This window comes from Ranitomeya imitator, chromosome 1 (assembly GCF_032444005.1).
Source record: "Ranitomeya imitator isolate aRanImi1 chromosome 1, aRanImi1.pri, whole genome shotgun sequence".
Lineage (NCBI taxonomy): Eukaryota > Metazoa > Chordata > Amphibia > Anura > Dendrobatidae > Ranitomeya > Ranitomeya imitator.
Genome location: NC_091282.1, coordinates 666,498,092 through 666,642,270, shown reverse-complemented (window position 1 = coordinate 666,642,270; position 144,179 = coordinate 666,498,092). Strand labels below are relative to the sequence as shown.

The window sequence follows — 144,179 nt, the reverse complement described above, 5'->3', positions numbered from 1 at the left end:
TTTAAAAACTTGGTCACACAGGATTAATAGCGGCGGTAACGAAGTGAGTTACCCGCGGCATAACGCGGTCCGTTACCGCTGGCATTAACCCTGTGTCAGCGGTGTCTGCGGGGAGTATGGAGTGGGCGCCGGGCACTGACTGCAGGGGAGTAGTGAGGGACTAATCGGACTGTGGCTGTCGCTGATTGGTCGCAGCAGCCATGACAGGCAGCTGGTGAGACCAATCAGCGGCTTGGATTCCTTGACAGACAGAGGCCGCGACCAATGAATATCCGTGAGAGACAGAAGGACAGACAGACAGAAAGACGGAAGTGACCCTTAGACAATTATATAGTAGATAATGCACAGCCCATACTCATCCATGTAATATAATGCACAGCCCATAGTATAATGCACAGATCATATTCATCTATGTAGTATAATGCACAGCCCATTGTCACCCATATTACATAATGCACACCACATAGTATATAGCACAGACACGTAGTATATTGCCCAGCCACATAATATATTGCACAGCCATGTAGTATATTGCACAGCCACGTAATATATTGCCCCAGCCACGTAGTATATAGCACAGCCACATAATATATTGCACAGACACGTAGTATATAGCACAGACACGTAGTATATTGCCCAGCCACATAATATATTGCACAGCCACGTAGTATATTGCCCAGCCACGTAATATATTGCCCAGCCACATAATATATAGCACAGCCACGTAGTATATAGCACAGGCAGCCCACATACGTAGTATATAACACAGGCAGCCACGTTGCATATAACACAGCCACGTAGTATATAACACAGGCAGCCCACGTAGTATATAACACAGGCAGCCCACGTAGTATATAACACAGGCAACCCACGTAGTATATAACACAGGCAGCCCACATAGTATATAACACAGGCAGCCCAGGCACGTACGTAGTATATAACACAGGCAACCCAGGCACGTACGTAGTAAATAGCACAGGCAGCCCACGTAGTATATAACACAGGCAGCCCACGTAGTATATAACACAGGCCGCCCAGCTCACCACGCAATTGCCGTCGCCCCTGACCGTTGTGGACACAGGATCTGCGCACATGCACTGACGAATGCTGCTCGTCTTCTGCTGCTCGCTGCACTGGAACTGGACGGTGGACCCAGGTCCCGGACCGTGTTGCGACGCGATCTGTGTGTCAGCGCTGCTCTTCTTAGGATTGACAAGCTCCTCACTCTCACCCGGAAGTGATGACCACCAGCCCGGAAGTGACTCTTCTATCCCCATGGACGGTGATTGGTGAGTATTCCTGCTGCAGTGAGTCCCTGTCAGTGAGTACCGCTTCCTGCTGCCAGTGCCGGGAATCATATATCCGCTCCAGCTCCGCCTCCGAGTCCTGGCTGGAGTCACACACAGCACACTAGCACAAGGAGGGAGGGTCGGACTCGGGAATGATGTAGTCCAGCTTCGGGGGCCCCCCAGGAGCGCATGATGCGCTGCGCATCAGTGTCGGCAATGTCGGCATAATAAGTGTCTTACCGTTATGGGCCCCCCAGTCTCACCAGGGCCCGGGCACTTGCCCGGGTGCGCCCGATGCTGACACCGGCCCTGGCTCTGGCCATGGAGCCGTAGTCTCCTGCATCATTTTGGTCAATTGTCCCTTCAGTGTGCCATTCAGCCTCTCAACTTTCCCACTGGATTGTGGATGGTACGGAGTATGGAGGGCTACAGTGGATCCAAGCATTGTCAGAACCTCCTGATACACATGAGAAGAAAAGGCCAGGCCTTGGTCACTTTCAACAACTTCTGGGACACCATATCTGCATATAACTTCCATCACCAGTTTCTTTGCTGTGGTTTTTGCAGTCATGTTGGTAACGGGGATTGCTTCCGGCCAACTGGAGAACATGTCGACAACCACCAGACAATATTCATACCTTCCAAACTTAGGCTACGTGATGTGGTCCACCTGGAGCCTTTGGAAAGGATAGTTGGGCTTAGCAAGGTGCTTCGGGGTACACGTTGAAGTTGACCGGGATTGCAGGTCTGACAGATGTTACATGCACGGTTGAGTGCTGTCAGGACTGTAGAAATACCTGGAGCCTGGTAGAATTTTTGTACCAGGGCTAGGGCCTGTTTTTTTCCTCAATGTGTGGGCCCATGTGCCCACGTGGCAATAGAAAGGTGCATCCGCTTAGGGAGACACACAAGTTGGTCCTTTTTCCAGAGACCATTGTCCATACGTGCTCCATCAGCCTTCCACTGCTTCACTTCTTCCTTTGGGGACATTCTCTGCATCGTCATTAAGCGGTCTCGCGGGGTCCAGCAGAAAACCTCAGTCTGGTGCAGATCATCAGGTTCCTGTAGAGTCAGTGTTTCTTGTAACTGTTTACGCTGAACGGGTAGGAGAGCAGCGGCTTTTGCTTGCATATCCGGAAAGGCGTTACCAACAGTCTGTGGACTGTTCCTAGGACCGTGTGCATTGACCTTGATAATCGCTACCTGGGTAGGTAATTTGATTGAGTCCATGAGGGTTTTAACAGCTTCAGCATTCTTCACTGGAGTCCCGGCGGTAGTAATAAACCCTCGATTGGCCCATACAGCTCCAAAATTCATTAGCAATACCAAGTGCATACTGTGAAAGTAGCGGGGTTGATTGCAGTACAGCGATGCAACTTGACGTAGTCAGGCAAAAGGAGTGAACACTGCAGCCATAAATGTCATTGTTCAGTCAAATGTCTTGGCTGTTGGAGTGTCAGTATTGCCGCAATATCATGCGGGGCAAAAATATGCGTCTCATGTCCAAGAATTATGTCAGAAGTCTTGTCAAGCAATGAGTGAGTGGCGTGAACTGCCCTCATGCAACTTGGTGATGCTCGGTCCACGGGGACGAGGCGGGACGAATAATAGCCCACTGGCCGTTGTCTATTGCCATGTGATTGTGTAAGTACCCCTGCTGCATGTCCTTCATTCTCGGACACATACAAATGGAACGGTCGAGTATAGTCCGGGATGCCCAAGGCAGGGGCGGAAGCAATAAGCCGCTTTAATTCAGAGAAGGCACGATAAAGGCTTTCCATACAAACCGGTGATCTTTCCTTATAGTTCATTATACCGTCTTTCAGGGCATTGTAGAGAGGTTGCATTATGCGGGATGCGTCCGGTATCCACTGACGACAATAAGTACATAGTCCAAGAAAACGCTGGAGTTCAGTCTCATCTTTCGGAAAAGGAAGGGAGCTGACGGCTATTTTTCTTTCTTTTGTGAGGTGTCTGACACCCTGATGGAGACAGTGACCCAAAAATATCACTTGACCAAGGCAGAACTGAAGTTTCAAGGTCGAAACTGGACAGTTCAGATCTGCCAGATACTTGAGGAGGCTAACAGTGACAGCAATGGCTTCCTGCTCTGTTCGTGCACACAACAAAAGATCATCCACATACTGAAGCAGCGTGACATGGGGGTGATCTAACTGCCAGGGTAAAAGACACTCGCCCATATTTTTGGCAAACTGATTGGGACTGTTTTGGGCCCCTTGTGGCATAACTATCCACATCAATTGTCGTCCCTGATAAGTGAATGCAAACAGAAACTGGAGTCTGCTGCTGCGCAGGCCACTGATAAGGAACCAGCTGTGTGCTTGTAGCTGTGGTGGGGGCTAGAGTTGGAGCAGGAATCCCTGCGGCTACTGGTTTAACCTTTGATTTCCCTGCTGATGCAGAGCGGGCTTAATTCTTCTGAAAACTTTTTACTATTTTCAATGCATCATCCGGAGTGGACGTCTCGATATCAGTTCTGACTGACATTATTGCCTCTTTCAATTCAGATTTGAGGCCGGACATTAAAGCTGCCACAAAAAGTGTGAATGGGCGTTATTATACAGTGAGAATCCCAAATCTTTCACCCCTTCCCGACCTGTGACACAGCGTATGCGTCATGAAAGTCAATGCCAATCCGACCTGTGATGCATATTCTGTGTCACAAAATGATCATGTCCCTGCAGGTTGGGTGAAAGGGTTAACTGTAATTTCACCCGACCTACAGGGACAGGGGGGTGGTACTTCAGCCCAGGGTGGGTGGCTTCTCCCCCCGTGGCTACGATCGCCCTGATTGGCTGTTGAAAGTGAAACAGCCAATTAGAGCAATTTGTAACATTTCACCTATGAATAGTGGTGAAATATTACAATCCAGCTATGGCCGATGCTGCAATATCATCGGCCATGGCTGAAAACCCTGATCTGCCCCGCCACCGCCACCGATCTCCTCCCCAGTCCTCCGTCCTGTCCTGTAATGTGCTCCCTCCCCTCTGTCCTCCTGTCCGCTCCCCCCGTCCTCCTGTCCGCTCCCCCCGTGCTCTGATCCCATTCCCTCATACTAACCAAGCTCCGGTGTCCCTCCCGGTGTCCATCCATCTTCTCCATGGGCACCACCATCTTCCAAAATGGCGGGCGCATGCGCAGTGCGCCCGCCGAATCTGCTGGCTGGCAGATTCATTCAGGTACATTTTGATCACTGTGATAAAACCTATCACATCAAAATAAAAAAAATAGTAAATGGACCCCCCCCCTTTATTACCCCCATAGGTAGGGACAATAATAAAATAAAGAAAATATATTTACTTTTATTTTTCCACTAGGGTTAGAACTAGGGTTAGGGTGAGAATTAGGGTTAGAACTAGGGTTAGGGTTAGAATAAGGCTATGTGCACACGGTGCGGATTTGGCTGCGAATCCGCAGTGGATTGGCCGTTGCGGATTTGTAGCAGTTGTCCATCAGGTTTACAATACCATGTTAACCTATGGAAAACCAAATCCGCTGTGCCCATGGTGAGGAAAATACCGCGCGGAAACGCTGCGTTGTATTTTCCGCAGCATGTCAATTCTTTGTGCAGATTCTGCAGCGTTTTACACCTGTTCCTCAATAGGAATCCGCAGGTGAAATCCGCACAAAAAAACACTGGAAATCCGCTATACATCCAGAGGTAAAATGCAGTGCCTTTAACCTGTGGATTTTTCAAAAATGGTGCGGAAAAATCTGACACGAATCCGCAATGTGGGCACATAGCCTTAGGGTTGGAATTAGGGTTAAGATTTGGTTTGTGGTTAGGGTATTGGTTAGGGTTGGGATTAGGGTTAGGGGTGTGTTGGAGTTAGGCTTGTGATTAGGGTGTTAGGTGTTGAGTTCCCGCCTATGCACAGGGGGAATCTCAAACCATCTCTGCTGCGGTCTCCCATTCTTCTCCAGCTGCAGTGGAGTCTGCTCAGCAGAGATGTCGGTCCCAGCGTCTTGCTCAGTCTCACTCTGTGCATAGGGTTACTGCTGCTTTTCCTGCTTCTGCCATTGAAGCCAGTACTGGGCAGCGGTGAGCAGATTCTTTTGGGACTAAGTCCTGCTTTTCCCCTTCTGAGCATGCCCAGGGCAAGATCTCCCTTTGGAGATCGAGGGTCACATGCTCAGATACTGAAGCAGATCCCATTGGTCCTCCAGGAAGGTCCTGAAGGTGCTCAACTTCTGTGGCAGCCTCCCATTGGTCCTTCTGGGAAGGTCATGTACATGCTGCAGCTATATAAGGTTCGCATGACCGCACGGCCATGCGCTAGTATACAGTTGTAATCGTATATATGTGTTGATGAGTACAAGTCGTTCCTTAACCCCTTCATGACCCAGCCTATTTTGACCTTAATGACCTGGCCGTTTTTTGCAATTCTGACCAGTGTCCCTTTATGAGGTAATAACTCAGGAACGCTTCAACGGGTCCTAGCGGTTCTGAGACTGTTTTTTCGTGACATATTGGGCTTCATGTTAGTGGTAAATTTAGGTCAATAAATTCTGCGTTTATTTGTGATAAAAACGGAAATTTGGCGAAAATTTAGAAAATTTAGCAATTTTCACATTTTGAATTTTTATTCTGTTAAACCAGAGAGATATGTGACACAAAATAGTTAATAAATAACATTTCCCACATGTATACTTTACATCAGCACAATTTTGGAAACAAAATTTTTTTTTGCTAGGAAGTTATAAGGGTTAAAATTTGACCAGCGATTTCTCATTTTTACAACGAAATTTACAAAACCATTTTTTTTAGGGACCACCTCACATTTGAAGTCAGTTTGAGGGGTCTATATGGCTGAAAATACCCAAAAGTGACACCATTATAAAAAATGCACCCCTCAAGGTGCTCAAAACCACATTCAAGAAGTTTATTAACCCTTCAGGTGCTTCACAGCAGCAGAAGCAACATGGAAGGAAAAAATGAACATTTAACTTTTTAGTCACAAAAATGATATTTTAGCAACAATTTTTTTATTTTCCCAATGGTAAAAGGAGAAACTGAACCACGAAAGTTGTTGTCCAATTTGTCCTGAATACGCTGATACCTCATATGTGGGGGTAAACCACTGTTTGGGCGCACGGCAGGGCTTGGAAGGGAAGGAGCGCCATTTGACTTTTTGAATGAAAAATTGGCTCCACTCTTTAGCGGACACCATGTCACGTTTGGAGAGCCCCCGTGTGCCTAAAAATTGGAGCTCCCCCACAAGTGACCCCATTTTGGAAACTAGACGCCCCAAGGAACTTATCTAGATGCATAGCGAGCACTTTGAACCCCCAGGTGCTTCACAAATTGATCCGTAAAAATGAAAAAGTACTTTTTTTTCACAAAAAAATTATTTTAGCCTCAATTTTTTCATTTTCACATGGGCAACAGGATAAAATGGATCCTGAAATTTGTTGGGCAATTTCTCCTGAGTACACCGATACCTCACATGTGGGGGTAAACCACTGTTTGGGCACATGGTAAGGCTCGGAAGGGAAGGAGCGCCATTTGACTTTTTGAATGAAAAATTATCTCCATCGTTAGTGGACACCATGTCGCGTTTGGAGAGCCCCTGTGTGCCTAAACATTGGAGCTCCCCCACAAGTGACCCCATTTTGGAAACTAGACCCCCAAAGGAACTTATCTAGATGCCTAGTGAGCACTTTAAACCCTCAGGTGCTTCACAAATTGTTCTGTAAAAATGAAAAAGTACTTTTTTTTCACAAAAAATTTCTTTTTGCCTCAATTTTTTGTATAAATCATTTTATTGGTCACAGCAATAAAGATTAAGGATAAACAGTACAAACTGGTAAATCTGTGCAATGGTATGCATTAATTACAGGTCGAACAAGAGGAGCATTGTTACATCAATTAAATCTTATAATTTAACTGTCTGGTTAATAAAGCTATTGGCAGTCCCGAGAATATGAGATAATAACAATATAAAACATCCGAGATAGTTGGTAACCATTGATATGTTCTTTTGTATTCATTTAAAATACTATATATATAATCAAACTGGATATACATAGAAGAGAAAGTCAGAAGGGGGAAAGAAAGAAGGACAGGAAGAAGAAGAGAGGGATGGAAGAGGGTGGGGGGAATTCAGGGAAGGAGTGTGGCTGCCTCCGTACCCCAGCGGACAGAACGCATGCCAAGAAACGGCCCGGAAGTAGACGAAAACAGGCTATACAATGTGTCAGGTTCTGGAAACCCAGAGGTCTAGTTCAGGAGTTTCCCTGAAAGCGATCCAGGGGGCCCATACATTGTAGGTTTTTTCTGCGTTACCTGGTGATTGGTTTATCAACTGCTCCATTCTATAGATGTTATTAAGTTCTGCCACAAATTCTGTACGGGAAGGAAATTTTTCTTGTTTCCAAAACCGAGGAATTAGATTTCTGACTGCAGTAAGAAAGTGTCTGAGGATACCCTTCTTGAACCTAGATATTGACAAGTCGCATAGAGACAACAATGCTATACTTGGTGAAGGTTGGATCTGTATGATAGACAGCTTATTATGAAGTTCAAAGACAGCCAACCACAAATCCTTTATGGGGGGGCAGTCCCACCAGATATGCATGTAAGAGCCTATCTCTTTTAGACATCTCCAGCAGGTGTCAGTGGTCGTGGGGAATACCGCATGCACCATGGCGGGGCATCTATACCATTTTGCTAGAATTTTATAGCTCCTCTCCTGTGATACCGCGCATAATGACGATCTTGACGAGAAGAGAAGAATTTTTCCCCTGTCTTCAGATGACAAGGGCCTTCCCAGATCGCCCTCCCATTTCGAGAAAAACAATGGCCAACCCTGCAGTGGAGCCCTCCCCTCTTGGAAGATTTTATATAGCAGTGAGACAGTATGATCCGGGGGATTTGCTGATATACAAAGCATCTCAAAGGAAGTTAGCGGCCTGCTGATATTGGTTTGTTTAGAGATTGAGTGGAAATAACTTTTTAGTTGTTCATAGAAGAACCAATCAACAGAGTGTGATTCCTCCTCTGGGAATAATTCCCTAAGGGACTTCATACCAGTTTCTTTTAAGTAGTCGTGAATGATGGGTTTGGAATCTTTTCTCTTATGTAGAAATATCTCTCTATTCAGCCCCGCCGGAAAAGCAGAATTGTCATAAATTGGAATTAAGGGGCCCGGGAGAGTTGTAATCTGAAGGTCTTTGTTTCGGTTTTTAATAAGTAGCAGTATGTTTCGTGTGAGGAAGGGTATGTAGGAGCCTGGTCCCAGCCCCCTGCCCCCTGTCCAAAGAACAACTTGGGAGTCGCATCCATTAAGATCGTTTTCTAGGTTTACCCATTTTTTGTTGTTTTTACTGTGATAAAGGTCTAGGATACAAGTTCCCATTGATGCGTAGCTATAAATTGCGAGATCCGGGAGACCCAATCCACCCGTCAGTTTAGATCTACTTAATGCTGTGTATGAGATACGGGCCCGGTTATGAGACCAAATAAAACGAGTAATCATTTGTTTGAGGCGGGAAAAGAAAGAAACTGGTAGGTATAAGGGGATTGTTTGAAAAAAATATAAGAGGCGAGGCAGGAGGTCCATCTTAACTGCATTGATCCTACCCAGCCAGGGCAATTGGAGCTTGTGCCATTTCTCTAAATCTGAGTTTGTTTTCTGTAGGGTTGGTGCTAGGTTGGTTTCGAACAGCTTAGATGTTTTGCTTGTAATTTTAATACCTAAATAAGTAAGGGAATCAAAGCACCATTTAAATGGGAAGGTCTTCCTAAGATGATCTACCAAAGGGAGTTGGAGTGAAATGTTTAGTATTTCGGATTTATGAGAATTTATTTTAAAGTTGCTTAGATATCCGAATTTATGTAGCTCCGAGATGATGTTTGGTAGACTAGTAGAGGGGGCCGTAATATATAACAGGATGTCATCTGCAAAAAGTGCTAGTTTATGTTCTTCGGAACGAAGTTTTATACCAGTAATTGATGGGTTGTTTCTCAAGGCCACAGCTAAATGCTCCATTGTTAGGATATATAGGAGGGGAGAGAGTGGGCACCCCTGCCTTGTACCATTTCTGATCGGAAACATATCCGATAGTGTGCCGTTTACCTTGACCTGAGCACTAGGGGAAGAATACAGGGCGGAGATCCTACGCAGCATGTTTTCTTTTAGGCCAATTTCCTCTAGGGTCTGAGAAATAAATTCCCAATGGACCCGGTCAAAGGCCTTTTCAGCATCAATTGACATGATACACAGCCCGCTCTGTCAATTAGAGAGATGGTTCGGATTGTATTATCCCTCGCCTCTCGCCCTGGAACGAAGCCCACCTGATCCTGGTTTATTAATTTCGGTAAAAGGGGACATAGTCTATTGGCTAACATTTTTGCATATATTTTAATATCTAGGTTTATTAAGGAGATCGGACGGTAATTATCGCACGTAGAAGGATCCTTGCCCGGCTTAGGGAGAACTGTTATGTGAGCAATGAGTGCCTGTGTAGGGAACGAGCCCCCAAGAGAAACGAAATTACAAGCCTTCATGAATATTGGACTAAGCAGTGTGTTGAATGACTTGTAAAAGCCTGCTGAGTATCCATCAGGGCCCGGGCTCTTGCCCTGTTTCAGGGCGCCGATGGTTTCAGACACCTCCTCCACTGAGAATTCCTTTTCAAGATCAAGTAGATCACCTTCAGGCAGAGTGGGTAGTTTATGTTCCTGTAAATATGATTTGATTTTATTACGGAGAAAATGTAGTGGAGCCTCTTTATAGTGTCCCGCTATGTTATATAGAGATTTGTAGTATTCGCTAAAGTTGGAAAGAATATCTCTGGTATTAAAAACTTTCTTCCCCTCTTTGTTTTTAATAAAAGGGATGTAGGTATTGGGATTACGTTGATTGAGAGCTCTGGCCAAGAGTTTACCACTTTTATTACCGAGCTGGTAGAAGCGGCTCTTAAGTCTTTCTCTGAGGCATTTGGATTTTTGGTCTATTATAGATAGCAGTTTTTGTCTAGCCGAGGAGAGCCTAGCAAATGTACTGGCCTCAAGGTCTCGTTTGTGTTTGTTTTCTAGTTGATGGATTTGTTCTGTTAAGCTAAGTATTTCCGCCGCTCTTTTTTTAGCCTAGCGCCATGAGAAATGAGGACGCCTCTTATTACACTTTTCAACGCCTCCCATTTTACAGTGGGGGACGTGGTGTCTTCCTCGTGGTCAGACAGGAAATCTGTGATTGTTTGATCAATCTTGGATTTACATATGGGATCCTGTAACAAGTTTTCATTCAAGCGCCAAGAGAAACCTGGTCTTGAGGCAGAATGAAGTGAGATTGTTAAGTAAATAGGAGCGTGATCCGACCACAATATCGACCCCACGTCCGCCTTTACCTGCATGTCAAGCAACTTATGGGAAACGAAAAAGTAATCTATTCTACTGTAGGTGTTATGTATTTTTGAGAAGAAGCTATAGTCCTTAGTTGTTGGATTAAGAACCCTCCAGACATCTACCAGTCTCATGCTGCGCAGCTGGGATCTTATTTTTTTAATAGAGGATGCAGGATATGAGGACTTACCCGAAGAGACATCCACCGCAGGGTTCATTGGAATATTAAAGTCGCCCCCTAGTATCACAGGAGAGGAACCAGCAAACTCCTCGAGGCGTCTTTTGCATTCGGCTCCAAACTTCTGTTGCCCTTGGTTTGGAAAATAAACGTTAGCAATTACAAGTTTATGTGCTGCCCATGTGATAAGTAGGAAGATATATCTGCCGTTTTTGTCAATTTGTGAGTCTAGGATCTCAGGCACAAAGGATTTGTGGAAGGCTATTGAGACACCTTTTGACTTTGAAAATGGGTTTGGGCAGTGATACCATTTAGGGTAATTTTTCGTGATACAGTGTGGCACCACACCAGATTTGAAATGTGTCTCTTGGAGCAGTAACACAGATACCCCCTGTTTGTGACTATCAAATAGGACCCGCCGTCTTTTTTCCGGTATGTTTAGCCCCTTAACGTTGAAGGAGCAAAATTTAATTTCATCCATTATCAAATACCTTTACGCCATTCCGCAATACCATGCGCCCCATCCGCCAGAACACGCGACAGCCAGGGGTAGTAGGGAAGAAACAATAGGAAGGAAGGGAAAAAGGCAGGGTAGAGAAGAAATAATAGAACATGGAAAGCATAAAAGAAGGTGCGTTGGGATTGACGCACCGGGTCAGGCTATACATCTGTGTAGTTAGGGCAAAAGAATGGAGGAAAAGTCTCCTCCACTCCCTTCACCCGTGCACCTTAGGTGAGTAAGGGAAGCCAAGGGAAACACCGACCCCCCCAGCCCCCCTGAACCTGGTAGGTCCCATGAACGAGAACTTGTGAACACGAAATGTTTGGTTAAACATAGTAATAGTCCTTGCACCGGCGAGATGTCCCGCATGCCATCAGCGAATAAAAAAAAAAAAAAAAAAGGGGGGGGGGAGGGAAAAAAGGGGGGTGAAGGGAGGGAAAGGGTGGGAATTTAGGGGGGAGGGAAGAAGGACAAATTCACCGATGACAAGCAGGACACCACGCGCCCAGGTGCTTAAAGAATAGAATCAAACCTCTATGGCGAGCCCATGGTAAGACAGGCTGCCCCACCAGGAGACTCATTCGTTTAACAGTAAGTGTTCATGAGACTACTCAACTGCAGAAGAGTATCTGAATGCATTGCAGCAATGAATAAAAACTATTTGGAACTAAGAAGAAAATGAAACAAGAGAAGAGAGAAAAACTTCATGGAGGATCTGAGGAGCCTTCGGTAGTATGACGATTCTTGGAACAGGGAACCTTGAGCCACTTTGGAGGAGCATCTGGGAGTGTTGGAGCCAGAGGCCAATCCGGAAGATTTATTAGTGGAAGTTCAAACGTGCCTAGAAAGTTAGCCAGGTCCCCAATCCGGCGGAAATATGCGCTTTTGCCACCTTTGGATGCTGATAGTTGGAATGGGAACCCCCACCTGTAGGGAATATCTCTTTCCTTGAGAACCTCCAGCAAGGGCTTCAGAGCTTTGCGCAAGAATAGAGTGCGCCTGGATAAATCTGATAGGAGTAGGATTGATTGACCTTCAAACTGGAGGGATCCCCTTTTCCTAGAGGCCATCATGATGGCCTCCTTAATTCTGAAGTAATGTACCCTGCAGATGACGTCTCTAGGGCGTGACTCAGACGTGGGTTTAGGACCAAGGGATCTATGAATCCTGTCGAACTCGATGGTGTTGTCCTCTTGGTCGCCGAGAATGTCCAAAAATATTTTCTGAACTGTACGATATAGGTCCTGAGGACTGACAGATTCTGGTAGGCCACGTATACGAATATTGTTACGCCTATTGCGATTTTCCAGGTCCTCAAGACCAGATGACATCTCCTCCAGTTTCATGGTGTGATCCATTAAGATTTCTCTGTGTGCCTGAAGTTCCTGTGAGATATTCTCCTGAGTCTTTTCCACATCTTCTATACGCGCCGTGAATTCTGTCTGCAAATTATGTATCTCTTTTTTGTACGAGTTCTCAAGCCTGCACGCGAAACTTTCCAGGTCCGTTTTGGTTGGAAGAGCTTTAATGTATTTACTCAATTCAGCTATATTCATGTCCTCAGGCACGTCTCCATCTCCGCCACTGTTGTCTGTTGATTTTTTAGGGGAGATATGTGAGGTCTGTGGCTCTTTTGAGGAGGAACCATTTTTATGCGGGGTTTGCGACATTGTTGATCTGGTATTCCTTGTTTGGGGTGGCTGGTTTAAGAACCGTTCCATTTCCTCTATATGAGGCTCCTTGTGTAAGCTTATGGGTTGCCCAGAAGTCTTCTTAGTTTTACCCATATATGTCTGCTGCTATTAATTGCCGGTGGTAGAGTTCAGGGGAACATGGGAGTGCAGCGATCACCGCATCAGGCGGAGCCCCCCATTAGCAAGCCCCCTCCGAGGTGCATTTAATTATAATCTTTAAGTTAGTGGGGCATATACAATGTCCTGGTCCAGAAAAAGGAACCTCTAGATGTGATAAACAGTTCCAGCACTAGGTGTCGCCAGAGGTCTGTGTATGTAAATTGTAAGTTTGTTAAGTAGAGTGCTGAGGTTCTGTTTTCTGATGTGATGTAGCCAAGGCACACTGACAGCCCAGTAAGGGGCTATGGTAGAGTGACTGCTCCGCTTCTGCAGCAAGGATGGTATGCAGAGTGAAATGCGGCAGTGCCGAGTATCTTAGATGTGCCTGCCCTGATATGGTGCTTCTCTATGAGGTGCTCCGTCCCCAAGATGGCGTCTACCCTCCCAGTGGCGGGAAAACAGTCGGCACTGATGGAGCAATGGCGCACTCGCGGCGATCTCTCTGATGGTGCTTCGGGAGATCAAAGGATGGGGCTGCCTCTCCCTCAACACCTCCGTGACTCGGCGGGGGGTCCGCAGGCTTTTTGCTGCCGCCGCTCTCCTCACCACGCGCCGCCTGCCTGCAGGGGATCCTGGTGTGCGCGCTCGCGGTGCTCTCTCTGCGGGTGCCGCGGGGAGTACAAGGGCGGGAGGGTCTCCCCTTCACTACTCCCTTAGCTCTGCGGGGGTCCGCAAACTTCCTGCTACCGCCGCTCACCTCTCCACACGTCGCTCGTCGGGTCTCTCTGTCGCCTCAATTTTTTAATTTTCACATGGGCAATAGGATAAAATGGATCCTAAAATTTGTTGGGCAATTTCTCCCGAGTACGCCGATACCTCATATGTGGGGGTGAACCACTGTTTGGGCACACGGCAGGGCTCGGAAGGGAAGGCGCGCCATTTGACTTTTTGAATGGAAAATTATCTCCAATCATTAGCGGACACCATGTCGCGTTTGGAGAGCCCCTGTGTGCCTAAACATTGGAGCTCCCCCACAAGTGACCCCATTTTGGAAACTAGACCCCCCAAGAATCTTATCTAGATGCATATTGAGCACTTTAAACCCCCAGGTGCTTCACAGAAGTTTATAACGCAGAGCCATGAAAATAAAAAATAATTTTTCTTTCCTCAAAAATGATTTTTTTAGCCTGGAATTTCCGATTTTGCCAAGGGTAATAGGAGAAATTGGACCCCAAATTTTGTTGTCCAGTTTGTCCTGAGTAGGCTGATACCCCATATGTGGGGGTAAACCACTGTTTGGGCGCACAGCAGGGCTCGGAAGGAAAGGCACACCATTTGGCTTTTTAAATGGAAAATTAGCTCCAATCATTAGCGGACACCATGTCACGTTTGGAGAGCCCCTGTGTGCCTAAACGTTGGAGATCCCCCACAAATGACCCCATTTTGGAAACTAGACCCCCAAAGGAACTAATCTAGATGTGTGGTGAGGACTTTGAACCCCCAAGTGCTTCACAGAAGTTTATAACGCAGAGCCATGAAAATTTAAAAAAAAATTATTTTCTCAAAAATGATCTTTTAGCCTGCAATTTTTTATTTTCCCAAAGGTAACAGGAGAAATTTGACCCCAAAAGTTGTTGTCCAGTTTCTCCTGAGTACGCTGATACCCCATATGTGGGGGTAAACTACTGTTTGGGCACATGCCGGGGCTCGGAAGTGAAGTAGTGACGTTTTGAAATGCAGACTTTGATGGAATGCTCTGCGGGCGTCACGTTGCGTTTGCAGAGCCCCTGATGTGCCTAAACAGTAGAAACCCCCCACAAGTGACCCCGTTTTGGAAACTAGACCCCGAAAGGAACTTATCTAGATGTGTAGTGAGCACTTTGAACCCCCAAGTGCTTCACAGAAGTTTATAACGCAGAGCCGTGAAAATAATCAATACGTTTTCTTTCCTCAAAAATAATTATTTAGCCCAGAATTTTTTATTTTCCCAAGAGTTACAGGAGAAATTGGACCACAAAAGTTGTTGTCCAGTTTCTCCTGAGTACGCTGATACCCCATGTGTGGGGGCAAACCACTGTTTGGGCACACGTCGGGGCTCAGAAGGGAAGTAGTGACTTTTGAAATGCAGACTTTGATGGAATGGTCTGCGGGCGTCACGTTGCATTTGCAGAGCCCCTGGTGTGCCTAAACAGTAGAAACCTCCACAAGTAACCCCATTTTAGAAACTAGACCCCCCAAGGAACTTATCTAGATATGTGGTGAGCACTTTGAACCCCCAAGTGCTTCACAGACATTTACAACGCAGAGCCGTGAAAATAAAAAATCATTTTTCTTTCCTCAAAAATGATGTTTTAGCAAGCAATTTTTTATTTTCTCAAGGGTAACAGGAGAAATTGGACCCCAATAATTGTTGCGCAGTTCGTCCTGAGTATGCTGGTACCCCATATGTGGGGGTAAACCACTGTTTGGGCGCACGTCGGGGCTCGGAAGTGAGGGAGCACCATTTGACTTTTTGAATACAAGATTGGCTGGAGTCAATGGTGGCGCCATGTTGCGTTTGGAGACCCCTGATGTGCCTAAACAGTGGAAACCCCTCAATTCTATCTCCAACACTAACCCCCCCACACCACTAACCCTAATCCCAACTGTAGCCATAACCCTAGTCACAACCCTAACCACAACCCTAACCCTAAGGCTATGTGCCCACGTTGCGGATTCGTGTGAGATTTTTCAGCATCATTTTTGAAAAATCCGCGGGTAAAAGGCACTGCGTTTTACCTGCGGATTTACCGCGGATTTCCAGTGTTTTTTGTGCGGATTTCACCTGCAGATTCCTATTGAGGAACAGGTGTAAAACGCTGCGGAATCTGCACAAAGAATTGGCATGCTGCGGAAAATACAACGCAGCGTTTCCGTGCTGTATTTTCCGCACCATGGGAACAGCTGATTTGGTTTTCCATAGATTTACTTAAACCTGATGGAACACTGCTGCGAATCCTCAGCGGCCAATCCGCTGCGGATCCGCAGCCAAATCCGCACCGTGTGCACATAGCTTAATTCTAAAGGTATGTGCACACGCGGCGGAAAATGTTGCGGATCCGCAGCAGTTTCCCATGAGTTTACAGTTCAATGTAAACCTATGGGAAACAAAAATCGCTGTACACATGCTGCAGAAAAACTGCACGGAAACGCAGCAGTTTACATTCCGCAGCATGTCACTTCTTTCTGCGGATTCCGCAGCGGTTTTACAACTGCTCCAATAGAAAATCGCAGTTGTAAAACTGCAGTGAAATGTGCAGAAAAACCGCGGTAAATCCGCCATAAATCCGCAGCAGTTTAGCACTGCGGATTTATGAAATCCGCAGCGGAAAAATCCGCAGAGGACCAGAATACGTGTGCACATATCGAAACCCTAACCCTAACCCTATTCTAACCTTAGTGGGAAAAAAAATAAAAATTCTTTATTTTTTTATTGTCCCTACCTATGGGGGTGACAAAGGGGGGGGGGGTCATTTACTATTTTTTTTATTTTGATCACTGCGATAGATTATATCTCAGTGATCAAAATGCACTTTGGAACGAATCGGCCGGCAGATTCGGCGGGCGCACTGCGCATGCGCCCGCCATTTTGGAAGATGGCGGCGCCCAGGGAAGAGACGGACGGACCCCGGGAGGATCGGTAAGTATGATGGGGGGGGGGGATCGGAGCACAGGGGGGGTGGATCGGAGCGCGGGGGGTGGATCGGAGCACGGGGGGTGGATCGGAGCACGGGGGGGTGGATCGGAGCACGGGGGGGTGGATCGGAGCACGGGGGGTGGATCGGAGCGCGGGGGGTTGGATCAGAGCACCGGGGGGGGTGATTGGAGCACGGGGGGAGCGGACAAGACCACGGGGGGAGCGGAGCACAGGACGGAGGGGAGCCGGAGCAGTGTACCGGACAGATCGGTGGCTTGGGGGGGCGATTGGTGGGGTGGGGGCACATTAGTGTTTCCAGCCATGGCCGATGATATTGCAGCATCGGCCATAGCTGGATTGTAATATTTCACCAGTTTTAATAGGTGAAATATTACAAATAGCTCTGATTGGCAGTTTCACTTTCAACAGCCAATCAGAGCGATCGTAGCCACGGGGGGGTGAAGCCACCCCCCCCCCCCCCTCCCCCCGGGCTAAACTACCACTCCCCCTGTCCCTGCAGATTGGGTGAAATGGGAGTTAACCCTTTCACTGGATCTGCAGGGACGCGATCTTTCCATGACGCCACATAGGCGTCATGGGTCGGATTGGCACAGACTTTCATGACGCCTACGTGGCGTCAAACGTCGGGAAGGGGTTAAAAAACCCATCCCTTGTGTATGACTGTTCGCGTAAGGTGTATGGCTGCAATCTAGCGCCCGGCTGAACTCACAGCGTTAACACACGAAACAGCGCCTACTGCTGTGACCGCCAGTATGGCGCCACGCGCCATTAGAGCGCTTCTTTAACCCAAGTCTGGGTGGCTAGTGGCGTCCGCCAGTACGGCACAGTTCGCACTCTCATGCTATTTAATTATTAGTTTTGTTACGTGCGGTACTACGGCCCTGTGACGCAACAGGGTTCGCTTCCTTCACACAGGGTGAAGCTAACCCGTGTGTGTATTCACATTGTACCGCCATATAGTCCGTCATTACTTGGCAGCAGGTTCCATCTCTGCACGGTGGACCCCGGGCTGCGAACGCAACTTATTCTATCTTATTGTTTGTTGTGTTCTGCTAGCCCTAACATTATACTAGTGCCAGGGTCTGGCTAGTAATGACGGACAAACAGCAATCCTTGCGGTACATCCAGCAGCTGGAGGGTAGGTTGGCGGCTCTCGAGCGCACAACCTCAGCTGTGGATGTAACCGCAGTTGCTGTTCAGGCTGCTAGCATGGCTGCAGCCACCTTGTCCACTGCCACCCCTGTACCGACTCTATCTCGCCTCCCGCTGCCAGAAAAATTTTCTGGTGATAGTAAGTCCTGTAGGGGTTTTGTGAGTCAGTGCTCTATACATCTCGAGCTTCTGGCCTCTTGTTTCCCTACAGAGCGGGCCAAGGTGGGATTTATTGTGTCTCTCCTGTCAGACAGGGCGTTAGAGTGGGTTACGCCGCTGTGGGAGCGTGGCGATCATGTGGTGCAGAGTGCTTCGTTGTTCCTGAGCACTCTGAAACAGGTCTTTTTAGGACCTCGTGTCACCCATGATACGGCGCTCCAACTGTTGGTTTGTGCTTTTCACTTGGCTCGTCCTGATCGGCCTGGGGGCTCTGGTGAGGGTTCGGTGACCCCTCCTCAAGGGGGGTGGAGGGGTACTGTTGTGAATTCCGCTCTTGGGCTCCCTCCGGTGGTTGTAAGTGGTACTTTTGTGAGTTCTGCTCTTGGGCTCCCTCTTGTGGTTTCTAGTGGTATGGCTGCTCCTTGGACTTAGCTGTCTTCAGCTGCCTCCACTTATCGTCTCTTCTGCTCGGCTATTTAAGTCTGGCTCTATTTTCAGCCAGTGCCACTTGTAAATGGTTCCTGGTTGGATTCACATCTCTTTGGAGTTCCCTGTTATCCTGACCAGTTCAGTTAAGCTAAGTTTTTGCTTGCCCTTTTCTGTCCATAGTTTGTGGACTTATCCATTCTGTGCTTTCTATGTTTGTCCAGCTTATCAGTGTGAATTAATTATGTCTTGCTGGAAGCTCTGGGAGGCAGATTTGCCCTCCACACCTTTAGTCAGGTGTGGAGATTTTTTGTAAACTCTACGTGGATTTTTGTAGTGTTTTATACTGACCGCACAGTATTCCATCCTGTCCTATCTATTTAGTTAGACTGGCCTCCTGTGCTCATCCTGGTTTCATTCTGTGTATGTCTTTTCCCTCTCCACTCACAGTCATTATTTGTGGGGGGCTAATCTATCCTTTGGGGATTTTCTCTGAGGCAAGATAGCTTTCCTGCTTCTATCTTTAGGGGTAGTTAGCTCTTAGGCTGTGACGAGATGCCTAGGGAGAGTTAGGAGCATTCCACGGCTACTTCTAGTGTTGTGTTTAGCTTAGGGACTGCGATCAGTACAGTTACCACTTCCTTCAGAGCTCGTTCCATGTTGCTCCTAGACCACCGTATCATAACAGTACAAGTGGCCAAAAATGAATTAAATGCATCTCAAAAGAAGGAAAAGAAAGTTCTGAACCATTTTTTTTTCTGTGCTCTAGTTTGTCTTTTTTTTTTTCTTTTCCTCTTGATATCTGGGTGGTTCAGGATATATGCTTTGGCATGGATGTTCAGGGTTTGTTTTCTCGTGTGGATCAACTTGCTGCAAGAGTACAGAGTATCCAGGACTATGTTGTCCAGACTCCGGCTTTAGAGCCCAGAATTCCTACTCCTGATTTGTTTTTTGGGGACAGATCCAAGTTTTTAAACTTTAAAAATAACTGCAAATTGTTTTTTGCTTTGAAACCCTGTTCTTCTGGTGATGCCATTCAGCAAGTAAAAATCATCATATCCTTGCTGCGTGGTGACCCTCAAGACTGGGTTTTTTCTCTTGAAACAGGGGATCCGGCATTATTGAATGTAGATGCATTTTTTCAAGCACTCGGATTATTGTATGACGAACCTAATTCTGTGGATCATGCGGAAAAAACCCTGTTGGCTTTGTGTCAAGGTCAGGAAGCGGCAGAGTTATACTGCCAGAAATTTAGAAAATGGTCGGTGCTCACTAAATGGAATGAAGAGGCTCTGGCTGCTATTTTCAGAAAAGGTCTTTCTGAAACCCTTAAAGATGTTATGGTGGGCTTTCCTACGCCTGCCGGTTTGAGCGAATCTATGTCTCTAGCCATTCAGATTGATCGGCGTCTGCGCGAGCGCAAAGCTGTGCACCATATGGCAGTATCCTCTGAGCAAAGTCCTGAACCTATGCAATGTGATAGGATTTTGACTAGAATAGAATGGCAGGAATTCAGACGTCAGAATAGGCTGTGTTTTTACTGTGGTGATTCGGCTCATGTTATATCTGATTGCCCTAAGCGTACTAAGAGAGTCGCTAGGTCTGTTACCATTAGTACTATACAGCCTAAATTTCTCTTATCTGTGACCCTGATTTGCTCATTGTCGTCCTTTTCTGTCATGGCATTTGTGGATTCAGGCGCTGCCCTGAACTTAATGGACTTAGAATTCGCCAGGCGCTGTGGTTTTTCCTTGCAGCCTTTGCAGAGCCCTATTCCTTTGAGGGGCATTGATGCTACACCCTTGGCCAAGGATAAACCTCAGTACTGGACACAGATGACTATGTACATGGCTCCTGCACATCAGGAAGATTGCCGTTTTCTGGTTTTGCATAACCTGCATGTTGTTGTACTGGGATTTCCATGGTTACAGGAACATAATCCGGTGCTGGATTGGAAAACTATGTCGGTGACTAGTTGGGGTTGTCGAGGAGTACATAGTGACGTTCCTTTGATGTCAATTTCCTCTTCCCCGTCTTCTGAGGTCCCTGAGTTTTTGTCGGATTTCCAGGATGTATTTGATGAGCCCAAGTCCAGTTCCCTTCCTCCACACAGGGACTGTGATTGTGCTATTAACTTGATTCCTGGTTGTAAGTTCCCTAAGGGCCGACTTTTCAATCTGTCTGTGCCAGAGCATGCCGCCATGCGGAGCTATGTTAAGGAATCTTTGGAGAAAGGGCATATTCGGCCCTCTTCGTCACCATTGGGAGCGGGTTTCTTTTTTGTTGCTAAGAAGGATGGCTCCTTGAGACCCTGTATTGATTATCGTCTTCTTAATAAAATCACGGTCAAATTCCAATACCCCTTGCCTTTGCTTACTGATTTGTTTGCTCAGATTAAGGGGGCTAGTTGGTTTACTAAGATTGACCTCCGAGGGGCATATAATCTTGTTCGTATTAAACAGGGTGACGAATGGAAAACTGCATTTAATACGCCCGAAGGCCATTTTGAATACCTTGTGATGCCATTTGACGCTCTCTAATGCTCCATCTGTGTTCCAGTCTTTCATGCATGATATTTTCCGCAATTATCTTGATAAATTCATGGTCGTATATTTGGATGATATTTTGATTTTTTCCGATGATTGGGAGTCTCATGTGAAGCAGGTTAGGATGGTGTTCCAGATCCTTCGTGATAATGCTTTATTTGTGAAGGGGTCTAAGTGCCTATTCGGAGTTCAGAAGGTCTCTTTTTTGGGTTTTATTTTTTCTCCCTCGTCTATAGAAATGGATCCTGTTAAGGTCCAAGCTATTCATGACTGGATCCAACCCACATCTGTGAAGGGTCTTCAAAAATTTTTGGGTTTTGCTAATTTCTATCGCTGTTTAATTGCCAACTTTTCCAGTGTGGTTAAGCCCCTTACTGATTTGACGAAGAAAGGCGCTGATGTGACGAATTGGTCCTCAGAGGCTGTTGAGGCCATTCAGGAGCTTAAACGCCGATTTTCTTCTGCCCCTGTGTTGCGTCAACCGGATGTTTCTCTTCCTTTTCAGGTTGAGGTCGACGCTTCTGAGATTGGGGCAGGGGCCGTTTTGTCTCAGAGGGAGTCTGATGGTTCTTTGATGAAACCGTGTGCTTTTTTTTCCAGAAAGTTTTCGCCTGCGGAACGCAATTATGATGTTGGCAATCGGGAGTTGTTGGCTATGAAGTGGGCGTTTGAGGAGTGGCGACATTGGCTTGAGGGAGCTAAACACCGTGTTGTGGTCCTGACCGATCATAAGAATCTGATTTACCTCGAGTCGGCCAAGCGGCTGAATCCTAGACAGGCTCGATGGTCCCTGTTTTTCTCCCGTTTTGATTTTGTGGTCTCGTATCTTCCGGGATCTAAGAATGTTAAGGCTGATGCCCTCTCTAGGAGTTTTTCGCCTGATTCTCCTGGAGTCCTTGAGCCGGTTGGCATTCTTAAGGAGGGGGTGATTCTTTCTGCTATCTCCCCTGATTTGCGGTGGGTGCTTCAGGAATTTCAGGCTGATAGGCCTGACCGCTGTCCAGTGGGGAAGCTGTTTGTTCCTGATAGATGGACAAGTAAGGTAATTTCTGAAGTTCATTGTTCAGTGTTGGCTGGGCATCCTGGGATTTTTGGTACCAGAGATTTGGTTGCTAGGTCCTTTTGGTGGCCTTCCTTGTCGCGCGATGTGCGTGCTTTTGTGCAGTCCTGTGGGACTTGCGCCCGGGCCAAGCCTTGCTGTTCCCGCGCTAGTGGGTTGCTTTTGCCTTTGCCGGTCCCTGAGAGGCCCTGGACGCATATTTCCATGGATTTTATTTCGGAGCTTCCTGTTTCCCAGAAGATGTCTGTTATATGGGTTGTTTGTGACCGGTTCTCTAAAATGGTCCATCTGGTGCCTTTGCCTAAGTTGCCTTCCTCCTCAGATCTGGTTTCATTATTTTTTCAGCATGTGGTTCGTTTGCATGGCATTCCGGAGAATATTGTGTCTGACAGAGGTTCTCAGTTTGTCTCTAGATTTTGGCGGGCCTTTTGTGCTAGGATGGGCATTGATTTGTCTTTTTCTTCGGCGTTTCATCCTCAGACTAATGGCCAAACTGAGCGAACTAATCAGACCTTGGAGACCTATTTGAGATGCTTTGTGTCTGCTGATCAGGATGATTGGGTGTCTTTCTTGCCGTTGGCCGAGTTTGCCCTTAATAATCGGGCTAGTTCGGCTACTTTGGTTTCACCTTTCTTTTGTAATTTTGGTTTTCATCCTCGTTTTTCTTCTGGGCAGGTTGAGCCTTCTGATTGTCCTGGTGTTGATTCTGTGGTGGACAGGCTGCAGCAGATTTGGACTCATGTGGTGGACAATTTGACGTTGTCTCAGGAAAGGGCTCAACGTTTTGCCAACCGCCGTCGGTGTGTTGGTCCCCGGCTTCGTGTGGGGGATTTGGTTTGGTTTTCTTCTCGTCATGTTCCTATGAAGGTTTCTTCTCCTAAGTTTAAGCCTCGGTTTATTGGTCCTTATAAAATTTCTGAAATTATTAATCCGGTGTCTTTTCGTTTGGCTCTTCCTGCCTCTTTTGCCATTCATAATGTTTTCCATAGATCTTTGTTGCGGAGATATGTGGTGCCCGTTGTTCCCTCGGTTGACCCTCCTGCCCCGGTGTTGGTTGAGGGAGAGTTGGAATATGAGGTTGAGAAGATTTTGGATTCTCGTTTTTCGAGGCGGAGGCTTCAGTATCTTGTCAAGTGGAAGGGTTATGGCCAGGAGGATAATTATTGGGTTGTTGCCTCCGATGTCCATGCCACCGATTTGGTTTGTGCTTTTCACTTGGCTCGTCCTGATCGGCCTGGGGGCTCTGGTGAGGGTTCGGTGACCCCTCCTCAAGGGGGGGGGGGTACTGTTGTGAATTCCGCTCTTGGGCTCCCTCCGGTGGTTGTAAGTGGCACTTTTGTGAGTTCTGCTCTTGGGCTCCCTCTTGTGGTTTCTAGTGGTATGGCTGCTCCTTGGACTTAGCTGTCTTCAGCTGCCTCCACTTATCGTCTCTTCTGCTCAGCTATTTAAGTCTGGCTCTATCTTCAGCCAGTGCCACTTGTAAATGGTTCCTGGTTGGATTCACATCTCTTTGGAGTTCCCTGTTATCCTGACCAGTTCAGCTAAGCTAAGTTTTTGCTTGCCCTTTTCTGTCCATAGTTTGTGGACTTATCCATTCTGTGCTTTCTATGTTTGTCCAGCTTATCAGTGTGAATTAATTCTGTCTTGCTGGAAGCTCTGGGAGGCAGATTTGCCCTCCACACCTTTAGTCAGGTGTGGAGATTTTTTGTAAACTCTACGTGGATTTTTGTAGTGTTTTATACTGACCGCACAGTATTCCATCCTGTCCTATCTATTTAGTTAGACTGGCCTCCTGTGCTCATCCTGGTTTCATTCTGTGTATGTCTTTTCCCTCTCCACTCACAGTCATTATTTGTGGGGGGCTAATCTATCCTTTGGGGAGTTTCTCTGAGGCATGATAGCTTTCCTGCTTCTATCTTTAGGGGTAGTTAGCTCTTAGGCTGTGACGAGATGCCTAGGGAGAGTTAGGAGCATTCCACGGCTACTTCTGGTGTTGTGTTTAGCTTAGGGACTGCGGTCAGTACAGTTACCACTTCCTTCAGAGCTCGTTCCATGTTGCTCCTAGACCACCGTATCATAACACTGGAGTGGTCGGATAAAGCCCTAATTCCGATATTTTGGAGGGGGCTGGCTGACCACGTGAAGGACGACCTGGCCACTAGGGAGATTCCCGCCACACTGGAGGAGTTAATAGCAGTGTCTACTCGTATTGACCTCCGTTTTCACGAGCGGAGGTAAGAGCGAGCCCAGTGTAGGCAGAGATTTCAGCTGGCTCCCACCTTCGCCAAACCTTTGGAATCTCCAGTCCAGGCCCCTGAGTCACATGAGGCCATGGAAGTGTCACGTGTGGGATCTAAGTCCCGGACCGCTCGTGCACTCCAGGTTTGTCATGTTTGCCAGCAGTCAGGACATCTTGCCACCAGATGTCCCCAGCGGTCGAGGAAACGTCAGCGTCTAGTGGTAGTAGGTGGAGGTACACTAGACACAGCGACGTTTGCCTCCAAATTGTCCTTTAAGGGGACAATAACAATAGGCTCATTCACTCACTCGGTAGAGCTCTGCGTGGATTCTGGGGCGGAGGGCAATTTTTTGTCTTCTGCCTTCGCCCAATGTCACGCAATACCCCTGGTTATGTTAGCTCAACCAGTAACGGTACGAGTGGTGAATGGGTCGACACTGCCCTCACAGATAACACACCAGACCATCCCTTTTACTCTGTCCATGTCGCCGTCTCATCAGGAGATTATATCGCTGCTCGTCATTCCTGAGGGAATTGATGAGGTCCTGTTGGGGATACCTTGGCTACGGTACCACTCTCCTCATATCGAGTGGTCCTCAGGCAGAATTTTGGGATGGGGTGAATCTTGTGGGGTAGGTGTCAGAAGGAGTGCGTTCAGGTTGCTACTACAGAGGTACCCGCAGATCTATCCTCTCTCCCCAAGCAATATTGGTCCTATGCGGACGTGTTCTCCAAAAAGGCAGCAGAGACCCTTCCGCCCCATCGCCCCTATGACTGTCCTATTGATCTTTTGCCTGGTGCTGAGCCTCCCCGGGGTCGAGTCTATGCGTTATCTCTCCCGGAGACATAGGCAATGTCTCAGTACATTCAAGAGAATCTGGCAAGAGGGTTCATCAGAAAGTCAGTGTCACCTGCTGGGGCAGGGTTCTTTCTCGTGCAGAAGAAGAATGGGGAACTACGTCCATGCATAGATTATAGGGGTCTTAACGCCATCACCGTTAAGAATAAGTATCCTTTGCCCCTGATATCTGAGCTTTTTGATAGGCTACGGGGAGCAAGGGTATTTACTAAATTAGATCTGTGGGGTGCTTACAACCTGATTCGCATCCGTGAGGGGGACGAATGGAAGACGGCTTTTAACACCAGGGATGGGCACTATGAATATCTGGTGATGCCCTTTGGGCTCTGTAATGCCCCAGCCGTTTTCCAAGACTTTGTAAATGACATCTTCCGGGATTTGCTTTCCACCTCGGTCGTAGTTTATCTTGATGATATTCTCATCTACTCTCCAGATATAGACTCCCACCGGAGAGATGTTTGCAAGGTCTTCGACCTCCTACAGGCTAACTCCCTCTATGCCAAGTTGGAGAAGTGTGTGTTTGAGCAGGAGTCCTTACCTTTCCTTGGCTATATCATCTCAGCCCAGGGATTGGCTATGGATCCTGCCAAGCTACAGGCTGTGATGGACTGGCAGGAACCCCATTCACTCAAAGCGGTGCAGTGCTTTATGGGGTTCATTAATTACTGTTACTTGGCAGCAGGTTCCATCTCTGCACGGTGAACCCCGGGCTGCGAACGCACCTTATTCTATCTTACTGTTTGGTGCGTTCCGCTAGCCCTAACATAGGGTTATGGCTAGAGTTGGGATTAGGGTTACGGGTGTGTTGGGGTTAGTGTTGGAGTTAGAATTGAGGGATTTCCACTGTTTAGACACATCAGGGGTCTCCAAACGCAACATGGCGCCACCATTGATTCCAGCCAATCTTGCGTTCAAAAAGTCAAATGGGCTCCCTCACTTCCAAGCCCTGACATGTGCCCAAACAGTGGTTTACCCAAAAATATGGGGTACCAGCACACTCAGGACAAACTGGGCAGCAACTATTGGGGTCCAATTTCTCCTGTTACCCTTGAGAAAATAAAAAATTGCTTGCTAAAACAATTTTTGAGGAAAGAAAAATTATTTTTTTATTTTCATGGCTCTGCGTTATAAACTTCTGTGAAGCACTTGGGGGTTTAAAGTGGTCACCACACATCTAGATTAGTTCCTTGGGAAGTCTAGTTTCCAAAATGGGGCCACTTGTGGGGGAGCTCCAATGTTTAGGCACACAGGGGCTCTCCAAACGTGACATGGTGTCCACTAATGATTGCAGCTAATTTTTCATTCAAAAAGTCAAATGGCGCTCCTTCCCTTCCGAGCCCTGCAGTGTGCCCAAACAGTGGTTTACCCCCACATGTCAGGTATTGGTGTACTCAGGAGAAATTGCCCAACACATTTTTGGATCCATTTTATTCTGTTGCCAATGTAAAAATGAAAAAATTGAATTGAGGCTAAAAGAAATTTTTTGTGAAAAAAAGTACTTTTTCATTTTTACGGATCAATTTGTGAAGTACCTGGGGGTTAAAAGTGCTCACTATGCATCTAGATAAGCTCCTTGGGGATTCTAGTTTCCAAAATGGGGTCACTTGTGGGGGAGCTACAATGTTTAGCCACACAGGGGCTCTCCAAACGCAACATGGTGTCCGCTAAAGATTAGAGCAAATTTTTCATTGAAAAAGTCAAATGGCGCTCCTTCCCTTCCGAGCCCTATCGTGCGCCCAAACAGTAGTTCCCCCCCACATATGGGGTATCGACATACTCAGGACAAATTGTACAATAACTTTTGGGGTCCAGTTTCTCCTTTTACCCTTGGGAAAATAAAAAAAATGTTACTGAAAGATCATTTTTGTGACTAAAACGTTAAATGTTCATTTTTCCTTCCATGTTGCTTCTGCTGCTGTGAAGCACCTGAAGGGTTAATAAACTTCTTGAATGTTGTTTTGAGCAGCTTGAGGGGTGCAGTTTTTAGAATGGTGTCACTTGTGGGTATTTTCAGCCATATAGACCCCTCAAACTGACTTTAAATGTGAGGTGGTTCCTAAAAAAAATGGTTTTGTAAATTTCGTTGTGAAAATGAGAAATGGCTGGTCAAATTTTAACCCTTATAACTTCCTAGCAAAAAAAATTTTGTTTACAAAATTGTGCTGATGTAAAGTAGACATGTGGATAATGTTATTTATTAACTTTTTTAGTGTCACATAACTCTCTCGTTTAACAGAATAATAATTCAAAATGTGAAAATTGCAAAATTTTCAAAATTTTAGCTAAATTTCAAATTTTTTTCACAAATTAACGCAAAAATTATTGACCTTAATTTACCAAAAACATGAAGCCCGATATGAGACAAAAAAATAATCTCAGAACCGCTAGGATCTGTTGAAGCGTTCCTGAGTTATTACCTCATAAAGGGACACTGGTCAGAATTGAAAAAAACGGCCAGGTCATTAAGGTCAAAATAGGCTGGGTCATGAAGGGGTTAATGTTGGCCTAATGCATATTGATCTGTATGTATTGCAACAACTATTGTTTGTTTAATATGATGTGATTTATATATCTGCATGCATATTGTTCACATGTCAACAAAGTTAAAAAAAAAGGAGTCCTCATTTACAGACAGGATGTTCCTCCTCCCCTTCCCTGTGAGCACATTTCTTGTGTGGAGCTGAAGCAGAAGGAAGCACAGCATATCTCTCTCTCTCAGAAACCAGATTGATCCTGTTCTCATGTTTTAAGCTGGATATTCTTAATTCTTAATAAATGAACATTCTCTGTTGCTCGTTGTGGACATCACGCTGATTAACCCGCTGCTAACAGGTTATGGGCCCAGGAGTCAAAGCAATCCCAAACCTCCAGAGCACAGAGATAGAAAGACAACAGCAAACTGAGAAGAAGTAAAATGGCCGCCAGCAGCAACTCCACAAAGTTTACAGTGCCAAGCCTGAATAACCAGAACTACCAATCCTGGAAATTCAAGTTGAAGATGCTGCTGATAAGAGAAGGTACGTGGAAATACACTCAGGACCCTAAGCCTGACCCAGTACCACAGGAATGGCTAGAAATGGATCAGAAAGCACAGAGCACCATATCACTCAGTATAGAGGATGATCAGATTGTGCATGTGTGTAAGTGTTAATCTGCAAAGGAAATGTGGGAGCAGTTGCAGAAAGTACATGAGAGAATAAATTTAAGTAATAAACTCTATCTAATGAGAAAGCTGTATCAGTCTAAGCTACACAATGACCAGGACATGCAGGACTACATTAGAAATACTCTGGAGACCGTAGAGCGCCTGCGGGGCATTGGGGAAGATATGAAGGACTTCCATGTAGCAGCACTATTACTTAGTGGTCTCCCAGAAAGCTATGACACTCTGGTAACTGCACTAGATGCACGCCCAGATGATGAGCTGACATTGGAATATGTCAGAGGAAAGCTTGTAGATGAATATAAGAGACAGAAAATGTGAGCAGAAAGATATGTAACAAGGAAACTGCTTTACAAACACATGATGTACCCACCAGCAGAAACCACCCTAAAGAGACACGTGAATGTTTTGTATGCAAGAAGCCAGGTCATTTAAAAGCTGAATGCAGAGTCAAAATCAAAGCATGCGTGGTGTATAGATTCTGGTGCAACCAGTCACATGACCAATGACAGAGACTTCTTTACCAAGCTTAACCAAAATAAGTCAGAGAAAGTGATAATGGCAAACGGTCAGTGCATGAACTCAGAAGGCATAGGAGACGGTTATATTGATTGTAACATCTCTGCAACACAAAGTAGAAGGATCCATGTAAAGGATGTACTATATGTGCCTAGTCTTGAAAGTAATCTATTATCAGTGAAAAAGCTCACAAAACAAGGTAATGAAGTTACATTTAACCCGTTAGCGACCGCCGATACGCCTTTTAACGGCGGCCGCTAAGGGTACTTAAACCACAGTGCCGTTAATTAACGGCGCTGTGGAAAAAGTAAATAGCGCCCCCCAGAGTCGGATTTTCTCCGGGGTCTCGGCTGCCAGGGGTAGCCGAGACCCCAGAGAACATGATTCGGGGGGTTTTTAACCCACCCCGCATTTGCGATCGCCGGTAATTAACGGTTTACCGGCGACCGTAAAAAAAAAAAAAAACGCGATCTCTTTTTAATTTCTCTGTCCTCCGATGTGATCGCACATCGGAGGACAGAGAAAAGGGGTCCCAGGTAGCCCCCCAATACTTACCTGTCTCCCCCGGTGCTCCTCGTGGCTCCCGGTGGGTGCCGCCATCTTCAAAATGGCGGGCTCATGCGCAGTGCGCCCGCCGGCCGGCCCCACGAGAATCTTTGGGGTCTCGGCTGCCGGGGGTAGCCGAGACCCCAAAGAGCATGATCGGGGTCGGTTTTACCGACCCCTGTTTTGCGATCGCCGGTAATTAACTGTTTACAAAGTCAAAGTGTAATTCTCTGTCCTCTGATGTGATCGCACATCAGAGGACAGAGAAATAGGGGGATTCGGGGACCCTGCCATACTCACCTGTGTCCCTGGGTCCTCCTGCTGCTCCTCCTGGCCGCCGGCAAAAGAAAATGGCGGGCGCATGCGCAGTGCGCCCGCCATCTGTCTCCATCTGCCGGCCGGCAGGAGAAGAGCAGTTGGGGCTAAAATTAGGGCTAGGGTTAGGGGTAGGGGTAGGGTTAGGGCTTGGGGTAGGGCTAGGGTTAGGGCTAGGGCTAGGGTTAGGGTTAGGGCTAAATTTAGGGTTAGGGTTGGGGCTAAATTTAGGGTTAGGGTTGGGGCTAAATTTAGAGTTAGGGTTGGCACTAAATTTAGGGTTAGGCTTCTTTCGCACTTACGTCGGTACGGGGCCGTCGCAATGCATCGGCCCGACATACCGACGCACGTTGTGAAAATTGTGCACAACATGGGCAGCGGATGAAGTTTTTCAACGCATCCGCTGCCCAATCTATGTCCTGGGGAGGAGGGGGCGGAGTTACGGCCACGCATGCGCTGTCAGAAATGGCGGCTGCGACGTACAAAAAAACGTTACATTGAACGTTTTTTTGTGCTGACGGACCGCCAAAACACTGATCCAGTGCACGACGGACGCGACGTGTGGCCATCCGTCACGATCCGTCGGCAATACAAGTCTATGGGCAAAAAAGGCATCCTGCGGGCACATTTGCAGGATCCGTTTCTTGTCCAAAACGACGGATTGCGACGTATGCCAAACAACGCAAGTGTGAAAGTAGCCTTAGGGTTAGGGTTGGGGCTAAAGTTAGGGCTAGGGTTGGGGCTAAAGTTAGGGTTAGAGTTGGGATTAGGGTTAGGGTTTGGATTAGGGTTGGTATTAGGGTTAGGGTTGGCATTAGGGTTACGCTTGGGATTAGGGTTAGGTTTGGGATTAGGGTTAAGGTTAGGGTTGTGATTAGGGGTGTATTGGGATTAGGGTTAGGTTTGAGGTTAGGGTTGAGATTAGGATTAGGGGTGTGTTGGATTTAGGGTTTTGATTAGGGTTATGGTTAGGGTTGACATTAGGGTTGTTTTGGGGTAAGGGTTGTGATTATGGTTAGGGTTAGTGATTAGGATTATGGATCAGGTTGGGATTAGGGTTAGGGGTGTGTTGGGGTTAGGGTTGGAGCTAGAATTGGGGGGTTTCCACTGTTTAGGTACATCAGGGGGTCTCCAAACACGATAGCCAATTTTGCGTTCAAAAAGTCAAGTGGTGCTCCCTCCCTTCTGAGCTCTGCCGTGCGCCCAAACAGTGGGTTACCCCCACATATGGGGCATCAGCATACTCGGGATAAATTGGACAACAACTTCTGGGGTCCAATTTCTCTTGTTACCCTTGTGAAAATAAAAACTTGGGGGCTACAAAATCCTTTTTGTGGAAAAATATATATATATTTTTTTATGACTCTGCATTATAAACTTCTGTGAAGCACTTGGGCATTCAAAGTTCTCACCACACATCTATATAAGTTCCTTGGGGGGTCTAGTTTCCAAAACGGGGTCACTTGTGGGGGGTTACTACTGTTTAAGTACATCAGGGGCTCTGCAAACGCAACATAACGCCCACAGACCATTCTATCTAAGTCTGCATTCCAAAACGGCGCTCCTTCCTTTCCGAGCTCTGCCGTGCACCCAAACAGTGGTTTACCCCCACATATGGGGCATCAGCATACTCAGGATAAATTGGACAACAACTTTAGTGGTCCAATTTCTCCTGTTACCCTTGTGAAAATAAAAACTTGGGGGCTACAATATCTTTTTTGTGAAAAAAAAAATATTTTTTATTTTCACGACTCTGCATTCTAAACTTCTGTGAAGCACTTGGGCATTCAAAGTTCTCACCACACATCTAGATAAGTTCCTTGGGGGTCTAGTTTCCAAAATGGGGTCACTTGTGGGGGGTTACTACAGTTTAGGTACATCAGGGGCTCTGCAATCGCAACATAATGCCCACAGACCATTCTATCAAAGTCTGCATTCCAAAAAGGCGCTCCTTCCCTTCCGAGCTCTGCCGTGCGCCCAAACAGTGGTTTACCCCCACATATGGCGCATCAGCGTACTCGGGATAAATTGGACAACAACTATTGCAGTCCAATTTCTCCTGTTACCCTTGTGAAAATAAAAACTTGGGGGCTACAATATCTTTTTTGTGGAAAAAAAAATATTTTTTATTTTCACGACTCTGCATTCTAAACTTCTGTGAAGCACTTGGGCATTCAAAGTTCTCACCACACATCTAGATAAGTTCCATGGGGGGTCTAGTTTCCAAAATGGGGTCACTTGTGGGGGATTTCTACTGTTTAGGCACATCAGGGGCTCTCCAAACGCGACATGGCGTCCGATCTCAATTCCAGCCAATTCTACTTTGAAAAAGTATATTGGCACTCTTTCTCTTCCAAGCTCTGCGGTGCGCCCAAACAGTGGTTTACCCCCACATATTGGGTATCGACGTACTCAGGAGAAATTGCACAACAACTTTAGTGGTCTAATTTCTCCTGTTACCCTTGTGAAAATAAAAATTTGTGGGCAAAAAGATCATTTTTGTAGAAAAAATGCGATTTTTTTTTTTTTTCACGGCTCAACGTTATAAACTTCTGTGAAGCACATGGGGGTTCAAAGTGCTCACCACACATCTAGATAAGTTCCTTAAGGGGTCTAGTTTCCAAAATGGTGTCACTTGTGGGGGGTTTCCACTGTTAAGGCACATCAGGGGCTCTCCAAACGCGACATGGCGTCCAATCTCAATTCCAGCCAATTCTACATTGAAAAAGTAAAACGGCACTCCTCTTCCAAGCTCTGCGGTGCGCCCTAACAGTGGTTTACCCCCACATATTGGGTATCAGCGTACTCAGGAGAAATTGCACACTAACTTTTGTGGTCTAATTTCTACTGTTACCCTTGTGAAAATAAAAATTTGTGGGCAAAAAGATCATTTTTGTAGAAAAAATGTGATTTTTTTTTTCACGGCTCTACATTATAAACTTCTGTGAAGCACATGGGGGTTCAAAGTGCTCACCACACATCTAGATAAGTTCCTTAAGGGGTCTAGATTCCAAAATGGTGTCACTTGTGGGGAGTTTCCACTGTTTAGGCACATCAGGGGCTCTCTAAACGTGACATGGCGTCCGATCTCAATTCCAGCCAATTCTGCATTGAAAAAGTCAAACGGCGCTCCTTCACTTCTAAGTTCTGCGGTGCGCCCAAAAAGTGGTTTACCCCCACATATGGGGTATTGGCGTATTCAGGAGAAATTGCATAACAAAATTTATGGTTACATTTCTGTTTTTACACTTGTGAAAATAAAAAAAATGGTTCTGAATTAAGATGTTTGCAAAAAAAAGTTAAATGTTCATTTTTTCCTTCCACATTGTTTCAGTTCCTGTGAAGCACGTAAAGGGTTAATAAACTTCTTGAATGTGGTTTTGAGAACCTTGAGGGGTGTAGTTTTTAGAATGGTGTCACACTTCATTATTTTCTATCATATAGACCCCTCAAAATGACTTCAAATGTGATGTGGTCCCTAAAGAAAATGGTGTTGTAAAAATGAGAAATTGCTGGTCAACTTTTAACCCTTATAACTCCCTAGCAAAAAAAATTTTGTTTCCAAAATTGTGCTGATGTAAAGTAGACATGTGGGAAATGTTATTTATTAACTATTTTTCATGACATATCTCTCTGATTTAAGGGCATAAAAATACAAAGTTTGAAAATTGCAAAATTTTAAAAATTTTCGCCATATTTCCGTTTTTTTCATAAATAATCGCAAGTAATATCGAAGAAATGTTACCACTAACATGAAGTACAATATGTCTCGAAAAAACAATCTCAGAATTAGCGGGATCCGTTGAAGCGTTCCAGAGTTATAACCTCATAAAGTGACAGTGGTCAGAATTGCAAAAATTGGCTCGGTCATTAAGTACCAAATTGGCTCTGTCACTAAGGGGTTAAGGAAGATAGCTGCATCATCTCAAAGGAGGGTCACACATTAGCAAAAGGAAAAATCAGAGATGAACTGTATCAGTTGAAATGTAAAGAGTGTGTATGCACAGCTAAGCAAGAACTGCACAAGAACTGTATTCATGTATGGCACAGGCGGCTTGCGCATAGAGACCCAGAAGCAATAAGAAAGTTATTTCAAGAACAATTAGCTGATAATATTACAATTGATTCATGTAATCAGACAATGAGGTGTTCCAGCTGTATCAAAGGGAAATTGTCCAGAAAGGCCTTTCCTAAGAAAAGTACTACAAGAACAGAACAACCACTAGATTTAGTACACACGGATATCTGTGGTCCAATGCATACTCAGACCCCTGGAAAGAAGAGATATTTTCTTACATTTATTGATGACAATTCAAGATATACAGTTGTCTATTTACTTCACAGCAAAAATGAAGTTCCAGAGAAACTTGGAATATATCTAGCTGAAGTACACAACAAATTTGGAAGAATGCCAAAAACTTTACGTGCAGATAATGGAACTGAGTATACAAGTAATGAAACACAGAGCATTTTAAAGAAAAATGGAATCATATTTCAAACTACTGTACCATACAACCCTGAGCAAAATGGTGTAGCAGAAAGAAGAAACCGGACACTCCGTGAAAGCGCAAGGAGTATGTTATTTGATGCTAATTTGCCTACAGTATATTGGGGCGAAGCTATTATGACGGCTTGTTATCTTCAGAACAGACTACCAAGTAAAGCGACAGAGAAAACTTCATTTGAGCAATGGAATGGTACAAAACCAAAACTACAACACATAAGGATTTTCGGAAGTAAAGCATTTGCTGGGAGATCGTTGGTCGCTGAACAAAGTCCAGAACTTTATTTCGTCGCTGGATCTCCCGTGGACATCGCTGGATCGGCGTGTGTGACACCGATCCAGCGATGTCTTCACTGGTAACCAGGGTAAACATCGGGTAACTAAGCGCAGGGCCGCGCTTAGTAACCCGATGTTTACCCTGGTTACCAGCGTAAAAGTAAAAAAAACAAACACTACATACTTACCTAACGCTGTCTGTCCCCGGCGCTGTGCTTCTCTGCACTCCTCCTGTACTGGCTGTGAGCGTCGGTCAGCCGGAAAGCAGAGCGGTGACGTCACCGCTCTGCTTTCCGGCCGCTGTGCTCACAGTCAGTACAGGAGGAGTGCAGAGAAGCACAGCGCCGGGGACAGACAGCGTTAGGTAAGTATGTAGTGTTTGTTTTTTTTTACTTTTACGCTGGTAACCAGGGTAAACATCGGGTTACTAAGCGCGGCCCTGCGCTTAGTAACCCGATGTTTACCCTGGTTACCCGGGGACTTCGGGATCGTTGGTCGCTGGAGAGCTGTCTGTGTGACAGCTCTCCAGCGACCAAACAGCGACGCTGCAGCGATCCGGATCGTTGTCGGTATCGCTGCAGTGTCGCTTAATGTGAAGGGGCCTTAAGTGAACCTGAAATTAGACGGTCGTCAAGATCAAACAAAGGAATACCAGCTAAACGTTTATCCTACATTGTGAAGACACTGCCTGAGTCAGAACCACAGTCATGGGATGAAATGCAGAAACTACCCGCCCATGAAAGAACAAAGGGGATCAATGCCGCGAATGAAGAAATGAACTCGCTTCATCAACTTCAAACTTGGAAACTCACTGAGTTACCACAGGATAAAAAGGCAATTAAGTGTAAATGGGTATTTAAAACCAAATATGATTCTGAAGGTAAAGTCCACAGATTTAAAGCGAGGTTGGTCGCAAAACGATATTCTCAAAAATATGGCGAAGACTATGATGCTACTTTTTCCCCGGTCGCTAAGCAGACAACATTTAGAGCATTGTTGGTGGTAGCTGCAGTACAAAGGATGTTTGTCAGATATTTGGATATCAAAACTGCATTTTTAAATGGTGACATTGAGGAGGACTTATACATGACTCAACCTGAAGGTTATGTAAAGGAAGGTGAACAGAATCTTGTTTGCAAACTACAAAAATCTCTTTATGGTCTTAAGCAATCGGCGAGAGCATGGAACTCTAAAATGAACAAAGTCTTGTTAGAAGAAGGATTTAAAAGTGGTCAAGCGGATCCATGCCTGTACACGAGATATACAGATGGAAAATGGATGTATATTCTCTTATATGTGGACGATGTAATTGTAGTTCATCAAGAAGAAGCTGAAATTAGGAAAATTACTAACATTTTGAACAAGCATTTTGAAATGAAAGACCTAGGAAATGTGACATATTATCTAGGAATCCACATCCAGAGAGAGGAAGATGGAAGTTTTCTTATAAATCAAAGTGCAAAGATTAATTCAATTTTGGATCAGTTCGGAATGACGGAAGCCAAAGGTGTATCAACGCCAATGGAATCATCCTACCTGAAACTGGAAGAAGATGACCTGTTGCCTAACAACGAGAAATATCAACAGGCAGTGGGGGCACTTCTATATATATCAACTACGACTCGACCGGATATTACAACAGCAGTTGGAATATTGTGCAGATATGTGGAGAAACCGCGCCAAAAGGACTGGAATGCCGTTAAAAGAGTTCTCCAATATTTAAAAGGGACAGAAGGTGTAAATTTAAAAATATCTGCAGCAGGAAATCTAAAACTCACCGGCTATGTTGACTCAGATTGGGCTGGTGATTCGCAAGATCGTAAATCCACAAGCGGATATGTATTTAAACTTGGAGAAAGTTCAATCTCCTGGTCTAGTAGAAAACAAGTGTCTGTTGCTTTGTCATCTACAGAAGCTGAGTATGTATCCGCAGCCTATGCAAGTCAGGAGATCATTTGGCTAAGACAACTGATGGACGATCTTGGTAAACCGTTAACTCAGCCAACGGTGATATATGAGGACAACCAAGGATGCATTAAACTTGCATGCAGTGAAAAGATCAGTGCTAGAACTAAGCACATCGACGTCAGATGTCATCATCTACGTGATTTAATAGATCGTGGCGTAATTCAATTTGTTTATTGTGAAACTGATAAAATGTTAGCTGACATTTTGACCAAGCCATTGCCACGACCTAGGTTCCAAGAATTGAGAACCACTATGGGACTGACAGAATAAGTAGTTGTTGAGTGGGGGTGTTGGCCTAATGCATATTGATCTGTATGTATTGCAACAACTATTGTTTGTTTAATATGATGTGATTTATATATCTGCATGCATATTGTTCACATGTCAACAAAGTTAAAAAAAAAAAAAAAGGAGTACTCATTTACAGACAGGATGTTCCTCCTCCCCTTCCCTGTGAGCACATTTCTTGTGTGGAGCTGAAGCAGAAGGAAGCACAGCATATCTCTCTCTCTCAGAAACCAGATTGATCCTGTTCTCATGTTTTAAGCTGGATATTCTTAATTCTTAATAAATGAACATTCTCTGTTGCTCGTTGTGGACATCACGCTGATTAACCCGCTGCTAACAGGTTATGGGCCCAGGAGTCAAAGCAATCCCAAACCTCCAGAGCACAGAGATAGAAAGACAACAGCAAACTGAGAAGAAGTAAAATGGCCGCCAGCAGCAACTCCACAAAGTTTACAGTGCCAAGCCTGAATAACCAGAACTACCAATCCTGGAAATTCAAGTTGAAGATGCTGCTGATAAGAGAAGGTACGTGGAAATACACTCAGGACCCTAAGCCTGACCCAGTACCACAGGAATGGCTAGAAATGGATCAGAAAGCACAGAGCACCATATCACTCAGTATAGAGGATGATCAGATTGTGCATGTGTGTAAGTGTTAATCTGCAAAGGAAATGTGGGAGCAGTTGCAGAAAGTACATGAGAGAATATATTTAAGTAATAAACTCTATCTAATGAGAAAGCTGTATCAGTTTAAGCTACACAATGACCAGGACATGCAGGACTACATTAGAAATACTCTGGAGACCGTAGAGCGCCTGCGGGGCATTGGGGAAGATATGAAGGACTTCCATGTAGCAGCACTATTACTTAGTGGTCTCCCAGAAAGCTATGACACTCTGGTAACTGCACTAGATGCACGCCCAGATGATGAGCTGACATTGGAATACGTCAGAGGAAAGCTTGTAGATGAATATAAGAGACAGAAAATGTGAGCAGCAAGATATGTAACAAGGAAACTGCTTTACAAACACATGATGTACCCACCAGCAGAAACCACCCTAAAGAGACACGTGAATGTTTTGTATGCAAGAAGCCAGGTCATTTAAAAGCAGAATGCAGAGTCTGGAAAGCTAAAATGAGTCAATTGAAAAAGCAAAACAGCCAACAGAGAGTTAAGAGTGCTGTATCTGGAAACAATGATTCTGCAAATACTGAAGCTGCATTCACATCAGTCAATGCATGTAAATCAAAGCATGCGTGGTGTATAGATTCTGGTGCAACCAGTCACATGACCAATGACAGAGACTTCTTTACCAAGCTTAACCAAAATAAGTCAGAGAAAGTGATAATGGCAAACGGTCAGTGCATGAACTCAGAAGGCATAGGAGACGGTTATATTGATTGTAACATCTCTGCAACACAAAGTAGAAGGATCCATGGAAAGGATGTACTATATGTGCCTAGTCTTGAAAGTAATCTATTATCAGTGAAAAAGCTCACAAAACAAGGTAATGAAGTTACATTTAACCCGTTAGCGACCGCCGAAACGCCTTTTAACGGCGGCCGCTAAGGGTACTTGAACCACAGCGCCGTTAATTAACGGCGCTGTGGAAAAAGTAAATAGCGCCTCCCAGAGTCGGATTTTCTCCGGGGTCTCGGCTGCCAGGGGTAGCCAAGACCCCAAAGAGCATGATCAGGGTCGGTTTTACCGACCCCTGTTTTGCGATCGCCGGTAATTAACTGTTTACAAAGTCAAAGTGTAATTCTCTGTCCTCTGATGTGATCGCACATCAGAGGACAGAGAAATAGGGGGATTCGGGGACCCTGCCATACTCACCTGTGTCCCTGGGTCCTCCTGCTGCTCCTCCTGGCCGCCGGCAAAAGAAAATGGCGGGCGCATGCGCAGTGCGCCCGCCATCTGTCTCCATCTGCCGGCCGGCAGGAGAAGAGCAGTTGGGGCTAAAATTAGGGTTAGGGGTAGGGCTAGGGGTAGGGTTAGGGGTAGGGTTAGGGCTTGGGATAGGGTTAGGGCTAGGGTTAGGGGTAGGGTTAGGGCTAGAATTAGGGTTAGGGCTAAATTTAGGGTTGGGGCTAAATTTAGGGTTAGGGTTGGGGCTAAATTTAGAGTTAGGGTTGCCGCTAAATTTAGGGTTAGGCTTCTTTCGCCCTTACGTCGGTACGGGGCCGTCGCAATGCATCGGCCCGACATACCGACGCACGTTGTGAAAATTGTGCCAACATGGGCAGCGGATGAAGCTTTTCAACGCATCCGCTGCCCAATCTATGTCCTGGGGAGGAGGGGGCGGAGTTACGGCCACGCATGTGCTGTCAGAAATGGCGGATGCGACGTACAAAAAAACGTTACATTGAACGTTTTTTTGTGCTGACGGACCGCCAAAACACTGATCCAGTGCACGACGGACGCGACGTGTGGCCATCTGTCACGATCCGTCAGCAATACAAGTCTATGGGCAAAAAAGGCATCTTGCGGGCACATTTGCAGGATCCGTTTCTTGTCTAAAACGACGGATTGCGACGGATGCCAAACAACGCAAGTGTGAAAGTAGCCTTAGGGTTGGGGCTAAAGTTAGGGCTAGGGTTGGGGCTAAAGTTAGGGTTAGAGTTGGGATTAGGGTTAGGGTTGGCATTAGGGTTACGCTTGGGATTAGGGTTAGGTTTGGGATTAGGGTTAAGGTTAGGGTTGTGATTAGGGGTGTATTGGGATTAGAGTTAGGTTTGAGGTTAGGGTTGAGATTAGGATTAGGGGTGTGTTGGATTTAGGGTTTTGATTAGGGTTATGGTTAGGGTTGACATTAGGGTTGTTTTGGGGTAAGGGTTGTGATTATGGTTAGGGTTAGTGATTAGGATTATGGATCAGGTTGGGATTAGGGTTAGGGGTGTGTTGGGGTTAGGGTTGGAGCTAGAATTGGGGGGTTTCCACTGTTTAGGTACATCAGGGGGTCTCCAAACACGATAGCCAATTTTGCGCTCAAAAAGTCAAGTGGTGCTCCCTCCCTTCTGAGCTCTGCCCTGTGCCCAAACAGTGGGTTACCCCCACATATGGGGCATCAGCATACTCGGGATAAATTGGACAACAACTTCTGGGGTCCAATGTCTCTTGTTACCCTTGTGAAAATAAAAACTTGGGGGCTACAAAATCCTTTTTGTGGAAAAATATATATATATTTTTTTATGACTCTGCATTATAAACTTCTGTGAAGCACTTGGGCATTCAAAGTTCTCACCACACATCTATATAAGTTCCTTGGGGGTCTAGTTTCCAAAACGGGGTCACTTGTGGGGGGTTACTACTGTTTAGGTACATCAGGGGCTCTGCAAACGCAACATAACGCCCACAGAGCATTCTATCTAAGTCTGCATTCCAAAACGGCGCTCCTTCCCTTCCGAGCTCTGCCGTGCACCCAAACAGTGGTTTACCCCCACATATGGGGCATCAGCATACTCAGGATAAATAGGACAACAACTTTAGTGGTCCAATTTCTCCTGTTACCCTTGTGAAAATAAAAACTTGGGGGCTACAATATCTTTTTTGTGAAAAAAAAAATATTTTTTATTTTCACGACTCTGCATTCTAAACTTCTGTGAAGCACTTGGGCATTCAAAGTTCTCACCACACATCTAGATAAGTTCATTGGGGGTCTAGTTTCCAAAATGGGGTCACTTGTGGGGGGTTACTACAGTTTAGGTACATCAGGGGCTCTGCAATCGCAACATAATGCCCACAGACCATTCTATCAAAGTCTGCATTCCAAAAAGGCGCTCCTTCCCTTCCGAGCTCTGCCGTGCGCCCAAACAGTGGTTTACCCCCACATATGGCGCATCAGCGTACTCGGGATAAATTGGACAACAACTATTGCAGTCCAATTTCTCCTGTTACCCTTGTGAAAATAAAAACTTGGGGGCTACAATATCTTTTTTGTGGAAAAAAAAATATTTTTTATTTTCACGACTCTGCATTCTAAACTTCTGTGAAGCACTTGGGCATTCAAAGTTCTCACCACACATCTAGATAAGTTCCATGGGGGGTCTAGTTTCCAAAATAGGGTCACTTTCTACTGTTTAGGCACATCAGGGGCTCTCCAAACGCGACATGGCGTCCGATCTCAATTCCAGCCAATTCTACTTTGAAAAAGTAAAACGGCGCTCTTTCTCTTCCAAGCTCTGCGGTGCGCCCAAACAGTGGTTTACCCCCACATATTGGGTATCGACGTACTCAGGAGAAATTGCACAACAACTTTAGTGGTCTAATTTCTCCTGTTACCCTTGTGAAAATAAAAATTTGTGGGCAAAGAGATCATTTTTGTAGAAAAAATGCGATTTTTTTTTTCACGGCTCTACATTATAAACTTCTGTGAAGCACATGGGGGTTCAAAGTGCTCACCACGCATCTAGATAAGTTCCTTAAGGGGTCTAGTTTCCAAAATGGGGTCACTTGGTGGGGGTTTCTACTGTTTAGGCACATCAGGGGCTCTCCAAACGCGACATGGCGTCCAATCTCAATTCCAGCCAATTCTACATTGAAAAAGTAAAACGGCGCTCCTTCACTTCCAAGCTCTGCGGTGCGCCCAAACAGTGGTTTACCCTCACATATGGGGTATCGACGTATTCAGGAGAAATCGCACAACAACTTTTGTGGTCTAATTTCTCCTGTTACCCTTGTGAAAATAAGAATTTGTGGGCGAAAAGATCATTTTTGTGTAAACAAAAGCGATTTTTTTATTTTCACGGCTCTACGTTATAAACTTCTGTGAAGCACTTGGGGGTTAAAACTGCTCACCACACATCTAGATAAGTTCCTTAAGGGGTCTAGATTCCAAAATGGTGTCACTTGTGGGGAGTTTTCACTGTTTAGGCACATCAGGGGCTCTCTAAACGTGACATGGCGTCCAATCTCAATTCCAGCCAATTCTGCATTGAAAAAGTCAAACGGCGCTCCTTCACTTCTAAGTTCTGCGGTGCGCCCAAAAAGTGGTTTACCCCCACATATGGGGTATTGGCGTATTCAGGAGAAATTGCATAACAAAATTTATGGTTACATTTCTGTTTTTACACTTGTGAAAATAAAAAAAATGGTTCTGAATTAAGATGTTTGCAAAAAAAAGTTAAATGTTCATTTTTTCCTTCCACATTGTTTCAGTTCCTGTGAAGCACGTAAAGGGTTAATAAACTTCTTGAATGTGGTTTTGAGAACCTTGAGGGGTGTAGTTTTTAGAATGGTGTCACACTTCATTATTTTCTATCATATAGACCCCTCAAAATGACTTCAAATGTGATGTGGTCCCTAAAGAAAATGGTGTTGTAAAAATGAGAAATTGCTGGTCAACTTTTAACCCTTATAACTCCCTAACAAAAAAAAATTTTGTTTCCAAAATTGTGCTGATGTAAAGTAGACATGTGGGAAATGTTATTTATTAACTATTTTTCATGACATATCTCTCTGATTTAAGGGCATAAAAATACAAAGTTTGAAAATTGCAAAATTTTAAAAATTTTCGCCATATTTCCGTTTTTTTCATAAATAATCGCAAGTAATATCGAAGAAATGTTACCACTAACATGAAGTACAATATGTCTCGAAAAAACAATCTCAGAATCAGCGGGATCCGTTGAAGCGTTCCAGAGTTATAACCTCATAAAGTGACAGTGGTCAGAATTGCAAAAATTGGCTCGGTCATTAAGTACCAAATTGGCTCTGTCACTAAGGGGTTAAGGAAGATAGCTGCATCATCTCAAAGGAGGGTCACACATTAGCAAAAGGAAAAATCAGAGATGAACTGTATCAGTTGAAATGTAAAGAGTGTGTATGCACAGCTAAGCAAGAACTGCACAAGAACTGTATTCATGTATGGCACAGGCGGCTTGCGCATAGAGACCCAGAAGCAATAAGAAAGTTATTTCAAGAACAATTAGCTGATAATATTACAATTGATTCATGTAATCAGACAATGAGGTGTTCCAGCTGTATCAAAGGGAAATTGTCCAGAAAGGCCTTTCCTAAGAAAAGTACTACAAGAACAGAACAACCACTAGATTTAGTACACACGGATATCTGTGGTCCAATGCATACTCAGACCCCTGGAAAGAAGAGATATTTTCTTACATTTATTGATGACAAATCAAGATATACAGTTGTCTATTTACTTCACAGCAAAAATGAAGTTCCAGAGAAACTTGGAATATATCTAGCTGAAGTACACAACAAATTTGGAAGAATGCCAAAAACTTTACGTGCAGATAATGGAACTGAGTATACAAGTAATGAAACACAGAGCATTTTAAAGAAAAATGGAATCATATTTCAAACTACTGTACCATACAACCCTGAGCAAAATGGTGTAGCAGAAAGAAGGAACCGGACACTCTGTGAAAGCGCAAGGAGTATGTTATTTGATGCTAATTTGCCTACAGTATATTGGAGCGAAGCTATTATGACGGCTTGTTATCTTCAGAACAGACTACCAAGTAAAGCGACAGAGAAAACTTCATTTGAGCAATGGAATGGTACAAAACCAAAACTACAACACATAAGGATTTTCGGAAGTAAAGCATTTGCACATGTTCCCAAAGAAAAATGAACTAAGTGGGAATCTCATGCCAAGGAAGGCATCCTGGTAGGCTACAGTGAAACCCAGATAGGTTATAGAATTTTACACCCAGAGACAAACAAGGTCACAATAAGTAAAGATGTAGTGTTTGATGAAAACTTCGTGTCACCCAAGTTTTATGACATTATGCCAGTAGTCCAGATGAAGCAACAACAACAATCTCAATCACAATTACAAGACAACGAAGAAAAGAATGTAGAAGTCTGGCTGGACTCTTCAACCACTGAAGGAACAACAAAAGGCCTAAAGGTACCTTCACACATAACGATATCGTTAACGATATCGTTGCTTTTTGTGACGTAGCAACGATATCGTTAAGGAAATCGTTATGTGTGACAGCGACCAACGATCAGGCCCCTGCTGGGAGATCGTTGGTCGCTGAACAAAGTCCAGAACTTTATTTCGTCGCTGGATCTCCCGTGGACATCGCTGGATCGGCGTGTGTGACACCGATCCAGCGATGTCTTCACTGGTAACCAGGGTAAACATCGGGTAACTAAGCGCAGGGCCGCGCTTAGTAACCCGATGTTTACCCTGGTTACCAGCATAAAAGTAAAAAAAACAAACACTACATACTTACCTACAGCCGTCTGTCCTCCAGCGCTGTGCTCTGCTCTCCTCCTGTACTGGCTGTGAGCGTCGGTCAGCCGGAAAGCAGAGCGGTGACGTCACCGCTCTGCTTTCCGGCCGCTGTGCTCACAGCCAGTACAGGAGGAGTGCAGAGAAGCACAGCGTCGGGGACAGACAGCGTTAGGTAAGTATGTAGTGTTTGTTTTTTTTACTTTTACGCTGGTAACCAGGGTAAACATCGGGTTACTAAGCGCGGCCCTGCGCTTAGTAACCCGATGTTTACCCTGGTTACCCGGGGACTTCGGGATCGTTGGTCGCTGGAGCTGGACAGCTCTCTGTGTGACAGCTCTCCAGCGACCAAACCGACGCTGCAGCGATCCGGATCGTTGTCGGTATCGCTGCAGTGTCGCTTAATGTGAAGGGGCCTTAAGTGAACCTGAAATTAGACGGTCGTCAAGATCAAACAAAGGAATACCAGCTAAACGTTTATCCTACATTGTGAAGACACTGCCTGAGTCAGAACCACAGTCATGGGATGAAATGCAGAAACTACCCGCCCATGAAAGAACAAAGGGGATCAATGCCGCGAATGAAGAAATGAACTCGCTTCATCAACTTCAAACTTGGAAACTCACTGAGTTACCACAGGATAAAAAGGCAATTAAGTGTAAATGGGTATTTAAAACCAAATATGATTCTGAAGGTAAAGTCCACAGATTTAAAGCGAGGTTGGCCGCAAAACGATATTCTCAAAACTATGGCAAAGACTATGATGCTACTTTTTCCCCGGTCGCTAAGCAGACAACATTTAGAGCATTGTTGGCGGTAGCTGCAGTACAAAGGATGTTTGTCAGACATTTGGATATCAAAACTGCATTTTTAAATGGTGACATTGAGGAGGACTTATACATGACTCAACCTGAAGGTTATGTAAAGGAAGGTGAACAGAATCTTGTTTGCAAACTACAAAAATCTCTTTATGGTCTTAAGCAATCGGCGAGAGCATGGAACTCTAAAATGAACAAAGTCTTGTTAGAAGAAGGATTTAAAAGAGGTCAAGCGGATCCATGCCTGTACACGAGATATACAGATGGAAAATGGATGTATATTCTCTTATATGTGGACGATGTAATTGTAGTTCATCAAGAAGAAGCTGAAATTAGGAAAATTACTAACATTTTGAACAAGCATTTTGAAACGAAAGACCTAGGAAATGTGACATATTATCTAGGAATCCACATCCAGAGAGAGGAAGATGGAAGTTTTCTTTTAAATCAAAGTGCAAAGATTAATTCAATTTTGGATCAGTTCGGAATGACGGAAGCCAAAGGTGTATCAACGCCAATGGAATCATCCTACCTGAAACTGGAAGAAGATGACCTGTTGCCTAACAACGAGAAATATCAACAGGCAGTGGGGGCACTTCTATATATATCAACTACGACTCGACCGGATATTACAACAGCAGTTGGAATATTGTGCAGATATGTGGAGAAACCGCGCCAAAAGGACTGGAATGCCGTTAAAAGAGTTCTCCAATATTTAAAAGGGACACAAGGTGTAAATTTAAAAATATCTGCAGCAGGAAATCTAAAACTCACCGGCTATGTTGACTCAGATTGGGCTGGTGATTCGCAAGATCGTAAATCCACAAGCGGATATGTATTTAAACTTGGAGAAAGTTCAATCTCCTGGTCTAGTAGAAAACAAGTGTCTGTTGCTTTGTCATCTACAGAAGATGAGTATGTATCCGCAGCCTATGCAAGTCAGGAGATCATTTGGCTAAGACAACTGATGGACGATCTTGGTAAACCGTTAACTCAGCCAACGGTGATATATGAGGACAACCAAGGATGCATTAAACTTGCATGCAGTGAAAAGATCAGTGCTAGAACTAAGCACATCGACGTCAGATGTCATCATCTACGTGATTTAATAGATCGTGGCGTAATTCAATTTGTTTATTGTGAAACTGATAAAATGTTAGCTGATATTTTGACCAAGCCATTGCCACGACCTAGGTTCCAAGAATTGAGAACCACTATGGGACTGACAGAATAAGTAGTTGTTGAGTGGGGGTGTTGGCCTAATGCATATTGATCTGTATGTATTGCAACAACTATTGTTTGTTTAATATGATGTGATTTATATATCTGCATGCATATTGTTCACATGTCAACACAGTTAAAAAAAAAAAAAAAAGGAGTCCTCATTTACAGACAGGATGTTCCTCCTCCCCTTCCCTGTGAGCACATTTCTTGTGTGGAGCTGAAGCAGAAGGAAGCACAGCATATCTCTCTCTCAGAAACCAGATTGATCCTGTTCTCATGTTTTAAGCTGGATATTCTTAATTCTTAATAAATGAACATTCTCTGTTGCTCGTTGTGGACATCACGCTGATTAACCCGCTGCTAACAGTTAAACACTACCATAAGACGCCCATAACACTTCTCGGCAGTCTCCCCCTTGTCCTGTGTGACATCTGTGAGGGAGGTAGCTTGGTCCGCTAGTCTATCTTGTACCCAAACTTTTAAAGCATTACAGAAATCAACACCACTCTCATAGGTTCCCCATCCAGGTTCACATTATACGTACGTTATGCCACCCTCAATAATTGGAAAATACCCCTCCCCAGCTTTTACTCGAAGTAAATGTAACAGATCTCTTCGGGGAGTGGAATAAATCTCTCGATTCGCTGCCATTTGTTTATAAAAGGCCATGGGGGAGGTTTCTGGATCGGGTTACTGGTTGCAAAGGGTGTTTATTTGGGATAGGGAAAAGGGGGTGTACTTTGGCCTGTCAGGAGTAGCTTTCACATCATCCTCTTCAAACTCTGATATTACTGACTCGGGAGCGGGAGGAGGTGGCGGTAGTACGGGAATGAGAGGCATCTGCTGCGGAGGCGGGGCAGGAGGCTCTGTTACAGTTAGAGATTGGATTGCCTGCAGGGCCGTTAGGCGGCTATCAAGGACAAATCGGACCTCCTCCAATTTTATGGGGTTTTCCTGTATACACCACTCTATTGTTGATACTATGACCATGGCGGTATCCTTCCTGGGATATTGAAAGATACCAGCAGAGATTAATGGTATGGCCATTGTACCGGGGGGACAGAGGAAGCATACAGGATTGCTTTCTGGACAGCCTCAGTAAGTAATTGTTGAGACCTAGGGATGTTGGTAGCATTATATCGTGGTCCCACTGCATGTATTACAAATTGACACGGCAGGTGTTCTGCTCTGGTTGCTGCGACCTGTCCTGTTTCTACCTGGCCATACGTTTGTATGTATGAATTAGATTCTTCCTGTATCATGGGTCCGCCTTTCTGTGAAATCATTGCGGCCAATCCTCCAGTATGGCGGAGTTGATTATCTGCGCCATTCACAATAGCCCCAACATGTTGTTTATGAGATCCCCTGTCCCTATCCTAAAGAGCACATCATGACGGTGAGGTCCAGGAATAACATTGGAATACATTTCTTCTATCTTCTATCTCCTCTGTGTATCCTGTTTCTGACAGAGTGACTAAAGTAGGAGGGGGTGGATAACCACTAGCAATATTAGGCATAACAGGAGCTGGTGTTGGCGGTGGCTGATAATAAGTGCCGTCAGCGTTTAGCAAGGGAAAGGTGGGGGCTACAACTCCAGGTCTTTTTGCTCAACAATTGTAACAGACCTCTCTCCACTGAGAATTAGTAACTCTGCATACATCACAAATCCACCTGTCAGGATCATAGGGTGGGGGCGCACTGAGTTTTGGCAACCCATGATATATTGGTGCTTTTGGGGTTGAGGGGCACGGAGCTTACAGTCGAGAGGAGATGCTTGATTTCCTGGGGAGGGATCATATTATCTAACAGGGAGACCCCCTGTTCCAGATCATCATTTTTAATTGTTTGTTTTTCTGGCACATTATCCTCAGTCACTTTCTCAATTCCTTCTTGCACCACAAAACATCCAGTCACTTTCTCAGTCTTTGTCATAGTAGTAGACAGCTTTCCTCTTTCAACGTAACAATAACAAAAACAACTAGAATTCACTTCTGCTTCAACTTCTACATAATTTTCATCACACAATTCATGTGCCAGACCACAGAATTCCTCAGCGTCTTTAAGCAAAACATTATCAGTTAACCTTCCCTTGTTCTTTCTGATACCTTCCATCCCATAATGTAGGCTGTAGCCTCCCGCCCTTAGGAAAACCCATGATTGAGAATATTTTTCCTGCATTCCTGACAGATTTCTTTCCCCGTCTTTGAATTATGAGACTAATAGTATCAGTTCCATCAGATAAATTCAAACTCCATGGAAACATGATTCTCCTTTAGAGCTAAATATCCTTACTTCAGTTGTGCACAGTACTGGAGCGGCTTTCAGTCTGTTCCACCGGGTCTAATCCCCTTTGGGATCGCCCAAAATTCAACGCGGTAATCAGTGAAAGGAGGAGGGCGTCTCAGACTATCCCTCTGGACATCTCTGGTTTTATATATATATATATATATATATATATATATATATACTGTATATATATATATATAAGTATATATTCCTGATTTACATTTCCTACCCAATCTTAGATCACCTCACCGCGCCTGATTCTAACAGTGATCAGGATTTCAGTATATTTTGACTAGAAAGAGAATTACAATCTCTTTACAATTACAAGGGGTGTCTGTCCCTTATGAGGTACGGTTTGAACACTGGGCCCCCAACGGAACTACACCTCTATATGATTCCACCCAAGAATCACCCCACCATCGAGGACAAATCTCAGATCCTCTTTGCCGCAGCAAACACAGGAAAACCCCACCAAACGGTCAGTCTGAACAGTATAACTGCCAACTTACCATGGTTGTCGTGGGTGATGATCAGACCCAATTTCCAGTCCTGTGTCTGGGCCCCATGTTGGGCGCCAAGCTGTTGGGGGAGGATCTGGAGTGACCCTTCATGATTAACCAGTGATTTCCAAATTGATCCACAGGGCATTGCCGGCAACTGAGAATAACCAGACGGAAACGTATCTCTGTTTGGGGGATCAAAAGCAGATCTCTAAACCCCCGTTTATTGTGTCAACTCTTTTATGATTTTTGCAGATTATACTTCAGCCAATTAACATAAGAACACGCTCACAGTTCTTAACCTATAAGAATGTAGGAAAACTGGGAGCTATATATATGGCCGTGTCTGTGTGGCATAGAAAGAAACATAACAGCCTGTACATCAAGGTCTCATAGAACAATACACCCTCAGTCACATATCTTGTTCAGGTTGAAACAATCAAGGTCTCCTAACAGCTATGAACTGTAGCCTAGTAACAGAATTTATCTTGTAAACAACAAAATGGAGTCACAAGCACAGAATGAAGCTCGCTTTAATTTTTCTTAATTTAGTCCTTCACAAGGCGACTTCCAACGCGATACAACATGCACTTTAAAAATTGACGAATAGATGTCCTGTGGTCCAATGTCTAGAAGATGGGTCTCTGGGGACGCTGGGGAAAACATATCCTACACTGTTTCTGATATATACAGGTCCTTCTCAAAAAATTAGCATATAGTGTTAAATTTCATTATTTACCGTAATGTAATGATTACAATTAAACTTTCATATATTATAGATTCATTATCCACCAACTGAAATTTGTCAGGTCTTTTATTGTTTTAATACTGATGATTTTGGCATACAACTCCTGATAACCCAAAAAACCTGTCTCAATAAATTAGCATATCAAGAAAAGGTTCTCTAAACGACCTATTACCCTAATCTTCTGAATCAACTAATTAACTCTAAACACATGCAAAAGATACCTGAGGCTTTTATAAACTCCCTGCCTGGTTCATTACTCAAAACCCCCATCATGGGTAAGACTAGCGACCTGACAGATGTCAAGAAGGCCATCATTGACACCCTCAAGCAAGAGGGTTAAGGTACTGTCACACTAGACGATATCGCTAGCGATCCGTGACGTTGCAGCGTCCTCGCTAGCGATATCGTCCAGTGTGACAGGCAGCAGCGATCAGGCCCCTGCTGGGAGATCGCTGGTTGGGGAAGAAAGTCCAGAACTTTATTTCGTCGCTGGACTCCCCGTAGACATCGCTGAATCGGCGTGTGACACCGATTCAGCGATGTCTTCGCTGGTAACCAGGGTAAACATCGGGTAACTAAGCGCAGGGCCACGCTTAGTAACCCGATGTTTACCCTGGTTACCATCCTAAAAGTAAAAAAACAAACACTACATACTTACCTACAGCCGTCTGTCCTCCAGCGCTGTGCTCTGCACTCCTCCTGCTCTGGCTGTGAGCGTCGGTCAGCCGGAATGCAGAGCGGTGACGTCACCGCTCTGCTTTCTGGCTGCCCGGCGCTCACAGCCAGACCAGAGAAGCAGAGCGCCGAGGACAGACGGCTGTAGGTAAGTATGTAGCGTTTGTTTTTTTACTTTTTAGGATGGTAACCAGGGTAAACATCGGGTTACTAAGCGCGGCCCTGCGCTTAGTTACCCGATGTTTACCCTGGTTACCGGGGACCTCGGGATCGTTGGTTGCTGGAGAGCTGTCTGTGTGACAGCTCTCCAGCGACCAAACAGCGACGCTGCTGCGATCCGGATCGTTGTCGGTATCGCTGCAGCGTCGCTATGTGTGACGGTACCTTAAGACCCAGAAAGAAATTTCTCAACAAATAGGCTGTTCCCAGAGTGCTGTATCAAGGCACCTCAATGGTAAGTCTGTTGGAAGGAAACAATGTGGCAGAAAACGCTGTACAACGAGAAGAGGAGACCGGACCCTGAGGAAGATTGTGGAGAAGGACCGATTCCAGACCTTGGGGAACCTGAGGAAGCAGTGGACTGAGTCTGGTGTGGAAACATCCAGAGCCACCGTGCACAGGCGTGTGCAGGAAATGGGCTACAGGTGCCGCATTACCCAGGTAAAGCCACTTTTGAGCTACAGAGAAGCAGCACTGGACTGTTGCTAAGTGGTCCCAAGTACTTTTTTCTGATGAAAGCAAATTTTGCATGTCATTCGGAAATCAAGGTGCCAGAGTATAGAGGAAGACTGGGGAGAAGGAAATGCCAAAATGCCTGAAGTCCAGTGTCAAGTACCCACAGTCAGTGATGGTGTGGGGTGCCATGTCAGCTGCTGGTGTTGGTCCACTGTGTTTCATCAAGGGCAGGGTCAATGCAGCTAGCTATCAGGAGATTTTGGAGCACTTCATGCTTCCATCAGCTGAAATGCTTTATGGAGATGAAGATTTCATTTTTCAGCACGACCTGGCACCTGCTCACAGTGCCAAAACCACTGGTAAATGGTTTACTGACCATGGTATTACTGTGCTCAATTGGCCTGCCAACTCTCCTGACCTGAACCCCATAGAGAATCTGTGGGATATTGTGAAGAGAAAGTTGAGAGACGCAAGACCCAACACTCTGGATGAGCTTAAGGCCGCTATTGAAGCATCCTGGGCCTCCATAACATCTCAGCAGTGTCACAGGCTGATTGCCTCCATGCCACGCCGCATTGAAGCAGTCATTTCTGCCAAAGGATTCCCGACCAAGTATTGAGTGCATAACTGAACATTATTATTTGTTGGTTTTTTTGTTTGTTATTAAAAAACACTTTTATTTGATTGGATGGGTGAAATATGCTAATTTATTGAGACAGGTTTTTTGGGTTATCAGGAGTTGTATGCCAAAATCATCAGTATTAAAACAATAAAAGACCTGACAAATTTCAGTTGGTGGATAATGAATCTATAATATATGAAAGTTTAATTGTAATCATTACATTATGGTAAATAATGAAATTTCACACTATATGCTAATTTTTTGAGAAGGACCTGTAGATTGTGGGGGAAGATTTACCAAATTTGTGGGGTCACTTATTTGACCCAGTTTTCACCAATATTGAATAATAAGAATCTACCAGAATTTATGGCTTTGGGGTGTTTGAAAGAATGGCAGGCCAAGGGGATACAATATGTCTATCAGTAAACTTTTTCCCCAGTTACAATTGGATTTTGGGCTCTGGGATACAGGAGGCTTCTAATATGCGCAGATAAAACATGCATGCATAGCTCAGGGCAGGGGTGGAGGTCTCACTATTCAGGGGGATATTGTGCTGGATTATATATGCGGGAATGGGACCACAAGAGGGGTAATATCCTCCCTATATGGGGACTTGATGCATACCTTTTTACTTACATTTCCAATTAAAGCCAGGGCTAAGTGGGAGAGGGAGTTGGGCCCCTTGGAGGATGACAAGTGGGAATCAGTTCTGGAATGGGTATCGAGATTGTCGTTGAGTGAGCCGAGTAGGCTGTCTCAGCTCTCTATGTTACACAGAGTTTACAAGTCTCCGGACATCTTATATAAAGCTGGCCTGAGACCTTCTTCAGAATATCCCCAGTGCAGGAATGATGGTGCAGGGATATATCATATGATGTGGACGTGTCCAAGACTGGTTTCTTTTTGGATAGTGGTCCTGAGTCGAATTGAGGGGGCATATGGATGTGCGATTCCAAGGGAGCCGGTGGTGTGCCTTCTGGGGTATGTGGAGGAGATAGTGGTAGATAATGCCTTCAAGGAGGCAATTGCTAGACTACTTTACATGGCCCGGAAGGTGATCGCAAGATGTTGGATAAGGGAGGAGCCGCCGACTAGGGGAGAGTTCATTAAACCAGCGAAACATGTCATTAACCTGGAGAAGGGAGTTTATACAACCCCTGGCAAAAATTATGGAATCACCGGCCTTGGAGGATGTTCATTCAGTTGTTTAATTTTGTAGAAAAAAAGCAGATCACAGACATGGCTCAAAACTAAAGTCATTTCAAATGGCAACTGTCTGGCTTTAAGAAACACTAAAAGAAATCAAGAAATCAAGAACAAAAAATGTTGTAGTCAGTAATGGTTACTTTTTTTAAACAAGCATAGGGGAAAAATTGTGGAATCACTCAATTCTGAGGAAAAAATTATGGAATCACCCTGTAAATTTTAATTCCCAAAAAGAACACCTGCATCAAATTAGAACATGCTTTGCAAAAAAGAAAAAAAAGATCATGAACCGCACATCCCAAAATCATACGTTGATCTAAAGCCGCTAGGCAAAAATTAATATAACTGAATATGAGGTTTTCAGTTTAACATTCTGATCAGACTGTATGAAGCCCACTGCCCCTTCACGGCAAACCTCGTAGTGGGTCCTATCGCCCTAACGGAGCGGAGCCGTGCGGCGCCCACCGCCACAGCGGCCATGCACCAGCAGGGCGGACGGCCTATTGCCCCACAGCACCCATGCTGCAAGACTGAGTCCCCAAGACTCCAGACCGCGCCGCCCCACCAGCACAAAGCCACAGCAACAATGGCCGCCACACAGCACCAACACCAAAATGAAAGGAGCACTTAAACTCACCTTCCTCCAGCTCTTCAGTGAGAGCCAAAATGGGCTAGACCCCTTACTTTGCAGTCTCCTGCTAATTAAAATCACCTGAGCCAAATGGGAGGAGTGCTGGTCCAAGAAGAAGACTAGAACATGCTTTGCAAAAAAGAAAAAAAAGAGCATGAACCGCACATCCCAAAATCATACGTTGATCTAAAGCCGCTAGGCAAAAATTAATATAACTGAATATGAGGTTTTCAGTTTAACATTCTGATCAGAATGTATGAAGCCCACTTCCCCTTCACGGCAAACCTCGTAGTGGGTCCTATCGCCCTAACGGAGCGGAGCCGTGCGGCGCCCACCGCCACAGCGGCCATGCACCAGCAGGGCGGACGGCCTGTTGCCCCACAGCACCCATGCTGCAAGACTGAGTCCCCAAGACTCCAGACCGCGCCGCCCCACCAGCACAAAGCCACAGCAACAATGGCCGCCACACAGCACCAACACCAAAATGAAAGGAGCACTTAAACTCACCTTCCTCCAGCTCTTCAGTGAGAGCCAAAATGGGCTAGACCCTTTACTTTGCAGTCTCCTGCTAATTAAAATCACCTGAGCCAAATGGGAGGCGTGCTGGTCCAAGAAGAAGACTAGAACATGCTTTGCAAAAAAGAAAAAAAAGAGCATGAACCGCACATCCCAAAATCATACGTTGATCTAAAGCCGCTAGGCAAAAATTAATATAACTGAATATGAGGTTTTCAGTTTAACATTCTGATCAGACTGTATGAAGCCCACTGCCCCTTCACGGCAAACCTCGTAGTGGGTCCTATCGCCCTAACGGAGCGGAGCCGTGCGGCGCCCACCGCCACAGCGGCCATGCACCAGCAGGGCGGACGGCCTGTTGCCCCACAGCACCCATGCTGCAAGACTGAGTCCCCAAGACTCCAGACCGCGCCGCCCCACCAGCACAAAGCCACAGCAACAATGGCCGCCACACAGCACCAACACCAAAATGAAAGGAGCACTTAAACTCACCTTCCTCCAGCTCTTCAGTGAGAGCCAAAATGGGCTAGACCCCTTACTTTGCAGTCTCCTGCTAATTAAAATCACCTGAGCCAAATGGGAGGAGTGCTGGTCCAAGAAGAAGACTAGAACATGCTTTGCAAAAAAGAAAAAAAAGAGCATGAACCGCACATCCCAAAATCATACGTTGATCTAAAGCCGCCAGGCAAAAATTAATATAACTGAATATGAGGTTTTCAGTTTAACATTCTGATCAGACTGTATGAAGCCCATTTTGGTGTTGGTGCTGTGTGGCGGCCATTGTTGCTGTGGCTTTGTGCTGGTGGGGCGGCGCGGTCTGGAGTCTTGGGGACTCAGTCTTGCAGCATGGGTGCTGTGGGGCAACAGGCCGTCCGCCCTGCTGGTGCATGGCCACTGTGGCGGTGGGCGCCGCATGGCTCCGCTCTGTTAGGGCGATAGGACCCACTACGAGCTTTGCCGTGAAGGGGCAGTGGGCTTCATACAGTCTGATCAGAATGTTAAACTGAAAACCTCATATTCAGTTATATTAATTTTTGCCTAGCGGCTTTAGATCAACGTATGATTTTGGGATGTGCGGTTCATGCTCTTTTTTTTCTTTTTTGCAAAGCATGTTCTAGTCTTCTTCTTGGACCAGCACTCCTCCCTTTTGGCTCAGGTGATTTTAATTAGCAGGAGACTGCAAAGTAAGGGGTCTAGCCCATTTTGGCTCTCACTGAAGAGCTGGAGGAAGGTGAGTTTAAGTGCTCCTTTCATTTTGGTGTTGGTGCTGTGTGGCGGCCATTGTTGCTGTGGCTTTGTGCTGGTGGGGCGGCGCGGTCTGGAGTCTTGGGGACTCAGTCTTGCAGCATGGGTGCTGTGGGGCAACAGGCCGTCCGCCCTGCTGGTGCATGGCCGCTGTGGCGGTGGGCGCCGCACGGCTCCGCTCCGTTAGGGCGATAGGACCCACTACGAGGTTTGCCGTGAAGGGGCAGTGGGCTTCATACAGTCTGATCAGAATGTTAAACTGGAAACCTCATATTCAGTTATATTAATTTTTGCCTAGCGGCTTTAGATCAACGTATGATTTTGGGATGTGCGGTTCATGCTCTTTTTTTTCTTTTTTGCAAAGCATGTTCTAGTCTTCTTCTTGGACCAGCACTCCTCCCATTTGGCTCAGGTGATTTTAATTAGCAGGAGACTGCAAAGTAAGGGGTCTAGCCCATTTTGGCTCTCACTGAAGAGCTGGAGGAAGGTGAGTTTAAGTGCTCCTTTCATTTTGGTGTTGGTGCTGTGTGGCGGCCATTGTTGCTGTGGCTTTGTGCTGGTGGGGCGGCGCGGTCTGGAGTCTTGGGGACTCAGTCTTGCAGCATGGGTGGTGTGGGGCAACAGGCCGTCCGCCCTGCTGGTGCATGGCTGCTGTGGCGGTGGGCGCCGCACGGCTCCGCTCCGTTAGGGCGATAGGACCCACTACAAGGTTTGCCGTGAAGGGGCAGTGGGCTTCATACAGTCTGATCAGAATGTTAAACTGAAAACCTCATATTCAGTTATATTAATTTTTGCCTAGCGGCTTTAGATCAACGTATGATTTTGGGATGTACGGTTCATGCTCTTTTTTTTCTTTTTTGCAAAGCATGTTCTAGTCTTCTTCTTGGACCAGCACTCCTCCCATTTGGCTCAGGTGATTTTAATTAGCAGGAGACTGCAAAGTAAGGGGTCTAGCCCATTTTGGCTCTCACTGAAGAGCTGGAGGAAGGTGAGTTTAAGTGCTCCTTTCATTTTGGTGTTGGTGCTGTGTGGCGGCCATTGTTGCTGTGGCTTTGTGCTGGTGGGGCGGCGCGGTCTGCAGTCTTGGGGACTCAGTCTTGCAGCATGGGTGCTGTGGGGCAACAGGCCGTCCGCCCTGCTGGTGCATGGCCGCTGTGGCGGTGGGCGCCGCATGGCTCCGCTCCGTTAGGGCGATAGGACCCACTACGAGGTTTGCCGTGAAGGGGCAGTGGGCTTCATACAGTCTGATCAGAATGTTAAACTGAAAACCTCATATTCAGTTATATTAATTTTTGCCTAGCGGCTTTAGATCAACGTATGATTTTGGGATGTGCGGTTCATGCTCTTTTTTTTCTTTTTTGCAAAGCATGTTCTAGTCTTCTTCTTGGACCAGCACTCCTCCCTTTTGGCTCAGGTGATTTTAATTAGCAGGAGACTGCAAAGTAAGGGGTCTAGCCCATTTTGGCTCTCACTGAAGAGCTGGAGGAAGGTGAGTTTAAGTGCTCCTTTCATTTTGGTGTTGGTGCTGTGTGGTGGCCATTGTTGCTGTGGCTTTGTGCTGGTGGGGCGGCGCGGTCTGGAGTCTTGGGGACTCAGTCTTGCAGCATGGGTGCTGTGGGGCAACAGGCCGTCCGCCCTGCTGGTGCATGGCCGCTGTGGCGGTGGGCGCCGCATGGCTCCGCTCCGTTAGGGCTATAGGACCCACTACGAGGTTTGCCGTGAAGGGGCAGTGGGCTTCATACAGTCTGATCAGAATGTTAAACTGAAAACCTCATATTCAGTTATATTAATTTTTCCTAGCGGCTTTAGATCAACGTATGATTTTGGGATGTGCGGTTCATGCTCTTTTTTTTTTCTTTTTTTTTTCTTTTCTGCATCAAATTAGATCTGCTCGTTAGACAGAATCTAAAAAGGAGTGATCACACCTTGGAGAGCTGTTACACCAAGTGGACTGACATGAATCATGGCTCCAACACGAGAGATGTCAATTGAAAGAAAGGAGAGGATTATCAAACTCTTAAAAGAGGGTAAATCATCACGCAATGTTGCAAAAGATGTTGGTTGTTCACAGTCATCTGTGTCTAAAATCTGGACCAAATACAAACAACATGGGAAGGTTGTTAAAGGCAAACATACTGGTAGACCAAGGAAGACAGCAAAGCGTCAAGAGACCGGAAACTCAAAGCAATATGTCTCCAAAACAGGAAATGCACATCAAAACAAATGAGGAACGAATGGGAGGAAACTGGAGTCAACGTCTGTGACCGAACTGTAAGAAAGCACCTAAAGGAAATGGGATTTACATACAGAAAAGCTAAACGAAAGCCATCATTAACATCTAAATAGAAAAAAACAAGGTTACAATGGGCTAAGGAAAAGCAATCATGGAATGTGGATGACTGGATGAAAGTCATATTCAATGATGAATCGCGAATCTGCATTGGGCAAGGTGATGATGCTGGAACTTTTGTTTGGTGCCATTCCAATGAGATTTATAAAGATAACTGCCTGAAGAGAACATGCAAATTTCCACAGTTAATGATGATATGGGGCAGCATGTCAGGTAAAGACACTGGGGCGATGTCTGTCATTACATCTTCAATAAATGCACAAGTTTAAGTTGATATTTTGGACTTTTCTTATCCCATCAATTGAAAGGATGTTTGGGGATGATGAAATAATTTTTCAAGATGATAATGCATCCTGCCATAGAGCAAAAACTGTGAAAACATTCCTTGAAAAAAGACACATAAGGTCAATGTCATGGCCTACAAATCTCAATTGAAAATCTTTGGTGGAAGTTGAAGAAAATGGTCCATGACAAGGCTCCAACCTGCAAAGCTGATCTGCCAACAGCAATCAGAGAAAGTTGGAGCCAGATTGATGAAGAGTACTGTTTGACACTCATTAAGTCCATGCCTCAGAGACTGCAGGCTGTAATAAAAGCCAGAGGTGGTGCAACAAAATACTAGTGATGTGTTGGAGTGTTTTTTTGCTAGTTTGTTTTTCATGATTTCATATGTTTTTCCTCAAAATTAAGTGATTCCATATTTTTTCCCCTATGCTTGGTTAAAGTAACCATTACTGACTACCACATTTTTTGTTCTTGATTTCTTTTAGTGTTTCTTCAAGCCAGAAAGTTGTCATTTGAAATGACTTTAGTTTTGGGCCATGTCTGTGATCTGCTTTTTTTCTACAAAATTAAACAACCGAATGAACATCCTCCAAGGCCGGTAATTCCATAATTTTTGCCAGGGGATGTAGAAAGAGGGGGAAAGCTGCCTTATATGAGAAATTGTGGACGCCATGGCTGGAGTATGGTTAAGAACGTTGAAGACATTGGGAAAGGTCTCGAGAAACTGTCTGAGGGTATATGAGTCGCCCGCCTGGGCCGTGGGGTACTCGGTACCGGGTCCGGTACTTAAAGGTGATGTCACGGTGGCTGCGACCCGGTCTGTGGCCCTGGGCGCCCAATTAAAGGGAAAGGTCTTTTAAGGGTTTAATAAAGTTTGTGTTTGTGACGCCACCTGTGGTGTTCGGTCAGTAGGGACTGACGCTGCTTAAAGGGGTCGTCTGAGGTGATGGTACAGCAGCTAGATGATATAACTTCCCACAGGTGAAGTAGATCCCGGGTGTAGATGGAGATGGTGAATGGAGCAGTAAAGAACGAGGACACAGGTTTGCAGTCTCTTTACCTAGTTTACTGTAGCTTCAGGCAACCGCAGTCCAGGGCACCAGATCACAGGTACAGGCAGGGTCCGGCCAGATTAGAAGCGAATCCAGAGTCCCCTTTACCAGGTGGAGATGAAAGCCTTCCTCAAAGCACGGTGGTGTTGTAGTCCCTTACTACCTATGGCTTCTGATCAGGTCCTCACAGTTCCTCTCTGTCCTCCATGTAGGTTAGGACACAAACCCGTATGACAGGTGACTCAAGCCTTTTTACAGGGTCTCTATCACGACCCGGGCACTATGTGTCACTGTGCCTCCTGGGTGCAAAGGCGGACAGGTAACTTAAAGTTCAGCTGTCCTCACAGTTTCAGCTATGTCTCTTAGAGGCCTTGGTCTTCCGGCCGCCGGAATCTGCGCTCAGCCAGGGAGGTAGCCAAATTACTGCTCTGCTCCCTGGGTGTCACTCTCCTGTGCCTTTTCTCTCCTGCTCACTTTCCACAAGCTGTTCGTTCCTTCTTACTTCTCTTTCACTAGGATACTCTGGCTACATTGCCCCTTCAGTCATGCTGACAATCACTGTCCAACTGCCTTCTCCTCTGTCCTCTGACAGACTCCTTCCTCCTCCACTGTCTGCTCCAGACTGCTCACTAACTTCCTCTTTAGCCAGAATATATATTAGGGAATTCCCCTTAATTTGGGTTCAGAGCTCCCCCTTCTGGCCTGGAGTATGAACATGTTGTGTGTATGATTTACCTGATAGAAGGGGTTTTTCATCGCTTCCAAGCGTGACATCTCTCTCCCTGTGGGGAAAGCAATGCCACTGTGACCACCAGGACCCTGGGGTGTCACCCTCCCCCCCTATTAAATCCTGGACTGGGAAAAGAAAACAACAATTGACAGATTATTACAAGACTTGCAAAAAAAAAAATTTTCTGAATGCTTAAGAACAGGTATAGCAAATTAATATAAACTTTGGCTTCCCTTTATGGGAGGAATAATACTTGAACGTTACAAACATATTCACATAAATATATTAACTTTCAAAAATATAAAACAGTACTTTAACAGACTATGAAATGAAATTACCCTCTAAGGGTACACTATCTTCACAATTAAAGTGGAAAACCTTCTTATAACTGCCAACTACCATTACGGGTATACTACATCAAATTTGCCTAATTCAAAAGTGCAACACTTCAACTGGTCAAAAGTGTAAAGTCAAATTCTTACAACTCTCTGGCACATCTAAATTAATTCTAACTAACTTTATAGTTATATTAAATATTGAGGTAGTGCAATTCTCTTTTGTCATTCAAGTAAATTATTATCATTAATACTCTAAACAACAGTCACAATATGGGGGACCCGTTTTCGCTAACCCCCAATGTAGGACTTGGGTGGGCTACAAGGCGTATCTCCAAACCCTTGTCTTCAGCCACGCCAAATGGGTTTTTCTTCAGGTCACTAGAAACAAATGTAAATTTTAAGGCAAACGTTAATGCACAGTCCCTTTAAATGTTCCATGTAAAACCAGTAGAAAGCACCTTAAGAAGTGCCAACTATGTACAAGACAGTTTGTGGATTATTCACCGTTCATGATCTCAGTGTTATTTAAACAAATAACTGGAACCTGATCGGGTTATCAAACTTTCAAACTGGAACAACAAAGGAATATTCCAACAGGGTTAAATCAACTCTTTTGAGTCATGTTCAAATTCAAATTAGAAAACAAACTGTTCATTTCCTTTGCCAGGGTAGCTGGTTAATTCCACCACTGGTGTCTAGGAGGATTGGTCACACTTAGTAATTGGCCTAGCCTGGCCTGCTGCTGCTGCAGGGACTGAAGTCGATAAACATCTCTTACAGTCTAGAGCGTAGTGGTCCTCTTTCTGCCTGGGGGACTTTACACATCCGGGCCTTCACTGCTAGATTTTTCTCCTCATACGCCGCTTCACGTGCCAGGGATTCCTTTCTCTTTCTCTCCTCCCGGGGCCTGCAGTGCTCCCGCCAGGTCATCATGGGGATCTCTCCCTGGAGGGCAATCATGTCCTCCTCCGCGGGTCCCTGTGCAAACACCATGGGTTCCGGGGAGCTAGTCAGGGGCTCACTAGTTGGAATGGGTGGGGACTTCATCTGCCTCCGGCTGCTGTCATCCTGGAGTAAATGGTAGCGTACCCCTTCGGGCTTTGGAGTCGGTGGAATCGGGAAGGTGTCCAGCAAGGTGTTGTCGGGACCAGGGATTGGTGCAGAGTTGGCGGTCGGGATTCCCTCGAGGTGCGGTGGCGTGTCGCTGAGGGCTTCAAAATCCTGGTCGGGTGTATGCAGCAGTGGAGGTGAGTCGGGGACGTCTGTTGGGCCTTCCGCTGCCGGGGTCGTCAGGGTCATGCCCCTTACCTCTGCCTCCGGAACACCAAAACTTCTTTTCTGCTCCGGGCAGGTCAGGGTAGCTGGCGGTCATCCGGCAAGACTTCCAATGAAGGCCTCTCTCCACCTGGCCACGATCTACTGCTGCATCGGCCTGACCTGCCGGGTGAGCTCCCCCACCTCTCTCCGCAGGAGGTCCGGATCCATCCTTGATGATGGGTACAGCTCTTGCAGGTCCCGGCCGCGGGAGTCCTCCTGCTCCACCACACGCTCCGGTGTCCGCTCACCTCCCTCCGCCATGTTGCTTTCCGGCACTGCCTCCTCTGTCTCATTTCCGGCGGTTTTTCTGCACCACGCCCACCTTCGTGGGAGGTTCTTTCTTTCCTTCCTGCCATCCCAGATCAGGAGGCGGACTTCTCTAGTTGATGGGCATATTTATCTGACATAGTAAAACTGATGAGGGGCGGCCATAGTTTTTGCATCGTTCCTCCAGGTGCCACCCACGACCACATGCCTTTTTCCTCCTGCACGCCAGATGATGTTATAATGACGCGGTTTTGGCGCAATTTTACATTTCAATTGTCACGCAGTTAAACAGTCTCTAAAGCGCACATGACCCACTTCAATGGGTTGGTCCATCCTGTTTGTGACGCCAAAAATGAGTCGCCCGCCTGGGACGTGGGGTACTCAGTATCGGGTGCGGTACTTAAAGGGGATGTCACGGTGGCTGCGACCCGGTCTGTGGCCCTGGGTGCCCAATTAAAGGGAAAGGTCTTTTAAGGGTTTAATAAAGTTTGTGTTCATGACGCCACCTGTGGTTTTTGGTCAGTAGGTACCGACGCTGCTTAATGGGGTCCTCTGGTGTTATGACCTGGTGGTTAGGAGCACCCGACCTGATAGTTTAACTCATACAGGACGAGCTCTGGGATGTGGGAGCTCTGCTGACCGCAAGCCCCAATCCTATCGCACACACTAGAAATAGCCGTGGAGCGCTCCTGACGCTCCCTATGCGCCTCGTCACAGCATAAGAGCTAGCTAGCCCTAGAGAAGAAAATAAAGCCTACCTTGCCTCAGAGAAATTCCCCAAAGGAATAGGCAGCCCCCCACATGTAATGACTGTGAGTAAAGATGAAAGTCACAAACGCAGAAATGAGATAGGTTTCAGCAAAGGGAGGCACGACTTACTAAATAGACAGAGGATAGGAAAGGAATCTTTGCGGTCAGCACAAAAACCTACAAAAGACCATGCAGAGTGTGCAAAAGGGTCCTCCGCACCGACTCACGGTGCGGGGGTGCCACCCTGCATCCCAGAGCTTCCAGCTAGCAAGACAAAATCAAGAAAACCAGCTGGACAAAGAAACAAGAACAATAATAACAATCAGGAACTTAGCTTCTGCAGGAGAAGACAGGACACTAGACAGATCCAGGAGCGAACTGAACCAATGCTAAAACATTGACAGCTGGCATGGAGAAACGATCTGAGTGGAGTTAAATAGAGAAGCCAACCAAAGGATAAACCACGTCACCTGTGTAAGGAACCTCAGAAGCAGCAGCTCCACTCACAGCCACCAGAGGGAGCCCACGGACCGAACTCACCGAAGTACCATTCATGACCACAGGAGGGAGCTCGACAACAGAATTCACAACAGTACCCCCCCCCTTGAGGAGGGGTCACCGAACCCTCACCAGAGCCCCCAGGCCGATCAGGATGAGCCAAATGAAAGGCATGAACTAGATCGGCAGCATGAACATCAGAGGCAAAAACCCAGGAATTATCCTCCTGACCATAACCCTTCCACTTGCCCAGGTACTGGAGTTTCCGTCTCGAAACACGAGAATCCAAGATCTTTTCCACCACATACTCCAACTCCCCCTCGACCAACACCGGGGCAGGAGGATCAACGGAGGGAACCATAGGCGCCATGTATCTCCGCAACAACGACCTATGGAACACATTATGGATGGCAAAAGAAGCTGGAAGGTCCAAACGAAATGACACAGGATTAAGAATTTCAGAAATCTTATATGGCCCAGTGAAATGAGGCTTAAACTTAGGAGAGGAAACCTTCATAGGAACATGACGAGATGACAACCAAACCAAATCCCCAACCCGAAGTCGGGGACCAACACAGCGCCGGGGTTAGCGAAACGTTGAGCCTTCTCCTGGGACAATGTCAAATTGTCCACCACATGAGTCCAAATCTGCTGCAACCTGTCCACCACAGTATCCACACCAGGACAGTCCGAAGGCTCAACCTGCCCTGAAGAGAAATGAGGATGGAAACCAGAATTGCAGAAAAAAGGAGAAACCAAAGTAGCCGAGCTGGCCCGATTATTAAGGGCGAACTCAGCCAAAGGCAAAAAGGACACCCAATCATCCTGATCAGCAGAAACAAAGCATCTCAGATATGTCTCCAAAGTCTGATTAGTTCGTTCGGTTTGGCCATTAGTCTGAGGATGGAAAGCCGAAGAAAAAGACAAATCAATGCCCATATTAGCACAAAAGGACCGCCAAAACCTTGAAACAAACTGGGAACCCCTGTTCGAGACGATGTTCTCCGGAATGCCATGCAAACGAACCACATGCTGGAAAAACAATGGCACCAATTCAGAGGAGGAAGGCAATTTAGACAAGGGTACCAAATGGACCATCTTAGAGAAGCGATCACAAACCACCCAAATGACCGACATCCTTTGAGAAACAGGGAGATCAGAAATAAAATCCATGGAAATATGCGTCCAGGGCCTCTTCGGGACCGGCAAGGGCAAAAGCAACCCACTGGCACGAGAACAGCAGGGCTTAGCCTGAGCACAAGTCCCACAGGACTGCACAAAAGAACGCGCATCCCGTGACAAAGAAGGCCACCAAAAGGATCTAGCCACCAAATCTCTGGTACCAAAGATTCCAGGATGACCAGCCAACACCGAACAATGAACCTCAGAGATAACTCTACTAGTCCATCTATCAGGGACAGTTTCTCCGTAGGACAACGGTCAGGTCTATCAGCCTGAAACTTCTGCAGCATGCGCCGCAAATCAGGGGAGATGGCAGACAAAATTACCCCCTCTTTAAGAATACCCGCCGGCTCCGGAACACCCGGAGAGTCAGGCACAAAACTCCTTGACAGGGCATCAGCCTTCACATTCTTAGATCCCGGAAGGTATGAAACCACAAAATCAAAACGGGAGAAAAAGAGCGACCATCGAGCCTGTCTAGGATTCAACCGTTTGGCAGACTCGAGATAAGTCAAATTCTAGTGATCCGTCAAGACCAACACGCGATGTTTAGCTCCTTCAAGCCAATGTCGCCACTCCTCGAATGCCCATTTCATGGCCAACAACTCTCGATTGCCAACATCATAATTGCGCTCAGCAGGCGAGAATTTTCTAGAAAAGAAGGCACATGGTTTCATCACCAAGCCATCAGAACTTCTTTGCGACAAAACAGCCCCTGCTCCAATTTCAGAAGCATTAACCTCAACCTGAAACGGAAGCGAAACATCTGGCTGGCACAACACAGGGGCAGAAGAAAAACGACGCTTCAACTCCTGAAAAGCCTCTACAGCCGCAGAGGACCAATTGACCACATCAGCACCTTTCTTGGTCAAATCAGTCAACGGTTTAGCAACACTAGAAAAATTAGCGATGAAGCGACGGTAAAAATTAGCAAAGCCCAGGAACTTCTGTAGGCTCTTCACAGATGTCGGCTGAGTCCAATCATAAATGGCCTGGACCTTAACAGGGTCCATCTCGATAGTAGAAGGGGAAAAAATGAAACCCAAAAATGAAACCTTCTGAACTCCAAAGAGACACTTAGACCCTTCACAAACAAGGAATTAGCACGAAGAACCTGGAACACCATTCTGACCTGCTTCACATGAGACTCCCAATCATCCGAAAAGACCAAAATGTTATCCAAATATACAATCATGAATCTATCCAGGTACTCTCGGAAGATGTCATGCATAAAGGACTGAAACACAGATGGAGCATTAGAAAGCCCGAATGGCATAGCCAGGTACCCAAAATGGCCCTCGGGCATATTAAATGCTGGTTTCCATTCATCGCCCTGTTTAATTCGCACCAGATTATACACCCCTCGAAGATCTATCTTGGTGAACCAACTAGCCCCCTTAATTCGAGCAAACAGATCAGACATCAGCGGCAAAGGATACTGAAATTTGACTGTGATCTTATTAAGAAGGCGGTAATCAATACAAGGTCTTAAAGAGCCATCCTTCTCGGCCACAAAAAAGAACCCTGCTCCCAATGGTGACAACGACGGGCGAATATGACCCTTCTCCAAGGATTCCTTTATATAACTCCGCATAGCAGCGTGCTCTGGCACAGATAGATTAAACAGTCGGCCCTTAGGAAACTTACTACCGGGAATAAAATTAATAACACAATCGCAGTCCCTATGAGGAGGTAGGGCACCGGATTTGGGCTCCTCAAATACATCCCGGTAATCTGATAAAAACTCAGGGACTTCAGAAGGAGTGGAAGGCGAAATTGACAACAATGGAACATCACCATGTACCCCTTGACAACCCCAGCTGGACACAGACATAGATTTCCAATCCAACACTGGATTATGGACCTGTAGCCATGGCAACCCCAAAACGACCACATCATGCAGATTATGCAACACCAAAAAGCGAATATCCTCCTGATGTGCAGGAGCCATGCACATGGTCAATTGCGTCCAGTATTGAGGTTTATTCTTGGCCAAAGGCGTAGCATCTATTCCGCTCAATGGAATAGGATGCTGCAAGGGCTCCAAGGAAAAACCACAGCGCCTGGCAAACTCCAAGTCCATCAAATTCTGGGCAGCGCCTGAATCCACAAATGCCATAACAGAATATGACGACAGAGAGCAAATCAGAGTAACGGACAAAAGAAATTTTGACTGTACTGTACCAATGGTGGCAGACCTAGCGAACCGCTTAGTGCGCTTAGGACAATCGGAGATAGCATGAGTGGAGTCACCACAGTAAAAACACAGTCCATTCCGACGTCTGTGTTCTTGCCGTTCAGCTCTGGTCAAAGTTCTATCACACTGCATAGGCTCAGGCCTATTCTCAGAGAACACCGCCAAATGGTGCACAGCTTTGCGCTCACGCAAGCGCCGATCGATCTGAATGGCCAATGACATAGACTCATTCAGACCAGCAGGCGTGGGAAATCCCACCATGACATCCTTAAGGGCTTCAGAAAGACCCTTTCTGAAAATTGCCGCCAGGGCACATTCATTCCACTGAGTAAGCACAGACCACTTTCTAAACTTCTGACAGTACACCTCCGCCTCATCCTGACCCTGACACAAAGCCAGCAAGATTTTTCTGCCTGATCCACGGAATTTGGTTCATCATAAAGCAATCCCAGCGCCAGAAAAAACGCATCAACATCACGCAATGCAGGATCTCCTGGCGCAAGGGAAAATGCCCAGTCTTGAGGGTCACCACGTAATAAAGAAATAATGATTTTTACTTGTTGAGCGGGGTCACCAGAGGATCGTGGTTTCAAAGCTAGAAACAGTTTACAATTATTTTTGAAATTCAGAAACTTAGATCTATTTCCAGAAAATAAATCAGGAGTAGGAATTCTAGGCTGTAACATCGGATTCTGAACCACAAAATCTTGAATGTTTTGTACCCTTGCAGTGAGATGATCCACACAAGAGGACAGACCTTGAATGTCCATCTCTACACCTGTGTCCTGAACCACCCAAAGGTCTAGGGGAAAAGAAAGACAAAACACAGTGCAAAGAAAAAAAAATGGTCTCAGAACTTCTCTTATCCCTCTATTGAGATGCATTAATACTTTGGGCCAGCTGTACTGTTATGACCTGGTGGTTAGGAGCACCCGACCTGATAGTTAAACTCATACAGGACGAGCTTTGGGATGTGGGAGCTCTGCTGACCGCAAGCCCTAATCCTATCGCACACACTAGAAATAGCCGTGGAGCGCTCCTGACGCTCCCTATGCGCCTCGTCACAGCCTAAGAGCTAGCTAGCCCTAGAGAAGAAAATAAAGCCTACCTTGCCTCAGAGAAATTCCCCAAAGGAATAGGCAGCCCCCCACATGTAATGACTGTGAGTAAAGATGAAAGTCACAAACGCAGAAATGAGATAGGTTTCAGCAAAGGGAGGCACGACTTACTAAATAGACAGAGGATAGGAAAGGAATCTTTGCAGTCAGCACAAAAACCTACAAAAGACCACGCAGAGTGTGCAAAAGGGTCCTCCGCACCGACTCACGGTGCGGGGGTGCCACCCTGCATCCCAGAGCTTCCAGCTAGCAAGACAAAATCAAGAAAACCAGCTGGACAAAGAAATAAGAACAATAATAACAATAATGAACTTAGCTTCTGCAGGAGAAGACAGGACACCAGACAGATCCAGGAGCGAACTGAACCAATGCTAAAACATTGACAGCTGGCATGGAGAAACGATCTGAGTGGAGTTAAATAGAGAAGCCAACCAAAGGATAAACCACGTCACCTGTGTAAGGAACCTCAGAAGCAGCAGCTCCACTCACAGCCACCAGAGGGAGCCCACGGACCGAACTCTCTGAAGTACCATTCATGACCACAGGAGGGAGCTCGACAACAGAATTCACAACACTCTGGGGTGATGGTATAGCAGCTAGATGATATAACTTCCCACAGGTGAAGTAGGTCCCCAGGGCTCCCGGGTGTAGATAGAGATGGTGAATGGTGCAGTAAAGAACAAGGACACAGGTTTGCAGTCTCTTTACCTGGTTTACTGTAGCTTCAGGCCACCAGGTCATAGGTACAGGCAGGGTCCGGCCGGCTTGGAAGCGAATCCAGAGTCCCCTTTACCAGGTGGAGATGACAGCCTTCCTCAAAGTGCGGTGGTGTTGTAGTCCCTTACTGCCTATGGCTTCTGATAAGGTCCTCACAGTTCCTCTCTGTCCTCCATGTAGGTTAGGACACAAACCCGTATGACAGGTGACTCGAGCCTTTTTACAGGGGCTCTATCACGACCTGGGCCCTATGTGTCACTGTGCCTCCTGGGTGTAAAGGCGAACGGGTACCTCAAAGTGCGGTGGTGTTGTAGTCCCTTACTGCCTATGGCTTCTGATAAGGTCCTCACAGTTCCTCTCTGTCCTCCATGTAGGTTAGGACACAAACCCGTATGACAGGTGACTCGAGCCTTTTTACAGGGGCTCTATCACGACCTGGGCCCTATGTGTCACTATGCCTCCTGGGTGTAAAGGCGAACGGGTAACTAAAGGTTCAGCTGTCCTGCTGGTTTCAGCTATGTCTCTTAGAGTACGACATTGCCTTGGTCTTCCGGCCACCTGAATATGTGCTCAACTAGGGTGGTAGCGAAATCACTGCTCTGCTCCCCGGGTGTCACTCTCCTGTGCCTTTTCTCGCCTGCACATTTTCCACAAGCTGTCCTTTCCTTCTTAATTTTCTTTCTCTAGGAGCTGTAGCAACTCTGGTTACACGGCCCCTTCAGTCCTGCAGACACTCACTATCCGACTGCCTTCTCCTCTGTCCTCTGTCAGACTCCCTCCTCCTCCACCGTCTGCTCAAGACCGCTCACTAGCTTCCCCTACAGCCAGAATATATATTAGGGAATTTCCCCTTAATCCAGGTTCAGAGCTCCCCTTCTGGCCTGGAGTATGAACATGTTGTGTGTATGATTTATCTGATAGAAGGGGTCTTTCATCGCTTCCAAGCAGGACATCACTCTCCCTGTTGGGAAAGCAATGCCACTGTGATGACCAGGACCCTGGGGTGTCACATATATAACCTCTTGCACTACTTTATGAGATGAATTATTGCAATAAACCTCTATTAAGTAGGGATGGGGAATATTGAGATGTCAATACGAGCTGTCTACAAGGGGGGGTTGGGGGTAAGGGGTACGTTTTGCTATGGGTTATCTGGGTTGTCTCATTTGAAATTGAATGTCTTCTGAAAGATTGTACGGTGGTCTGCGATGTGTGGACGTATGTAGAGGATGCAGAAGACAAATTGTGCAAAGTTTTCAATCAATCCCAATAGTAAAATAAATTCCCCCGAGGGGCCTGTGTCATATGGGCAAATTCCTGCCACCCCCCCGTATCAGTAGGATCCTATGGGTACAAGTCACATATTGCATATAGTTGTCATCTCTCCCCCACCCCAGGACCACCACCCCCAGCCTTGGCATGTACCTCGGGGGATGATGGCCACCAGATATATCATGGCCTCTCTTGTCTTGCAGCCTGTAGTCATGATTTCTGACCCTGTCTCCTCAGCATGACACCACGCTGGGTGCCCTGCAAATGGCGCTGGACGTCTACAATGGAAAACAGGCCCCGTACATGTCCTGCCATATATTCAAGCTGCACGAAAAGTCTTCGGGATAGGACATCACCGTAATCCGCTGCTATCGCCAGTTGCTGATATTTCCCCCAGTGACACGTTTGGTAATTGTGCAGTGGAGACGATTATCGCATTGTACAACTTACTGATATATTCCCATTAGATATGGCACAAATTGATTCACAGGTGCTGGTCCATCAGCCACGTCAGATCTATGGCCAACGGATGGGAGCCCAGAAAATCGCCTCCAACTTGGCGGCCTCCGAGGCTCTTTTGATTGGCCGACCTGCTGTGACATCATGGAGACGCGCGTGTGAAGTATCGACTAATTAGAATAAGAGGCACGGATGCCGTCAGGTCGGGGACGACTTTCTGGCTGCCTTGTGGCCACAGATTACCGGCGTGGTTGATGCACCGGATCCTGTGAATCGATTCTACTAGCCACGTCATGGTGGCTCCGAGGCGGTGCTCGGCGATTTGTGGGGCTGGCTGCCTGCTCAGATTAATAACAGCTACCAAGGAGGGGGCTGGCTGAGCTGCCGTCTCCCATCAAATGGCAGTGATGGAGGAAGACAAAGCCACGGAAGATCGGGAACCTTTAAACATTTATAGAGCATTAACCTTTTTTTTAATGGAAAACCCCTTTAAGGATGATGACGGGACATCTATCACTCTGCCGTCTCCTCCACGTCCATCGTTCATGTTGTTTTCATTGTCTTCTACCAGAAACTTTAGAGTGGAGATGTACTACAGGGACAACAGCTTGCAGCCGCCCTTCCCTGTGACGTTACCGGGCTACGCGCACAGCTGCCCCCTAGAAAAGTTTCAGAGCTTACTGGATCGAGTCATCGCTAAAGACTGGGAGAAAGAGTGTCAGCTCTCTGGTCCAGACAACGACAAATGTGAGGGAGTGGCGCAGATACTTCCCGACTAATAATCCTGGACCCATGCGAGGAGGCCGGTAACGTGGCGGCGGCTGCGGTGCCTCCTGCTGGAGCAAGGATGATGGTGGCGTGCTCCAGCGTCTCACCCTGCGGCTTTCTCTTCTCTTCCGATACACAGACTGTAGTTCAGTGGTCTCAGATACATCTATGGGGTCTTGTTCTGTTCTGCGCCGGCCACAGAAGGTAAAAGATAAAGTCACGTTGGTGCAACCCGTCCACTACGTCCTCCATGATCATCGCGGGGTTTATATGCACATACTGCTGTCCAGACCCCATATCTGTAGTGTCACCCACTGTACCCATAGGGGCAACACAGGCCATTCACCCCCAGATATTTTCTGGAAAGGTTATAACTTTGTTTTTGTTTTTTTCAGGCTTGTGTGTCGGCGTCGCCTCTTTTTCCTGTTGGCACTACTGTTCTCTGCCAGTAATCCTGCACCCGTCACATTCAGGAAACACTAAGGGTATGTGCACACGTTGCAGATTGGCTGCGGATCCGCAGCGGATTGGCCGCTGCGGATTCGCAGCTGTTTTCCATGCGGTTTACAGTACCATGTAAGCCTATGAAAAACCAAATCCGCAGTGCCCATGGTGCGGAAAATACAGCACGGAAACGGTGCGTTGTATTTTCCGCAACATGTCAATTCTTTGTGCGGATTCCACAGCGTTTGACACCTGCTCCACAATAGGAATCCGCAGGTGTAAAACTCCAGGTGAAATCCGCACAAAAACCACAGGAATTCCGTGGTAAGTCCGTTGTGAATCCGCAGGTAAAAGCATTTACCTGAGGATTTTGCAAAAACGGTGCGGAAAAATCCGCACACGAATCTGCAACGTGGGCACATAGCCTAAATATTCCCGAAGTGACCAAATAGATTTTTTTCGAGTTTTGCTACTTCAGTTTTTTTTTAAGGGAATTTTTAAAGCAGTAGCACTTTTTACCCTTTCCTAATAGGAAATCTGAACTTTTTGTTTTTAGACGATTGCTCGGCTCCGTCCATGTATCACACCGTCTTCCATTTATATGTTCGTCCGTCGAGTAAAATTACAGGGTGAGATCGAGGGATTGTGTCTGAACACTCACTTTGCGCTGTCAGGGCCACCATTATTTTTACATATTGTCACATTTGTTTTTGTATAATCATTGCTGTCTGAGCAGCCGCGCGCTACTGTAGTCGATCTTAATAACGCTTAGGGATCTGCTGCTAAGTAAAACTGTCGTCCTACCTGGCAGTGCGATCCCACAGGCGGGCTGCCGCCGTGTGTGGTGCGAGTACTGGGGATCCTACAGGTGGGGCACAGTGTGTGGCACAAGTACTGGGGATCCTACAGGCGGGCCGCCGCGTGCTCCACGAGTACTGGAGATTCTACAGGTGGGCCACCGCGTGCTCCACGAGTACTGGGGATCCTACAGGCGGGCCGCCGCGTGCTCCATGAGTACTGGGGATCCTACAGGCGGGCCGCCGCGTGCTCCACGAGTAATGGAGATTCTACAGGCGGGCCGCCGGGTGCTCCACGAGTACTGGGGATCCTACAGGCGGGCCGCCGCATGCTCCACGAGTATGGAAATACTACAGATGTGATTTGCTGCCTATGGATTGGTTATTTTGCACACTGACTTTTCTGTACTTTATGTGGTTTTTGTTCGTTTTTATATCTGTCTAATGGATGAAATGTGATTTTTTTTTTACTGAATAAACATTGGAAGGATAGGGGCAGAGATGTTGGCACCAAATAATTTATTATAAAGTCACCATCTCACATTGGGAAGTGTGCGGCTTTTTCTGAGTCACTTGTGTAAAAATTTTTTGACACAATCACAACTGATCACCTGCCTATAAGGTAAGGAATACGTCACTGATCATTGGGGACCCTCTCAGCAGTCATAAGAACAGAAAGGCGGTTGAGTACATATGCTGCTGACGGACACGCCTCACCACCGAGGCGTTCACTTACAGGACATGTAGGAGCCAGCGAAACTAAAATCAACGGCTTATGAAAGTAGAGGGGTTCTCAGCAGCTGTAATGCAGATGCTAAAAAGTGCCCAGATTAGTGACGGGGGCTGTATACAGGCCGATAATGAGTACGGAGCGTAACTATGTGTAGTGTAAGATATTCAAGGTGTGATCTCTACAGCAGGAGGATCCTGGGCAGCGGCTGCGGCGCTGATGGGTTAATACCCATGGATAATATCAGCACACAGCTGTATATTTAGCCTTTACTGGCTTTTAAAATAGGGGACCCCCAAAAAATATGAGATGTGGTCCCCCTATAATTAATATCCAGAAAAGGCTATGCAGACAGCTGCGGGCTGATATTCATAGCCTAGAAAGGGGCCATGGATATTGCCCCCCTGGCTACAAACATCAGCACTCAGCCGCCCCAGAAATGGCGCATCTGTAAGATGCGCCAATTCCGGCACTTGGCCTATCTCTTCTCACTTGCCCTGTAGTGGGGTGGCAAGTGGGGTAATGGGGGGGGGTTAATGTCATTTTTGGATTGTAAGGTGACATCAAGCCTGGCTTAGTAATAGAGAGGTGTCGATAAGACACCTATCCATTACTAATCCTATAGTTGGTAATAGGTTAAAAAAAAACACAGCCAGAAAAAAAGTATTTTAATGAAATAAATCACTAAACACAGTTTGCCATCTTTATTAAACAGCTAATCCATGTGACGTCCTCGATCTCCTGTAAAAAAACAAGCAAAAAAAAACCCAACAATATATCATACCTGTCCGTTGATGTGTCCCATGCAGTAATCCATATCTGAGGGATATACAGTTTGCAACCAGGGCAGTGCTAAGATGCTACCACCCCAGCTGCGCACTACTGGGGAATGAGGAGATGCTGCCACTACCGGTGACGTCACTGATGCTGACTTCCCTTAGTTGCGGATGGAGCAGCACATCACCATTTGAGATCCGCAGGACCTGTAGTCATGTGGTCTAGTCATATGTCAGCTTGGATTCCACGCCCCACAGCTTGACGGCCGCCTCTCTACTCACCGCAGGCTTCTCCCGTGGTTGTGCAGGGGTACAAATCCCGGACAGGTGAGTGGATCTCCGTTTTATTGAACGTTCCACTTGACCATCAGGTGTAATCCTAGGAGCCCCCGCTTGCTCTGTTTTTTATTACATATACGACGTTCCCTGCTGGCCTGACCCGCGCTGAACTGTGTAGCGTGGGAAAATGCCTGTTCATTTTCCCATGCTGCTCTGCCGGCGACCGGCACAAGTAAGGGAGACCAATTTGTTTGTCGGGTTGGCATGATTACAGCGATAACAGATTTTTTTTATTTTTTTTTATGCTTTGCTATTTTTACACACCAAAAACATTATTTTGCAAAAATGAATTTGTTTTTGCATCATCATATTCCAAGAGCTGTAACTTTTTCTTTTGCCGAATTGCCTTACTATGGCTTATTTATTGCGGGACGGTTTGGCCTTTTCATTTATACTTTTTTTTTTTTACATATGACTTTTTGATCAGTTTTCACGGAGGCACAAGGCCCAATTCATTTTATAATAATACATAACTTAAATAACTAAAATAAAAGACCCAGACAAATTCTTTGGATAAAATAGGTCATGATATTTATTAACAGTTACCAATACCAAATAATTTAATAACCAATTAAAATCAAATAATTAAAACCATTAAGAATTCATCAATTAATAAATAATCAAATAATTTATATGAACTTTAAAAAGAACCAAGTCCACCCAGCATTAGCTGGGCGACTATATACAGTCGTGGCCAAAAGTATTGACACCCCTGCAATTCTGTCAGATAATACTCAGTTTCTTCCTGAAAATGATTGCAAACACAAATTATTTGGTATTATTATCTTCATTTAATTTGTCTTAAATGAAAAAACACAAAAGAGAATGAAGCAAAAAGCAAAACATTGATCATTTCACACAAAACTCCAAAAATGGGCCAGACAAAAGTATTGGCACCCTCAGCCTAATACTTGGTTGCACAACCTTTAGCCAAAATAACTGCGACCAACCGCTTCCGGTAATCATCAATGAGTTTCTTACAATGCTCTGCTGGAATTTTAGACCATTTTTCTTTGGCAAACTGCTCCAGGTCCCTGATATTTGAAGGGTGCCTTCTCCAAACTGCCACTTTTAGATCTCTCCACAGGTGTTCTATGGGATTTAGGTCTGGACTCATTGCTGGCCACCTTAGAAGTCTCCAGTGCTTTCTCTCAAACCATTTTCTAATGCTTTTTGAAGTGTGTTTTAGGTCATTATCCTGCTGGAAGACCCATGACCTCTGAGGGAGACCCAGCTTTCTCACACTGGGCCCTACATTATGCTGCAAAATTTGTTGGTAGTCTTCAGACTTCATAATGCCATGCACACGGTCAAGCAGTCCAGTGCCAGAGGCAGCAAAGCAATCCCAAAACATCAGGGAACCTCCGCCATGTTTGACTGTAGGAACCGTGTTATTTTCTTTGAATGCCTCTTTTTCTCTCCTGTAAACTGGGGTCTTCCTGGGTCTCCTACCATACAGTCCCTTTTCATTTAGATGCTGATGGATAGTACGGGTTGACACTGTTGTACCCTCGTACTGCAGGGCAGCTTGAACTTTTTTGGATGTTAGTCGAGGTTCTTTATCCAACATCCACACAATCTTGCGTTGAAATCTCTTGTCAATTTTTCTTTTCCGTCCACATCTAGGGAGGTTAGCCACAGTGCCATGGGCTTTAAACTTCTTGATGACACTGCGCATGGTAGACACAGGAACATTCAGGTCTTTGGAGATGGATTTGTAGCCTTGAGATTGCTCTGTTTGTTATTCTTTATTTTTTATTATTCAATTATTTTTTATTTTATATTTTTTTACATGGTTGGTGCATATGGATATATGATTATGGATGAGTGTTTGTCGATGGGGTGATATTGTTTTGTATATGGGTATGAAATTTTATTTATGTATTATATTATGATTAATTTTATTATTTTTGCGTGATTTATATATATATTAATATATTGCATATTCATATATTTGTATCTTACACTAAGGAATTTCCTTGTATATATGTGTGGGATATCACTATATCTTTAGGTATTTCACTGCACACCAAGTTTCGGTATATATACTTATTTTAGTTTTTGTCCTTGCCCTTATGTTTTCCCATAACTAATAAGGCTGCGGGTACGCTGTGCGCCAAGCGACGCATGCATGCGCTCCATCTTGGTGTCGGTGACTCGGCGCGTCATTGACTCTGACCTTTGGCCATACTCGGTGACGCGTTTCCGGCTCCGATGATGGCGGTGGACGTGTGCTCTGCTACGGCGCCATGTAACTATAGCGTCCCTAATTTTTAATTATTTTGCAGCTGTTTGGACAGTACATAATGCGGTCGCACCCTACACACGCCACTCCCTGACGAAGTGGTTGCGAAACGTGCGTTGGAGTGGTGTGTGCGGGGGCTGCGGCACGCTTTTCTGGTTGGTATACACGGCTGTCTTTTTACTTTGTGCACGGGTCTGTGAGCTTATTAATTGTCAGCTTTATATTTTGTTAAACATCCGCCCTTTATGCCTGGAATGTTCATTCAGAATCAGGTTGCATTCAGCATATTTATAATGAAGGATTAATCATATGTATATGGTGTTTATATTTATTACATACGGTATATATTTTTTCAGTTTATTAATTTTATTTTTATTTAATGGCACATTTTGCACTGATTACAAATTTTGATATATTTGGTGCTTTAGTTCAATATTGCATAAATTACTATTTTTTATTTTTTCACATTATACCACTATTTATATTTTGGTTATAATATATATACATATTAATTTTATAGTGAGGCACATTTTTTACACTGGTTACACATCTTGATATATTTGGTGTTTTATTATTCTTTTCACATCACTTAATATTGCATGAATTTTCAAACTCAATTATCATTTGTATCCACTTATATTTATTATATTGTTTTTATCACATCATGTCACCGTTTATATTTTGTTTAGAAATATTATCATATATACGGTATATATATATGGGATTAGTTTTTTATTATTTTTTAAATATTTAGTTTTTTATTTTATTTTTTCCTTCATTATTGGATGTAATTTTCTTCTGGCTATAATTGACTTATCAAATCAGGTGTATATATTAATATATTTTTTAGTTTTATTTTTTTATATATTATTATTATCACATGAAATATTGTTTATTTAATATTACTTATATACTATTTTTGTATTTCATTGTGAATATATATAATTTTTGTCAGCCGTGTAATAATTATGTATTGACTATATTTGTTCTGGTTACATTTGTATTTATTTGATTTAATATATCACTTATGGTTATGCATATATATTTTTATCAATCAGTCTTTGCGTGCCCCAACCCCCCCACATACTAGTTATATTTGTATATTTTATTTATTATTATTTTTTATTTAAATGAAATAATATATATATATTTTAATAAAAAAAAGTGTTGTTTATTGTGTCATATCCTTTTTAAAAATAAACAATTTGATTAAAATTATTGATTGGTTTGTCAGTAAATATTTTCTTTGGGGTATATATGGATATGAATTGGGTTCCCGGATTGGTTAACATTTCCCTGGGGAAACTCACACAGGAGAAAACAGTAAAGCATCCACCACTTTGTCTGCTCGGATGGAGGACAGTGCCACAGCTTCCGGGTATCGTGTAGCATAGTCCACCACTGTGAGGATGTACTTTTTGCCAGAGCTGCTAGGGATTGCAAGTGGCCCTATGATATCCACAGCCACTTGCTGGAAAAGTTCATCGATCACAGGCAGTGGTATCAATGGGGCTTTCTGTATATTCCCAGATTTTCCAACTCTCTGACAAACTACGCAGGATCGACAGTAATTGGCAATAATTGTCCCCATCTTGGGCCAATAGAAGTTATGTGTCAGTCGAGTTTTAGTCTTTTGTATTCCAAGGTGTCCAGCCAGAGGAATTTCATGAGCAATTCTCAATAATTGTTCCCTAAATTGATAAGGAACGACTAGCCTCTTTTCACAGTCCCAAGGTTCTGTAGTATCCGTGGGGAGAGTCTCTTTATACAGTCTGCCCTGGTCCCAGTATATTCACTCTTTGTTAGAAGCCGTAGAGGGTCGGTCTGCAAGACATCTGAGCTTCTCCAGACTGACATCTGTCCACAGGCCTTCCTGGAAGCACTGACTGTCAGACTGTAGGTCCTGGCCTAGTGTGCCTGCCAGGCCCTGGTCTGAAGCTGAGTCTTCAGTGTCGGTTATCAGGGAGCTTAGTGGGTCTGTCATGTAAGGAGGCTCCGGGGCCACAGTATGGGCCTCCTTTTCTGGCAGTTCTGTCTGAGACTCATCTAGTCTCTGGGGTTGAGTCTGAGCCGCTGCCTGACTCCGGGTCACAGCTGCCACATACAGCTGCCCTGACGAAGGACACAGTCCGAAACGCGTGTCGGGGTGCGCTGTACCTGGAGGATCGGACGGCTTTTAGGAGGAGGTAATTAGTTGTTTTTTCATGTAACTCTGCATTCAGCATTTTGGTCTTAGGCTAATGTTGCACTACTCACATATGCCATTGACTCTGTTTACATGTACACCCCACTTTGTGCCTATGAGCTGGCTTCACATCTATGGTTACCTGTAACTCAGGCCCTGTATACTTTGTTGTGCACTTATTTGCCTAATTTTGCATATATATATATATATATATGTATATATATATATATATATATATATATATTTATATATATATATATATATATATATATATACATACAGCATTCGTTCACTCTCACTGTTATTGTTTATTTTACACATTTTTTTTTCATCTTTTTCATTTTTTGCAGTGTAGCACACGGTTTTTCTATATTTTTTTTATATACATTTTTTTTACATCCTTTGTGTATCCCTCATCACCAATGCAGAGTGCCCCTATTTTTAGCCATTATATTGTAATTGTCCTCTAATTCTATTTATACTTACCCTGCCTCCTTTGCGTCCGTTTAAGTATCTCTATTTTGCTTAAATTATTCTTTTGTATATTTTTCCTCCAGTTACAGGCACACTTCTGTTGTTGCCATTTATTGCCCATTATATATATATTTTTAATAAAGGCATTTTATTATATTGTACCTTTTTGTCTTTATTCTGTTTTGTTTTTTAATTTGGCTATCATATATTAATATTTTATCCATATACATACATGTATTGATGTCCGTACATAGGGTTCCTTGTTGTATTAGTCCTGTGCATTGATACATTTTCCCTTCTCCCACAGGATCTCAGGTGGGTCACTTGCTTTCACTTTTTCTGTAGCATTCCCTTGCAAGGGAGGGATATAGTGGGACACTATCCTCCCCAAGTCTGTGCCTAGCAACACATTGGTGGGAATAGCCACTGATACTCCCACTTCTCTCAATCCTTTCCCTGCTCCCCAGTCCAGGTACACATGGGCATGGTAGGGCTGACCCCTCCAATCCCGGTTATAGACATAGTCCTTCCTGGTATGATTTCAGCAGGGTTTACCATTGCTGGGCACACCAGAATCACCTCTACCCCAGTGTCTCTGAAACCAATGGTGACTTTATTGCCAACAGTGACAAACTGACAGTTCTTATTGGTCCTCGCATTCGAGCCGGCCACAAAGAGGACAGACGGTGGGGACCCAGACGGCTTTGTGGTTGTAGATGGGCGTTTCTCCCTATCAGCGCAGACTACGCTGACATGTCCCACTTTGTTGCAGGAGAAGCACCGGCGTGCGTCGCCTAAGGAATGTCTATTCCCCAGGACCCCATAGGAGGTGGGTTTGGACAGCTCTGGTGATCGGTCGGCAGAGGGAGAAGGGTCCTGATTTGGCTTACCTCCCTTCCAGCTGAGTCCCAATGGCTTCCACATCTCAGGCATCCTGTTAGCCACATAGCAGTCAGCAATCTTTGCAGCCTGATCCGCAGTTTGTGGCTCTCAATCACACACAAATTGTTGTACATCCATGGGGCACATATTAAGAAATTGATCCTTGACCATAAAATCCATTAAGTCCTCAAAACCGTTAACAGAAAGTCCCCTGATATGTGGTCCTCAAGGTGCTCACAACATCCGCATAGCTGTCATTTGATCCATGTTGTAGGTTCCGGACCTTTCTCCGATACACTTCTGGGGTTAGGTTGTACTTCCTGATCAGGGCCTCTTTTATGGCCTCATAGTTCCCATGGCTGGTGGTTCCTGGTGAGAGGCTAGCAAAAACTTCCAGGGCTTTGCCTCTAAACCTTGGGGTAAATACTGCTCCCACTGCTCACTGGATAGATGGTGTTGCCTGCAGGTTTTTTCAAACCCCCAAAGGAAAGTATCTAAGTCCGTGTCCTTCTCCATCACAGGGAAGTTTTCCAGACGTGGTTTCCTTGGATTTATGTCCTGGAAGGAGGTCAGCTGCGGGATGATAGGCTACATTCACATTTGCGTTGTTGGGCGTTGCGTCGGGGACGCAACGCACAACGCATGCAAAACGCATGCAAAAACGCATTGTTTTGTGACACATGCGTCCATTTTTGGCTTGATTTTGGACGCATAAAAAATGCAACATGCAGCGTCCTTTGCGCCCTGACGCTTGCGCCAAAAATGACGCATGCGTCACAAAACGCAAGACAACGCATGTCCATGCGCCTCCATGTTAACTATAGGGGATGATGCATGCGTCGCTATGCGTCGCCGAACCTGCGCTCGACGCAACGCAAATGTGAACGTAGCCTTACCTCTTTCTATTTGAGCCATCTAAAGCTTGAAAGCTCTTTCCTCCTGCCGTTCTGCAGCCATGCTCTCATCCTGGTCCAAGCGTTCTGCAGCCTCTCGGTACTGTAGAATAAGCGGCAGGCGCAGATTGGATCACTTGTTCCCAGCTGTTGTAAGGCCATTTGTAAAGTAAAGTCCATATGCTCCTCAACACTGGCATTGCTGGCACCTCCAGAAGATACCTCCAGTGCAAGAGCTGGCATTGCAGGGTCTTGCCGAGGTGGACTCTCTCCTTGCCCAGATGCTTCAGTATTTTGTTCTATTTCCTGCTCAACCAAAGCGTGTATCAGCAGTTCCTTGGATTTGTCGGCTGTCTCTATTCCTCTCTGTTCACAGATGTCAGTCAGAGTGTCTCTGCTCTGCTTTTTGTACTGGGCTGCCATATCAATGAACAGCCATTGCCAAATAAAAGATAGAAAAGAAAAACGGGGAAGAGAAACTGTTTGCAAGTATGTCTAAGTAAGCACTGAGTTGAACCTTGTAGAACTGGTGCACTCCTCGCAAGCATACCAATTCTTTATTACAGGGAATAATTGCTTAAACCATGCACTAATGCTATAATAGAAATAATTCTATTCCACTGCTGCCACCAATTTGTCAAGTACCCTCTTCTCGGCACGTGACTTGGGGTTGCGCCTGCAAGGGTTAATCTCACTCAGTCCAGCATTCACCTCTGTCCTATGCTGCAGTGGGAGCATAAATCACACACCGACCCAGGTCACACACCCGCTCATACATGCTGGCACCACTCACCCAACACACGGGCGATGAGTCCCGGAAATATTACTACTATATGCCAATTACCCGGGTCACACACTCGAAGGGCTCCTTTCCACTTGTGAGATAAACGTTCGTGTCTCGCATGTGAAAACCAAGCTGTGGTGCCAGCACACCAGAGCGGAGAGTGCGGCTGCATAGCAACACATGGAGCCGCACGCTCCGCTCCCAAGTGCCGGCGCCAGTGCTTGGTTTTCACATGCGAGACACGGACGTTTATCTCGCAAGTGGAAAGGAGCCCTTGGGCTATGGATTTTTTAGAGCATACAAGGTTCAAACTTATTAAAGTTTAAAGCTTTAATAGAAAAGGTACAATGCTTACAATAAAACGATATAAAATATGGAAATAAAAAGTGACATACAAATATGCAAAACAGTTCTAAAAATAAAAGGGAGAAAACTTACAGAAATATCAGAACTTTGTAGCCTTTCCTACTCTGGCGGAGAAAATTGCGCGGGAGCCCACGCCAATTTTTTCCGCCATTTAACCCTTTAATTTAGTAGATAGAACGGCCAAATTTTGCATATACACACTACTAACATTAGTAGTGTGGAATATGCAAAAAAAAAGGGGGATATGACATGGTTTACTGTATGTAAACCATGTCTCATATCATGTCGGGTTTAGGAAGGAGATAGCAAAAGCCGGTAATTGAATTACCGGCTTTAAAGCTATCTCGCGGTGGAAGAAATATTAATATATATATATATATATATGTGTGTCTACTGATATATATATATATGTATATATATATATATATATATATATATAGACAGTATATATTTTTTTTTTGTGACACATGGATCCCTTCTATAGCGGTATGTTGGTTTTGCAAGCCTGCGAGAAAAACACGCAGTACGGATGCCATACGGATTACATACGGAGGATGCCATGCGCAAAAAACGCTGACACACCCTGCCTACGGAGGAGCTACTATTTTGGGGACTTTTCAGCGTATTACGGCCGTAATATACGGACCGTATTTTTCAACGCTGAGTGTGAGGCCGGCCAAAAACTGCCTTTTCTCAGGGTAACATATTTCCACCTTGGTGAGACCTGCAGCCTAAGGACAGATGCTAGTCAACTGCTGGCCATACATATACATATTTCACTGCACCCCTTCTTCCTGCACTTTTTCCTGGCAGTTGCTGGTGACCGCTAGAAGACCTCAAAGATAGGTAAGTACCATTCAAATCAAACCAGTAATAGAGAAGAGGGGGGAGTGGAACAGACCAATATGGAGGAATATAGGGGGAAGAGGGGTACAAAAAAATCAACAGTAATTAGAATACAGTGACTGGGCCTGTGCCCCTATGGCTGTGTGCACACGATGCAGATTTGGTGCAGAAAAATCTGCTGCAGTTCTGCACTAAATCTGCATCTCCTGGCAGAATCTGCAGGTGCGTTTTTTATGCGTTTTTGCTGCGTTTTTTATGCGTTTTTTGTGCACAAATCTGCACAAAAAACGCATCAAAAACACATCAAAAACGCACCTGCAGATTTCTATTATGGAGGGGTGCAGAAACGCTGCAGAACTGCACAAAAGAAGTGACATGCACTTCTTTGAAATCTGCAGCGTTTCTGCGCAGATTTTTCTGCACCATGTGCAGATTTTTTTTTTCACATTGATTTACATTGTACTGTGATCACAGTGCAGTTCTGCAGCGTTTCTGCTGCAGAAAAATCTGCTGCAGTTCTGCACTAAATCTGCATCGTGTGCACATACCCTATGTGTCCCCCTTCGACAAATGGAATAAATAACATGCCAGTTTTATGGAGTGGGTCGCTCCGGATGTCAATTAATTATGTGTACATTTCTTGTTTATTTTTTATTATTAATGGTGCGTTTTCAGTGGCGAAATGGCTTTCCGTGATTTGTGTGCACTTTTGTGTGTTTTTTAAAAAACTTTTTTACATGTTTTATTTTACTTTTTTTTGTTTCTTTTCACTTTTGTACTTCGTCTCACTGTGGGACATGTATAATTTTCACTCTGATTGCTGCTCTCATACACTGCAGTACTTGTGTACTGCAGTGCATGAGTCTGTCATTGTCTCACTGACACAGCCTGTGAGTTCCAGCTAATAACATGAAAATATGCCTAACCCTAGGGCGTTTTCAGACTTATTTCCTTCTGTGGAAAAAAACTTGCATTTTACAGTAGCGGCTTAGAGAATGAGATTTCTAAACTTTCAATCACACGTTGCATTTTTTTCTTCCGTTTTTTTTTTTATTTGAAGTTTGTCAATTCTTTCAGTTTTGCAGCGTTTTTCACCCATTCAACTGAATGAAAGAAAAAACAAAATGCTGCAAAAACATGAGTATTGTACGTAGCGTTCTTCCTGCTACCACTCTGGTTTTAAGGGTAGAATAAAATGGTGCAAAAATGCATCATGTGAACATACCCTTATCCTGGTTGTGTTCAAGCTGGAAATAAAATAGAATGTCCATAATAACATGGAGACATAATTCATTCTATGGTTTTCCGCTTTCAGAATTACCAGTCAGCGTCTGTTTGTACAGAGCCGTCCATGAAGATTATATCGCAAGATTCAATGATGACATCACTGATGATGTCAGCTATTATGACATCACTCATTGTCGGCTATTATGACATCACGGAACACAGACTCTATTTATAGAACTCGCACAGTGTCACGGGTGTCATTGTTTGACTCTATAGCTGGTGGACTGTGCACTTGCACTTACTCGCTATGGCTGACTATCTTCTAGATAAACTTCAGGTAGACGCACTATTGGAGATTTTTCACAACAATCAACCTGCCAGTGCGCTTCTACCACCCGATGGCGTCCTCAGCTTCACTCACCGGCTGGTGGTGGGGCTAGTAAGGGACTGCCTGACCAAATACTACCACGGTCATCTCACCTCAGAATATCTGAGCGATTTACCTCAGAACATCAGGACATCACTACAGCAGGTAAGTGGCGGACGCTCCACACAAATCTTCTCCATAATAATAGATAATAGTGGCGGGATAGAAGTTTCACCACTTCACCACTAATCCCCAGATATGGCGTCATTGTATCTGCAGACAGAGGAGCAAATGTCACATAAAATGGCCGCCTTCATTGTGACCTTTTTCACCTCAGGATTTAAATTTTTATTTCTTTTCGTTTTTTATAGGCTGAAACAAGATTTCAAAATGGCGATTTATCTTCTATTAAGGAACTCGCCCAAAAAGTCCTGTCTGTACTGGAAGGTCCGGCCCGCTCATCGGAACGCCTGGTAAGGAGCCATTTTCTTTTCTGTTACACGTCCTTGTTTTCTGATCTTCTCCAGATCACCAGTCAGATATCAGAAGAGCTTGTGTTCGATCTTACAGGCCTCCCTGTCACCTCCTGGCAGGCACAGCAGATTTATGGCCACTAGTCCCTAATGCTCCCTCCTCGCCTGTGATGGCAGTCTGTATTCTGCAGATGTAGTCACAGCTCACTGGCAGGACGTCTGTATATCGGCCTCTGTCTATCACTAGGATTACAGGCGTCCTGCTTGTAATGGCTGCAGCTGAGATAATAGGCGATATTACAGAAATGTCGTGTCTACAAGTCTCCTATACAGTATATTAATCTGGACTTGTGGAGAGGAGCTGCAGCGTAAAACAATTCCCTCTAATACTGTCAGGAATGAGGGACACGATGTCCCCATGATATAACAAGCGCAGGTAACACGGCTCTGAGGTCACGGTGCAGAGAAGTCGAAGTTTTTACACTGAACATTTGATTTTTCAATCTTAATTTAGCTTAATCCACCTAAATGAGATAACATGGCGCATTATCTGTATAGTTACAACTGCTGCATCTGTAAATGCAGGTTTAGTGCTCCCTGATTTATGGATTTGGTGATTTAGTGAACTCTTCCACATATTAGATCTATATATTGTAACTATTAGGAAACAGCAGAAGGCGACACCGAAGATGGGCAAAATCTACATCTGGAAATGATCCCTGACCCGAATACGAGTCAGCGGGAACTGAGCAGCGATCTGATCACAGGTAAGCTGATCATCCGACCTTCTAGAAGGAATCTCCTGATATTCTAGAGCAGAGGTCCCCAACCTTTTTTGCCCCAGGGACCGGCTTTAAGCAAGACCAGTTTTCCATGGCCCGGTGGGGTGGGGGTGGGGCAGGGGTGGGGCTCTGGTCATATGGGGGTGGAGTTATGGAGGGGTGGAGCTTAGTGCATACTTATCATGTAATTATGACATTTATAATGAGAATTTGATTCACACATTCACACACACACATTCTCTCACACACATTCTCACACACACACATTCTCACACACACACACATTCTCACACACACATTCACACACACACTCACACACACACATGCACATTCTCACACACACACACACACACACACACACACACACATTCACACACACACATTCACACACCCCTCTCACCTCTCCTCGCACTCTACCACAGCATCTCATTGCCTTCCTCTGACACAGCCGGCCGCTGAATGATGACGTCATCCAGCGGCGCGTCTGTGTGAGAGGAAGCAGGGAGACAGATTGCTGGGCAGCGGAGCTGCACGGATTTCTCCCTGCCTGCCGCAGCCACCCTGCAGGGGCTCCCCTCCACACATTGGGATCCGGCGCTCTGCAGCTTCTCTGTGCCGGCTGTCAGCTTGACAGTCGGCACAGAGAACAGCTGACTCCCTGACCGGGGACGGCAGAATGCAGCCGCCGGGGGGAGACACTGCGGACCGCCGAATGAGGCGGCCCGACTGCGCCCCTCCCTGCCGGCTGCACCCGGGGCAAATGCCCCGGCTGCCCCCCCCCTAGATACGCCACTGGGCGTGTCAGTGAGGAGAGCCTGCCGCCCCACCCCATCAGGAACACACCATGCTGCGCAGGAGGGCTGCCCCCTCGTCCTGCATAATGTTCTCTGCCGGGAACTGCGAGCTGTCACAGAGCGTGCTCTGACCAGGCGCAGGGCCGCGAAGCTAGCTGTCAGCGGCGCCGCGGACCGGCTGAAAAACCTCAACGGCCCGGTCCTGGTCCACGGACCGGCGGTTGGGGACCTCTGTTCTAGAGCACAGGGGACAATGGCGGATTTACTCTACTCTGTGTACAGGGAACCTGCCCGCACATGGTACATGTGAAGTGCTGCTCTGACTGGACAGCCCATTACCCTCTAATGAAATAATAATATAATAATAATAATAATCTTTATTTTTAAAGATTTCCCTAATGAAAGGAGACATTTTGTTTTTAGAAATCCAATATCTCAGTCAGGAGAATCTCACGTAGAAGCAATGCACCAAATTGGATGGAAGTGCACTGGGGGCGTGGTAGAAAACATCTGAGTGCAGTGACACGCCCTCGTGCACTTCCAGGCTAATCTGCATATTGCTGCTCAGCTTGAGCTCTCTCTTCCCATCACTCACATGTACAGTGAGGCTATGTGCACACGTCAGGATTTTCTTTAGAATTTTCTTGAACAAAACCGGACTTTTTCTGCAGGAAATCTGCATGCATTTTTTTCACGTTTTTTTGCGCAAAATCCGCAAAATTAATGAACATGATGCATTTTGTACTGCGACGCATTTTTTCGTGGAAAAAAACGCATCATGTGCACAAAAATTGCAGAATGCATTAAAAATTATGGGATGCTTACCGTATATACTCGAGTATAAGCCGAGATTTTCAGCCCAAATTTTTGGGCTGAAAGTGCCCCTCTCGGCTTATACTCGACTCACGGTCGGCGGTGGGGTCGGCGGGTGAGGGGGAGAGGGCGCTGAGTTGTACTTACCTAGTCCCAGCGATCCTGGCGCTGTCCCTGCCGTCCCACGGTCTTCTGTGCTGCAGCTTCTTCACCTCTTCAGCAGTCACGTGGGACCGCTCATTAGAGAAATGAATAGGCGGCTCCACCTCCCATAGGGGTGGAGCCGCCTATTCATTTCTCTAATCAGCGGTAACGGTGACCGCTGATAGAGGAAGAAGCGGCGGCACCGAAGACAGCTGTCCGGGGGAAGGAGCCGGATGCCAGGACCAGGTAAGTATGTAATATTCACCTGTTCGCGTTCCATCTTCCCGGCGTCGCTCCATCTTCCCGGCGTCTGCGCTCTGACTGTTCAGGTCAGAGGGCGCGATGATGCATATAGTGTGCGCGGTGCCCTCTGCCTGATCAGTCAGAGCGGAGACGCCGGGACGAGACGCCAGAACGAGACGCCGGGAGCTGCAAGCAAGAGAGGTGAGTATGTGTTTTTTTTGCTTGTTGTTTTTTTACTGCAGCAGCAGCAGCGACAATGGCAGAGCTTTCTATGGGGCAATATGAACGGTGCAAGAGCACTATATGGGGCAGAGCTTTCTATGGGGCAATATGAACGGTGCAAGAGCACTATATGGGGCAGAGCTTTCTATGGGGCAATATGAACGGTGCAAGAGCACTATATGGGGCAGAGCTTTCTATGGGGCAATATGAACGGTGCAAGAGCACTATATGGGGCAGAGCTTTCTATGGGGCAATATGAACGGTGCAAGAGCACTATATGGGGCAGAGCTTTCTATGGGGCAATATGAACGGTGCAAGAGCACTATATGGGGCAGAGCTTTCTATGGGGCAATATGAACGGTGCAAGAGCACTATATGGGGCAGAGCTTTCTATGGGGCAATATGAACGGTGCAAGAGCACTATATGGGGCAGAGCTTTCTATGGGGCAATATGAACGGTGCAAGAGCACTATATGGGGCAGAGCTTTCTATGGGGCAATATGAACGGTGCAAGAGCACTATATGGGGCAGAGCTTTCTATGGGGCAATATGAACGGTGCAAGAGCACTATATGGGGCAGAGCCTTCTATGGGGCAATATGAACGGTGCAAGAGCACTATATGGGGCAGAGCTTTCTATGGGGCAATATGAACGGTGCAAGAGCACTATATGGGGCAGAGCTTTCTATGGGGCAATATGAACGGTGCAAGAGCACTATATGGGGCAGAGCTTTCTATGGGGCAATATGAACGGTGCAAGAGCACTATATGGGGCAGAGCTTTCTATGGGGCAATATGAACGGTGCAAGAGCACTATATGGGGCAGAGCTTTCTATGGGGCAATATGAACGGTGCAAGAGCACTATATGGGGCAGAGCTTTCTATGGGGCAATATGAACGGTGCAAGAGCACTATATGGGGCAGAGCTTTCTATGGGGCAATATGAACGGTGCAAGAGCACTATATGGGGCAGAGCTTTCTATGGGGCAATATGAACGGTGCAAGAGCACTATATGGGGCAGAGCTTTCTATGGGGCAATATGAACGGTGCAAGAGCACTATATGGGGCAGAGATTTCTATGGGGCAATATGAACGGTGCAAGAGCACTATATGGGGCAGAGCTATAGGGCAACAATGAACGGTGCAGAGCACTATATGGGGCACAGCTATGGGGCAATATGAACGGTGCAGAGCACTATATGGGGCACAGCTATAGGGCAATAATGAACGGTGCAGAGCACTATATGGGGCACAGCTATAGGGCAATAATGAACGGTGCAGAGCACTATATGGGGCACAGCTATAGGGCAATAATGAACGGCGCAGAGCACTATATGGGGCACAGCTATAGGGCAATAATGAACGGCGCAGAGCACTATATGGGGCACAGCTATAGGGCAATAATGAACGGTGCAGACCACTATATGGGGCAGAGCTATAGGGCAATAATGAACGGTGCAAGAGCACTATATGGGGCAGAGCTATAGGGCAATAATGAACGGTGCAGAGCACTATATGGGGCACAGTTATAGGGCAATAATGAACGGTGCAGAGCACTATATGGGGCACAGCTATAGGGCAATAATGAACGGTGCAGAGCACTATATGGGGCACAGCTATAGGGCAATAATGAACGGTGCAGAGCACTATATGGGGCACAGCTATAGGGCAATAATGAACGGTGCAGAGCACTATATGGGGCACAGCTATAGGGCAATAATGAACGGCGCAGAGCACTATATGGGGCAGAGCTATAGGGCAATAATGAACGGCGCAGAGCACTATATGGCACAGCTATGGGGAAATAATGATCTATTTTTATTATTGAAATTCACCGGTAGCTGCTGCATTTCCACCCTAGGCTTATACTCGAGTCAATAAGTTTTCCCAGTTTTTTGTGGCAAAATTAGGGGGGTCGGCTTATACTCGGGTCGGCTTATACTCGAGTATATACGGTATGTATGCATTCTTTAATCGTTTTTCCCAAGGAAAATGGCCAAAAAAACACAAAAAAACGTGAAAAATCCTGAACATGTGCACATAGCCTTAGGGTGATGTGCTCCTCATATTTACAGTCCCCATATAATTAGTGATATCCCCATTTACAGACGGCCGTTATTTCTCCTGTAGATTGCTCTTTTGTGTATGTAGGATTGATGTCGTCTAATACATTTTATTTCTTCATCATTCTATCACTGTTTTAGATCCAACTGTGCTGGCGATTCCTGACAGTGGAATCTATGAGATCCCGGAGATCCAAGAACCTGCCGCTGTGAGTATCCGAGAGGGGATGTCTGTATATCACCAGATCATGGGGTGTGAATGACGCGCCCAGTATTAGCCCCATATAACCAGGGGACATCTCTATTCTAAATGTAGATGATCCTAGCGTGTTAGATAAAAGCACTTATACTAAATGGAATCTGGCACCAGGTTACTGCTACCCATCTGAGAGCAGCATGATGTAGGGCCAGGGACCCTGATTCCAGCAATGTCGCCTACTTTACTGGGTGGAGTACACTTTTCTGCTGCAGATCTAGCAGAGCTCTGAATGCTGAGCCCTGTATAAGCTCGCCCACACCATTGACTGGATGCTTTCTGTGTAAAGTAAACTGTGAATAAGCATAAATCCGCTAATCTGTGGTGGGGGCAGGGTCACACAGAGCAATAGGACTACCTGGCATAAGATTAGACCTATAGTGATAATCTCTTGCTGATTAAACACTAATTGTAATAAAACGACACACAGCCTAGTAAGTAACACATCGCTGGAATCAGGATTTCAGCCCTTACATCATGCTGCTCTTAGACTACATATAAAAAAAACTGCTGACAGAATTCCCTTTAAGTTTTCATAAGTGATCTACAATATTATTCAGCACTGTGCAATAATTTTGGTGTATGGACTCACCCCTTATCCCCTTAGCGACCTATGAAGTGCTATGTCCATGACCTCCCCCATCTTATCCGGCATATGACAGCTGATCCAGTTCTATGCCCCTAACAGCCGCGGGTGGAATCGCGATCCACCTGCAGCTTTTAAATTACGCTGTCAAACTCCGACAGTGGCATTAAACATGGCTGCGCAGGAAGTGCGTCTTCGTTCTCGGCAGGAGACCCCTGGGTTGTCATTGTCACAATGCTATGAGCGCCCCCCGGTGGTCTGTGCACATAGCAGATGAGCATTTTTGCTACACATAGCAGAGCTGAACCCCTGCTATGTGTAACACAAGTGATCGGATGATCGCAGCTATTGAAGCAAGTAAAAAGTAGGAGATATATATATATATATATATATATATATATATATATATATATATATATATATATATAAAAGTCCAAATTACCCTCCTTTTGGCCCATTAAAAATAAAACAATAAAAAAATTACACATATTTGATATTGCCGCATTCGGAAACGCCTGATATATCAAAATATAAGATGAATTAATATGATCGGTAAATGGCGTAACAAGCAAAAAATCAAAATGCCAGAATTATGCTTTTTTGATTGCTGTAACACTGCAATAAAATGCAATAACGGGCAACAAAAAACATCGTATCTATCCAAATTTGGTATCAAATGTCAGATCAGCATGCAAAAAATAAGCCCTCACCCAGATAAGGACAAATGGAGATGCTACGAGTCTCAGAAATTGGCGCCATTTTTTTCTTTTGTTTTGACAAGCTTTGAATTTTTTTTCACCACTTAAATAAAAAAAACCCTAGACATGTTTGGTGTCTGTGAACTTGTAATGACTTGGAGAATCATAATGGCAGGTCAGTTTTACCATTTAGTGAATGTGGTAAAAAAAATAAAATAAATAAAAATAAACAATTGCGGAATTGCACTTTAATTTCACCACACTTAGAATTTTTATCCCACTTTTCAGTGAAGGATATAGTAAAAGCAATGGTGTAATTCAAACATAAAACTCATCCCACAAATAAACAAGCCCTCACTTGGCCATATTGACAGAAAAATAAATGTATGGCTCTGGGAAGAAGGGGAAGAAAAAATGGAAGTAACCCTGCTCCGTAAGGCCGGCGTCACACTCAGCGTATAAAAATACGGTCCGTAATTTACGGCCGTAATACGCTGAAAAGTCCCCAAAATAGTGGTCCGTATCTCCTCCGTAGGCAGGGTGTGGCAGCGTATTTTGCGCATGGCATCCTCCGTATGTAATCCGTATGGCATCCGTGCTGCGAGATTTTCTCGCAGGCTTGCAAAACCGACATACCGATATACAAGGGATCCATCTGCTCAAAAAATCATAAAAACATATGTTGTGTCTATATATATATATATATATATATATATATGTTAGTGAGACACACATATATATATATAAATATTTCATCCAGCGCGAGATAGCTTAAAAGCCGGTAATTCAATTGCCGGCTTTTGCTATCTCCTTCCAAAACCCGACATGATATGAGACATGGTTTACATACAGTAAACCATCTCTATTTATTCCCATTTTTTTGCATATTCCACACTACTAATGTTAGTAGTGTGTATGTGCAAAATTTGGGGTCTCTAGCTATTAAAGGGTTAAATGGCGGAAAAAATTGGTGTGGGCTCCCGCGCAATTTTCTCCGCCAGAGTAGTAAAGCTAGTGACTGAGGGCAGATATTAATAGCCTGGAGAGGGTCCACGGTTATTGCCCCCCCCTGGCTAAAAACATCTGCCCCCAGCCACCCCAGAAAAGGCACATCTGGAAGATGCGCCTATTCTGGCACTTGGCCATTCTCTTCCCATTCCCGTGTAGCGGTGGGATATGGGGTAATGAAGGGTTAATGTCACCTTGCTATTGTAAGGTGACATAAAGCCAGATTAATAATGGAGAGGCGTCAATTATGACACCTATCCATTATTAATCCAATAGCATGAAATGGTTAAAAAAAACACAAACACATTATTAAAAAGTCTTTTAATGAAATAAAAACACAGGTTGTTTGAATATTTTATTATTCTGGTAATCCACCTGAAGACCCTCGCTCTGTGACAAAGAAAAAATAATAAACCAACAATATCCATAACTTCCGAGGATCTGTGACGTCCCACGATGTAAATCCATCTGAAGGGGTTAATTTTTTTTACAGCCAGGAGCTCTGCTATAATGCAGCTATGCTCCTGACTGTAAAACCCCAGCGAATCAATTGAAACTAGGTCAATGACCTGTAGTTACCTTCATTCGCGGTGAGGCGCCCTCTGCTGGTTGTCCTCATATGAACTCGAGCCTGGGAACTTTTCTGATTTTTTCCCACGCTCGAAGGACATCCAGCAGAGGGTGCCTCACCGCGAATGAAGGTAACTACAGGTCATTGACCTAGTTTCCATTCATTCGCTGGGGTTTTACAGTCAGGAGCATAGCTGCATTATAGCAGAGCTCCTGGCTGTAAAAAAAATTAACCCCTTCAGATGGATTTACATCATGGGACGTCACAGATCCTCGGAAGGTATGGATATTGTTGGTTTATTATTTTTCTTTGTCACAGAGTGAGGGTCTTCAGGTGGACTACCAGAATAATAAAATATTCAAACAACCTGTGTTTTTTTAATTTCATTAAAAGACTTTTTAATAATGTGTTTGTGTTTTTTAACCATTTCAGACAATTGGATTAATAATGGATAGGTGTGATAATTGACGCCTCTCCATTATTAATTTGGCTTAATGTCACCTTACAATAGCAAGGTGACATTAACCCTTCATTACCCCATATCCCACCGCTACACGGGAATGGGAAGAGAGTGGTCAAGTGCCAGAATAGGCGCATCTTCCAGATGTGTCTTTTCTGGGGTGGCTGGGGGCAGATGTTTTTAGCCAGGGGGGGCCAATAACCGTGGACCCTCTCCAGGCTATTAATATCTGCCCTCAGTCACTGGCTTTACTACTCTGGCGGAGAAAATTACGCGGGAGCCCACGCCAATTTTTTCTGTGATTTAACCCTTTAATTTAATAGCTAGAATGCCCAAATTTTGCACATACACACTACTAACATTAGTAGTGTGGAACATGCAAAAAAAATGGTGATATGAGATGTTTACTGTATGTAAACCAGGTCTCATATCATGTCGGGTTTAGGAAGGAGATAGCAAAAGCCGGCAATTGAATTACCGGCTTTAAAGCTATCTCGCGCTGTATGAAATATTAATATATATACATTTATGTGTCTCACTGACATATATATATATATACCTATTCTATGTGTCCACATTTATTCTACCTATTCTATTGTAAGCTGTCAATGTGATTTTACTGTACACCGCACTGAATTGCCGGCTTTTCTCTCTAACACCGCTGCGTATTTCTCGCAAGTCACACTGCTGGTCCGTGTGTAATCCGTATTTTTCTGGCTTCCATAGACTTTCGTTGGCAATTTTTGTTGCGCAATACGGTGACAAACGCAGCATGCTGCGATTTTCTATGGCCGTAGAAAGCCGTATAATACGGATCAGTAAAATACAGCAGATAGGAGCTGGGGCATAGAGAATAATTGGGCCATGTGTAATGCGTGTTTTACGGACATATTTTATGCGCTCATACGTCTGTAAAACTCGCTAGTGTGACGCCGGCCTAAGGGGTTAAATAACATCTGTGTCTGCGGAGCGTTCTGCTTGTACAGACAATCACTGTGAATCAGCTGGGACATAATATTGGAGGAAGACGTTTTTGTATCTGGAGCTGTTTTCTTGCAGCTTTCTTATCTGAATGTCATTTCTTATTTTTTTATAGGGAGCGATTGAATCATTGATCCCAGCGAGAATGCCGCATATAAGCGACTTTGAAACATCTAAACTGATCGGCGCTGGAACTTTTGGGTGAGATTTCTGATGGTATAATCCACATTGCTCAGGGTTCCCTATGACAACACTTCTGCCTCTGTGCTCTGCCATTCAGTGTTATCATTGGAAAATGATCGGAGTCCACATAACTGTCCACATCTAATTCTCACTATTCAGCTCATTTCTATACAGTGGAGCATACGGACCTAGAACAGGTCACACTGTAAGGACCTGTGCACACATCGCAGACTTCTCACATTTTTTGTGTTTTTTTCTGCTCAGATTTGTTACAAAACCTGAGGGATTTCATGATGCCAGAAAAGTGAATGAGATTCCTGAAGGCTCGAGCACATGTTACTTATCTTTCCCTTTAACTCTGCAGCATGTCAATTTTTTCAGCATTTTTTCTGAAGTTTTCACACATAATAATGAGTGGGGGAAAATCTGCAACAAAAACGTAAAAAAGGTAAAAAATGTATCAAAAACGCGACAAAAATGAGCCTATTTGACGCATCGTTTTTCCTGCTTAGAAATGCAGATCTGATGTAAAGATTTCTGCTGTAAATACTTAATGTGGGTACATACCCTTAAGGAAAGGGATTAATATATAACATATTACAGTCACTTGTCCTAGACCCCATCTGTTCTTATGTTGCCGCCTCCACCAGAGCTTCCTCCTCACCAGACTTTGTTTTTTTGGGTTCCATTATGGAGCTGATAAGAGTAATCGGCTACACAAGGTCACGGGAGGATTGACACCAGGGCCGGCTCCAGGTTTTTGAGGGCCCCGGGCGAAAGAGTCTCAGTGGGCCCCCCCTTTAACACATACCCCGATTCATGATCGCATATAAACACAGCCATGTAGTATATAACACTGCCCACGTAGCATATAGCAGCCCATGTAGTATATAGCACAGCCCACGTAGTATATAGCAGCCAACATAGTATATAGCAGCGCCACTCACTCATGCATTGGTAGGACTAGGAGCTCCTCCTGAATCTGCCTCATAACTTCAGCAGCACAGCAGCCAGCCAGGGGCGGAGAGCAGAGCAGAGAACGTGCTCTCTCCCCCCACAAACAATGTCACACTGGCTGCCTTCTCTTAACCCCTGTGTGTGCCTGCCTGGCTGCACTCACTGAGTGATAAGATGCTTGTGTCAGAGCTGGCACATAGGGGTTAAGAGAACGCAGCCAGCAGTGACTTTGTAGGCGGAGAGAGCATGTTATCTCCTGCTCTCCCAGCTGTATCTATGACAGCTTGAATGGGCCCCCCTCTCTCCCCAGGGCCCCGGCATTTGCCCGCTGTGCCGGGTGCTGACGCCGGCCCTGATTGACACGATATTGACGTCAATGACATCTGCACCCTCCACCATGCCCCCGTGAGTCCAATTACTGGCCTCAGCACCAGAAGGGGGCGCCAGAGCATCCAAAGATTGGCCCGGAGGATGGAGAACTGCAGGGATGGACAGGTGGGAGCCAAGGACAGGTGGGTAGAATGTGCTCCATTATTATTTTACTACTTCCATCCCCTCCATTTATTATGCTTTAGGCCGGGGTCACACTTGTGAGTACAATGTGAGAATCTCGCCCCGATGCCCGGCACGCGAGAGATTCGCATTGCACTCACAAGTGTGACCCCGGCCTTTGGGATTGAGAGGAGCAGAATAAACTTCTTACTGCAATTGGAGGAATTTCAATTTCGACTAAATTTTACTTGGACAGAATCGGATCTTCTGGTCAATTATAGCGAATCTGCCCAAGAAGATTCTCTCCTGTCTAATATGACGTGTGAGGGCTCCGGCAGACATGGCATTGTGAAGATCTTCGTAGCTGATCTATGCAGTGCTATATTATTCATTTCTAGAATTGTATCTCCAATGACGGACTGACTTCAATAAATTAGTACAGAAGATCATATAATGACTTCTCTAGATGGACTGTTAATAAGGATTGAATTATTTACCATGGATTGTGCTTTTCTCCAGGTCCGTCTACTTAGCGCGCCATAAAGACTTACATCAGACCTTTGCAATGAAGAAAATGGTCAAGCGGAACCTGGAAGCTCTAGACAAGGTGGAATTGGCTTATCTGGAAAGGGACATCTTAACATTCTCCGATTGTCCCTTTGTGGCCTCCATGCTCTGCTCCTTTCCATCTACATATCACCTCTGTATGGTCATGGAGAATGTGGAAGGTATGACATGTGTACTCTATTATAGACAATCCACGTCTGCTTACATCTTATCATATCATTAGGATTTGTCCAGGTGGTTGGTTACATCACCACAGAGCATTTACTATAGGTTATATATGACCTCCATGCCCAGAAATTAATTGTTCTGTGAGCAGGGGTACTATGGGGCCCATGAGTTCTAGGGGGCCCAGCATCACTTGGCATTGGGCCAAATCACTCCTCCTGTGATCACAATTTCAGCATGGCCGCATCCTCAGAATGTGAATACAGCTGAACAGAATGGCACATCAGGAAGCCGAAAGCTCCCGGTCCACCATTCAGTCCGTGGTCGTGAGACTGTGGTCTGACACTCCATACACCGCAGGGGCCAAGTAGTCACAGCACCGCGCCTGTAGTGTGGAGTCTCAGCACTCACACCGGACTGACCAGCGCAGCATGCCGTGGTAATGGGGCCAGGGGAATAGTGCTTTATTTATTGTCAGCATCTGTAGGGGCCATAATACTGATTGGGTGGCTGTGGGGGACATAGTACTGTGTGCGAGGCAATAGGAGCCTGCTAATACCCCCAGATTGACTTGTCGAATGCCCCTGCACAGAGTGGGGTCTTCATACTTAATGGTGTGCTGTGGGGGACCTTATTCTGTGTGGGGGTCCTCATTCTGCCTTTATACTAAGTGACGACATGTGGGGGCCATTATATTGTGTGGAGTCTGTTTGGGACATTATGCTGGGTATAGGGACTGTGGGCGCCACCATACTGAGTGGGGGCATCATACTGACACCATATGTGGGGTGATACTGTAGGGAGGAGGATTCACTGGGGGAACCATACTCAGTGTGTTTGGGTGGGGGCACGCTTGACGGCTTCATACTTTTGAAATGGCCATAAAAAGTATATTGCTGGTGAGAACACTAAGAGGCTTCAATGAATGGATGGATACATAGAACAGTATATTCAGCTTTACGGTATTAGTTACATGGACCACATTTCACCACTACTTTAGTCTAATATTATGGGCACTATTCATTATATCTGTATATATTCTCTCCTGCCAAATATCTCTGCTCACTTCCCATTATACATCATAGTGATCTGCTTTATAAACCCCTCACCGGTCATATTTCTTTTTTTCTACAGGTGGAAACTGTCAGAACCTATTAGACACCAGGGGTCCTTTATCTGTCCCCTTGGCCCGCTTGTATTTTGCAGAAGCGGTTCTGGCTCTAGAATACTTGCACAGCTATGGTGTGGTCCACAGAGACCTGAAGCCAGAGAAGTAAGTGCCCCCTCTAGTATGATAAAGGAAGTTATAATTTAGTATCAGATAGTCTGCAAGGTTAAAGGGAAGGTGCCATCCAAAAAAAATTTTTTTTTTCAGAAATTGTAAAAATGTAAAGAATTAATGATTACATTTTCTTAAAAAATATTATCATTTGTTTATAATTTAGTAAAATATGAAAAATAATTTGAAAAGTTTTGGAATTTCCACTTTTAAACACTAGGGGGAGCAGCTGCTGAAATTTCAGAAAAACCTAGTGTACAACTAGCTCACATTACTGCACTGCAGTAATTATGGGCGGAGTCTGCTGACGTGTGTGATGTCTCCTCTCCTCCCCTTCTGGGTGTTTGCTAAGGGATTAGAGAGGATGATATTCAGGAACCCAGTGAGCAGCCATTTTGTTGGTGACTGCAGAGTATGGCTGCCGTCACACTATCAGTATTTGGTCAGTATTTTGTATCAGTATTTGTAGCCAAAACCAGGAGTGGAACAATTAGAGGAAAAGTATAATAGAAACATATGCACCACTTCTGTATTTATCACCCACTCCTGGTTTTGGCTTACAAATACTGAGGTAAAATACTGACCAAATACTGATAGTGTGAAGGCAGCCTTATACTGACAAGTAGACAGTCACCGAGGATGGCAGGCAGCAAGGATTCTGGGAGATATGTGGTGGAGGGAGCAGGGTGACAGCAGCACAGAGCATTTCAGGAGAGCAGTGTGCTGGTCTATAGGGGCCCCCTGTTTGGTGCGCGGAGCAGCCAGGGATTGTACATAGAGCGCTGTCTTTTATACACATGAATGGACCATCTGCTTGTCTGCTCCACAGAAGTCCAGGAAACATTTCTGCGGATTGATGGCCTGGTCTGATCCAGACTTTGCATACAGACCCCATTCCCCTCCTCAGATCCTGTCTTCCCCATCCTGTCCTGGCAATGTGTGAAAGCGAGGCGACAGGCGCAGTCTGGGGTGACGCTGGGAAGGAAATGTAGCCATATAGTAACCATAAAAATGAGACCCCTCTCTTCAGCTACCTCACCAGCCTTCCCCTGACTACACCTAACTGGAGGTCATACTGCCCCCTCTATTACCCCTGACCCACGTGCAGGTGCTCAGCCAGAACCACCATAGAATGGGTCCGCTTTCTGAAGATAATACTGCCATAGTGTTCTCACATAATACCGCCATATAGATCACCCACAATACTATCAAATAGATCACACAATACTGTCATACAGTTCTCACATACCACCATATAGATCACACATAATACCGCCAGTGTTCTCACATACCGCCATATAGATCACACATAATACCCCCAGTGTTCTCACATACCGCCATATAGATCACACATAATACCGCCAGTGTTCTCACATACCACCATATGCTTCTCACATAATACCGCCATATAGATCACCCATAATGCCGCCACATAGATTTCACATGTATTGTAAATAAAGACTCGGCCAGAATAAAGACCTTTATTAATCTTTTTTAAACCATACCGAACACATAATCCTCGACTCCCTCATCTCCCACAACAAAAACAATAAAATGGGGAAAGACACGCAGGGGGGAGAGGAGTGCATAGGAGAGGATTAGATACTGACTGCTGAGCCGTGTATCTAATCCTGTCCTGTGTGATACTGTGCTGCGCAGTGTACCTAATCCTATCTTGTGTGATACTGTACACAGGACAGGATAAGCTACACAAGACTAGATTAGCTACACAGGACAGAGGTAGCAGTGGTAGATGGTATATAGAGGCAGGCAGCAGTGGTGGATGGTATATAGAGGCAGGCAGCAGTGGTAGATGGTATATAGAGGCAGGCAGCAGTGGTAGATGGTATATTGAGGCAGGCAGCAGTGGTAGATGGTATATAGAGGCAGGTAGCAGTGGTATATAGGGGCAGGTGGCAGTGGTATATAGGGGCTGGTAGCAGTGGTATATAGAGGCTGGTAGCTGTGGTATATAGAGGCTGGTAGCTGTGGTATATAGGGGCAGGTAGCAGAGGTATATAGGGGCAGGTAGCAGTGGTATATAAGGGCAGGTATCAGTGGTATATAGGGGCTGGTAGCAGTGGTATATAGGGGCTGGTAGCAGTGGTAAGTGGTATATAGGGGCTGGTAGCAGTGGTAGGTGGTATATAGAGGCAGGCAGCAGTGGTAGGTGGTATATAGAGGCAGGTAGCAGTGGTATATAGGGGCTGGTAGCAGTGGTATATAGGGGCAGGTAGCAGTGGTATATAGGGGCAGGTAGCAGTGGTATATAGGGGCTGGTAGCAGTGGTATATAGGAGCTGGTAGCAGTGGTATGTAGGGGCAGGTAGCAGTGGTATATAGGGGCAGGTAACAGTGGTATATAGGGGCTGGTAGCAGTGGTATATAGGGGCTGGTAGCAGTGGTATATAGGGGCTGGTAGCAGTGGTATATAGGCTCAGGTAGCAGTGGTATATAGGAGCAGGTAGCAGTGGTATATAGGGGCAGGTAGCAGTGGTATATAGGGGCAGATAGCAGTGGTATATAGGGGCAGGTAGCAGTGGTATATAGGGGCAGGTAGCAGTGGTATATAGGAGCAGGTAGCAGTGGTATATAGGGGCAGGTACCAGTGGTATATAGGGGCTGGTAGCAGTGGTATATAGGGGCTGGTAGCAGTGGTATATAGGGGCTGGTAGCAGTGGTATATAGGGGCAGATAGCAGTGGTATATAGGAGCAGGTAGCAGTGGTATATAGGGGCAGGTAGCAGTGGTATATAGGGGCAGGTAGCAGTGGTATATAGGGGCAGGTAGCAGTGGTTTATAGGGGCAGGTAGCAGTGGTATATAGGAGCAGGTAGCAGTGGTATATAGGGGCAGGTACCAGTGGTATATAGGGGCAGGTAGCAGTGGTATATAGGAGCAGGTAGCAGTGGTATATAGGAGCAGGTAGCAGTGGTATATAGGGGCAGGTAGCAGTGGTATATAGGGGCTGGTAGCAGTGGTATATAGGAGCAGGTAGCAGTGGTATATAGGAGCAGGTAGCAGTGGTATATAGGAGCAGGTAGCAGTGGTATATAGGGGCAGGTAGCAGTGGTAGATGCATAAGAAAATAAAAACTCTGTACTTATCTTCAGTCCTCTTCCAGGAAGTGCTGAATTCTGTTCATGGCAGAGCAGTGTGACGATCTCCCTGCTCTGAACAGGTCGACAGTGAGCAGTGATTGCAGCCTGTAATGTAATACTAAGTACAGGCTGCAATCACAGCTCCTGGCTGCAGATACTCACCCCGAACCTCTCTTCCCAGCAGCAGCTTCTCCCTGGCAGCTCCTGCTATGATCGCACACACTGAGCTGTGTGTGCGATGACAGAGGAAAATAAAAAACAAAATGGCCGCGATCTCCTCTCACAGCTGTGACGTAGCAGCCCAGGGGGCGTGCCCAAGTCACAGCTGAGAGGCAGGAGGAGCGGTCGGAGTCCGACTGTTGGCTCCTATGCCCATGGCTGCCGTAAGTGAGGTGTGCAAGTGTCGTGCCCAGACACTTACACCCACACTAATGAAAATGGCGGCCTCCAGTGGTAAAAGTAAAAATGAATAAATAAAAAAGTATGAAAGTAGTACATTTACTTTTGTATTAAAAATAATTGATTATATAATCAATAATTATTAATACAAAAACTAAAATCACGACACCCTCCCTTTAAAACCATCTTTTCTTTCACAGCCTCCTGATAACATCTACTGGACACATTAAAGTTATTGATTTTGGTCTCTCAAAACTTGGTGTCACGATACCAAAAAACTACATCTACAATCAATCAGCAGAGGAGATCAGCAGAGAGTTCAAGGACCATGAGGTGGGCATCACTTACAGAAACGCAGCTTGTTCTTTACTAATCTCATCACACTGTTTCTTCTCTGCATTCTTCATTTCTAGATATCTTTTCCGCTGATATTTTATCTTCTGTCACTTTTATGGTGAGAACTTGTCATCATAATGGTATGATTAATCTCATCTCTTTCTTCTGTTGGTTTCCAGGTCTACGGCACCCCACATTATATAGCCCCAGAGGTCATCCTGAAAAAAGGCTATGGAAGACCTGTTGACTGGTGGGCAATGGGGATCATACTACATCAATTCCTTGTGGGATCTGTACCATTTGATGGGAAAACCCTAACTGAGATTGAAAACAATATTGTCAGTGGTAAGTGGAATAATCCAATCGGAATAATCCAATCATTGCTTTGGTCGGTTACATTTGTTTACCTATTTCATTAGCTTTATCTTAAAGTCAAATAAAGATGTTTCATTTTCTGTAATTTTTTATATCACAGGATACCTACGTTGGGATTGTGAACCCGTTCCTCGCTTTGATGCTCGGTGCCTCATTACTGGACTGCTGAGAAAAAATCCTGAACGAAGACTTGGGACAGGTAACAATTTGCTTATTACACATAGGACATATATCTCATGTCTATGAGAATCAGCACTTCGCTATCAGCTCATCCATTTCTAAATCTTCATATGACTTTCAGTAAATTTCCTTCATGTTTGCTCAGAAACGTCATTAATTCAGATTAAGTTAAACAGTTCAGATATGGAACAGTCTCTGACAATATCCGCAACACTTTTGTTTTGTATTTTCCAGCAGGAACATTTGAGATCAAGGGTAATCCATTCCTGATTGGCTTATGCTTTAAAAACCTTCTAAGTCAGAAGCCGGACTATGTTCCTCAGGTTGCATCAAACGTGGACACAAGCTTCTCTATCAGTAAGTAGAAGACATCATCTAGACTAAGCAGCTGCTTGTCTCGTCTACCATAGTTTGAGACAATCGGTTCCCATTAATATTACGGTTCAATGGTGACTGTTATATTGACAACCTGTAATAACACTTCATTATCTTTGTCTTGTAGATGAGGAGCACAATGAGAGCTTTAACTACCAAAATTTTACATCATCTTCTGCATGGCTTTCTATAGTAAGTATGAGAACAATAAATATTAAAAAAAAAAAAAAAAATACATCTAAAAGTAAGAAAAAAAAAGTATTTCATATCCTCTTGTTGTCCGCATTTAGCTCTGTACCACCGCTACCAGGAGGATGAATAATGAGGATCCCAAGTCACCTGAAGAATTTACCCAAGCATCCTGCACAAATATCTTAGAAATGTGAGTAGACTATAGGGTCATTACTTGCAGCTCCAGGCTGATATATGTGTACAATTCCAAATATAGAACATAAATACCATAATATCAATTACAGCATCCATCGCCCCATAATTAGCAGTCATTGGGCTTCAGAAACTGCTGAATTTTGTACAGTTTTCCCAGATTACCAGATCATTCATCTGGAGCAGATGTTATCTGTCAATGTGGGACATGGAATCGGTTTACAGTGGATCCCTTTGTATTATTTTTTTTTACAGGTAAAAAGGTAAAAGACGGTTGGCGAGTGCTTCTTACAATTAAAGAACTTTTCATCTAATGGATGCATCTTTTTTGGGGCAACTGTGGGATTCTATTTTCAGGCTGGGGAGGGACAAATATCCATGGACCTTCCCAGCCTGAGAATACTAGCCCTCAGCTGTCTGCTTTACATTGGCTGGCTGTCATAAATGGGGGTGACCTCACACCGTTTAAAAAAAAAAAAAGATATACAGTATACTGTATATTTAAATAATTAAAACAAAACATTGGGGGGGGAGGAAACAATCATAAATGATCCCTGATCTCTTTATGAATAAGATTTCTCTGCCGTTTGGTCACAGTGACTGCACAATAGTGACATGTAATAAGTCGTCCCTTTACTTACGTTATAGATACAAAGCAGATTCTATAAGAATACATTGTTACTGATGTTTTTTTTAACTTTCTGATCAGATATTCCAGTTCACGAGGACATAAAATCTTCGATACCTTTGAGTACAACGCAACAAAACCCAGAAAATGAAGAAAAGAAGGAAAAGAGACGACGTAAGTTTGAGAATCAGTTCAATGTTGTGTGATGTCAATCAATGAAAAAAATTCATGTGGAGAAGATATTATCTGTCAGTGATGGTATTGTCCCATGTATGATGGCTGACAGTGACCCCTGACCTCTGTATAGTAAGATTCTGCTGCCGTTTGGCTGCAGTGACCGCACAGTAGTATCATGTAATATGGCGTCCCGTCACTTACATTAATTTTGCTTCTCTTCTCACAGGTTCCCGCCTCCGCCGCTTCTTATCATCCTGCCGGCGTGGATTATCCAGGGCTGCTCGTGCATTTACATGTTGTTGCTCTTGCCCCAGCACCATCTAAAAGACTGGAAACCTCCACATTTAGCGCCCTGAAGTCCAGCAGATCCACCATCACTCCTGGACCCGTATAGAAGGATCTTCACCATCTACCTGTGGCCTTCTGATGTTACATCTTTACCCGGACATGTTCTGCCTCTGTCACCAGGCGCCGCGGTATTCATACTGCTCGCCAGACTTGGCTTTTACTGATTACCTGGTACCTGACCCCGGCTTTGTTCCTGACTATGATTTCGTCTATTGATACCCAGACATGTTCTGCCTCTGTCACCAGGCGCTGCGGTATTCATACTGCTCGCCAGACTTGGCTTTTACTGATCAGCTGGTACCTGACCCCGGCTTTGTTCCTGACTATGATTTCGTCTATTGATAATGTTCCTGGATTTGTTAATCCCTTAACCTTTTATTCTATTATTTATAAAAAAAAAAAAACATAACTAAAAGCCGTTACTATAGCTCTGATTCCTTTTCGTCTTGAATTCACTACTAATTGTAAGTCACTAATTGCTCTTCTTGTCACTAAATGCATTTGTCATTATCCTGAATGCAGCAGTCAGGCTCATATTTCTGTCCAGCAGCTACACCGATGCCGCCACGCAGTACCAGTCATTGCACTCTCCCACAAAGCTCTCCACAGTGCTGCACTGTCCTACAACTCCTCCCATTTGTCACTCTACTACCATATCTACACTTCAACGAGCTAAGACTAGCTTCCTCAATAATCAGGTTCTCCCACTCCCACGTCCATGACTTTTTCTGTGCTGCATCAGCTCTCGGGAGGGCACTACTTCAGACAATCAGGTTCATTCCCACTGTCCATTGATTTAAGGGTGCACTAAATACAGATCATTTTTGGCAGGACTATTAAGTCATCTCAGTAATCTAAGTTTTGCCCACTGCACTCAATATCTGCACATAGACTTTGGCTAGTGACATGTTCATGCAGTCTTAAAAGGGAACCTGTCAGCAGGATTGTGCACAGTAAACTACAGACAGTGTCAGGTTGGCGCCGTTATACTGATTAAAATGATAATACTTTGCTTGGCCCTCATCAGGGTAGAGAAGTACGCCTGTGCAGAAGCGCTATGTCGGGGAGACTGTGTGAATGATGTAGGGACGCGTTATCCACATGTCATCCACCTAGCATATTAACCTGTCTGGTGATTTGGTGCTGATCACAGTCTTAAAGGGAACCTGTCACCAGTTTTTTTGCCTATCAACTAAAAATATCATCTAATAGAGTGTGAGCTATACATTCCCCAACTACTTGTGAAACCCCCCCCGACTCCCTATGAATCCCCCATAAGAACCTTTTATATTGCTCTCGCGCTGTATGGAAATATCCTCGGTCCGGTCCAATGGGCGTTGGTTCTGGCCCCTCATCGGACCAGACCGATGATATTTCCATACAGCGTGGGAGAAATATAAAAGGTTCTTATGGGGGATTTATGGGGAGTCAGGGGGTTTCACAAGTAGTTGGGGAATGTATAGCTCACACTCTATTAGATGAAATTTTTTGTTGATAGGCAAAAAAACGGGTGACAGGTTCCCTTTAATATCTGTTTATCCATGTGAAGTAAATCATGTGAGTAAGGAGGTAAGGGCTCATGCCCACTTGTGATGAAATCAGACGAATTCAATCCGATAAAAAAATTCAGACTGAATTCAGACCAATGTTAAAGGGCCACTGTCACCCCCCTCCAGCCGTTATAAACTAAAAGAGCCACCTTGTGCAGCAGTAATGCTGCATTCTAACAAGGTGGCTCTTTTAGTTTTAGGTTCAAGTATACCCCAAATAAAGCGTTTTTATACCACAATTCCTGTCTCTAGCCAGGGAGGCGGGTCCTCACTCCCCAGCTCTAACCGCTCCTCTGCCGTCACTCAACTCTTCCTGTGCTTTTGGCGCCGCCCCCTCAGCGCTGTGTACGTTTCAAAACCGGCGCCTGCGCAGTGTACTGCTGTTCTGCGCAGACGCAGTAAGCTCTGACCGTCTGACGTCCCAACCAGGCTGCGCCTGCACGGGCATTGCGGCCAGCCACCTTTGGAATCCCCGCCCCGCACTGTGCATAATACAGTGCGGGGCGGGGATTCCAAAGGTGGAATCGCTTTATTTGGGGTATACTTGAACCTAAAACTAAAAGAGCCACCTTGTTAGAATGCAGCATTACTGCTGCACAAGGTGGCTCTTTTAGTTTATAACGGCTGGAGGGGGGTGACAGTGGCCCTTTAATCTACGATGGTGTGCTCATCTGCGGGTTTTTTTCCAGCTCGGATCGGATCACAATCGGGCTGGAAAAAAAAAATCTCAGGATGCTGCGACTAATCATAAAACAGATCGCATCCCGCAATAGAAGTCAATGGGTGCGAGAAAAAAAAATTGCATAGCACTCGCACCATGCTAGTGCTGTCCGATTTTTACGCATAGGTGTCCTTTGAAAAGCCGGCCATTTATATGCGGCTACTGTAAAAATCACACTGACAGGTTATAAAAGAGAGAACAGATATATATGTGGCACCCCAGGAGTTTGGGTACCACAGTGGTGCTGTCTTCCTCTAGGGCACAAGTGGGATCCCTTTTCCAGGTAAATCTTACACACAACACATTCTGAATCCAGGCCAGAAGGGGGAGCTCAAAACCCAGTTTCAGGGGAACTTTCCTATTTTACATCCTGGTATGGAGGAGTCAGTTCAGTCGGTGTGAGACAAGAAAAAGGAAAGGCGCTCAGAGGAGAGATTAGGAGCTAAAGAAGGCGGCGATTGGGCCTCCTGTGAGCCAGAGCGCAGAAACCGGGCACTGTGAGCCCGAGATTGTGGGAAAACTGCAAGGTCCACAGTTGAACGGAGGGCATAGGACTATACGTAAATTGCCCATACTAAACCTGAGGTACAGCAGCAGTTAGAGCCTGGAGTCACCATGTCAGAGACCCCAAGAGAACAGCTCAAGCTGCCTACCGTGCAGGTACTGTCCCAGGACAGAAGAGAGAAAGGGGTACCTTGCCAGCAAACTATAGGTAGCAAGGGACCATAAAACCAGCGCATAGTGGAAGGCTCCCAACCTGACCTGCCAAGGGGATTTCTACTTGTTTTCGGGCTGCCGGGACTCCTTCTGCACCTGTTGCCGGTACCCTTTAACCCCTTTCTGCCATCGGACGTACTATTCTGTCCATGTGGGGTGGGCCCTAATTCCCAAGGATGGAATAGTACTTCCAGCGCGATCGGCCACGCTCACGGGGGGGAGCGCGGCCAATCGCGGCCGGGTGTCAGCTGCCTATCGCAGCTGACATCCAGCGCTATGTGCCAGGAGTGGTCACGGACCGCCCCCGGCACATTAACCCCCGGCACACCAAGATCAAACATGATCGTGGTGTGCCGGCGGTATAGGGAAGCATCGCGCAGGGAGGGGGCTCCCTGCGGGCTTCCCTGAGACCCCCGCAGCAACGCGATGTGATCGCGTTGCTGCGAGGGTCTCCTTACCTCCCTCCCTGCTCCAGGCCCGGATCCAAGATGGCCGCGGCATCCGGGTCCTGCAGGGAGGGAGGTGGCTCAGAGCAGGCGCTTGGTAAGCCTGCAGCACTGTAAGTCAGATCACTGATCTGACAGAGTGCTGTGCAAACTGTCAGATCAGTGATCTGTGATGTCCCCCCCGGGACAAAGTAAAAAAGTAAAAAAAAAAATTCCCACATGTGTAAAAAAAAAATAAAAATAATAATTCCTAAATAAAGAAAAAAAAAAATATTATTCCCATAAATAGATTTCTTTATCTAAATAAAAAAAACAATAAAAGTACACATATTTAGTATCGCCGCGTCCGTAACGGCCCAACCTATAAAACTGTCCCACTAGTTAACCTCTTCAGTAAACACCGTAAGAAGAAGAAAAAAAAAAAAACGAGGCAAAAAACAACGCTTTATTATCATACCGCCGAACAAAAAGTGGAATAACCCGCGATCAAAAAGACAGACATAAATAAACATGGTGCCGCTGAAAACATCATCTTGTCCTGCAAAAAACAAGCTGCCATATAGCATCATCAGCAAAAAAATAAAAAAGTTACAGACCTCAGAATAAAGCGATGCAAAAATAATTTTTTTTTCTATAAAATAGTTTTTATCGTATAAAAGCGCCAAAACATTAAAAAATGAGGTGACGCTGTAATCGTACTGACCCGAAGAATAAAACTGCTTTATCAATTTTACCAAATGCGGAACGGTATAAACGCCTCCCCCAAAAGAAATTCATGAATAGCTGGTTTTTGGTCATTCTGCCTCGCAAAAATCGGAATAAAAAGCGATCAAAAAATGTCACGTGCCCGAAAATGTTACCAATAAAAACGTAAGCTCGTCTCGCAAAAAACAAGACCTCACATGACTCTGTGGACTCAAATATGGAAAAATTATAGCTCTCAAAATGTGCTAACGCAAAAAAATATTTTTTGCAATAAAAAGCGTCTTTCAGTGTGTGACGGCTGCCAATCATAAAAATCCGCTAAAAAACCCGCTATAAAAGTAAATCAAACCCCCCTTCATCACCCCCTTAGTTAGGGAAAAAAAATGTATTTATTTCCATTTTCCCGTTAGGGTTAGGGCTAGGGCTAGGGTTAGGGCTAGGGTTAGGGTTGGGGCTAGGGATAAGGCTACAGTTAGGGTTGGGGCTAAAGTTAGGGTTAGGGTTTGGATTACATTTGCGGTTGGGATTAGGGTTAGGGGTGTGTCTGGGTTAGAGGTGTGGTTAGGGTTACCGTTGGGATTAGGGTTAGGGATGTGTTTGGATTAGGGTTTCAGTTATAATTGTTTAGGCACATCAGGGGCTCTCCAAACGCGACATGGCATCCGATTTCAATTCCAGCCAATTCTGCGTTGAAAAAGTAAAACAGTGCTCCTTCCCTTCCGAGCTCTCCCGTGTGCCCAAACAGGAGTTTACCCCAACATATGGGGTATCAGTGTACTCAGGACAAATTGGACAACAACTTTTGGTGTCCAATTTCTCCTGTTACCCTTGGGAAAATACAAAACTGGGGGCTAAAAAATAATTTTTGTGGGAAAAAAAAAGATTTTTTATTTTCACGGCTCTGCGTTAAAAACTGTAGTGAAACACTTGGGGGATCAAAGTTCTCACAACACATCTAGATAAGTTCCTTGGGGGGTCTAGTTTCCAATATGGGGTCACTTGTGGGGGATTTCTACTGTTTAGGTACATTAGGGGCTCTGCAAACGCAATGTGACCATTCCATCTAAGTCTGCATTCCAAATGGCGCTCCTTCCCTTCCAAGCCCTCCCATGCGCCCAAACGGTGGTTCCCCCCCCACATATGGGGTATCAGCGCACTCAGGACAAATTGGACAACAACTTTTGGGGTCCAATTTCTCCTGTTAACCCTCGGAAAAATACAAAACTTGGGGCTAAAAAATAATTTATGTGGGAAAAAAAATTTTGTTTTATTTTTACGGCTCTGCATTATAAACTTCTGTGAAGCCATTGGTGGGTCAAAATGCTCACCACACATCTAGATAAGTTCCTTAGGGGGTATACTTTCCAAAATGGTGTCACTTGTGGGGGGTTTCAATGTTTAGGCACATCAGTGGCTCTCCAAACGCAACATGGTGTCCCATCTCAATTCCAGTCAATTTTGCATTGAAAAGTCAAATGGCGCTCCTTCTCTTCCGAGCTCTGTCATGCGCCCAAACAGTGGTTTACCTCCACATATGGGGTATCGGCGTACTCAGGACAAATTGTACAACAACGTTTGGGGTCCATTTTCTCCTGTTACCCTTGGTAAAATAAAACAAATTGGAGCTGAATAATTTTTTTGTGAAAAAAAGTTAAATGCTAATTTTTATTTAAACATTCCAAAAATTCCTGTGAAACACCTGAAGGGTTAGGCTAGGGTCACATTGCGTTAGTGCAACCCGTTTAGCGCTAGCGGGTTGCGCTAACACAATGTTTTTAATGTGGCCGCGTCCCGGGGTCGCGGTAACGTCCCCGCTCTCGCAGATCCTCGATCTGCGAGAGCGGGGAACGGACCGCGGGCGCGCCTCGGACGCTGCGAGCAGAGTCCGTGGCGCGCCAGGAAACACCGGCGCGTCGCTAGCGCGTGCCGAACATGGCACGCGCTAGTGCTGCGCGTTCCCATTGCCGTGAATGGGCGCGCTAACGGACACGTTGCACGGCGTTAATTTCGCCGTGCAACGCTGTCCGTTAGCGCTTTCCCATTAACGCAATGGGAACCAAGCCTTAATAAACTTCTTGAATGTGGTTTTGAGAACCTTGAGGGGTGCAGTTTTTAGAATGGTGTCACACTTGGTTATTTTCTATCATATAGACCCCTCAAAATGACTTCAAATGAGATGTGGTCCCTAAAATAAAATGGTGTTGGAAAAATGAGAAATTGCTGGTCAACTTTTAACCTTTATAACTCCCTAACAAAAAAAATTTTGTTTCCACAATTGTGCTGATGTAAAGTAGACATGTGGGAAATGTTACTTATTAAGTATTTTGTGTGACATATCTCTGTGATTTAATTGCATAAAAATTCAAAGTTGGAAAATTGCGAAATTTTCATAATTTTCGCCAAATTTCCGTTTTTTTTCACAAATAAATGCAGGTAATATCAAAGAAATGTTACCACTATCATGAAGTACAATATGTCACGAGAAAACAATGTCAGAATCACCGGGATCCGTTGAAGCGTTCCAGAGTTATAACATCATAAAGGGACAGTGGTCAGAATTGTAAAAATTGGCCCGGTCCATAACGTGCAAACCACCCTTGGGGGTAAAGGGGTTAAAGGCATTTCCCTTTACTTGAGTGCCAGTGCCACGGACCGGGTCGCAGCCGGGACATCCTCTTTAAGTGCAACCGGACCCGTTATCGAGTACCCCACTGCCCTGGTGGGCGACTCATATATCCATAGAATACATTATTTATATATACATATACACATGCGTCAGTGACACACACGCACATATACTGTATGTATGTACATATACTGTATATATACACACACGTCAGTGACACACCTTCTCATTTAAAGATTTTTCTGTATTTTCATGACTATGAAAATTGTACATTCACACTGAAGGCATCAAGACTATGAATTAACACATGTGGAATTATATACTTAACAAAAAAGTGTGAAACAACTGAAATTATGTCTTATATTCTAGGTTCTTCAAAGTAGCCACCTTTTGCTTTGATGACTACTTTGCACACTCTTGGCATTCTCTTGATGAGCTTCAAGAGGTAGTCACCGAGAATGGTCTTCCAACAATCTTGAAGGAGTTCACAGATGCTTAGCACTTGTTGGTCCTTTTGCCTTCACTCTGTGGTCCAGCTCACCCCAAACCATCTCAATTGGGTTCAGGTCTGGTGACTGTGGAGGCCAGGTCATGTGGCGTAGCACCCCATCACTCTCCTTATTGGTCAAATAGCCCTTACACAGCCTGGAGGTGTGCTTAGGGTCTTTGTCCTGTTGAAAAATAAATGATGGTCCAACTAAACGCAAACCGGATGGAATAGCATGCCGTTGCAAGATGCTGTGGTAGCCATGCTGGTTCAGTATGCCTTCAATTTTGCCTTCAATTTTGCTGGTGTCACAAGCAAAGCACCCCCACACCATAACATCTCCTCCTCCATGCTTCACTGTGGGAACCAGCCATGTAGAGTCCATCCGTTCACCTTTTCTGTGTCGCACAAAGACACAGTGGTTTGAACCAAAGATCTCAAATTTGGACTCATCAGACCAAAGCACAGATTTCCACTGGTCTAATGTCCATTCCTTGTGTTCTTTAGCCCAAACAAGTCTCTTCTGCTTGTTGCCTGTCCTTAGCAGTGGTTTCCTAGCAGCTATTTTACCATGAAGACCTGCTGCACAAAGTCTCCTCTTAACAGTTGTTGTAGAGATGTCTGCTGCTAGAACTCTGTGTGGCATTGACCTGGTCTCTAATCTGAGCTGCTGTTAAGCTGCGATTTCTGAGGCTGGTGACTCGGATAAACTTATCCTCAGAAGCAGAAGTGACTCTTGGTCTTCCTTTCCTGGGGTGGTCCTCATGTGAGCCAGTTTCTTTGTAGTGCTTGATGGTTTTTGCAACTGCATTTGGGGCCATTTTCAAATTTTTCCCAATTTTTCAGACTGACTGACCTTCATTTCTTAACCCCTTTACCCCCAAGGGTGGTTTGCACGTTAATGACCGGGCCAATTTTTACAATTCTGACCACTGTCCCTTTATGAGGTTATAACTCTGGAACGCTTCAATGGATCCTGGTGATTCTGACATTGTTTTCTCGTGACATATTGTACTTCATGACAATGGTAAAAATTCTTTGATAGCACCTGCGTTTATTTGTGGAAAAAAACGGAAATTTGGCGAAAATTATGAAAATTTCGCAATTTTCCAACTTTGAATTTTTATGCAATTAAATCACAGAGATATGTCACACAAAATACTTAATAAGTAACATTTCCCACATGTCTACTTTACATCAGCACAATTTTGGAACCAAAATTTTTTTTTGTTAGGGAGTTATAAGGGTTAAAAGTTGACCAGCAATTTCTCATTTCTACAACACCATTTTATTTTAGGGACCACATCACATTTGAAGTCATTTTGAGGGGTCTATATGATAGAAAATACCCAAGTGTGACACCATTCTAAAAACTACACCCCTCAAGGTGCTCAAAACCATATTCAAGAAGTTTATTAACCCTTCTGGTGCTTCACAGGAATTTTTTGAATGTTTACATAAAAATGAACATTTAACTTTTTCACAAAAAATTTAATTCAGCTCCAATTTGTTTTATTTTACCAAGGGTAACAGGAGAAAATGGACCCCAAACATTGTTGTACAATTTGTCCTGAGTATGCCAATACCCCACATGTGGGGGTAAACCACTGTTTGGGCGCATGGCAGAGCTCGGAACCGAAGGAGTGCTATTTGACTTTTCAATGCAAAATTGACTGGAATTGAGATGGGACGCCATGTTTCGTTTGGAGAGCCCCTGATGTGGCTAAACATTGAAACCCCCCACAAGTGACACCATTTTGGAAAGTAGACCCCCTAAGGAACTTATCTAGAGGTGTTGTGAGCACTTTGACCCACCAAGTGCTTCACAGAAGTTTATAATGTAGAACCGTAAAAATAAAAAATCATATTTTTTCACAAAAATTATCTTTTCGCCCCCAATTTTTTATTTTCCCAAGGGTAAGAGAAGAAATTGGACCCCAAAAGTTGTTGTACAATTTGTCCTGAGTACGCTGATAGCCCATATGTGGGGGTAAACCACTGTTTGGGCGGATGGGAGAGCTCGGAAGGGAAGGAGCGCCGTTTGACTTTTCAATGCAAAATTGACAGGAATTGAGATGGGACGCCATGTTGCGTTTGAAGAGCCACTGATGTGCCTAAACATTGAAACCCCCCACAAGTGACACCATTTTGGAAAGTAGACCCCCTAAGGAACTTATCTAGAGGTGTGGTGAGCACTTTGACCCACCAAGTGCTTCACAGAAGTTTATAATGCAGAGCCGTAAAAATAAAACAAAATTTTTTTCCCACAAAAATTAAATTTTTAGCCCCCAGTTTTGTATTTTCCTGAGGGTAACAGGAGAAATTGGACCCCAAAATTTGTTGCCCAATTTGTCCTGAGTGCAATGATACACCATATGTGGGGGGAACCACTGTTTGGGCACATGGGAGGGCTCAGAAGGGAAGGAGTGCCATTTGAATGCAGACTTAGATGGAATGGTCTGCAGGTGTCACATTGCGTTTGCAGAGCCCCTAATGTACCTAAACAGTAGAAACCCCCCACAAGTGACACCATTTTGGAAAGTAGACCCCCTTAGGAACTTATCTAGATGTGTGCTGAGCGCTTTGACCCACCAAGGGCTTCACAGAAGTTTATAATGGAGAGCCGTAAAAATAAAACAAAAATTTTTTCCCACAAAAATTATTTTTTAGCCCCCAGTTTTGTATTTTCCCGAGGGTAACAGGAGAAATTCGACCCTACAATTTGTTGTCCAATTTGTCCTGAGTGCGCTGATACCCCATATGTGGGGGGGAACCACTGTTTGGGCGCATGGGAGGGCTCGGAAGGGAAGGAGCTCCATTTGGAATGAGGACTTAGATGGAATGGTCTGCAGGTGTCACATTGCATTTGCAGAGCCCCTAATGTACCTAAACAGTAGAAACCTCCCACAAGTGACACCATTTTGGAAACTAGACCCCCTAAGGAACTCATCTAGATGTGTTGTGATAGCTTTGAACCCCCAAGTGTTTCACTACAGTTTGTAACGCAGAGCCGTGAAAATTAAAAAAAAAAATCTTTCCCCCCAAAATTATTTTTTAGCCCCCAGTTTTGTATTTTCCCGAGGGTAAGAGGAGAAATTCGACCCCAAAAGTTGTTGTCCAATTTGTCCTGAGTACGCTGATACCCCGTATGTTGGGGGAAACCACCGTTTGAGCGCATGGCAGAGCTCGGAAGGGAAGGAGCGCCATTTGGAATGCAGACTTAGATGGAATGGTCTGCAGACGTCACATTGCGTTTGCAGAACCCCTAATGTACCTAAACAGTAGAAACCCCCCACAATTGACCCCATATTGGAAACTAGACCCCCCAGGGAACTAATCTAGATGTTTTGTGAGAACTTTGAACCCCCAAGTGTTTCACTACAGTTTATAACGCAGAGCCGTGAAAATAAAAAATCTTTTTTTTCCCCACAAAAAATATGTTTTAGCCCCGAGTTTTGTATTTTCCCAAGGGTAACAGGAGAAATTGGACCCCAAAAGTTGTTGTCCTATTTGTCCTGAGTACGCTGATACCCCATATGTTGGGGTAAACCCCTGTTTGGGCACACGGGAGAGCTCGGGAGAGCTCGGAAGGGAAGGAGCACTGTTTTACTTTTTCAACGCAGAATTGGCTGGAATTGAGATCGGACGCCATGTCGCGTTTGGAGAGCCCCTGATGTGCCTAAACAGTGGAAACCCCACAATTATAACTGAAACCCTAATCCAAACACATCCCTAACCCTAATCCCAACAGTAACCCTAACCACACCTCTAACCCAGACACACCCCTAACCCTAATCCCAACCCTATTCCCAACCGTAAATGTAATCTAAACCCTAACTGTAACTTTAGCCCCAACCCAAACTGTAGCCCTAGCCCTAACCCTAACCCTAGCCCTAACCCTAGCCCTAACCCTAGCCCTAACCCTAACCCTAGCCCTAACCCTAACCCTAACCCTAGCCCTAACCCTAGCCCTAACCCTAGCCCTAACCCTAGCCCTAGCCCTAACTCTAACCCTAGCCCTAATGGGAAAATGGAAATAAATTCATTTTTTTAATTTTTCCCTAACTAAGGGGGTGATGAAGGGGGGTTTGATTTACTTTTATAGCGGGTTTTTTAGCAGATTTTTATGATTGGCAGCCGTCACACACTGAAAGACGCTTTTTATTGCAAAAAATAGTTGACGTTTTTATTGGTAACATTTTCGGGCACGTGACATTTTTTGATCGCTTTTTATTCCGATTTTTGTGAGGCAGAATGACCAAAAACCAGCTATTCATGAATTTCTTTTGGGGGAGGCGTTTATACCGTTCCGCGTTTGGTAAAATTGATAAAGCAGTTTTATTCTTCGGGTCAGTACGATTACAGCGACACCTCATTTATATCATTTTTTTAGGTTTTGGCGCTTTTATACGATAAAAACTATTTTATAGAAAAAATAATTATTTTGGCATCGCTTTATTCTCAGGACTATAACTTTTTTATTTTTTTGCTGATGATGCTGTATGGTGGCTCATTTTTTGCGGGACAAGATGACGTTTTTAGCGGTACCATGGTTATTTATATCTGTCTTTTTGATCGCGTGTTATTCCACTTTTTGTTCGGCGGTATGATAATAAAGCGTTGTTTTTTGCCTCGTTTTTTTTTATTTATTTTTTTACGGTGTTTACTGAAGGGGTTAACTAGTGGGCCAGTTTTATAGGTCGGGCCGTTACGGACGCGGCGATACTAAATATGTGTACTTTTATTGTTTTTTTTTTTTTATTTAGATAAAGAAATGTATTTATGGGAATAATTTTTTTTTTTTTTTTCATTATTTTGGAATATTTTTTTTATTTTTTTTTTACACATTTGAAAATTTTTTTTTTAACTTTTTTACATTGTCCCAGGGGGGGACATCACAGATCGGTGATCTGACAGTTTGCACAGCACTCTGTCAGATCACCGATCTGAGAGCAGTGCAGGCTGCTTCACAGTGCCTGCTCTGAGCAGGCTCTGTGAAGCCACCTCCCTCCCTGCAGGACCCGGATCCGTGGCCATCTTGGATCCGGGGCTCGAGCAGGGAGGGAGGGAGGTAAGACCCTCGCAGCAACGCGATCACATCGCGTTGCTGCGGGGGGCTCAGGGAAGCCCGCAGGGAGCCCCCTCCCTGCGCGGTGCTTCCCTGCACCGCCGGCACATCGCGATCATCTTTGTGTGCCAGGGGCTAATGTGCCGGGGGCGGTCCGTGACCGCTCCTGGCACATAGTGCCGGATGTCAGCTGCGATAGGCAGCTGACACCCGGCCGCGATCGGCGGCGTTCCCCCCGTGAGCGCCGCCGATCGCGCTGGACGTACTATCCCGTCCATGGTCATAGGGGCCCACCCCACATGGACGGGACCGGATGTCAGCTGCGATAGGCAGCTGACACCCGGCCGCGATCGGCGGCGCTCCCCCCGTGAGCGCCGCCGATCGCGCTGGACGTACTATCCCGTCCATGGTCATAGGGGCCCACCCCACATGGACGGGATAGTACGTCCGATGTCAGAAAGGGGTTAAAGTAATGATGGCCACTCGTTTTTCTTTACTTAGCTGCTTTTTTCTTGCCATAATACAAATTCTAACAAGTCTATTCAGTAGGACTATCAGCTTTGTATCCACCAGACTTCTGCACAACACAACTGATAGTCCCACCCCCATTTATAAGGCAAGAAATCCCACTTATTAAACATGACAGGGCACACCTGTGAAGTGAAAACCATTCCCGGCTACTTTGAAGAACCTAGAATATAAGACATAATTTCAGTTGTTTCACACTTTTTTGTTACGTATATAATTCCACATGTGTTAATTCATAGTTTTGATGACTTCAGTGTGAATTTACAATTTTCATAGTCATGAAAATATAGAAAAATCTTTAAATGAGGTGTGGCCAAACTTTTGGTCTGTACTGTATGTGTATATGTCTTTATATTGCACAGAAAGATAGAAGAAGAGCTTAAATCAGTGCAGGAGCCGACAGAAGACATGGTTTACATACAATAAAAAGATGCAGAATAGGTAGAAATATAGATGTCAGTGACAATACAATTAGTAGTGTGTGTGGAAATTAGGGGACATGTATGTAATTAATACAAGATTGTTTGGGGGAATAACCAGCGTGGGCTCCAGCACAATTATTAAAACCAGAGAGGAAAAAATAAAACGTAACTTTTATTAGAACTAAAGCCACACAAAAAAACAAAACCAAACACCCAAGTGGATAAAAAACTCTCTGCAAGACAGCATTGAGGGTGGCAGGACTTAGTGTCCCTCCTTTTTAGTATATAGGAACTCCAGCTCCATGCACAAGTAAAGTTCCCTGAAGATTAGACTTGGATGAAACGCGTCGGGACGGATTATATAGGGAGAGTGCAGGGCATGTTTGTACAGGGGTAGCTGTGGACTGCCCTTGTAAGGGCAGGAGCTTTGGGGGATAGTCTATCGATAGCCCCATAGGGACTGACATAGGGATTGTCGTCTCCGCCATTTTTTCCGGATCATCCTCTGACCAGAAGCTATCCGGCGCTCCTGAGCCCTCATCTTGGAACTGGTGAGATTGTTCCTTTTTGCATTATCTATATAGCCATCAGTGGCACTGTCTATATGCAATTATTGATGGTCTTTTAATTGTTTGTTCGTGTATCTAGTTTGACGCTGTGTGCTGTGGAGGTGATTCTACTCCAGCTTCATATGTCAGAAACTAGTTTACTATGATACCTCCAATTTGTTGCGGAGGGTATCATTTTGTCCTATCTGGGGATAATTAGTCTCCGTGGTCACCATACCATTTGTTGGGGACTACACCCCAGTTTTTTATCCACTTGGGTGTTTAGTTTTGTTTTTTTGTGTGGCTTTAGTTCTAATAAAAGTTACGTTTTATTTTTTCCACTTATGCTTTATTATATATTATTTATAGTGGTATCGTCTATGTGACCTGTAGTCAGTACATAGACTCTGCTTTGTTTCTAAAACCAGAGAGGGAAAGCCAGCGACTGGGGCCGATGTCTGTAGCCTGGGAAGGAAGTCGTTGGGAGCGTCATGCCCAGACAAGGATGAGTCGGGCACCAGGTGACCGGTCCTAAGGGCTCGGCCGACGCGGGTCCAGGGTCAAGGCTGACCGCAGGTTTGGGAGGAAAGGATCACTGAAGTAATTGCACATGGGCCAATAATGGGCATTATTCCCCGACGGGATGGAGCAGAGCTTTCCTCCAGGGTCTCATGTCCTCATTAGCTGTTGTGGCAGAAATCGACATCCATCGCCGCAGGAATTAAGAGACCCCCACTAAGACTTGGAAAAGTGGGCAAATTCAATAATGAAGCAGACCCTATATTTCCTAGCCCCTCAGATAATTACCCTGCCACTTAGATAAGTTAGGAAGGGAGGAGATTCGGTGTATAAGGGGGAAGGGGTCTCCCACTCAGGACCCCTGATTAGCTGTAGTCCATCATTAACTCCTTTCCTTTGTACGTCGACCCCTGACATCAGGCCTTCACTGCTGGCAGCTGCTACATGAGAAGGGAACACAAACTTTTGCAACACACTAACTTTGCCCCTTTACTTCCACACAACAGTTGCAGATTTCTAGCTCCGTGTTCACACATGGATTGCAAGGGAAACCCTAAAATGGGAATTGTACTCATCAGTGACATCTGCAGGTCATTTCAGGCCATTACAGATGAACGCAGAATCTCCTGGATATAAAACACACAAACCGCTAAAAAGAAAAAAGAAAATCACGTTTATTTCAGCTCAATATTACAGCAAACAATATGTACAGAATACAGCGATAGTGACCGCCTGTGTATACCTCCTGATCACTGGCGACCCCCGCACGGTCAGCCCTGGTGGTCCCGTTATCTGTGGTCCTGCAAGAGTAATTCTGCGGTTGCACGGGGACACAGGTGGTGATTTGCATTGTGACCCCCTGGGGTGCTGCCACCATGACAAACGGGTCAAAGTCGGAAGCAGTTGGATTTTCTCGCCGGCTTGCAAAATGGACATGAATGGATCCATGGGCTCAAATATTCATGAAAACATATAGACAGTATACACCTGGACGGTCGGTGTTGGAGTCTCCTGGCATTGGAGAAGTCCTGGAAGCACTGAAGGGAGTGAGTCCTGTAATAGCCGAGGTGTTGGATTGTCCTGAAGTGGGCTGGAGTCCTGGAAGCACTACTGAGGCTATGGACTGAATGCTCAAGGTGTTGGATTGTCCTGGTATGGACTGGAGTCCTGCAAGCACCTGGTAAGAGTGTGTGAGTCCTGGAATGGTCAGGGTGTTGGATTGTCCTGGGATTGACTGGAGTCCTGCAAGCACCTGGTAAGATCATGGGCTGATGGCCTGTGTGTTGGAAGTGCCTGTGATTGGACTTCCTGGAAGCGCATGGAAAGGCTGCATTTACAGAGCAGACGGTTTCTACTGTGGGTCTGGACTATCCGAGGTGCCCTGATCCCAAGGACGGTGATCCCGGTTAGGCAGTTTCCCTGTGAATCAGCACTGGTAGGAGTCAGTGTGTAGAGCCGAATCTCCTGAGAGGTAACCCCTGGTATGGGATAAAACCTGTAATGTACGGCAGAGACGTATCTGCCATTGGAACAGAATGCTGGTGGTTAATATGTTCCGTTGATATGGAGCGCCCCCAGACACAGGGCCACGAGTTCTCGGTACCGGGCCTCTCTGGTTCGGTTCTGAGGCTGTCACGGTGGCTAGACCCGGTCCGCGACCCTGCTAAGGGGCGTCCAATAAAGGTGGTGCAGTCTGTCAGGGGTTCATGACGCCACCTGTGGTGTTCGGTCAGGGTGACCGACGCAGCTGTGGGGTCCGCTGGGGTGATGGAATGGCAGCTGGATGGTATACCTTCCCACAGGTGAAGTATGTCCCCAGGGCTTCCCAGTAAAGTGGATGGTAATGGTGTAGGGTGCAGTCAATAACGAGGACACAGGGTTGCAGTCTCTTTACCTCTTTACTGAAGACTAGGGTTGAGCGAAACGGGTCGTTCATTTTCAAAAGTCGCCGACTTTTGGCAAAGTCGGGTTTCACGAAACCCGATCCGACCCCTGTGCGGGGTCGGCCATGCGGTACGCGACTTTCGCGCCAAAGTCGCGTTTCAATGACGCGAAAAGCGCCATTTCTCAGCCAATGAAGGTAAACGCAGAGTGTGGGCAGCGTGATGACATAGGTCCTGGTCCCCACCATCTTAGAGAAGGGCATTGCAGTGATTGGCTTGCTGTCCGCGGCGTCACAGGGGCTATAAAGGGGCGTTCCCGCCGACCGCCATGTTACTGCTGCTGATTTGAGCTTAGGGAGAGGTTGCTGCCGCTTCGTCAGAAGCAGGGATAGCGTTAGGCAGGGTCCATTAACCACCAAACCGCTTGTGCTGTAGCGATTTCCACAGCCCAACACCACCTTCGGTGTGCAGGGACAGTGGAAGCTACATTTTTTTTTTTTCCTCAGCGCTGTAGCTCATTGGGCTGCCCTAGAAGGCTCCCTGATAGCTGCATTGCTGTGTGTACGCCGCTGTGCAAACCAACTGCTTTTTTCAAAGCACAAATCCTCTTGTTCCTTCCTTTCTGCACAGCTATCTTGTTTGTTTGTCCACACTTTTTATTTAATTTGTGCATCAGTCCACTCCTTATTGCTGCCTGCCATACCTGGCTGAGATTACTGCAGGGAGATAGTAATTGAAGGACAGTTCCTTTTTTTTTTTTTTTTTTGTGGGAGATTAAGATTGGCATTTCTGCTAGAGTGCCATCCCTGTCTGTGTCATCTCTCACTCAGTGGGCCATAGAAAGCCTATTTATTTTTTTGCTTGATTTGGGTTCGAAAATCTACCTGAAAAAATCACTACATCAATCAGTGGGAGAAAAATATTGGCCTCAGGGCTTGTGTGCCACTCCTTACTCCTGTGTGTGCCATCTCTCACTCAGTGGGCCATAGAAAGCCTATTTATTTTTTTGCTTGATTTGGGTTCCAAAATCTACCTGAAAAAATCACAACATCAATCAGTGGGAGAAAAATATTGGCCTCAGGGCTTGTGTGCCACTCCTGACTCCTGTGTGTGCCATCTCTCACTCAGTGGGCCATAGAAAGCCTATTAATTTTTTTGCTTGATTTGGGTTCTAAATTCAACCTGAAAAAATCAATAAATCAATCAGTGGGAGATTAATATTGGCCTTTGGGCTTGTGTGCCAGTCCTAAGCGTGCCATCTCTCTCTCTCAGATAGTGGGCCATAGAAAGCCTATTTATTATTTTTTTTATTGGGTTTATAAATTTTCCCTGGAAAAAAAAAAAAAAAGTGGGAGATTAATATTGGCCTCTGGGCTTGTGTGCCAGTCCTGAGCGTGCCATCTCTCTCACAAATAGTGGGCCATAGAAAGCCTATTTATTTTTTTGGTTGATTTGGGTTCTAAATTCTACCTGAAAAAATCAATAAATCAATCAGTGGGAGATTAATATTGGCCTTTGGGCTTGTGTGCCAGTCCTAAGCGTGCCATCTCTCTCTCTCAGATAGTGGGCCATAGAAAGCCTATTTATTATTTTTTTTATTGGGTTTATAAATTTTCCCTGGAAAAAAAAAAAAAAGTGGGAGATTAATATTGGCCTCTGGGCTTGTGTGCCAGTCCTGAGCGTGCCATCTCTCTCACAAATAGTGGGCCATAGAAAGCCTATTTATTTTTTGGGTTGATTTGGGTTCTAAATTCTACCTGAAAAAATCAATAAATCAATCAGTGGGAGATAAATATTGGCCTCTGGGCTTGTGTGCCACTCCTGACTCCTGTGTGCGTCATCTCTCACTCAGTGGGCCCTAGAAAGCCTATTTTTTGTTTTATTTGTTTTCTAAATTCTCCCTGAAAAAATCATTTTATTTTATTTGGTTTCTAAATTATTCCTGAAAAAATCATTTTTTTTGTATTTTTTTTTCTAAAGTCTCCCTGAAAAAAAAAAAAAAAATCAAATCAGTGGGAGATTAATATTGCCCTTTCTGCTTGTGTGCCAGTCTTGACTCCTGGGTGTGCCATCTCTCTCTCTCTCCAATTGTGGGCCATAGAAAGCCTATTAATTTTTTTGCTTGATTTGGGTTCCAAAATCTACCTGAAAAAATCACTAAATCAATCAGTGGGAGATAAATATTGGCCTCTGGGCTTGTGTGCCACTCCTGACTCCTGTGTGCGTCCTCTCTCACTCAGTGGGCCCTACAAAGCCTATTTTTTTTTATTTGTTTTCTAAATTCTCCCTGAAACAATCATTTTATTTTATTTGGTTTCTAAATTCTTCCTGAAAAATTCATTTTTTTGTATTTTTTTTTTCTAAAGTCTCCCTGAAAAAAAAAAAAAATCAAATCAGTGGGAGATTAATATTGCCCTTTCTGCTTGTGTGCCAGTCTTGACTCCTGGGTGTGCCATCTCTCTCTCTCTCCAATTGTGGGCCATAGAAAGCCTATTAATTTTTTTGCTTGATTTGGGTTCCAAAATCTACCTGAAAAAATCACTAAATCAATCAGTGGGAGATAAATATTGGCCTCTGGGCTTGTGTGCCACTCCTGACTCCTGTGTGCGTCCTCTCTCACTCAGTGGGCCCTAGAAAGCCTATTTTTTTTTTATTTGTTTTCTAAATTCTCCCTGAAACAATCATTTTATTTTATTTTGTTTCTAAATTCTTCCTGAAAAATTCATTTTTTTGTATTTTTTTTTCTAAAGTCTCCCTGAAAAAAAAAAAACAACAAATCAGTGGGAGATTAATATTGCCCTTTCTGCTTGTGTGCCAGTCTTGACTCCTGGGTGTGCCATCTCTCTCTCTCTCCAATTGTGGGCCATAGAAAGCCTATTAATTTTTTTGCTTGATTTGGGTTCCAAAATCTACCTGAAAAAATCACTAAATCAATCAGTGGGAGATAAATATTGGCCTCTGGGCTTGTGTGCCACTCCTGACTCCTGTGTGCGTCCTCTCTCACTCAGTGGGCCCTACAAAGCCTATTTTTTTTTATTTGTTTTCTAAATTCTCCCTGAAACAATCATTTTATTTTATTTGGTTTCTAAATTCTTCCTGAAAAATTCATTTTTTTGTATTTTTTTTTTCTAAAGTCTCCCTGAAAAAAAAAAAAAATCAAATCAGTGGGAGATTAATATTGCCCTTTCTGCTTGTGTGCCAGTCTTGACTCCTGGGTGTGCCATCTCTCTCTCTCTCCAATTGTGGGCCATAGAAAGCCTATTAATTTTTTTGCTTGATTTGGGTTCCAAAATCTACCTGAAAAAATCACTAAATCAATCAGTGGGAGATAAATATTGGCCTCTGGGCTTGTGTGCCACTCCTGACTCCTGTGTGCGTCCTCTCTCACTCAGTGGGCCCTAGAAAGCCTATTTTTTTTTTATTTGTTTTCTAAATTCTCCCTGAAACAATCATTTTATTTTATTTTGTTTCTAAATTCTTCCTGAAAAATTCATTTTTTTGTATTTTTTTTTCTAAAGTCTCCCTGAAAAAAAAAAAACAACAAATCAGTGGGAGATTAATATTTACATTTGCGCTTCAGTGACAGTCCTGCGTGTGTGGCATCTCTCTCATTTGTTGCCACCAACAACAGAGTGTGTAACATTGTGCCTGATTTTCGTTGTGGTCTCACCCACCTGTAAAGGGGTAGCTAAATCATACTGAAGTTATAGCTCACCGTGTAAGTTGTGTGACAGCAACAAATACCGTTAGTTTGGTAACGTTTTTAAAACAATGAGGAAGTCTGGTGGAAGAGGTCGTGGCCGGGGGCGTTCATTGTCAGCTGGTAATGAGGGTAGTGGTAGTGGTGGAGCATCAGGTGGTCGTGGGAAAAAAAATATTGCACCTAAGTCTGGAGCTGTGGAGCCAGGTTCGTCGTCTGGCTACACAAGGCCTCGAACGCTCCCTTTTCTGGGAGTAGGAAAACCGCTTTTAAAGCCGGAGCAGCAAGAGCAAGTTTTGGCTTATCTTGCTGACTCAGCCTCTAGCTCTTTTGCCTCCTCTCGTGAAACTGGTAAAAGTAAAAGCAGCGCGTCGTTAGTGGATGTTCACGGTCAGGGACAAGTCGCTTCCTTGTCCTCTTCAGCAAAAACAACAACAGAGAAGAATGCAGCAGGCGACACAACGGGTTACTCCATGGAGCTCTTTACACATACCGTCCCTGGCTTAGAAAGTGAAGCAGTTAACAGTCCATGCCCATTACAAGTTGAATCTGACATGGAGTGCACTGATGCACAGCCACAGCCAGACTACTATGCTGGTCCTTTGACTCAGACCACAACATTGCCCTCGCAGGGTGCTGATCAAGAATCAGACCCTGATGAGACTATGTTGCCCCATCACGAACGCTATACCACCGACCGACACGGTGACACAGACGAAGTTGCACACGAGCTACAAGAAGAGGTAATAGATGACCCAGTTCTTGACCCCGATTGGCAGCCATTGGGGGAACAGGGTGCAGGCGGCAGCAGTTCTGAAGCGGAGGAGGAGGGGCCGCAGCAGGCATCAACATCGCAACAGGTTCCATCTGCCGGGCCCGTATCTTGCCCAAAACACGTGGCAAAGTCAAAACCTGTTGGAGGACAGCGTGGCCATCCGGTTAAAGCTCAGTCTGCAATGCCTGAAAAGGTATCCGATGCTAGAAAGAGTGCAGTCTGGCATTTTTTTAAACAACATCCAATTGATCAGTGCAAAGTCATCTGTCAAAAATGTTCAACTACCTTAAGCAGAGGGCAGAATCTGAAAAGTCTCAATACAAGTTGCATGCATAGACATTTAACCACCATGCATTTGCAAGCTTGGACTAACTACCAAACGTCCCTTAAGGTTGTAGCACCCTCGGCCAATGAAGCTAGTCATCAACGCAACATCCCTTCCGGCAGTGTAGGGCCACCATTTTCTGCACCACCTGCAGTATCTGTGCAGGTTTCTTTGCCAGGCCAAAGCAGTCAGGGTCAGGGAATCACCAGTTTCGTAGTAGGAAACACTGCATCTAGGGCACCGGCGGCAACAATACCATCTCCCACCGTCTCTCAGTCTGCCATGTCCACCGGCACCCCCGCTAGTTCCACGATCTCCAGCTCTCCAGTCCAGCTCACCCTACATGAGACTATGGTTAGAAAAAGGAAGTACTTAGCCTCGCATCCGCGTACACAGGGTTTGAACGCCCACATAGCTAGACTAATCTCGTTAGAGATGATGCCCTACCGGTTAGTTGAAAGCGAAGCTTTCAAAGCCCTGATGGACTACGCTGTACCACGCTATGAGCTACCCAGTCGACACTTTTTTTCCAGAAAAGCCATCCCAGCCCTCCACCAGCATGTTAAAGAGCGCATCGTCCATGCACTCAGGCAATCTGTGAGCACAAAGGTGCACCTGACAACAGATGCATGGACCAGTAGGCATGGCCAGGGACGTTACGTGTCCATCACGGCACACTGGGTAAATGTGGTGGATGCAGGGTCCACAGGGGACAGCAAGTTTGGGACAGTTCTGCCTAGCCTACGGTCTAGGAAACAGTTGGCTGTAGCCGTTCGCACCCCCTCCTCCTCCTCCTCGTCCTCCTGCAGAAGCGAGACGTCGTCCACAGACCGCAGTCGCACAACCACTCCATCCGCAGCTGCCACTGTTGCACACCAGGTCTCCCATTATGGGGCAGCTACTGGCAAACGTCAGCAGGCTGTATTGGCTATGAAGTGTTTGGGCGACAACAGACACACCGCTGAAGTTCTGTCCGAGTTCTTGCAGAAAGAAACGCAGTCGTGGCTGGGCACTGTAGATCTTGAGGCAGGCAAGGTAGTGAGTGATAACGGAAGGAATTTCATGGCTGCCATCTCCCTTTCCCAACTGAAACACATTCCTTGCCTGGCTCACACCTTAAACCTGGTGGTGCAGTGCTTCCTGAAAAGTTATCCGGGGTTATCCGACCTGCTCCTCAAAGTGCGTGGACTTTGCTCACATATCCGCCGTTCGCCCGTACACTCCAGCCGTATGCAGACCTATCAGCGTTCTTTGAACCTTCCCCAGCATCGCCTAATCATAGACGTTGCAACAAGGTGGAACTCAACACTGCACATGCTTCAGAGACTGTGTGAACAGAGGCGGGCTGTTATGTTTTTGTGGGAGGATACACATACACGGGCAGGCAGTAGGATGGCAGACATGGAGTTGTCAGGTGTGCAGTGGTCGAAGATTCAAGACATGTGTCAAGTCCTTCAGTGTTTTGAGGAATGCACACGGCTGGTTAGTGCAGACAACGCCATAATAAGCATGAGCATCCCCCTAATGCGTCTGCTGATGCAAAGTTTGACGCACATAAAGGATCAGGCGTCTGCAGCTGAGGAAGAGGAAAGCCTTGATGACAGTCAGCCATTGTCTGGCCAGGGCAGTGTACAGGACGAGGTAGCGGGTGAACAGGAGGAGGAGGACGAGGAGGATGATGGGGATGATTATATTTTTAATGAGGAAGCTTTTCCGGGGCCAGTGGAAATTGTTGGCGCGGCAAGGCCGGGTTCTGGTTTTTGGAGGGACACAAGTGACGTGGATTTGCCTGAAACTGCCCCTCAACCAAGCACAACCACAGATTTGAGAACTGGAACTTTGGGCCACATGGCGGATTATGCCTTACGTATCCTCAAAAGGGACACACGCATAACAAAAATGATGAACGATGACGATTACTGGTTGGCCTGCCTCCTTGATCCTCGCTATAAAGGCAAATTGCAAAATATAATGCCACATGAGAACTTGGAACTAATATTAGCAACCAAACAATCAACTCTTATTGACCGTTTGCTTCTGGCATTCCCTGCACACAGCGCCCGTGATCGTTCTAACACGAGCTGCAGGGGCCAGCAGACCAGAGGTGTTAGAGGGGCAGAAATCAGAAGTGGCGTTGGCCAGAGGGGTTTTCTGACCAGGTTGTGGAGTGATTTTGCTATGACCGCAGACAGGACAGGTACTGCAGCATCAATTCAAAGTGACAGGAGACAACATTTGTCCAGTATGGTTACTAACTATTTTTCATCCCTTATCGACGTTCTCCCTCAACCGTCATTCCCATTTGATTACTGGGCATCAAAATTAGACACCTGAGAGTGGCAGAAATACTATAACTTCTACAGCCCCGGGTCCACTAACCCCAATCTACGACAATCCTCACTTCCCCGCAGGTCTCCGTAGGGAAAATTTCCTGAGCAAAAACAGAGCTTCAAAACCCATTATATTTGACTTCATAAATCAGACAGGTATTAAGTCCCTATACGAAGTATACCGGGGGGGAACCTCCTGAGGGCTCTTGGTTCTTTTACGAACAACTAAAGAGCTTCATAGGCACATCATTTAAACTCAACAAGTCCATGGGGGTGTTGACCCCTTTCGAGAAAATCTGTCTCGCGGAGGAGCCCCCATCTCGTAAGGTGTCCCTCTTATATAATCTTTTCCAGGAGAGTCAAACTCCAACACATGACTTCCCAACATTTTTCTCAAGATGGGAGAGTGACTTGGGGATCTCATTATCCCAAGAGGAAAGGGATAAGATTTTGCTGTTCACCTTTAGGACTTCGCTGTCGGCCGTATCACAGGAGAGGAGTTACAAGGTTCTGTCGAGGTGGTATAGATGCCCCTGCCAGGTTCACACCATGTTCCCGGTGATACCGGATACTTGTTGGAGGTGCTCATCAGAAAAAGGGACTTATGTCCATATCTGGTGGGATTGTCCACCCATAAAGAAATTCTGGATGCTGGTTTTCGATCTCCACAACAAATTATCCTTTCGCAAAATACAACCCACAGTGGAACTAGCCCTCTTGTCTCTGTGTGACATGTCGATATCTGGTTTTAAGAGGAGTCTTCTCAGACATTTTCTTACAGCTGCCAGAAATTTAATTCCTAGATACTGGAAGCAGGATCGTTACCCCTCAGGTTCCGACTTTGTTGTGGAGCTTAACAACATTTTCAGAATGGAACAATTGATAAGTGAATCCATGGGGAACTCGATGAAATTTTTTAACACTTGGGCTTCATGGATTGTATTCAGGGAGACCCCAGAATTGGATGCATGGTTGTCCAGGTCCTAATTCATATCTGGAGCAGATCTGGGAGCGCTCGTGTAACGGTAGTGACCCATATCCTCAGACTTGCTGTTGTGGCCTAGAGCCAATGTTGATGACCCAATGTTCTTCTCTCCTTTACGTGGGGCTTGAGATCGGTCCGGGAGGGGTGTCGCACTCCTCACACCTAGTGTACCCTCTTACCTTCACCCGCCTTCCTTTCCCCCCCTCCCCCTTTTTTTTTTTTTTCTCTTCTCTTTTCTTCTTCTTATTTCCTCCTCTTTCCGTTTCTTTAATTCTTTTTACTTTTACTTACTTTTTATATCTAGTGACATTATATACTAACACAAAGGATTAATATAGCTAGTAATGCTTGAGTGCCTTTGATGCTGCTCATTAGTTTCAACTGTGAAGAATATCATTACTAATTTGAAAGTGTTATCGTTGGCAGTGGCCAACTACATTTAATATCTGCTGAGACTCTCTCTTTTTATACGATCTACGGGCTGTAACCCGCTGAGTTTAACAATTGTTTCAGCATTGTACTATTGTTTGTATTGTTTATTTGCTTCAATAAACCTGATTTATACAAAAATTAGACACCTGGCCAGAATTGGCAGAATATGCATTGCAGGAGCTTGCTTGCCCGGCAGCTAGTGTCCTATCAGAAAGAGTATTCAGTGCTGCAGGTTCAATACTAACAGAAAAAAGGACTCGTCTGGCTACCCAAAATGTAGATGATCTAACCTTCATTAAAATGAACCACAACTGGATTTCGAAATCTTTTGCCCCACCTTGCCCGGCTGACACCTAGCTTTCCTATGTAAAGGTCTTGCCTGTGGACTATTCTGAACGACTTTTCCAATCTCGTAATTTGCAGCACCTGATTGTCCAGCATCCGACATGTTAACACCTCCCTAAATGGCCAAAGTCCCCACACGGGGCCGTGGTATCGCCACTTGGCGCCAGCACCCGTGAGAGTACTGTTTGTCTGAAGAGGTGGGTGTGCCCGCTTTTGGTCGACGGCACTGCCACTAGGTCCCTCATAGTACAATAAAGTGTCTGGCGGTGGTGGTGCGCACCCAACGTCAGACACACCGTTGTAATATGAGGGGCCCTGGGCCTGTACCGCCGGCCACAAGACAGTCCCCCCCCCCAGGTCAAACAGTGCTCTATGACTTGCAAAATTTTCTCTCACAGCTCCACCAATGTTTAGTCTATGCGCTGACATCCTTCAATGCCTGGCACTGTCAATACCATTGTATTGACATTTTTCTTATGTTAGGCCTTCGAAGCCTGTCTGCGGTCACTCCTTCCACTAGGCCTCCACTGACCTGTCTACTGCTGCCCGTGTTCCCCTGGAACCAATTTTAAATTGCCTACAGCCAGCCCAATTTATTATGTTAGGGCTTCGAAGCCTGTCTGCGGTCCCTCCTTCCACTAGGCCTCCACTGACCTGTCTACTGCCGCCCGTGTTCCCCTGGAACCAATTTTAAATTGCCTACAGCCAGCCCAATTTATTATGTTAGGGCTTCGAAGCCTGTCTGCGGTCCCTCCTTCCACTAGGCCTCCACTGACCTGTCTACTGCTGCCCGTGTTCCCCTGGAACCAATTTTAAATTGCCTACAGCCAGCCCAATTTATTATGTTAGGGCTTCGAAGCCTGTCTGCGGTCCCTCCTTCCACTAGGCCTCCACTGACCTGTCTACTGCTGCCCGTGTTCCCCTGGAACCAATTTTAAATTGCCTACAGCCAGCCCAATTTATTATGTTAGGGCTTCGAAGCCTGTCTGCGGTCCCTCCTTCCACTAGGCCTCCACTGACCTGTCTACTGCTGCCCGTGTTCCCCTGGAACCAATTTTAAATTGCCTACAGCCAGCCCAATTTTTTATGTTAGGGCTTCGAAGCCTGTCTGCGGTCCCTCCTTCCACTAGGCCTCCACTGACCTGTCTACTGCCGCCCGTGTTCCCCTGGAACCAATTTTAAATTGCCTACAGCCAGCCCAATTTATTATGTTAGGGCTTCGAAGCCTGTCTGCGGTCCCTCCTTCCACTAGGCCTCCACTGACCTGTCTACTGCTGCCCGTGTTCCCCTGGAACCAATTTTAAATTGCCTACAGCCAGCCCAATTTATTATGTTAGGGCTTCGAAGCCTGTCTGCGGTCCCTCCTTCCACTAGGCCTCCACTGACCTGTCTACTGCTGCCCGTGTTCCCCTGGAACCAATTTTAAATTGCCTACAGCCAGCCCAATTTATTATGTTAGGGCTTCGAAGCCTGTCTGCGGTCCCTCCTTCCACTAGGCCTCCACTGACCTGTCTACTGCTGCCCGTGTACCCCTTGAACCAACATCAGAAAATATAAAAATAAGTATTTTGCCTATAAAAAAGAAAATACTGGAGAGATATCAAATGCAGACATTTTAACATTAAAAACAAACACATACAACAAAAATCTGGTACAGTACTAAAAATGGCCACCAGCTACAATAACTTTCTCCTGCAAGTAGTTAACTGAAAGTTTTTTTCAATTTAAAACACAGATATGGCATCCACCGAGTGTTGTCCTGTCGCGTCTTCTTTATATTATTGCCAAGAAGATGCAAAACAATGAAAATAATAAAATCATTATTTACCAAAAAAATAGAGTAAGTCAAAACCACATTGCAAATAAACATTCATTACAAATAAAGAAGCAGGGCGCGTCCGAGGGTGAGTATATACCTAATAAGAATATAATCACCCTCGGACGCGCCCTGCTTCTTTCCGACAGCCTTCCTTCCTAAGAATCAGCCCTTCTGTGGTGTAGAGAGAGGGTTTGTTACACTCCAAGGTGTTCCCCAGGTTGCCTTTCCTGAGCTTCGATCTTCATGCTCTCGTTTAGTAGTTGTCGGAAAGTAGGCTGCATTAGGCCTACAAATTGGGTATGGGGTGGAGAGAGATGGTGTGTTACACTCCAAGGTGTTCCCCAGGTTTCCTTGCCATTGCTTCGGTCTTCCGACTCTCGTTTAGTAGTTGTAGAAAACTACACTGCATTAGGCCTACAAAATGGGTATCGGGTGGAGAGAGATGGTGTGTTACACTCCAAGGTGTTCCCCAGGTTTCCTTGCCATTGCTTCGGTCTTCCGACTCTCGTTTAGTAGTTGTAGAAAACTACACTGCATTAGGCCTACAAAATGGGTATGGGGTGGAGAGAGATGGTGTGTTCCACTCCAAGGTGTTCTCCAGGTTGCCTTTCCTGAGCTTCTATCTTCAGGCTCTCGTTAAATTGTTGTTAAATGGAACAACTGCATTTGGCGTACTAGTTGGTTTGGGGCCTACTAACAGTGTCTGCCGCTCCTTGCTGTTCTCCTGGTTTCCTGTCCTGAAATTCCGTTTTCAGGCGCTCGTTAAGTAGTTGTTAATGTTAGACTGCATTTGGCCTACTAGTTGGGTTGGGGCCTACTATCGGTGTCTGCCACTCCTTGATGTTCTCCTCCACTGAACAAAGCTGTGCCGCCTGTTTACTACGGTTGCCAATTTTGAACTGCATTTCGACTACTTACTGATTTGGGCCTACTCTCTGTGTCAGCCTCTCATTCCAGTTGTCCTCCACTGCAATGCCCCCTGGTTATTCCTGTGTTACCAATTTTGAACTGCATTTAGCCAACTTTATTCTTTGGGCCTATATCTGTGTTTCCTCCTCATCCTGCCCATTGCCCAGCCAGTGATAGATGAGTCTGCTGGTACATTGACCCATAACGCAACATTCCCCGTGCACGCTACACAACAACATTGTGACCCTGCTGAAAGTCAGGTTGCTCTTCCCGCATACCATACCACCTTACACGGGGACAAAGAGGAAGGTGCAGATGAAAGTGCAGGTTCCTTCATCAGGTGGGGGGAGGAATACTAGTTGGCGACGTCACTGGCACAGGGCCTCTCATAGTACGCAAAAGTGTTGCTGCCGGTGGGAGGCGCCCCCGCCGTGCAAACACACCGCTGTACTTTGAGGGGCCCTGTGCCAGTGCCAATGCCAACGAGTGGCCCCCCCCTGCTTGCTCAGGTTCACAGCACTTGCAAAGTTGAAATACTTACCTCTCCCTGCTCCACTGCCGTGACGTGGTCCAGATTTTCTGGGCCCACTAATTACTTGAACCAGCCCTACCCACCACAACTTTAGCCAAATGACCCCCAATTTCAAATGCCTTCCAATTATTATAAGGTAAATTATGCTTGACAAGCTTCATTAAGAAGAATGGATGGTTTTGACATTAAAATGGGCACTCTAGGTGTTTTCCTGGCCCCCACTCACTGCCGACTATGCTGCCCCATTGACTTGCATTGGGTTTCGTGTTTCGGTCGATCCCGACTTTACGTCATAATCGGCCGATTTCACTCGACCCGACTTTTGAGATAGTCGGGTTTCGCGAAACCCGGCTCGACTCTAAAAAGGTCAAGGTCGCTCAACTCTACTGAAGACTTCAGGATCCTCAATCCAGAGCACGCTTAACAGGGCTATCTGAGACCGGCCGGTCCGATGGGCACATCCAGAGCTTCCTTCGCAGATGGAAATCGTTGCCTACCACTAGCGCCTGTGTGTTGTAGTCCTACCCTGCTGAGCATTCGGAATAGTCCTCACAACTGCTGTTCTCGTTCGTTCTCTACAGCTTTCTCTCTCTCTTTGGTTCCAGATGTTACTAGTTTCTCGTCCCCCAGGAATGTTATGGCTAGGACGCATCCCTATGACGGAAAGGCTCGGAGCTCTTCCGGCACCCTAGAGACGCCCCTCTCCACGCGTTGCCCCCTATGTCTTCGTAGGTGTAGTAAGGTAGACAGCCAACCTATGATTAACTGTCCTGCGGAGTTCGAAGTAAGGCCTAGAGTCAGTTACTCCCGCGGTGTTCCGGTCACCGGCTACGCGCCTCAGTAGAATGTTGCCTCGGTCTCACGGCACGACTCCTACTGGTACTCCTTTGTGCTTGATCTCGTTTACACTGTTCCACAATATCCTTCCCTTCGTGTCTCTCTCTTGGATACCGCCGCGGGGTGTGCAGGCGCGGTTCCGTTACGTTCTGCTCTGTTCGCTAGGCACCTGCCACGTTCCCACGCCTGACAGGGACCCCCCTGTGTCTTCTCCCTGCAACACCCCATGCCACGGGATGTTGCCTGAATCCAACCCAGTCAGCTTCTGACTAACTTCCTCCCCAACCCCTAGTTTTACCAGTGCGAGGAGTGGCCCAATAAATAAAGCCTTTTTCTCCCCCTAGTGGCCCGGAGTGTGAAGGGTAATGTGTTCTGGTGATACCTGGTCAGGAGAACTCCTTTAGTGCCATCAGACGTACCATCACTCCCCTTAGTGGCAGAGCGTCATACTGCAACGACCAGGTCTCTGGGGCGCTGCAGATACATGCAATGAACTGTAATGAACGGTGCACTAACATATGACAGTTGCTGAACTGTGTAGTTACCTGGTGACTGTGCTGTTCTAATAGGAGCTCTGCAAATGCAACGTGACGCCCGCAGACCATCCCATCAAAGTCTGCATTCCAAGCAGCGCTCCTTCCCTTCCGAGCCCCGATGGGTGCCCAAACAGTGCTCCCCCCTCACATATGGGGTATCAGCGTACTCGGGACAAACTGGTCAACAGATTTTGGTGTCCAATGTCTCCTGTTACCCTTGAGAAAATAAAAAATTGCAGGCTAAAAAATCATTTGAGGAAAAAAAAAAAGGATTTTTTAGTTTCACGGCTCTACTTTATAAACTTCTGTGAAGCACTTGGGGGTTCAAAGTGCTCACCACACATGTAGATAAGTTCCTTAAGGGGTCTAGTTTCCAAAAATCACTGTGTCACTTGTGGAGCGTTTCCACTGTTTAGGCACATCAGGGGCTCTCTAAACGTGACATGGCGCCCGATCTCAATTCCAGCCAATTCTACATTGAAAAAGTCAAATGGCGCTCCTTCCCTTCTGAGCTCTGCCATGCCCCCAAACACTGGTTTACCCCCACATATGGGGTATCGGCATATTCAGGAGAAGTTGCACAACAAAATTTATGGTTAAATTTCTGTTTTTACACTTGTGCAAATAAAAAAAATGGTTCTGAAGTAAAATGTGTGCAAAAAAAGTTAAATGTAAATTTTTTTCATTGTTTCAGTTCCTGTGAAGCACGTAAAGGGTTAATAAACTTCTTGAATGTGGTTTTGAGCACCTTGAGGGGTGCAGTTTTTAGAATGGTGTCACACTTGGTTATTCTCTATCATATAGACCCCTCAAAATGACTTCAAATGTGATGTGGTCCCTAAAAAAAAAATGGTGTTGTAAAAATGAGAAATTGCTGGTCAACTTTTAACCCTTATAACTCCCTAACAAAAACAAATTTTGTTTCCACAATTGTGCTGATGTAAAGTAGACATGTGGGAAATGTTACTTATTAACTATTTTGTGTGACATATCTCTCTGATTTAAGGGCATAAAAATACAAAGTTTGAAAATTTGCGCCATTTTTCCGTTTTTTTCATAAATAATTGCAAGTAATATCGAAGAAATGTTACCACTAACATGAAGTACAATATATCATGAAAAAAACAGTCTCTGAATCAGCGGGATCTGTTAAAGCGTTCTAGAGTTATAACCTCATAAAGTGACAGCGGTCAGAATTATAAAAATTGGCTCGGTCATTAAAGAAGTTGTCCACTACTATAAAGTTTTTTTTTTTTTTCATAAATCTTGCTATTATGTGCCACTGAAAACATCTACTGTGTTTATTTCAGCAATATTACCTGTTATCATGCTGTAGCAGCACATCTTTAGTGCTGGATCCAGCTCTCATAGGGTTAATCGACAACTTCCTTTCTCCTGAGTTATTGTGGTCTAATACCACAAGTTGCATGATGCATGGCACTGCCTGTAACTCTGCACCTAGCACACCCACTCCAAAACACACCCAAACCCCTCCCTCCTCTCTGTTCAGGCTGATGAGGAGAGGTCACATCTTGGTCACAAGCTGTAAGGGCAGTCTCACACGTCCAGATAATTCCGGTACCGGAAAAATCGGTACCGGAATTATCCGTGTCCGTGTGCCAGTGCGTTTCTGTGGCACATCAGTGTGGCACACGTGCGGCACATGTGTGCCGCCCGTGTGCCCACTGGGTACCACACGCACCGTGCAGGAGACAGCGCACAGGGGGTGGGAGCAGGGTTGGGGTCATGGATCTTTATTTTAAACACGATTATTCATATCTTCTCTACAGCAAACGCTGCTGCAGGGAAGATATGAATCGCGGCTTCAGCACCAGTGGGGGGGGACAGCGCTTACAGTAGCGATGTCTCCTGCACGGCACACGGACTGCACACGGACAACGTCCGTGTGCGGTACGTGTTTTACACGGACCCATTGACTTTAATGGGTCCGTGTAATCCGTGCGCTCCCACGAACACTGACATGTCTCCGTGTTTGGCATACGGAGACACAGTCCGCAAAAAATCAATGACATCTGCACAGATGCATTGATTTTAATGTGTCTACGTGTGTCAGTGGCTCCGGTACGTGAGGAAACTGTCACCTCACGTACCGGAGCCACTGACGTGTGAAACCGGCCTAAAGCAGCACCAAGAACTGCACAACCATGGTGATCAAGCTTTGAGCTTTTTTTCTTTCTCATCTATTTCATAGTATAGTTTAGTATACATATATGATTTACTGTAAAGAGATCTCACTGCGTATATGTCTTAGATATGTAAATTACACAGTACATGTGTGGGTATATATGTCCATCTACATGCACTTGTGAGCATGTATATATTATGCATGTATATATTATGCGTGTTCTTATTTTACACTATTTGTGCTCATATACAGGCACAGTCCGGCCGCAAATTGTCCCCCCCACTACTTCCGTCCAGTCAGTGCCCCCTCCATACTCCCCTCCAGTCAGCGCCCACATAGCGTTTTAGAACTGCGTTTTTCCGTGGCATAACGTGGTGTAACGCAGTCCTTTAACGCTGTCATTAATCGTCTAAGTGTGCCCAATTTTTTACTATTGATGCTGCCTATGCAGCATCAATAATAAAAACATATGTAATACAAAAAAAATTACATTATATTCTCACCTTCCGCGCCAGCCTTTCACACTACTTGCGACGATCCGGTCAAAATAATGCATTGCGGCAATGCCCAAACATGACGTAGCGTTCTCACGAGACCGCTACATCATCACGTATTATGGCCGCAAGGCATTACTGGCAACGGAACGTCACGACATGGCCTGGATGCGGGGGACGCCGGAAGGTGAGTATAACTATTTTTTATTTTATTTCTTTTTTTTTTTAACAGGGATATGGTGCCCACATTGCAATATACTACGTGGGCTGTATTATATACTACATACATATTCTAGAGTACTCGATGCGTTACAATCTGGCCAACATCTAGTAAATCTTATTCACGCAGCGTTTCCCAGTTGAAAACAAAATGACAAAATACTAGGCAGAAACATGTGTTAACGCTGTGATAAAGTGCATAGTGCTAATAAGGTGATACATATAGTGCTTACTCATGTGGGTATGGTACCCGCTGAGTACGTAGCTCCAACGCACGTTTCGCAATATTTGCTTCTTCGGGAGGCTTGTGTACTGCTGCTTCAGATTGTTGTGTCATCACTAGTGTTGAGCATTCCGATACTGAAAATATCGGGTATCGGCCGATATTCGCTGTATCGTAATTCCGATACCGAGTTCCGATATTTTTGCGATATCGGAAATTGTAATTGGAAGTTCCTATTGTGCAATTATGCAGTATAATGAAGTGTGGGTGGTGCGTGGGCGGAGACTGTGTGTGTGTGTGTGTGGGCGGTGTCTGTGCGTGACCGTGGGGCTCTCTGCGTGTGTGCCGGGGCTCTATGTGGCGTACGGAGTCTCTGTGCGGCGTGCGGGGTCTCTGTGCGGCTTGCGGGGTGTCTCAGTGCGGGCATCGTCCGATGGGACTACGAGTCCCATCGGACGATGCCTACTACACTGACAGTGATTGACACATTAGCCAATGATGGGACAGTAGTAGTCCCATCATCCGGCTAATGTGTTGAATGAAAAAAAAAAAAAAATACTCCATACATACTCCATACAGTACATACATACAGACATACAGTACATTAAACATAGAGTTCAAAATCAACATTACTTGTCATTTTGATCCCCAAAGCCAGTGTCATCGGTAAAAAAGGTGAAAAAAAAACCAAACAACCAATATACTCCCTGTCCGCAGAAATCCACGAGTGTCCCACGACGATTTCCCGTGGAGAACAGCAGCGACAGCTGTTGCAATCGCTCTCCAGGGGCCCCAGAAACACAATGACGGGAGGAAGGGATTCCTCCGCCGCTGTAAAAAAAATAATCCCTAGCCTCACTTATGGCATTGCTGTATGAAAAATTTTCCCACACAGCAATTGCCATAAAGTGAGACTTTGAACTTTAGTAACCTCAGTGATGCACTGCAGGAGCCATTGTCTCCTGTCAGTGTGTCACTGAGGGTCCTATAGAGCAGTGACCTCACCCGATGTCACTGTTCTATAGGGGAGATCGTCGTGGGACACTCGTTATTAATTGGACTACGGCGGACAGGTAGTATACAGTTTATTATTTTACGTTTTTTGCAGGCACTGAAGTATGGTAAGTATGGATAAATGAAGAATATTAAAATACTTTTTTCCTAATGTGTGCGTGTTTTATTAACCCTTTCTTACTATTGGATTAATAATGGATAGGCGTCTTATTGACGCCTCTCAGTTATTAACCCGGCTTAATGTCACCTTACAATAGCGAGGTGACATTAACCCCTTATTACCTCATATCCCACCACTACACGGGAATGGGAAGAGAGGGGCTAAGTGCCGGAATTGGCGCATCTTACAGATGCGCCATTTCAGGGGCGGCTGCGGACTGGTATTTGCAGCCGGGGGGGGGGGGGGGAGGTGGCAATATCCATGGCCCCTCTCTAGGCTATGAATATCAGCCCGCAGCTGTCTGCGTAGCCTTTCTAGCTATAAAATATAGGGGGACCCCACATCATTTTTTTGGGGGGTCCCCCTATTTTAATAGCCAGTAAAGGCTACGCAGACAGCTGCGGGCTGATATTCTTACCAGGCTACAAATATTGGCCCCCGGCCATCGGCTTTCCCCCTCTGGCGCAGAAAATTGCGCAGGAGCCCACGCCATTTTTTTCCGCTTTTTTTTTTTTTTTTTTTTTAAATTCAACGTTCATTAAGGCCTCTTTCACTCTTGCGTCGGTACTGGTCCGTCGCTATGTGTCGGGCCGACGCACGTTGTGAAATTTGTGCACGACGTGGGCAGCGGATGCAGTTTTTCAACGCATCCGCTGCCCATTCTGAAGTCCGGGGAGGAGGGGGCGGAGTTTCTGCCGCCCATGTGCGGTAGAAAATGGTGGGCGCGACGGCCAAAAAAACGTTTACTTGAACGTTTTTTTGTGAAAAAAACGGATCCTGCAAATGTGCTCGCAGGATGCGTTTTCTATTAGCGACGGATGGCCACACGTTGCGTCCATCGTGCAACGGATCCGTCATGTTTTGGCGGACCATCGGCACGAAAAAACATTCAAGTGAACGCTTTTTTGGCCGTTGCGCCCGCCATTTTCTACCGCGCATGTGCGGCGGAAACTCCGCCTCCTCCCCGCACTTCAGAATGGGCAGTGGATGCGTTGAAAAACTGCATCCGCTGCCCACGTCGTGCACAAATTTCACAACGTGCGTCGGTACGTCGGCCCGACACATAGCGACGGACCCGTACCAATGCAAGAGTGAAAGAGGCCTTAATGAGCGTTGAATTAAAAAATAAAAAAGAAAGCAGAAAAAAATGGCGTGGGCTCCCGCACAATTTTCTGCACCAGAGGGGGAAAGCCGACGGCCGGGGGCCAATATTTGTAGCCTGCTATGAATACCAGCCCGCAGCTGTCTGCGTAGCCTTTACTGACTATTAAAATAGGGGGACCCCCTCCAAAAAATGACGTGGGGTCCCCCTATATTTTATAGCCAGAAAGGCTGATATTCATAGCCTAGAGAGGGGCCATGGATATTGCCCCCTTCCCCCCCCCCCCTCCAGCTACAAATACCAGTCCGCAGCCGCAGTATCCATTATTAATCCTAGAGTAGTGAGTTAAAAACAAAATAAAGACACAGCCAGAAAAAAGTATTTTATTATTCTTAATTTCACCATACTTACCATACTTCAAAGCCTGCAAAAAACATAAAATAATAAACCGTATACTACCTGTCCACTGTAGTCCAATTAATAACGAGGGTCCCACGACGATCTCCCCTATAGAACAGTGACATTGGGTGATGTCACTGCTCTATAGGACCCTCAATGACACACTGACAGGAGACAATGGCTCCTGCAGTTCATCACTGAGGTTACTCTAGTTCACTGGTCTCACTTTATGGCAATTGCTGCATGGGAAAATTTCTCACACAGCAATGGCATAAAGTGAGACTAGGGACTATTTTCTCACAGGGGCGTAGGAATACATTGTGAGGAATACATTGTGGAAGGATACCCTCCATCATTGTTTTCCTGGAGCCCCTGGAGAGCAGTCACATCAGCTGATGCTCCTGCTCTCCATGGGAGATAGTCGTGGGACACTCGTTTTAATTGGATTTCTGCGGATCAGGGAGTATAGTGTTTGTTTATTTTAATATTTTTTACAGGTGACAATGGCTTCGGGGAACAAAGTGACAAGTGATGATGAGTATGTAATCTATGTTATATGTACTGTATGTATGTATGTATGTATGTATGTACTGTATGTCGCATGTCCCATGTTGTCGCATGTCCCATGTCACATGTCGTCGCATGCCCCATATTGCATGTTGTCGCATGTCGTCCCATGTCGCATGCCCCATGTCGCATGGTGCATGTCATTGCATGTTGTCACGTCATCGCATGTTGCCGCACGTCACATGTCATCGCATGTTGCATGTCGTCGCTTGGTGCATGTCACATGGTGCATGTGTTGCATGTTGTCACATGTTGCATGATGTCACATGGTGTATGTATGTATGTATGCATGTATGTATGTACGTGTTTTGTTTTTTTTTACATTCAACACATTAGCCGGATGATGGGACTACTACTGTCCCATCATTGGCTAATGTGTCACTCACTCTCACTGTAGCAGGCAGAGCCCGATGGGACTTGTTGTCCCATCGGACGATGCCTGCACACACACACACACACACCAATGACCACCCCCCGCAGCAGACCCGCCGGCCTGCCCATACCGGGCCCGCACATACCGGGCACGCAGACCCCCGGCGCCGGCACGCAGACCCCCGGCGTCCACACAATCATCCCTGCCTAGCCCCGCCCACCCCCAGCACAGCCGCGCAGGCAGCCCCGCCCACAGCCCAGTCACTCTTGATGAGTGACTGCTGACTGTGAGGCTGGGTCACGCCTGCTGCTGACGTCACGTCAATTTCCAGAGTCTGGAAATTGACGTGACGTCGGCGGAAATAAGCGGCCGCTGCAGCCTGGGGGTCACGTGACCCGGACTCAGCCGCTGGAATAGCGCTGCTAACAGGCAAAAACGGCAACGGAAGGTATTTGCACAATTCATTAGGGGCCCCAGGGGGATACATTGGGGGGTTAATTGAAAGTAGTGGACAACCCCTTTAAGTACCAAATTGGCTCTGTCACTAAGGGGTTAATAAAATGATTTTAAAGTATCTGATGCTTTGATTTAATATTCACTTTTGAGTAGGTTTTTAGATTTTATAGTGAATATTATTTATTTGGGTGAGTTTTCTCACTGAGTGGTCTATTTAAATATATATATTTGTAAGAAAATATATAATATATTTCATATAGAAGTGCGTGCAAACATTGCATTAAATACATTTTAATTACTATTTTAAGCTTCATTTCGCAAAAAAAAAAAACTACAAGAAAACTGGTGGCACCTTCCCTTTAATGCCGCCTGATGCCCCTCTAAAAATAGGCTCTGTGACTTTAGGAGTCCCTCCTTCATGAATGAAACAAGATGGGTCTCCTTATGTGTCACACACCACATGGCCAGCTAGGGTTGTTAAATGTTACAATCACATTTCCCAGCGAAAATGGAGCACCCCCAAGGGCTAGGGGACACTCGGTACCGGGTCCTTCGGTTCTCGATGAGGATGTCACGGTGGCAGACCCGGTCCATGGCCCTCGGGAGGTCCGTTGATAAATTGGGGAAAGGTCTTTAAAGGGATAGTGTTTGTGACGCCACCTGTGGTATTCGGTCAGGTGAAGTCAGTAGCCTTCCTCTAGCGCCTGTGTGTTGTAGTACCTCCCTGCTGAGCTTCTCGGTAAGGTCCTCACAACTATTGAAGATGTTAAGTCTCTTTCTCTCTGTCCCCCTGATGGATAGGATAGGACAAACCCGTATGACTGATGGCCTGAGGCTTTTTATACAGACCCTACAGACGCCTCGGCCCCCACAAGTTGCCATCATGCCTCCTGGGTATATGGTTGGGCAGCCAACGTGGAATTAACTGTCCTGCCAGTCTCTGAAGTAACGGCATAGAGATCCTTACTCCCTCGGTGCGCTGGCCACCGGCTTCTGCGCTTCAGAAGGAAGCAGCTTGCTCCTGGCTGATCTCCCTCTGATATTCCTCTCCTATGCTCTGCTTTCCTGCACACTCTCTGCAATATGTTCGCTTAGTGTCTTCATTCAGGAGCTGCAGCACTTCAGGCTCCAGGACTCCATCCTGTCCCTCTGTCTTCCTGACAGGAACTGCACTCTGAACCCCTTTTCCTTCCAGGTCAGGATCTTATAAAGGGGAGTTCACCTTAAACAGGCTTAGAGCTCCCTCTTCTGGTCTGGAGTGTGAACATGTTGCATGCATTGTGTTACCTGATGAGAAGATCTCCTTTATTGCCTTCAGACATAATATCACTCCCCCTGGTGGAAGAATAACATTACTGCATCGACCAGAACTCTGGGGCGCTGTACATGCATTTGTAGTGGTTGAAAGCAATGTTAAAGTTGAAAAATGCATCAAAAACGCTGCGTGTGAATGTAGCCCAAGTGAGGGAGGAACATTTTGGTCTGGGGTAAATAATTTGGCCTTATATACAAGTCATTGCCCTGGAAAGGATGTACCTTAACATATTTCCCAGCAAAATCCGTTTTGGCTTCGTTTTTGCACGTTTTCTGGTGCACCTGTAAAAATGGCGTAAAACTGACAACATTGTATACAGCTGTGACCTAGGAGTCAGGAATGCTTCCAGGGGCGATCCCCATGACGTTCCTGTGGCATTTGAGCAGTGTTTCCATCATTTTCAGACGTTTTTAGACCTTGAAAGACCCCCGTGGGGAAGTGTGAAAGAGGCCTTACATTGAGCTCATTGCTCGGGTCGAGTACCAGGGTATTACAAATTACTCGACACGAACAATGAGCACCCGAGCATTTTAGTGCTCGCTCATCATTAGTAGGCAGTATACTGTATGACGTTATATAGGAAGTGTACTTTGTGTGGTACGGTTATGTAGCCTGTATACTGTATGACATTATATAAGCTGTGTACTATATGGTACTGCTATGTAAGAAGCATACTGTATGACATAGGCAGAATACTGTATGGTACTGTTATGAAGCAGTATACCGTATGACATTATATAAGCAGTATACTCTATGGTACTGTTATTTAAGCAGCATACTGTATGACACTCCTGAATTACCAGGAGAAACAGGTTTAACCCCTTAACGACCGCCGATACGCCTTTTAACGGCGGCCGCTAAGGGTACTTAAACCACAGCGCCGTTAATTAACGGTGCTGTGGAAAAAGTAAATAGCGCCCCCAGAGTCCGATTTTCTCCGGGGTCTCGGCTGCCGGGGGTAGCCGAGACCCCAGAGAACATGATTCGGGGTTTTTTTTACCGACCCCGCTTTTGCGATCGCCGGGAATTAACCGTTTACCGGCGATCGCAAAAAAAAAAAACGCAATTTCTTTTTAATTTCTCTGTCCTCCGATGTGATCGCACATCAGAGGACAGAGAAATGGGGTCCCAGGTAGCCCCCCAATACTCACCCGTCTCCCCCGGTGCTCCTCAAGGCTCCCGATGGGCGCCGCCATCTTTTTCCGGCAAAAAAATGGCGGGCGCATGCGCAGTGCGCCCGCCGGCCGGCACCGGGAGAATCTTTGGGGTCTCGGCTGCCGGGGGTAGCCGAGATCCCAAAGAACATGATCGGGGTCGGTTTTACCGACCCCTGTTTTGCGATCGCCGGCAATTAACTGTTTACCGGCGACCGCAAAAATAAAAAGTAATGTGTAATTCTCTGTCCTCTGATGTGATCGCACATCAGAGGACAGAGAAATAGGGGGATTCGGGGACCCTGCTATACTTACCGGTGTCCCTGGGTCCTCCTGCTGCTTCTCCTGGCCGCCAGCGTCTTCATGGCAAAAGAAAATGGCGGGCGCATGCGCAGTGCGCCCGCCATCTGTCGCCATCTGCTGGCCGGCAGGAGAAGAGCAGTTGGGGCTAAAATTAGGGTTAGGGCTAGGGTTAGGGCTAGGGCTAGGGTTAGGGCTAAATTTAGGGTTAGGGTTGGAGCGAAATTTAGGGTTAGGCTTCTTTCACACTTACGTCGGTACGGGGCTGTCGCAATGCGTCGGCCCGACATACCGACGCAAGTTGTGAAAATTGTGCACAACGTGGGCAGCGGATGTAGTTTTTCAACGCATCCGCTGCCCAATCGATGTCCTGGGGAGGAGGGGGCGGAGTTACGGCCACGCATGCGCGGTCACAAATGGCAGACACGACGTACAAAAAAACGTTACATTGAGCGTTTTTTTGTGCCGACGGTCCGCCAAAACACAACTGATCCAGTGCACGATGGACGCGACGTGTGGCCATCCGTCACGATCCGTCGGCAATACAAGTCTATGGGCAAAAAACGCATCCTGCGGGCACATTTGCAGGATCCGTTTTTTGTCCAAAACGACGGATTGCGAC

At 45.5% G+C, this 144,179-nt stretch overlaps 1 protein-coding gene across 1 annotated transcript; it reads left to right on the top strand.

Annotated features, from left to right (window-relative positions):
* Positions 1 to 37,039: 37,039 nt before the first annotated feature.
* Positions 37,040 to 102,837, top strand: LOC138658027 (microtubule-associated serine/threonine-protein kinase 3-like). Its single transcript, XM_069745609.1, has 13 exons — positions 37,040 to 37,371; positions 84,224 to 84,325; positions 84,990 to 85,092; positions 89,528 to 89,595; positions 94,062 to 94,147; positions 96,098 to 96,306; positions 97,445 to 97,583; positions 101,288 to 101,420; positions 101,603 to 101,768; positions 101,899 to 101,997; positions 102,213 to 102,335; positions 102,481 to 102,545; positions 102,644 to 102,837. Exons 3-13 carry the CDS (start codon positions 85,038 to 85,040, stop codon positions 102,737 to 102,739), a joined length of 1,239 nt encoding a protein of 412 aa, XP_069601710.1. The 5' UTR covers positions 37,040 to 37,371; positions 84,224 to 84,325; positions 84,990 to 85,037; the 3' UTR covers positions 102,740 to 102,837.
* The last annotated feature ends 41,342 nt before the right edge of the window (positions 102,838 to 144,179 follow it).

Coding starts and splice junctions, on each gene's coding strand:
- LOC138658027 (XM_069745609.1), top strand. CDS start 85,038: ATGATCCCTGACCCGAATACGAGTCAGCGGGAACTGAGCAGCGATCTG. Junction 101,421..101,602: donor GAGAGTTCAAGGACCATGAG/GTGGGCATCACT, acceptor GTTGGTTTCCAG/GTCTACGGCACCCCACATTA. Junction 101,998..102,212: donor TGAACGAAGACTTGGGACAG/GTAACAATTTGC, acceptor TGTATTTTCCAG/CAGGAACATTTGAGATCAAG.